The sequence below is a fragment of the Oncorhynchus clarkii genome, chromosome 3 (genome assembly GCF_045791955.1).
Source record: "Oncorhynchus clarkii lewisi isolate Uvic-CL-2024 chromosome 3, UVic_Ocla_1.0, whole genome shotgun sequence".
Classification (NCBI taxonomy): domain Eukaryota; kingdom Metazoa; phylum Chordata; class Actinopteri; order Salmoniformes; family Salmonidae; genus Oncorhynchus; species Oncorhynchus clarkii.
The window spans coordinates 11,585,064-11,729,242 of record NC_092149.1 but is presented as its reverse complement, the minus strand read 5'-3'; the positions used below and the strand labels follow the sequence as shown (position 1 = coordinate 11,729,242).

Genomic DNA, 144,179 nt, shown 5'->3' with positions numbered 1-144,179 from the left:
CCTAAGTGATTTCTTTGATATGTTTATTTTGTCTTTTTTTTTTAAAGGGGTGGATCAGTTTAATATTGTGGAAAGAGTATTGGTTCCATCAATGTAATTGTCTGCATCATTTCCAATCCCCCATATATTTTGTTGGTAAATATATATATCCATACACGCATGCATACATATACACATACTTATATAGACATACATACTTTTTTAAAAAATATACCTTTATTATTATTCCCCGCAACCCTACCACCGATCCCCCAATTGGAGTAAACTAATAAACACTTTGGCCTTTACCTTCAATTTATACATCTTATAAACATTTTACAGTCTATTTTACAATATATATATTTATTTATTTTCTGCCTTAGTAAAGTTGTTTTTGCGGACTAAAGCCTCCCTGTCTCTGTGTCAATCTCTGCACGCTCAACCAAACCCCCACGGTTTACCACAACACCAATAAGAAGAGACTTGCTTCAGCCAAGAACCACGAGCAATGGACATTAGACCGGTGGGAATCTGTCCTTTGGTCTGATGATTCCAAATTTGAGATGTTTGTTTCAAACCTTATTGTCTTTGTGAGATGCAGAATGGGTGAACAGATCTCTGCATGTGTGGTTCCCCCCGTGAAGCATGGAGGAGGTGGTGTGATGGTCTGGGGGTGCTTTGCTGGTGACACTCAGTGATTTATTTGGAATTCAAGGCACACGTAACCAGCATGGCTACCTCAGCATTCTGCAGCGATACGCCAACCACTTCCAATTGAGATTGTTTTTTGTTGAGTTGGACTGCAGCGTGAAGGAAAAGCAGCCAAAAAGTACTCAGTATGTGTGGGAACTCCTTCAAGACGGTTGGAAAAGCATTCCAGGTGAAGCTGGTTGAGAGAATGCCAAAAGTGTGCAAAGCTGTCATCAAGGCAAAGGGTGGCTATTTGAAGAATCTCAAATATGAAATACATTTGGATTCGTTTAACACTATTTTGGTTACTACATGATTCCATATGTGTTATTTAATAGTTTTGATGCCTTCACTAATATTCAACTATGTTGAAAATAGTACAAATAAAGAAAAACCCTTGAATGAGTAGGTGTTCTAAAACATTTGGCCGGTAGTGTATCTGCAGCATTAAAGCGTATCTGCCTTAAAAAAAACGAACACAAAAAAAACACAAGCAGAACCCAGGTGACTATGTGATTCCTTTCATCTATGTAGGCTAGCTTGCCTGCCCGGTCTGCTAACTGCTAGCCCCTGCTAACTGCTTGCTAACCCGGCCTGCTAGCTTGCCCCGGTCTATTAACTGCTAGCTGACGGCCCCGGCCTGCTAACTTACCTGCCCGGTCTGTAACTGCTAGCCCATGCTAACTGCTTGCTTGCTATCCCGGCCTGCTAACTGCTAGCTTGCCCTGGTCTACTAGCTGCTAGCTTGTTTAGTTCCGGCCTACTAACTGTTAGCTTGTTAGCCTGCTAACTGTCTGAATCGCCGTGTCCCCAGCCAGCCCAACCACTCACTGGACCAATATGTTCACTTGGCTACGCATGCCTCTCTCTAATATCAATATGCCTTGTCCATTACTGGTTAGTGATTGCTGTCTTATTTCACTGTAGAGCCTCTAGCCCTGCTCAATATGCCTTAACCAACCATGTTGTTCCACCTCCTACATATGCGATGACATCACCTGGTTTAAACATCTCTAGAGACTATATCTCTCTCTTCATTACTCAATGCTTAGGTTTACCTCCAATGTACTCAAATCATACCTTACCTTTGTCTGTACACTATGCCTTGAATCTATGCTATCATGCCCAGAAACCTGCTCCTTTTACTCTCTGTTCTGAACGTGCTAGACGGCCAGTTCGCATAGTCTTTAGCCGTACCCTTATCCTACTTCTCCTCTGTTCCTCTGATGATGTGGAGGTTAATCCAGGTCCTGCAGTGCCTAGCTCCACCCCCCCCCAGGTGCTCTCATTTGTTGACTTCTGTAAACGTAAAAGCCTTGGTTTCATGCATGTTAACACTAGAAGCCTACTCCCTAAGTTTGTTTTACTCACTGCTTTAGCACACTCTGCCAACCCAGATGTCTAAGCCGTGTCTGAATCCTGGTTTAGGAAAACCACCAAAAAACCTTGAAATTTCCATTCCTAACTATAACGTTTTCTGCCAAGGTTAAAACTGCCAAAGGGGGCGGTGTTGCAATCTACTGCAAAGATAGTAATACAGAACTCTGCAGGCTAAGTCTGTACCCAAACAATTTGAGCTTCTACTTCTAAAAATTCACCTTTCCAGAAACAAGTCTCTCACTGTTTCCACTTGCTATAGACCTCCTTCTGCCCCTAGCTGTGCCCTCGATACCATATGTGAATTGATTGCCCCCCATTTATCTTCTGAGCTCATGCTACTAGGTGACCTAAACTGGGACATGCTTAATACCCTGGCCATCCTACAAACTAAGCTTGATGCCCTCAATCTCACACAAATTATCAATGAACCTACCAGGTCCAACCCCAAATCAGTAAACACTTCAAATACTTCAATTCACCCTCCAAATACACCTCTGTTTTCAATCAAGATCTCAGCGATCACTGCCTCATTGCCTGCATCCGTAATGGGTCTGCGACCAAACAACCACCCCTCATCACTGTGAAACGCTCCCTGAAGCACTTCTGCGAGCAGGCCTTTCTAATCGACCTGGCCGGGGTATCCTGGAATGACATTGATCTCATCCCGTCAGTAGATGATGCCTGGCTATTCTTTAAAAGTGCCTTCCTCACCATCTTAAATAAGCATGCCTCTCTCAAAAAATATAGAACTAGGAATAGATACTGCCCTTGACCAGTACAAAAACATCCTGTGGAGTTCTGCATTAGCATCAAATTGCCCCCGTGATATGCAAGTTTTCAGGGAAGTTAGGAACAAATATACACAGGCAGTTAGAAAAGCTAAGTCAAGCTTTTTCAAACAGAAATTTGCATCCTGTAGTACTAACTCAAAAGTTCTGGGACACTGTAAAGTCCATGGAGAATAAGAGCACCTCCTCCCAGCTGCCCACTGCTCTGAAGCTAGGAAACACTGTCACCACCGATAAATCCACTATAACTGAGAATTTCAATAAGCATTTCTCTACGGCTGGCTATGCTTTCCACTTGGCTACCCCTACCCCGGGCAACTGCCCGGGACCCTCCACTTCAACCCGCCCACCATTTCTCCTTTACCCAAATCCAAATAGCTGATGTTCTGAAAGAGCTGCAAAATCTGGACCCCTACAAATCAGCTGGGCTAGACAATCTGGACCCTCTTTCTAAAATTATCTGCTGAAATTGTTGCAACCCCTATTACTAGCCTGTTCAACCTCTCGTATCGTTCTGAGATTCCCAAAAATTGGAAAACTGCCGCAGTCATCCCCCTTCTTCAAAGGGGGTGACACTCTAGACCCAAACTGCTACAGACCTATATCTATCCTACGCTGTCTTTCTAAGGTCTTCGAAAGTCAAGTTAACAGATTACTGACCATCTCGAATCCACCATACATTCTCCGCTATGCAATCTGGTTTCAGAGCTCGTCATGGGTGCACCTCAGCCACACTCAAGGTTCTAAACGACATCGATAAGAGACATTACTGTGCAGGCGTATTCATTGATCTGGCCAAGGCTTTCGACTCCGTCAGTCACAACATTCTTATTGGCAGACTCGACAGCCTTGGTTTCTCAAATGATTGCCTCGCCTGGTTTACCAACTACTTCTCTGATAGAGTTCAGTGTGTCAAATCGGAGGGACTGTTGTCCGGACCTCTGACAGTCTCTATGGGTGTGCCACAGGGTTCAATTCTCGGGCCGACTCTCTTTTCTGTATACATCAATGATGTTGCTCTTGCTGCTGGTGATTCTCTGATCCACCTCTACGCAGACGACACCATTCTGTATACTTCTGGCCCCGCCTTGGACACTGTTAACTAACCTCCAGACGAGCTTCAATGCCATACAACTCTCCTTCCGTGGCCTCCAACTGCTCTTAAACGCAAGTAAAACTAAATGCATGCTTTTCAATCGATCGCTGCCCACACCTGCTCGCCCGTCCAGCATCACTACTCTGGACGGCTCTGACTTAGAATAGGTGGACAACTACAAATACCTGGGTGTCTGGTTAGACTGTAAACTCTCCTTCCAGACTCACATTAAGCATCTCCAATCCAAAATTAAATTTAGAATCAGCTTCCTTTATCGCAACAACGCATCCTTCACTCATGCTGCCAAACACATTCTCGTAAAACTGACCATCCTACCGATCCTCGACTTCGGTGATTTCATCTATAAAATAGCCTCCAACACTCTACTCAACAAACTGGACGCAGTCTATCACAGTGCCATCTGTTTTGTCACCAAAGCAGACTAGATTATGCAGTCATGTCAAAATCAATTCAAGTTCTTTCCTTGTGTATTGTCAGTTGATGCATAATCTATTCCGTCCTGTCTTTGTCATTGTTATATTTGATTAGAAAAAGCCCAGTCTACTATTTACATACAAGGGATTCTACAGCCATCAATATCCTGGTGCAAGTGATGCTCATCTTATGTGCTCTTTCCTTGTCTATTTTCAGAATAAACACCAAAGACCTGGGATCGCTGGCTGGGTATGTGTATATTCAATAGCACATAAATAGCAGTACAATCACATCTGTTTATAAAACTGGTGAGGCCATACCCAGAGAAGAAGAAAGGGTGAAAGGGACAGGAAACAGGTTTTAGGAGTTCCATTCCTATTGACTAAAATCCATATCTGGATACACACTGAAAGCATTTCAACTTTTAATCCAGTTCTCTGTGTCATGGTTGTTCCCACAGCAGTCTCTCAGCCAAACACAGAGCAACTGTACAGGTCGATTTACAAATCAGGTCAATTACACCAAACCTAGATACAGAAATGTCTATTTGTTTCAAGTGGGTCACTGTGGATATGAACAGTTAATACCAAAACAGAACAAGAGCTTTCCTGTTTACCTCCCTGACTCCAGTATGACATAATGCCTTATTGTATTCACAATCTGGGATAAATATATGGGCTGCTTAGGTAAACAATCTATAACACAACTGATTCAACTGACTATTAAATGGTCTTCAATCTAGACCATGATTAGTTTGAAGCACTGTTTTTAAACTTGCCTGTTGTAAATGTGCAGAGTTAAAGCTATCAAACTAACAACCCGACGTGATGGGGAGACAGTGTTACAGCTACACAGCCACCTGGCTGATAGAGCTGAAGGTCATCTGAACCTAAGAGAACACCGGTTGCAGATTAAATACACACCATAGGTTTAAATAGGACATATCCAATACATTTCTAAACAGGGTAAATGTAAATGAGATTCAAATCTTGGCACACCCCTATTCCCTGCAGGTCCAACTATTCCTCGGCTGATGGTATCAAACTCTTTCTTCAGTTAATTTGAATAACACTGGGGTTCCCCTGATTTGACCGCTGGAAGGGCCACTGGAAGACACCTGAAAAGACAATCAGTCAAATAAATCTGCCAAAAGAGAGCACCGCTCTTTAAAAACACAGAAGGCAACAATATAGTTAAATGAAAGAGTCAGGTTAGGTGCCCAGGCTTAGTGACTGTATAAAAGCATGTATACCACATGAGTGTTAAACCTGTATTCACCGATAGAGGGGGATATGTATTTTAGCCCATAAACCGCCTGCTTACTTAATCTGGTCCTTGTAGCGCCAAGCAACAATGACGAGGATGGCAAGGAAGGAGAGGGTAGCAGCTAAAATGCCAATAGTGATCTCTTCTTCCTTAGATAACCTCCCAGTACCACCAGGGGTGGAAGTGGGGACATTTGGATCTGTTTGTGGGAGAGGAGGACAGGGGAGCATTTGAACACTAATCATCATCTAAGACTGTTATACACTACTACAGATTGTTGATCTTCAGAATAGATTTGTAGAAATTCCTCGATGAACAACAAAGTGAAATACAGTTTGAATATTGAATGGCACTCACCCGTCCAATCAGTTGAAACAATGCTTTTGCAATCTGTAATGACAGTACAGGTATTATTATGTTGAAACAATGCTTTTGCAATCTGTAATGACAGTACAGGTATTATTAGTTGAAACAATGCTGGGGCAATCTGTAATGACAGTACAGGAATGAGTCCCTACAACAAAGGGCTGGATCAGCTGGGAAATGCTCATAGCAGTGACTGGTTTGAGACACAATAAAGCAATATACCATACTGTATAATAAACTACAACTTCCAATAGCACCTTAGCAATAATAAATTGACACCTATGACCATTTCCTGTAAACTGCTTTGTTTGTTCCCTCTATTGACTATCCTCTTCCCAGGTTGTACTTTCATGGGCCCCCACAGAAACTCACTGGCTTTGATGATAGGCATGAAGTTGCCTTGGCCCTCAAAGACTGGCTTGATGATCTCTGAGTCACACACAGCGTAGATCTTCTGGTTGTCAACACACACCAAGCATCCTCCAGATGACAGAGGGGAGTGGGTGGGGCAGGGAGGGAGGTCCACCATTTTACCTCGCGACCACAGAGTCAAATTAGCAGTCAAATGGTCATAAACATACTCAACGGTTGGGCAGTTATCATGGTTACAGAGGTAACAGACAGGGGAGGTCTTCTGAGCTGCAAGAGAGATGAAGGCAACAGGAAGAGGGCTAGTTAAACAGAGTACTCAGACAACATTAAATATCAACGTTACTACACTGAGTTTTAGATCAGACTGGGTCAAAACATTACTCTACATCCTCACTGTACTTTAATATTCAAATTATGTTTAGGGAATTAAAAATGCACAAATGAAATGGTGAGATCAACTTGATGAACACATGCATGGCAGGCATGAGAACAGCTCACCTTCAACAGAAGCATCAGATACAGCCCAGCCAGCCAGACACAGAGCCAGGCAGACTACGAAACAAAGAAAAAAGGGCTCATGCATGTGCAAACACCCACTCGTGGTCTTGTTAACGATTTCTATATGACTAAAACTCAAAAACACATTGTTGACTTACTTGGATGTATCGCCCCACTCATGTTTGGATGTTACTGTGGCGTAAAGCAAATAAACATTGTGTAAACATTATGCAAACCTTTGCTGCCATTCATCAATGTCATCAAGAGTACTGAGCCATTTTCCCCCCAGTCATGAAGTATTGATCTGCCTTGTTCCGGGGCAGAATGACAGATTTTTACCTTGTCAGCTCGGGAATTCGATTCTGCAAAATGTTGGTTACTGGCCCAACACTAACCACTAGGCTACCTACCACCCCTTGGCCTTTATGTTGGTAATTTATGACCAACATAAAGGCACATTTCACACATTGAATTTTCATAGTGAGCGTATGAAAGATTATTTTTCACATCTAAAAAAATACAAACGGAAGGAGAAAGAGCAGGCCTACATGGAGGAAAAACTGAAGGGCAAATCCTATGCATGGACGTCGTTTGTCGTTGATAAGGAGGGAAGAAATGTCAGTGCAGTGAAGCACAACAGAGTATTATTAACATAAGCATGGCCTATTTAGTTTTAGTAGGCATTAACCAATGTATCACCATGTAGCTTAAAAAGTTATATATTTTAATGTCACATTTTATATTTCTGTAAATGTGTTATTTCATGGGCCATTTTTGTTATTTTAAATAGAAGTTGACTAATGTTGAATGAGTCGAGTAAAGTGTGATATGCGTCAGCATAAAGCTGATGGACTCAAACTAGTTATGTTCCGTTGCATTTGTTCAAAATAAATCCGGTTGCTGGCCCAACACTAACCACGATGGCTACAGCTACCTGCCGTAATCTACGGATATAAGAAATATCAGGTCAATCTCTTAAATTAGGAATCTTTAATAAGATGGTATTAATTTCCTGCAATTCTACATGACTGGAGACGTTACAATAATATTTTTTTTATACCACACACATTTTTTTAATGACAAGCTACTCCAACATACATACGGAGAGCAACACAACGAACGATCCATTTATTAAAACCTCTCTGGGGTAGGCGGGAAGCTTGCGTCCCACATGGCCAATAGCCAGGGAAAATTCATTAAATTACACATGCAAGATAGCAAATTAAAGCTACACTCGCTGTGAATCCAGCCAACATGTCAGATTTCAAAAAGGCTTTTCGGCGAAAGCATAAGAAGCTATTATCTGATGATAGAACAACAGTAAACAATGAGAGTAGCATATTTCAACTCTGCAGGCGCGACACAACGCAGAAATAAAAATATAAATCATGCCTTACCTTTGACGAGCTTCTTCTGTTGGCACTCCAATATGTCCCATAAACATCACAAATGGTCCTTTTGTTCGATTAATTCCGTTGATATATATCCAAAATGTCCATTTATTTGGCGTGTTTGATCCAGAAAAACACAGCTTCCAACTTACGCAACGTCGCTACAAAATATCTCAAAAGTTACCTGTAAACTTTGCCAAAACATTTAAAACTACTTTTGTAATACAACTTTAGGTATTTTTAAACGTATATAATCAATCAAATTGAAGACGGGATGATCTGTGTTCAATACAGGAGCAAAACAAACTGACGCTACTTTTCTGGTTGCGCGCCTCTATCAAAAGGTACACATGAAGTGACGCTCGTTCTGAGCTATGGTACTTCTTCATTACACAAAGGAAAAACCTCAACCAATTTCTACAAACTGGTGACATCCAGTAGAAGCGGTAGGAACTGCAGGAAAGTTGATTAGAATTCTGGATTACCCATGAAAACGTATTGAAAAGACAGACTTAAAAATAATAATCTGAATGGTTTGGTTTCCTCGGGGTTTCGCCTGCTAAATAAGTTCTGTTATACTCACAGACATGATTAAAACAGTTTTTAGAAACTTCAGAGTGTTTTCTATCCAATACTAATAATAGTATGCATATATTAGGATCTGGGACAGAGTAGGAGGCAGTTCAGTTTGGGCACGCTATTTATCCAAAAGTGAAAATGCTGCCCCCTACCCCAAACAGGTTAAATGCAACCAATAGCGTAGGCCAATGAAGAGTGGATACACAGATTTTAGGCCTACAATATGAGGGGGAAGTTATAGTCCACCTTTCCAGTTGTACTCACCTATTAAAAAAAAAAAAAAAAGATTCTTCCTGCCATTGTATTTTGACATATCTTCAAGCTGCTGCCTGCTGTTCATTGACGGCCACAAGTTAAACACCAGCTGTTTTATATTTGCTGTGCTGACTGCCCATTTGATGGATTTTTGACTGCAGACTATAAATGTGACAAAACACAAGCTACAGCAATATTTTAAAACCTGTAAATAGCCCATCCATCCAACTAACTACCTACCCCATATTTGTTGTTGATCTTTTACACACCAGTATTTATACTTGCACATCCTCATCTGCACATCTATCATTCCAGTGTTAATTGCTAAATTGTAATTACTTTGCCACTAAGGCCTATTTATTGCTACTCCTTACTTCTTTTGCACACACTGTATACAGATCTTCTATTGTGTTCTGGACTGTACGTTTGTTTCTTCCATGTGTAACTCGTTTGTGTCGCACTGCTTTGCTTTATCTTGGCCAGGTCACAGATATTCGCATCAGTAGGCCAAGAGACTGAAATGAATCAGAAAAGGATTGTAAAGTTCAGGAAATCAGGGAAGCTCATCAGGTAGGCCATAATGCGTGTGTGTAGAATATCTGCATTGTTTTCAAATTCTAGATTAATGAGGTGAATGCTCTTGATCAAATTAGCTGACATTTCCCAGCCTAATTGTAACCAAATATCGAAACGGAGATTCAGTGAAAACAGAAATCTGACTGATTGATCTGTCAAGAGGAGTTCCCATGCTTGTCTCAAAGCAACACAATAATACTGTCTCAATCAAAATGGTGCTGGAGTTATCAGTTGACCACACATGGCAATTGCTTTACATGTATTATAACTAGTGTTATAGTTTTTATTTGGCCATCACTGTCAATCGTGAACGACAATTCTTTACGTTTTAGAGGTCAAATGTCCATGCCGCACGCATGCCAACCATTTGATCTCAATTAGTTTCACGGGAATATGAATTTCAATCTTCTTGAATGATGTGAGGGAGGCTAACTGGCCTAACTAATCACATAATATAACTTTATTGGCTCAATGTTGTCACTCACCACATAATCTACAGGGAGAGCTAGGCAGATGAAGTCCCCTTGGGTGCTGCCATAGATTTACAATAGAAGTGCCCGTCTATTGGCCACAGATAAAAATTGACAAATCACATTTCTAGCTTTGATATGACAAATCATGTCACCATCATACTTTCAAAATGTTAGGTAGCAGGCTAGCAAGCTAGATAAGCCGTCATCATGAATCATTTTGACAATCTACTGGCAAATCCTTTTCATAAGAAGACAAACTAAAGATACAATGTATTGGTTTTCATCAGCCAAAGATATTCAGAAGTGGGAAAAATCAACCGTGAGGTTAGGAAGGAATCAGTGTTTAAATGAACGTGTTGCTTCCCTGCCTGTCATTTGGTGGAGAGGGTGTATGGTTAAAGTCTGGGTTTAAGGGTTTTAAACATCTGTCCGAAGGGTCTCTTTTCCTAAGCTTAAAAGGATAAACATTCACACGCAACTCCATGGGCCAGAAGTTGAATACATTGGCCATGCTATCAATCCAGCATGACTTCATCTAGAGAATGCCAGACTTTGATGACAGTTTTCCCACAAGGGCTGCAGCACCACCTTCCTGTTCAAGTGACCACAGCACAACGGTGAGTCCAAAAATATGTCTTGTATGCTGCTGCATAAATGTTGTAATATGCCAGGAAGATCCACTAATTTGAAGGCCATTTAGTGTATTTGACTACTTCAGCCACACAAGTTGCTGACAGATGTATAGAATCGCACACACCGCCATGCAATCTCCATAGACAAACATTGGCAGTAGAATGACCCGTACTGAAGAGCTTAGTGACTTTCAACGCGGCACTGTCATAGGATGGCAACTTTCCAACAAGTCAGTTAGTCAAATTTCAGCCCTGCTGCCCCGGTCAACTAAGTACTGTTATTGCGAAGTGGAAAGTCTAGGAGCAACAACAGCTCAACCGCGAAGTGGTAGGCTGCACAAGCGCACAGAAAGGTTCTGCCGAGTGCTGAAGAGCGTAAAAAATATAAAAATAATACATTTAAAATTGTCTGTCCTCAGTTGCAACACTCACCACCGAGTTCCAAACTGCCACTGGAAGCAACAACAGCACAAGTACTGTTTGTTGGGATCTTCATGAAATTAGTTTCCATGGCTGAGCAGACGCACACAAGCATAAGATCACCATGTGCAATGCCAAACTTCAGCTGGAGTGGAGTAAAGCTTGCCACCATTGGACTCTGGAAACGTGTTCTCTAGAGTGTTGAATCACACTTCACCATCTGACAATCCGGAGTAATCTGGGTTCGGCGGATGCCAGGAGAACGCTATCTGCCCAAATGCATAGTGCCAAATGTAAAGTTCGGTGGAAGAGGAATAATGGTCTGGGGCTCTTAGTTCTAGTGAAGAGAAATCTTATCCCTACAGCATACATTCTAGACAATTTTGTGCTTCCAACTTTGTGGCAACAGTTTGGGGAAGTCCCTTTCCTGTTTCAGCGTGACAAAGACCCTGTGCACAAAGCGAGGTCCATACATAAATACATTTGTCGAGTTCAGCGTGGAAGAACTTGACTGGCCTACACAGATCCTGGCATTTACCCCATCGAACACCTTTGGGATGAATTTGAACGCTGACTGAACCAGGCCTAACCGATGACTGTGAACCAGACCTAACCGCCAAACGGAAAGCCTTCCCAGAAGAGTGGATGCTGTTATAGCAGCAATGTTCCAACATCTAGTGGAAAGCCTTCCCAGAAGAGTGGAGGCTGTTATAGCAGCAATGTTCCAACATCTAGAGGAAAGCCTTCCCAGAAGAGTGGAGGCTGTTATAGCAGCAATGTTCCAACATCTAGTGGAAAGCCTTCCCAGAAGAGTGGAGGCTGTTATAGCAGCACTGTTCCAACATCTAGTGGAAAGCCTTCCCAGAAGAGTGGAGGCTGTTATAGCAGCAATGTTCCAACATCTAGTGGAAAGCCTTCCCAGAAGAGTGGAGGCTGTTATAGCAGCAAAGGGGGGACCAACTCCATATCAATGCCCATGCGTTTGGAATTAGATGTTCGAGGAGCAGGTGTCCACATACTTTTGTTCATGTAGTGTACTTGTTGCAGGAGAGGATGAAAATATTGTTATTGCTCATTTTAATTTCACTTTCATTCGTCCTATATTTGTTGCAGAATATTGTTATGTTCGTTTTTAAATAAGATAGTTAAGACAAATGTTGAATGACTCGAGCCAAGTGTGATATTTGTCACCATAAAGCAGAGTGACTCACTCGTCATACGCTAGTTCTGTCCCGTGGCTTTCGTTGAAAAATAAGTTAAGTTATTAATGCAGAGTTACCGACACATTATTGGAATTATGCACTGCTGTCTGTCACGCGATCATCGCATAACCTGGTTATGGCAGGTTGCCTATTCTGAATGCACTGGGCACTGGGTGAGGTAGAAGCTGATACGCGTGCAGCTGTCCGGGTTGGAGGACACGTATAGGGAGAATAGATCTAATTGAATATGCACACGCACTATACATGCATGAAAAAGGAAATCAACTGTAAACAATATTTCGGATTACTTACGTTCGAGTATTGGACGCACAGATAAAGGTAGAGAGGTTCTTTAAAACTGCCTGGATTGTATGGCACAGAACTAAAATACAAAATTGGTTGCAGGTGTGCCGCTCAGAGCGTAGAGATGTATAGAGAGCTCTAGTGCCCAAAATGCTGCATAACGTCAACGGCGCCATTTGAGGACTGATACGAATCGATCTCTACACATTTTTGTGGCTCAGAGGCGCCTGCAATTAAAGGGACAGTTAACAAAAAGGTGCAAGTAAAGGCACATTTAACTAAAGTTTAAGAAAAATTAGAGCCTTTTCTACAATCATCCTACTCAAAAAAAAGGAAAACATTTCCGAATACACATTCACCTATAGTGATAGAAAACTTCAAACATCAAGTCAAATCAATTTTGCTGGCATACACAGCAATAAAGCTGCACTTTTAATCTTTTAGATCATTTTGGGTTAGATATACACCTGACCCTACTTGGACCCGGCCCTCTCTCATCTTGTACATGTTTTGGGTCGAATCTGGACCACCTCGGATCAGATTCTGTTAGGTTGGGGTGGGAAGTTAGCGTGTCCATTTTGGTTCGGTCTAATTTCCGGCTCCCAGAAGACCTCTAGTTTAGGAACTAAACAAATGTCAAATTTCGGGTCTGGTTGGTATTTCACACAGACCAGAGGCCATGAGGCCACCAATCGGGACCTGACCCAGATCAGAGGAGCCGGGCATATAATGCAAATGTCTAGCAACCCAAAGGTTGCGTGTTCGAATCTTGTCATGAACAACTTTAGCTAATTAGCAACTTTGCAACTACTTGCTACTTTTTAACTACTTTGCATGTTAGCTAACCCTTCCCCTAACTCTTTAACCTAACTCCTAACCAGTGGTGTAAACTACTTAAGTAAAAATACTACTTAATTAGTTTTTAGTGTATCTGTACTTTATTATTTATATTTTTGCCGACTTTTACTTTTACTTCACGACATTCCTAAAGAAAATGATATACTTTTTACTCCGTACATTTTCCCTGACACCCAAAAGTACTCGTTACATTTTGAATGCTTTGCAGGACAAGAAAATGGTCTAATTCACACACTTATCAAGAGAACATCCCTGGTCATCCCCATGGCCTCGGATCTGGTGGACTCACTCAACACATGCTTCCTTTGTAATGATGTCTTTGTGTTAGAGCATGCCCCTGGCTATCCTTAAATAAACAAGAAAAATGATGCCGTCTGGTTTGCTTTATATAAGGAATTTAAAATTATTTATACTTTTACTTTTGATACTTACAGTTGGAGTCGGAGGTTTACATACACTTAGGTTGGAGTCATTAAAACCACCCCACAAATTTCTTGTTAACAAACTATAGTTTTGGCAAGTCAGTTAGGACATCAACTTTGTGCATGACACAAGTCATTTTTCCAACAATTGTTTATACAGACAGATTATTTCAGATATGGTATTGGAACTGATCCTGTATGCTTACTTACTTTTTCGTGTTCTTATTTTGTATTTCTTGTGTGTTTTTGTTGTACCTTGTTATTTCTAGTATTACATTGTTATTGATTACTGCATTGTTGGGGTCAGAGTTTCCAATAAAGACTGTTCTTGTGCATGTGACATTGAAACTTTTAACTTGAAACTTTTATTCAAGTCATATCAGAGATAAAAGGAAGATGACACTTCACATTGAAAGGAATTCAACCTTGTTTCCATGATCCAAACATCTGGCCAAGCAATTCTCTTTCTCCCCAACACCCTCCATACGTTTCTCATCTAATACCAAACACTCCCATAGTCTCTCAACAACAGCTTTCAGACTTAAACCATGTGGTTTAGTATCCTAATACCAGTCTATGTTCCCTTCAGACTCATCAGCCCCTAACAGTGGACATGATGAAGGTATGGATCAAACTGTAACATGGGAATGCTCTGAGATTATATAAATACATTTGGGTGATTTCCAAAGTAGCCTTCAACTTCACAGTTCAAATGCCAACTTCCTGCTGTCTATCTACATGGGTGTGACCAGAAGTCTTACTAATTATTTTTCTCAGAAGTACCCCATGTACTGTAGTGTCAGACAGTCTGACAGTTTTGTAAGAGACATTTCATAGGGGTGCAAGTGAGCTCTGTTTTTGTGTAATAGTTGTGTACACAAAATGAGTAATTGTACATCATTGAGAGACAGAGAGTCCTCAGTGTAACTCCCCCCCCCCTCTTTAGCCACTGTTCTCTTGTCTCTCTACTGCTAAGAATATCTGTCCCTCCTCTTTAGCCACTGTTCTCTTGTCTCTCTACTGCTAAGAGTATCTGTCCCTCCTCTTTAGCCACTGTTCTCTTGTCTCTCTACTGCTAAGAGTATCTGTCCCTCCTCTTTAGCCACTGTTCTCTTGTCTCTCTACTGCTAAGAGTATCTGTCCCTCCTCTTTAGCCACTGTTCTCTTGTCTCTCTACTGCTAAGAGTATCTGTCCCTCCTCTTTAGCCACTGTTCTCTTGTCTCTCTACTGCTAAGAATATCTGTCCCTCCTATTTAGCCACTGTTCTCTTGTCTCTCTACTGCTAAGAGTATCTGTCCCTTCTCTTTAGCCACTGTTCTCTTGTCTCTCTACTGCTAAGAATATCTGTCCCTCCTCTTTAGCCACTGTTCTCTTGTCTCTCTACTGCTAAGAGTATCTGTCCCTCCTCTTTAGCCACTGTTCTCTTGTCTCTCTACTGCTAAGAGTATCTGTCCCTCCTCTTTAGCCACTGTTCTCTTGTCTCTCTACTGCTAAGAGTATCTGTCCCTCCTCTTTAGCCACTGTTCTCTTGTCTCTCTACTGCTAAGAATATCTGTCCCTCCTATTTAGCCACTGTTCTCTTGTCTCTCTACTGCTAAGAGTATCTGTCCCTTCTCTTTAGCCACTGTTCTCTTGTCTCTCTACTGCTAAGAATACTGTCCCTCCTCTTAGCCACTGTTCTCTTGTCTCTCTACTGAGAGTATCTGTCCCTCCTCTTTAGCCACTGTTCTCTTGTCTCTCTACTGCTAAGAGTATCTGTCCCTCCTCTTTAGCCACTGTTCTCTTGTCTCTCTACTGCTAAGAGTATCTGTCCCTCATCTTCGGAAGGTCTTGACATATTTCTCTCTCTCTTTCTCTGTTGTCACTCCAACTCTGGGGACACATTTAAATAGAGGTTGGGTCAAGTGATCCCTTGTAGGTGTTGAAGACAGTTCACGTCTCTCTCTGGACGTACTATATTATCCAGTCTGCTTCACAAAACTGGTATGATATTCTGTCTGTTGGTTAAATAGAGCAGCCTGCGTATTGCACTGCAATAGATTGGTGTCAGATACGGACAAAACAGCATTGGGATCCAGAACCTTCTATTGAAATTTAAGTAAAAAGATTAGATGATGCTCATCTTGTGTGAGGTGTGTGTGAGATGGGGGAGGCTGAGAGTGTGGCGTGACTGCTGAGAAGAGGGGGGGGGGGGGGGGGGGGTGAGGATGTGGATGTGGTGTGACTGCTGAGAAGAGGAGGTGGTTGCTCTTCTCTTCCTGCACCTTGGTTGGAAGGAGAGGTAACAACAGTATTCTTCTTCTCCTGCACAGATCAGATTGTTAGCTGGAGGTGGAGTAGTAACGTAACCAGAGGAAAACTGTTTATTTTGTTTGGTTAATAGAGTGAGGCATATTTAGATTCATAATAGCATCACACCTTTGTGATAGTCTGCCACAGACGGTCTGTTATGCTCTTGACATATTTGTGTTGTCAGAGCTGACAGGGTGGGTGGGGTGTGTCTGTGAGATGCATAGGGGTGCCTGCCTTAGGCCATCGTGGGGAAGCTGATTTTTTTTCTGGGTGGGAGCCCTGGAGCTGCTGTTAATAATGTATCTGCTCTTTGTGTTCCATTCTATTTGGTGTTGAGGGTAATTGTGCCAGTAACTGAACCAGGGGTGCAACTTTTGGTTTAGAAGTGGGAGGGACATAACTTTTTATTTATTTAATCCAGTCGGATAAACACTCCAAACAGCCTACCCGACCACTCGGAGGCGTCCGCATGGTCCTAAAGCCCTCAGTTGCCTCTTTCTGTATCACATTCCAATTATAAAACTGGGGGGGACAAAAATGCAATTTCAGAATGTGTGTGGGGGGTGTCCCCCCCGTCCCCAGTGAAAGTTGCGCCCCTGAACTGAACGGTTGCTGGTTTGAATCTCCGAGCCGGCAAGGTGGAAAAATCTGCCGTTCTGCCCAAGGCAGTGAACCCCCAACAACTGTTCTGGGGTGTGGATGTCAATTAAGGGAGTCCCCTTATGAGTGTCCCAGACTGTGAATACAATATGGTGTCATGTTATACTGGAGTCAGGGATGTAAACAGGGAAAGACTACTGTTCTGTTTTAGTATTTACTGTTCATTGCCATAGTGACCACTCAAAACAAAGACATTTCTGTAACTAGGAGTGGTGGTGTAATTGACCTGAAATGTAAATTCCCCTGTAGAGCTGCTTTGTGCTTGGCTGAGAGACAGCTGTGGGAACAACCCTCAATCAGTTGAAACACTTTAAAATCAGTGATGTGTATCCAGATATGGATTTTAGTCAATAGGAATGGAACTCCTAAAACCTGTTCCCTGTCCCTTTCACCCTTTCTTCTTCTCTGGGTATGGCCTCACCAGTTTTATAAACAGATGTGATTGTACTGCTATTTATGAGCTGTGTAAATATACACATACCCAGCCAGCGATCCCAGGTCTTTGGTGTTTATTCTGAAAATAGACAAGGAAAGAGCACATAAGATGAGCATCACTTGCACCAGGATATTGATGGCTGTAGAATCCCTTGCATGTAAATAGTAGACTGGGCTTTTTCTAATCAAATAGAACAATGACAAAGACAGGACGGAATAGATTATGCATCAACTGACAATACACAAGGAAAGAACTTGAATTGATTTTGACATTATGACTGCGCCCTTGATGCTTTTATAGTTGGCTAGTGGACCGTTAAGATTTTTACAAGAAACCCATAAAATGGACCCTCTTGATCAGTCCAGATCGATGTCCGAGGAGAATTTATGAACTCAAACATGTGGCCCTTGTATACAGTATTTTAATCTGGAGGCCTCTTCCTGGTCCACCTCTGCAGAACACTAATCACTAACACCAATTAACCTCACCAGACAAGCAATTACAGTACAATGCAAATACTAGCGATGGTAAAAACACAACTTCATAATGAACTTCATATGTTTCAATGAACCATACAGATGAACTTCATATGTTTCAATCAACCATACAGATGAACTTCATATGTTTCAATCAACCATGCAAAACCAGGGCCTGGCTTTTCTGCCTCCTACTGTAGGCAAAACTAGAGTAGTCTCAGTGAGCAAAATTACATTGAAAATACGTCTAAAATATGTATTTTCCAAACATTGAAGCTAGGTTCTATTTAGGTTCTGAATGAAGGTTGAAAATATATATTTTACAGATGTTGAAATCAGGTTCATTTTCAGTACTGAATGAAAGTTGAAAATACATAATTTAAAGACATCTTATGTTTGGGTCAAATCAAGGCTAGTCCAGACCGAACCAAATCTGAACCAAACATAGACGGTCCGGACAGAACCAAAACAATAAGTCCAAAAGGTGTCAGTCCGTGCATGCTGAGGTATAGCCAACAGTGTCTCCGGAAATTCCATTTTAGGAGTGCACATCTATGTGGTAGGCCTACCGTTTGTAAAACAGGTCGTTGTATTGGCTTCATTTAGTCACGATTCCTGTGATTTGGTTATTTAAGCTCAGTTACCCAACTTTATCAGGAGGAGTTATCCTGAGCCTATTTGCATTGTGTTTACACAGCAAGAAATGCAGGAGTATTTTATTTTCCACTATGATCAGCAGACACAAACTTGAAACTGCGGATCATGACAATTTAGCCCAAGGAATGAATCTTCTGGACAGCGGTTGTGAGTAGCGTGATTGTCCATTCCATATTGTCCATTTTACTTTGACCTGTTCTGTTTTTAAGATATGTTGTTTGTTAAAATGTCAGCGCATTTTTTATTTGATTGGGTGCCATTTAGCTTAGGCAATTTGATCGGAGAAACCGATCATACATTTTGTCTCTAGCCTGTAGGCTACAGAGAAGGACACATAATCCTTCAACAATATGCTATACCTGCTACATGCCTTATCGTAGATGATTTTTGGGACAGAATGTTAGTGGAGCGCTGCAGCGATGCTTCTCTCCAACAGCACCCCTGCCTTTGAGTGGGAACTACTTATCACAAGGCGGCATCAGCGCTCAGCAAAAAGCCCATATGCCACTGGTTGAGAGAAAATTTTCTTGTTTTTGGGCAGAATTATGTGAGGTTTTATGTGCTGCTGGAGGGTCGTCTTGGCCAGTTTAGCTCAGAAAATGCCGTCGTGGTCAGTCTGCCGCCTCAGGCGGCCACCTAATCGTGCCTGATGAGCGGGCCGGCCCTGTGCAAAACACACAAACTCGGTGAAGCAAAACGTATATGGTTTAACCCCATAGAGACACACCGGTGTGTCAATCTAAGTTACATAACCAAAATATCCCCATCCAAATCCCTCAGTTTAAGATAGAGGATTTTTATTTTTTTTTTGCATTGGATGCGTTTCAATCCACCGCATCTGCCAGTGTTGCACTTCCGCATCTGTGGTGAAAGGTGGCAGAGCTAGAGCATGTTTATCAGACCATGAGACATCTGCGGTGAAAGGTGGCAGAGCTAGAGCATGTTTATCAGACCATGAGACATCTGCGGTGAAAGGTGGCAGAGCTAGAGCATGTTTATCAGACCATGAGACATCTGCGGTGAAAGGTGGCAGAGCTAGAGCATGTTTATCAGACCATGAGACATCTGCGGTGAAAGGTGGCAGAGCTAGAGCATGTTTATCAGACCATGAGACATCTGCGGTGAAAGGTGGCAGAGCTAGAGCATGTTTATCAGACCATGAGACATCTGCGGTGAAAGGTGGCAGAGCTAGAGCATGTTTATCAGACCATGAGACATCTGCGGTGAAAGGTGGCAGAGCTAGAGCATGTTTATCAGACCATGAGACATCTGCGGTGAAAGGTGGCAGAGCTGGAGCATGTTTATCAGACCATGAGACATCTGCGGTGAAAGGTGGCAGAGCTAGAGCATGTTTATCAGACCATGAGACATCTGTGGTGAAAGGTGGCAGAGCTGAAGCATGTTTATCAGACTATGAGACATCCCAAAAATCAGTCTTCTCACATAAACGTCTGTAGTGTCCGAATAGTTTGACCTACCACACTATGGAAAGGCAGGACCCTATGCGCAAACTTGTCACAGAGACCTCTCCCAAGACTTTACTTTCAGACCCTAGAAAACCCAATTTCCCCTGTTGCTAATGTGCTGAGTTAAAGCTATCAAACTGCAATAATCTGGCTTTCTAATAGGGCGTACTGTTCCCTCAAGTTAAACCATAGAAACTAGACAGGAAATAGACAACATTCACCCTGAACATTCAACATTCATCCTGAACCCTCCTTGAATAGGAACATCTCATCAGATATTAACACCCTCCTTGCAGGTGCATCTCTTCCTCTTTTCCTTGGCTCACACGATCTTGAGTTGAGCATTGCTGTTCTGTGGGTTTCTGCACTCACCAGGAAGCCCGGCTAAACCTCCAGCTCCACCTGTTGAAGACAAACACACTGTAGAATACCCAGACTGCTGATCTCTGTTATGGAATTTGCTCTTGTAATGTAAAATAACAATAAGATATGTTTTGTTTGAAATACAGTTTTAATGTTGAATGGAACTCACCCGTCTGATCAGTTGAAACAATGCTGGGACAATCTGTAATGGCACTACAGGTATGATTACATACAACAACAGAGGGCTGGATCAGCTGGGAAATGCTCATAGCAGTGACTGGTTTGAGACACAATAAAGCAATATACCATACTGTATAATAAACTACAACTTCCAATGGCACCTTAGCAATAATAAATTGACACCTATGACCATTTCCTGTAAACTGCTTTGTTTGTTCCCTCTATTGACTATCCTCTTCCCAGGTTGTACTTATATGGGCCCTCACAGAAACTCGCTGGCTTTGATGATAGGCATGAAGTTGCCTTGGCCCTCAAAAACTGGCTTGATGATCTCTGAGTCACACACAGCGTAGATCTTCTGGTTGTCAACACACACCAAGCATCCTCCAGATGACAGAGGGGAGTGGGTGGGACAGGGAGGGAGGTCCACCATTTTACCTCGCGACCACAGAGTCAAATTATCAGTCAAATGGTCATAAACATACTCAACGGTTGGGCAGTTATCATGGTTACAGAGGTAACAGACAGGGGAGGTCTTCTGAGCTGCAAGAGAGATGAAGGCAACAGGAAGAGGGCTAGTTAAACAGAGTACTCAGACAACATTAAATATCAACGTTACTACACTGAGTTTTACATCAGACTGGGTCAGAACATTACTCTACATCCTCACTGTACTTTAATATACAAATTATGTTTAGGGAATTCAAATACAAATGAATATGGTGAGATCAAGTTGTCACCACTTCCATGTTTCTCTTTGAAACATTCACTGACAGATCCCTGTTTCAGTACGCAGGCTTTTCTTGTTTCAGGCCAGGGGGGGACATTACTTATTTGGAGTGTATTAAACAAAGTACAGTATGCATTCATTTTGACGCCATAATGAACACATGCATGGCAGGCTTGAGAACAGCTCACCTTCAACAGAAGCACCAGATACAGAGCAGCCAGCCAGACACAGAGCCAGGCAGACTAAGAAACGAAAACAAAACAATCAAGGGCTCATGCATGTGGATGTCACTACAAACACCTCATAGGGTCTTGTTAATGGTTTCTCACTTTCAGTAATCCATATATGACTAAAACTCCAAATACATTGTTGACTTACTTATGTGTATTGCCCCACTCGTGTTTGGATGTTGATGTGGAGTAAAGCAAATAAACAACATGTAGTTAAACATTATGTAAACCTTTGCTGCCTTTCATCAATCTAATTTCCCCAAGAGTACTGAGCAGGTGGATCTAGGGGTGTGGGGTTACAAATATTTTGACAACACAACAATGACCTTTTCCCCCCCAGTCATGAAGTAGCTGTATTATATTCTAGTAGGCTAAAGTCTAGTCCCCACTGGACTGATCATCCCCAGGGGTCTGTTTTAACAGGGTTCTGAGTCTGTGTGTGGGATATCAACCAATCTCAGGGATATACGTTAGCCCCATGGTTTCACAATCCCTCGGCTGTACCTCAACTACCCTAAAGCTATCCGTTTTATAAAATGTTAATAGGACTATTTCCACCTTCATTCATCCTGGTTAGTCTTACTGAGGCAATACAAAAAATGCTCCATTCCACCTCATCTATTCTTCTCTTCCATATTGTAATTTGAACCATTAGACAAGCATGCATGACATTCCTGGGCTATAGTCTATGCTCTGGTACAACACAATCTCACACTCAATTTGTGCAAATATGCCTCAAAAGTCTTTCAGCAGATTTTGTGCATTATATGGCTTCATTTGTGTGAACGTTTGTGTGGGCGAACTTTTGAACAATCTTTTGAAAGGTATTGGAGAAAGGCATTTTGGGAATGGTGTTGTGCCATTTTTTGTGTCCCACATTTATTTTCTCTCTAAAAAAAAAAACATGTTAACAACCCAATATTGCTAATCAACCAGGTTGTCACTGAAATACTTGTAATATAATAGTAGCCTTACAGGTTTTATTTTCATTAATGCCAATGCATTAATAAGTACCACGTGCTTGTTTTCACTTAATACTCTGGGATACTGGTGCTATGTCGGATTTTATGAGGGTTGCCAGACTGGAATAAAAACCTGTCTGTTATTTTTGTGGTATCAGTTAAGGTATTTGATTGGGGAAATGGGGATACATTTTCATGATGGTAAATTCATTCATCAATAAATGTGGGGAAACAGAAGACCTGCAAAAAAAAAATCTGTTTGGTTTAAATTCCCCTGGTCAAACTGCCTGGTATTTTCAACCATAACGAGTCGGGACTACGATTAAGTAAAAGCCTTATCAATGCAGTTAAACAGGTTAATGTAAAATAATCAATTACTGCATGTTGGCTTACACTTCTGGCACTTCCAAGACCGTTTCATGATGAGTATTACGGACTGTCAATCATGTAATATACTTAGGCTGTTGTAACAAGGCATATGCCAGCATTGTAGACCTACTGTCTCTGCCCAGAGGACTACTAGGCTTTCATGGCAACGCCAGTTAGAGCTCACTTAGCCATGTATGAGCCCTGGTTAGAGTCCCTGTTACAGCTGTTTTCATTTTATCTGTTGGAGCTTGGAAATAGGAAGTATTCCTTATTATAGGAAGGACATTTAGGTCTATATCGAAGGTTGTTGGGAAGGTGTGGGAAATATGTACCTTTCTGGGTCAGAAAGATGAGACCAGACACCTGTCAAGGAATGGACCTGATATCATCCAGTGTAAGAAAAGCTGGAACATACAGCTATGTGGTGTTGACACACGGCATTTGTTCTCCCAAGAGCTGCGATGTGGTGTATTGTGTTGTGTTGAGCTGCTGTGGTTGCCCTCTCTGTGTTGAGAGTTGAGTATTGTTACATTAGCATGGGTGATGCTGCTGCTTTGTGCAGTGTTGTTAGTGTAGCCTGTTTGCTGTTGTGTTTTATCAACACCCGGTGATTACCCCACTGACAGCCTTATGTGGCTCTGATATGAACTATCATGTTAGTGACAATGAAACGAGGAAGAGGGCAGATTCATTTACTCAAGATCGTACGATTAAGACGGTCAGACATAATGGACCAATCCAATGTTGACCAACCACTCTGGTTGTTGGATCAGCTCTGTCATGTGGATGGTGTCAATTAAGTTGATTTGTGTGTTCTATAAGTAACCTTACCTACTGTATATCAAGAAGGCTAAAGTACAGAATAGCTTTTAGGCCAACGGTAGGTGTGCTGTTTAAAAAGTGTTTACCATTATGTCATGTGTAGTGCACCGTCCCAATCGTCCTATGTAGCCTTTTTTACTCATGTTCCACCGTCTTGCAATGTTGAGGTTTGTGGAGGATTATGGGAAAACAGAGTCGCCTTAATCCATCATGCAATCATGTTTTATCATGTAATGCATCATGTTTTATCATGTAATGCATCATGTTTTATCATGTAATGCATCATGTTTTATCATGTAATGCATTATGTTTTATCATGTAATGCATCATGTTTTATCATGTAATGCATCATGTTTTATCATGTAATGCATCATGTTTTATGCCTAGTTTAATGTTTTTATGGGTTTTAGAGAGAGAGGTGTGTGTGTGAATGTGTGAGTGTTTATGCAGCAGGTGTATACACATGTGTGCAGTGTTTCTTATCAGTATTATTAGCTTGATGTATCAGTATCTGGGGTGTTTGTGGACAGATATCTGTTATACACTCCTGAAATATAACATACATGCTTTAAATGTCTACGTCTCTTTATCTCTCTGATTCTACAATCCATGCTATGTGTCCAAAGTTACAATTGATTTCCCTTGCTTTCACCGTGGTGTCTCAGCTGGGTAGCTGTGTCAGAGCCCAGACCGTTGGCTGGAACGCTGTTCATGCCAACTGTACAATGACCTATCAATTCTCAGAGCCCCTGCCAGGATCGCCCTCAACCTGTGTAACACAGTGGTTGGATGCAAATGTGAGTGACCATATGATTGCTTATTTGGAGGCTACATCTGTATAGCTGAGATCAACATTGTCTGAAGGACACTCCAGTACATGCTGTGCAGTACTACTTTCATGTTGGACCTGGTGATGAGGCAACTGGGAGATGTGTCACTATTCTTTCACAACAGTGGTCACCAGCCCCGGTCCTGGAGAACTACAGGATATGCAGGCTTTAGTTCCAGCCCTGCACTAACACACCTGATTCAATTAATCAAGGTCTTGATGATCAGCTGAGTATTTGAATCAGGTATTTATCTGTAGCTATCCTGGACCAGGGTCAGTGACCAGTGAGTTATGCAAAGCTGTGTCAACACAGAGGAACACCATTTTGTGGTTTGTATTTTTTTTAGGGCACTGTTCTCACTAACAGTAAAGAGATCATGTCAAAGATCGTGTTGTGTTTCAGACCAGTCAATCTATTACCATCATATGCTGCATGGACAGACTGAAGTACTTAGAGGAATGCACACATAATACAACGCTGTGTAGAATATGTTTACCCTCCACTACAACCCTGTTGTTACTGTATGGTTACTGTTTGTGTTGGGACAACATGGAAATGAAGATCATGATTATGGATTACATTTGCATACACAGGCTGTAGCTGTCACTAGGTCAGAAAGTGTTTTATAAAGGCAAGCTCACATCATGCAACACATGTGTGTAGCACTCACTATTTGGGTAATGCACAGTAGCCATGTTGTGCCAATACTCACCACATATTAACACTGGCTATCAATGTCATGAGCACATAGAAAATACAGTAGCAGCTGGATTCATGACCATTTTAGGCCAGAGAGTGCAGACATGCCCAGACATGTTCAGGATGCCTAGTGACTATTTCCTCTCTCTGCCTTCTGTTAACCAGTTTTTTCTCCATCTCTTATAGCTGTCATTTCGTAAAGCAGAGTGTCTTAGTGAGTGTGAGTCCATATTACAGTGTTATTGTCAAATCACCAGTAGCAAACTAGAGACTTAGTCTTTCTAAGAACAATGCAGTGAAACCATGCTGAGATGTTCTCACCAGTAATGAGAATCCAGATTAGACACCTACATTATCTCACCCCCTTCATATTCACACTGCTCTATAGTTGTGGAAGTACCTAAATACTCATCCCACACACACAATGCTCAGAGACACAATGAGCCAGTCTGCAACCTTGAATGCCCGTTTAGTGAGCTACCTTATGAGACTTCATTATACTGAATGTCTAGCTCTTTCAGAACAGTTAGGCTGATTTCCTCTGTGTATCTGTTTACAGTAGTAATAGTGGCAGTAGTAGAAGTGGCAGTAGTAGTGGTGGTAGTAGTAGTAATAGTAGTATAATCTATTAGTTACTCAACTGTAAACAAAGTGAATGTACATTTGAATGTAATTCGACTAATATGCTTTCAAGTTAGTTACTAATGTTCTTACTGTATTGTTCTATGTAATTACACCAATAACCTGAAATCCCATGTAATTACATGACATATGTGCACCTGTGTGTGTTTGTGTGTGTGTGTGTGTGTGTGTGTGTGTGAGGTAGTCTCAAGGCCTGCTGGGTCTTTCTACCAACTTGAACAGTGTGTCTTTTGAACTTCTCTAGGTAACTGTATTGTGAAGCCATTTGACCAGGAACACATTGAACTAGATGATTCTGACTCACAGTAGCTTGAGACATGCAGAGAGATCTTGGTATTGTTGCTTTGGCTCCAGTAACTTTCTTCTGCATTATATAATTATAGTGAAGGCATCAAAACTATGAAATAACACATATGTAGAAACTAAAAAAGTGTTAACCAAATCAAATTATATTTTATACTTGAGATTGTTCAAAGTATCCACCCTTTGCCTTGATGACAGCTTTGCACAGTCTTGGCATTCTCTCAACCAGCTTCATGAGGTAGTCACCTGGAATGCATTTCAATTAACAGGTGTGCCTTGTTAAAATAAACCATTACTAAAGGACACCAATAATAAACCATTACTAAAGGACACCAATAAGAATAAGAAACTTGCTTAGGCCAAGAAACACGGGACATTAGACCGGTAGAAATCTGTCCTTTGGTCTGGAGTCCAAATTTGAGATTCCTGGTTCCAACCTCCTTGTCTTTGTGAGACACAGAGTAGGTGAATGGATGATCTCTGCATGTGTGGTTCCCACCATGAAGCATGGCGGTGGAGGTGTGATGGTGTGGGGGTGCTTTGCTGGTGACACTGTTCATGATTTATTTAGAATTCAAGGCACACTTAACCAGCATGGCTACCAATGCATTCTGCAGCGGTACACCAGCCCATCTGGTTTGTACTTAGTGGGACTATCATTTGATTTTCTAGCATTTTTCAGCATCAAGAGCGATGATATATACAGAGAGGAGAGTCGGCCCGAGAATTGAACCCTGTGGCACCCCCATAGAGACTGCCAGTGGTCCGGACAACAGGACCTCCGATTTGACACACTGAACTCTATCAGAGAAGTAGTTGGTAAACCAGGCGAGGCAATAATTTGAGAAACCAAGGCTGTCAAGTCTGCCAATAAGAATGTGGTGATTGACAGAGTCAAAAGCCTTGGCCAGGTCGATGAATACGGCTGCACAGTAATGTCTCTTATCGATGGCGGTTATGATGTCGTTTAGGACCTTGAGCGTGGCTGAGGTGCACCCATGACCAGTTCTGAAACCAGATTGCATAGCGGCGAAGGTACGGTGAGATTTGAAACAACTGGCCCAGCATCGTCTGGGTTTGGCCGGGATAGACTTGCCTAGTTAAAAAAACAAAAAAAACATAAATTTTAGAACAAGGCTGTAACAATGTGGAAAAGGGAAGGGGTCTGAATACTTTCCGATTACACCGTATATGAACACTGATAGTCAAATCTCTCATTCTGTTATGGATTTGGGTGTTATCTGAATGCTCATGTGGGAGACTGGGTTTGTACCATGGTCAACTCTGAGCCAGCCACAAGACGGTGTTAGACTACTGAGCTAAAGCCTATCATTAGCTTCCTCCTTTACACTCAGCCTCTCTCTCTTTCCCACACAGATGAAAGGATCCAGACAGTGGCCTGGGTTCTTCTGGGATGTTTTGCTGGAGTCATCATACTGTTATTTGCTGGAGAGAGGTGTGTATGGGGGGGTGGTCCACACAGTGGCCTGGGTTCCTGTGGGATGTTTTGCTGGAATCATCATACTGTTATTTGCTGGAGAGAGGTGTGTATGGAGGGGTGGTCCACACAGTGGCCTGGGTTCCTGTGGGATGTTTTGCTGGAGAGAGGTGTGTATGGGGGGGGGTGGTCCACACACTGGCCTGGGTTCCTGTGGGATGTTTTGCTGGAGTCACCATACTGTTATTTGCTGGAGAGAGGTGTGTATGGGGGGGGGTGGTCCACACAGTGGCCTGGGTTCCTGTGGGATGTTTTGCTGGAGAGAGGTTTGTATGGAGGGGTGGTCCACACAGTGGCTTGGGTTCCTGTGGGATGTTTGGCTGGAGAGAGGTGTGTATGGAGGGGTGGTCCACACAGTGGCCTGGGTTCCTGTGGGATGTTTTGCTGGAGAGAGGTGTGTATGGGGGGTGGTCCACACCGTTTTTTAGTTTAGTCAAGGTTACTGAAACACTGTGTAGGTCACTGAATGTATATAAATGATTATTTTGTGAATTTGTACGTATTGCTAAAGATATCTGTTTGGTATTTCAGTTACAGATGTGTTGACAGGAGGATGAATTGGACCCAACGAATCTCAATTTTAAAAGTTTCATTTTTAAAGCATTGAAATGGGCAAGTGGCTTGAGCTTGTCTTGTATTACATTCTGAGACAGTTTTAGTGCAGCAGTAGATCTCTTGCTGTGGAAGCTAGATTCCCATAGCTGCACTTTTAGTCTATGATAAGTGACTAGGCATATCAACACACATACATACACATGTACAGTATACAAACTCATATTACTATGTTGGGGGGAAATGACTCAGGTAGTATTATCTGTGGTCTGTTGAGTAATAGTGTCACCTGGTAGTGGAGACGGTGTGATACTATTTGTGTTTCTAGTTTTCTAGTTACTGTAAAGATGGGTGAAAGATTTCTGTATCAGACAGCACACAGACACATGACATTCCTTTTCCCCTCACTTTCACTAGTTCCTAACAGTTCATACCAGTTCACTTCCTGTCGTATGCCGCAACAGATTTAGTTCCTCTCCCTCCCCCCCAGCTATACCAGGGAAGTCCCTGTGTGATTTATGAATGACTTAGAATTGGAGTTCCAGGCTTGATATTGAACCAGAGAGGATGTGACATCAGTTCTCAGCCACACCTACTCACACCACTCTGCCTAGACATTGTCTGTTAAACAAGTATTATTATAATACATCATTATATATCTAGTAATATAAACATAATATACATTTTGTACATAGTAGAACATGAAATATGATTACGATATGTATTACCGTTTTCCAGTCAGTCACTGAGGAAGTGACTTGTGGATCCAATGTCATGCTTTTAGTAGATTAAATTGACCCATAGACACGGATTTAAAGTTTCCCCCTAATGAAGTAGTGTTCGGGAAGCTGATCCTAGATCTGTGCCTATGGGCTCGTCTGACCCAGATTTTAGTGTTGTCTTTAAGTCAGCTAATGCTTATAGTGAGTGATGTAGGACTGGCATCTTTCCACATCTTATATTGGTTTATATTCTATGTGAGCGCAAATCAAATAGCCAGATTCCAAACTGCTACCTTGCTGCTATCCTTAGGATCTTGTTGACTTCCCTTTGTGGATCTGAAAGGACAACTACAAGTGGAAGGTTAAGGGTGTGTTAGACCTGCAGGAGAAGTTCAAATGGGGCTAGAGAATCATAACTGCTGTTGTAGAAATACTGACAGGATATATAACACATTATTAGGCTTCTGACATGACAAGAAAATTACTTATTTTTGTTCAATTTCATAATGAATGATACTGACTGTATTTGTTAATGTGATTTTTTTTTAAATTGAATCATTACTCATGTGTTTAACACTCATTTATGTTTGCTTTGCTAACCTGCTCAACAACTTGTATTAAAACATCCTGCGATTCATCTTTGTGTGTCTTGTTGGTTTAATCTGTTTTCCCTTGATTGATTGAATTAATTTGTAACAGTACTGTACTCCACTCAGACTGTGTTATTTAGATATAATTTAAGAGCCATTCTTAAATGTATCCCCTGGTGTATTAACTTGGTTTATGTGTATTATCTGACCCCTGTATGTACTGGCTTACTGCCAAAGCTGGGTGTAAGACAAAGATAGAGATGTAGGGAAATTCTGGGGACAGCCATGGCTTTCTCTCACTCTCTCTCTCTCTCTCTCTCTCTCTCTCTCTCTCTCTCTCTCTCTCTCTCTCTCTCTCTCTCTCTCTCACTCTCACTCTCTCTCTCTCTCTCTCTCTCTCTCTCTCTCTCTCTCTCTCTCTCTCTCTCTCTCTCTCTCTCTCTCTCTCTCTCTCTCTCTCTCTCTGCTTTCTTCCTCTCTTTCTCTATCTATCTCTGTTTCTGTCTCTCTGTCTGTCTGTCTGTCTGTCTGTCTGTCTGTCTGTCTGTCTGTCTGTCTGTCTGTCTGTCTGTCTCTCTCTGTGTGTGTTTGATTGATGTTGACAGTATTACATTTGTCTAACAAGTCAATCTCTCCTTAACACTCCAACTACTTCACAGTGATATAATGTAGTCTGGTGATTGACTTCAGGAAACACATTTACTGCTGTATAACCTCTCTTCCTCCTGGCTCTTAGCTGTTGATAAGCAAATGCTTGTGTAGGTTGTGGTTAGGTTTAGAATAAGGGTTAGGGTTATGGCTGGGATTAGGTTAGGATGAGGGTTAAGGCTAGGGTTAGTGGATAGTTGGTTTAAATGTTGTTGACAGTTATTGAACATCTACAAGCCATCTACTTGAGACCATCCCAATAAAGTGTTAACAAATAATTGGGGTAATTGTTGAATAACCTGTGGTTAACCTAAAGTGGGTCACAGGGCTGAAGTGGTGCCACCTTTCAATCCAGTCAGCCTAGATGAGTTGTCTTCATCTGTATTTCAATACAGTTACATGATTTCTCAGAATTCCTGATGATTCTAAAGACAGATCTGATCATATCACCTCTACCTTACCTGACACCCTAGACCCACTTCAATTTGCTTTCCACCCCAATAGAGGCACAGATGATGCAATCGCCACTGCGCTGCACACTGCCTCATCCTGGACAAGAGGAATACCTACGCAAGAATGCTGTTCATTCACTATAGCTTAGCATTCAACATCATAGTACCCTCCAAGCTCATCATTAAGCTTGGGACACTGGGTCTGAACCCTGCCCTGTGCAACTGGGTCCTGGACGTCCTAAAGGGTCACCCCCAGGTAGTGAAGGTAGGATACAACACCACCACTTCGCTGATCCTCAACACAGGGGCCCCACAAGGGTGCATGCTCAGCCCCTTCCTGTACTCCCTGTTCACCCATGACTGCGTGGCCATGCACGCCTCAAACTCAATCATCAAGTGTGCTGATGACACAACAGTAGTTGGCCTGATAACCAACAATGACGTGACAGCCTACAGGGAGGTGAGGGCCCTGGGAGAGTGGTGCCAGGAAAATAATCTCTCACTCAACGTCAACAAAACAAAGGAGCTGATCGTGGACTTCAGGAAACAACAGAGGGCCACGCCCCTATCCACATTGACGGGACCACAGTGGAGCAGGTGGAAAGCTGCAAGTTCCTCAGTGTACACATCACTGACAGTCTGAAATGGTCCACCCACACAAACAGTGGTGAAGAAGCCGCAACAGCGCCTCTTCAACCTTAGGAGGCTGAAGAAATTTGGCTTGGCCCCAAAAACCTTCACAAACTTTTACAGATGGGCAATTGAGAGCATTCTGTCGGGCTGTATCACCGCCCGCAATCACAGGGCTATCCAGAGGTTGGTGCGGTCTGCACAACGCATCACCGGGGGCAAACTACTTGTCCTCCAGGACACCTACAGCACCTGATGTCACAGGAAGGCCAAAAAGATAATCAAGAACATCAACCACAGATTGAGTACATATGCATCAAAACTGGAACAGAGAGACTGAAAAAACGCTTCTATCTCAAGGCCATCAGACTGTTAAATAGCCAACACTAGCCGGCCACTCCAACAATGCTCGTCCTAATATTTATATATTTCTTAATTCCATTCTTTTACATTTAGATGTGTATTGTTGTGTATTGTTAGATACTACTGCACTACTGCACTGTTGGAGCTAGAAACACAGGCATTTTCGCAACATCCGCAAAAACATCTGCTAAATATGTGTATGTGACCAATAACATCTGTTAAATATGTGTATGTGACCAATAATATTTGATTTGATTTGATCGTATGAGGCCATAAGGGAAAGGGGAGAGAGAGTTGACTCTTAATGTCTAACTGTCTGATAACTGCCAGTATTAATGCCACTTCCTTATTGAGGAAGTTAACTGTACCATACAGGATGCAAATACTTCAGATGGCTTTGTTACAAACTGAGGCTTAAGACTCTATATAGGCCTGTTAACAGAAATCAAACCTGTTTGGCACAACATTTTGTTATCTTTCAAGTCTACCATTGCCTTATTCTATTTGTCTGTGTTATTTATTAGCAGTGGTGTAAAGTACTTGTCATGTTCGTCATACGAATGAGACCAAGGCGCAGCGTGGTATGCGTACATTCTAATTTATTAAAAGAATGAACACTGAACAAACTAACAAAACAACAAAACGAACCGTGAAGCTAATATGAATAGTGCAGACAGGCAACTAAACATAGAACAAGATCCCACAAACACCCAAAGGAAATGGCTACCTAAATATGATCCCCAGTCTGAGACAACGATAAACATACAAATCACCTAGACCTACAAAACCCTAGACATACAAAACCCTAGACATAAAAAAAAACCTAGACATAAAAAACCCTAGACAATACAAAACCCCTAGACAATACAAAAACTAGCGTACCCGCCCGAGTCACACCCTGACCTAACCAAAATATGAAGAAAACAGGCCGCAAACCTGAACCTATAGGGGAGGGTCTGGGTGGGCATCTACCCTCGGTGGCGGCTCTGGTTCTGGAAGCCACCCCCCCTCTTTGCGCTGGCCTTTGTAGAACCGGACCATGGATCATTGCCGGAGGCTCTGGACTGCGGAACATCGCCGGAGGCCCCGGACTGGGAACCGTCTCTGTAGACCCCGGACTGTGGCCCGTCGTTGGAGGTTCCGGACTGTGGCCCGTCGTTGGAGGTTCCGGACTGTGGACCGTCGCCGGAAGCTCTGGACTGGGACTGTCGCCGGAACCTCTGGACTGTGGAGGTGCACTGGAGGCCTGATGCGTGGGACCAGTACTGGTGGTACCGGGCTAATGACACGCACCTCAGGGCGAGTGTGAGGAGCAGGAACAGGACGTACTGGACTGGGGAGGCGCACTGAAGCTCTGATGCGTGGGACCGGTACAGGTGGTACCGTGCTGATGACACGCACCTTAGGGCGAGTGCGGAGAGGAGGCACAGGACATACTGGACTGTGGAGGTGCACTGGAGACCTGATGCGTGGGACCGGTACAAGTGAAACCGGTCTGATGACACCCACCTCAGCATGCCCGCTCTGCAGCGCTCTCAATGCTAGCACCTCTCTCCGGAATCTTGCGTCGAACTCCTCATCCGACTCCCTGACTGGCTCTGGTTCGCTCCTCGGCTACGCCGACTGCTCCATGTGCCTCCCCCCAAAAAAATATTTTGTAGTTTCTGTGGCCTACGTTGTTTGTATAACTCCTCGTAACGTCGCCGTTCCACTTTCGCTGCCTCTATTGCCTCCTTCGGAAGGTGATACTCCCCAGCCTGCGTCCAGTGTCCTGCTCCATCCAGGATCTCCTCCCAGGTCCATTCCTCCTGAACACGCTGCTTGGTCCATTTTTGGTGGAATCTTCTGTCACGTTCGTCATACGAATGAGAGCAAGGAGCAGCGTGGTATGCGTACATTCTAATTTATTAAAAGAATGAACACTGAACAAACTAACAAAACAAACCTTGAAGCTAATATGAATAGTGCAGACAGGCAACTAAAAATAGAACAACCCTAGACATACAAAACCCCTAGACAATACAAAAACTAGCGTACCCACCCTAGTCACACCCTGACCTAACCAAAATATGAAGAAAACAGAGATATCTCAGGTCAGGGCTTGACAGTACTTAAGTAAAAATACTTTGAAGTTCTGCTGCTTAATAGTTTTTTTTTAATATCTGTACTTTACTTTACTATTTATATTTTTGACAACTTTTACTTCACTACATTCCTAAAGAAAATTTACTTTTTACTCTATATATTTTCTCTGACACCCAAAAGCACACATTACATTTTCAATGCTTAGCAGCACAGAAAAATGGCCCAAAGGTCCACTTCACACACTTATCAAGAGAACATCCCTGGTCATCCCTACTGCCTCTGATCTGGCGGACTCACTAAACACACATGCTTTATTAGTAAATTATGTCTGACTGTTGGAGTGTGCCCCTGGCATACATAAATAAATAAAAACCAGAGAATTGTGCCGTCTGGTTTGCTTAATATAAGGAATAAGACATTATTTATACTTTTACTTGTACTTTTGATATATTTTAGCAATTTCATGTTCTTTTGATATTTAAGTATATTTACAACCAAATGTTTTTAGGCTTTAACTCAAGTAGTATTTTACTGGGTGACTTTCACTTTTATTTGAGTCATTTTCTATTAAGGTATCTTTACTTTTACTCAGGTATGACAATTGAGTACTTTTTCCACCACTGTTCATTAGTGATTCATTAGTGCCGACACATTGGGTTTAAGTTGTGGATACAGTCAAGTTGGAAATCAGGTGGAAACATTCCAAAGCAATTGTAACATACGCTTGCCGATTTCAAGATGTCATCCTTGCATTCTAAATGGGTGTGACAGACAGTATGTTATTTAGTCAACTGAGAGACAAAAGGAAGAATTACACATCTCATTGAATGGAACTGTGTCCCATGATTATTACAGAGGCTTGCAATGAGACAGACACACAGCTCTGTTGCAAAGACTGTCAGCTCTTTGAGAATGATTGCATGTTGCAAAGATATAGCACCTGTATGACTGATTTGACTGGTGAGATGTTGCTGTTAGTGTCCCACGATGACTTGACAAGTTGTTGACGGATAATTATCTGCATTTCCCATCTTTACGATTTCATTAACTGACCCCTCATCTCACTAACCCTCAAGCCCCGCTAGCTGTAACAGTTGTGGTTACAGATGTAGCTGTTTCTGGGCCACTGTTTTCTGTGCAGGAAACTTATGCAGTGACTTTGTACTTTTTATTCACACATAGAGTGGGGAAGACTGACTGTAACCTACTCCTTTAATGTACCCTCACCTAACTCAATACAAACAATGAATGAAATAATTGTTTTGTTTGTGGTGGAAGATTTCCCTTAAAACAGTAGTATAGTATCCCATGTTTTTACATTTACAGTATGTCCCCATGGTAACCAGATAAGAGAGACATGCCTGTGTTCTGGGTTAACACAGACAACAGCCCACACAATGATTTTTATTTATTTATTTTACCAGGTAGGCAAGTTGAGAACAAGTTCTCATTTACAATTGCGACCTGGCCAAGATAAAGCAAAGCAGTTCGACAGATACAACGACACAGAGTTACACATGGAGTAAAACAAACATACAGTCAATAATACAGTATAAACAAGTCTATATACAATGTGAGCAAATGAGGTGAGAAGGGAGGTAAAGGCAAAAAAGGCCATGGTGGCAAGGTAGATACAATATAGCAAGTAAAACACTGGAATGGTAGTTTTGCAATGGAAGAATGTGCAGAGTAGAAATAAAAATAATGGGGTGCAAAGGAGCAAAATAAATAAATACATGAAATACAGTTGGGAAAGAGGTAGTTGTTTGGGCTAAATTATAGGTGGGCTATGTACAGGTGCAGTAATCTGTGAGCTGCTCTGACAGTTGGTGCTTAAAGCTAGTGAGGGAGATAAGTGTTTCCAGTTTCAGAGATTTTTGTAGTTCGTTCCAGTCATTGGCAGCAGAGAACTGGAAAGAGAGGCGGCCGAAGAAAGAATTGGTTTTGGGGGTGACTAGAGAGATATACCTGCTGGAGCGTGTGCTACAGGTGGGAGATGCTATGGTGACCAGCGAGCTGAGATAAGGGGGGACTTTACCTAGCAGGGTCTTGTAGATGACATGGAGCCAGTGGGTTTGGCGACGAGTATGAAGCAAGGGCCAGCCAACGAGAGCGTACAGGTCGCAATGGTGGGTAGTATATGGGGCTTTGGTGACAAAACGGATTGCACTGTGATAGACTGCATCCAATTTGTTGAGTAGGGTATTGGAGGCTATTTTGTAAATGACATCGCCAAAGTCGAGGATTGGTAGGATGGTCAGTTTTACAAGGGTATGTTTGGCAGCATGAGTGAAGGATGCTTTGTTGCGAAATAGGAAGCCAATTCTAGATTTAACTTTGGATTGGAGATGTTTGATATGGGTCTGGAAGGAGAGTTTACAGTCTAACCAGACACCTAAGTATTTGTAGTTGTCCACGTATTCTAAGTCAGAGCCGTCCAGAGTAGTGATGTTGGACAGGCGGGTAGGTGCAGGTAGCGATCGGTTGAAGAGCATGCATTTAGTTTTACTTGTATTTAAGAGCAATTGGAGGCCACGGAAGGAGAGTTGTATGGCATTGAAGCTTGCCTGGAGGGTTGTTAACACAGTGTCCAAAGAAGGGCCGGAAGTATACAGAATGGTGTCGTCTGCGTAGAGGTGGATCAGAGACTCACCAGCAGCAAGAGCGACCTCATTGACGTATACAGAGAAGAGAGTCGGTCCAAGAATTGAACCCTGTGGCACCCCCATAGAGACTGCCAGAGGTCCGGACAACAGACCCTCCGATTTGACACACTGAACTCTATCAGAGAAGTAGTTGGTGAACCAGGCGAGGCAATAATTTGAGAAACCAAGGCTGTCGAGTCTGCCGATGAGGATGTGGTGATTGACAGAGTCGAAAGCCTTGGCCAGATCAATGAATACGGCTGCACAGTAATGTTTCTTATCGATGGCGGTTAAGATATCGTTTAGGACCTTGAGCGTGGCTGAGGTGCACCCATGACCAGCTCTGAAACCAGATTGCATAGCAGAGAAGGTATGGTGAGATTCGAAATGGTCGGTAATCTGTTTGTTGACTTGACTTTCGAAGACCTTAGAAAGGCATGGTAGGATAGATATAGGTCTGTAGCAGTTTGGGTCAAGAGTGTCCCCCCCTTTGAAGAGGGGGATGACCGCAGCTGCTTTCCAATCTTTGGGAATCTCAGACGACACGAAAGAGAGGTTGAACAGGCTAGTAATAGGGGTGGCAACAATTTCGGCAGATAATTTTAGAAAGAAAGGGTCCAGATTGTCTAGCCCGGCTGATTTGTAGGGGTCCAGATTTTGCAGCTCTTTCAGAACATCAGCTGAATGGATTTGGGAGAAGGAGAAATGGGGAAGGCTTGGGCAAGTTGCTGTTGGGGGTGCAGTGCTGTTGACAGGGGTAGGAGTAGCCAGGTGGAAAGCATGGCCAGCTGTAGGAAAATGCTTATTGAAATTCTCAATTATGGTGGATTTATCAGTGGTGACAGTGTTTCCTATCTTCAGTGCAGTGGGCAGCTGGGAGGAGGTGTTCTTATTCTCCATGGACTTTACAGTGTCCCAGAACTTTTTTGAGTTAGTGTTGCAGGAAGCAAATTTCTGCTTGAAAAAGCTGGCCTTGGCTTTTCTAACTGCCTGTGTATAATGGTTTCTTGCTTCCCTGAACAGCTGCATATCACGGGGGCTGTTCGATGCTAATGCAGAACGCCATAGGATGTTTTTGTGTTGGTTAAGGGCAGACAGGTCTGGGGAGAACCAAGGGCTATATCTGTTCCTGGTTCTAAATTTCTTGAATGGGGCATGTTTATTTAAGATGGTTAGGAAGGCATTTAAAAAAATATCCAGGCATCCTCTACTGACGGGATGAGATCAATATCCTTCCAGGATACCCCGGCCAGGTCGATTAGAAAGGCCTGCTCGCTGAAGTGTTTCAGGGAGCGTTTTACAGTGATGAGTGGAGGTCGTTTGACCGCTGACCCATTACGGATGCAGGCAATGAGGCAGTGATCGCTGAGATCTTGGTTGAAGACAGCAGAGGTGTATTTAGAGGGGAAGTTGGTTAGGATGATATCTATGAGGGTGCCCGTGTTTAAGGCTTTGGGGAGGTACCTGGTAGGTTCATTGATAATTTGTGTGAGATTGAGGGCATCAAGTTTAGATTGTAGGATGGCTGGGGTGTTAAGCATGTTCCAGTTTAGGTCGCCTAGCAGCACAAGCTCTGAAGATAGATGGGGGGCAATCAGTTCACATATGGTGTCCAGAGCACAGCTGGGGGCAGAGGGTGGTCTATAGCAGGCGGCCACGGTGAGAGACTTGTTTTTAGAGAGGTGGATTTTTAAAAGTAGAAGTTCAAATTGTTTGGGTACAGACCTGGATAGTAGGACAGAACTCTGCAGGCTATCTTTGCAGTAGATTGCAACACCGCCCCCTTTGGCAGTTCTATCTTGTCTGAAAATGTTGTAGTTTGGAATTAAAATGTCTGAATTTTTGGTGGTCTTCCTAAGCCAGGATTCAGACACAGCTAGAACATCCGGGTTGGCAGAGTGTGCTAAAGCAGTGAATAGAACAAACTTAGGGAGGAGGCTTCTAATGTTAACATGCATGAAACCAAGGCTATTACGGTTACAGAAGTCGTCAAAAGAGAGCGCCTGGGGAATAGGAGTGGAGCTAGGCACTGCAGGTCCTGGATTCACCTCTACATCGCCAGAGGAACATAGGAGGAGTAGAATAAGGGTGGAACAGAGAGTAAAAGGAGGTTTCTGGGGGCGATAAAATAGCATCAAGGTATAATGTACAGACAAAGATATGGTAGGATGTGAATACAGTGGAGGTAAACCTAGGTATTGAGTGATGAAGAGAGAGATATTGTCTCTAGAATCATCATTGAAACCAGGAGATGTCATTGCATGTGTGGGTGGTGGAACTAATAGGTTGGATAAGGTATAGTGAGCAGGACTAGAGGCTCTACAGTGAAATAAGCCAATAAACACTAACCAGAACAGCAATGGACAAGACATATTGACATTAAGGAGAGGCATGCTTAGTCGAGTGATCAAAAGGGTCCAGTGAGTGGAGAGGTTGGTTGGGGGTCACGGCGATTTAGACAGCTAGCCAGGCCATCGGTAGCAAGCTAGCATAGGATGGAGGTCTGTTGTTAGCCACCTCTTGCGTTCGGTCAGTAGATTAGTGGGGCTCCGTGTGGTAGAGGGGATTAATCCAAATCACACAACAACAACAAAAATAAGAACAATAGATATAGTTATAGAGGCCCAAGAAGAAACATAATAATAATAAAAATAAATAAATGGTCCGATTATCTATTCAGATAGCAGCCGGTAAGACAGCTAACGGTTAGCGGGCCGCAGATGGGCGTTCAGGTAACGTCGCGACGGAGGAGCCAGCCGGATCTCCTTCGGGTAGATAACGTTGGCAGTCCAGTTGTGAAGGCCCGGTGGGGCACCGCGTAGGCAGTAAATAGGTGACTGCCTACGCAGATAGGTGACTGCAGCCCAGGAGTGAATGATGGAACTCAGGAGTGATTGACGGAGCTGGCTAGCACCGGAATAATTGATGTTTGCTCCGGAATCGATGAAAGCCGATTGTCACACGCATAGCAGCTAGCTAGCTGTGAGATCCGGGTATGAATGTCCAGAGAGCAGTTGAAATCCAGGGACATGGAGAGAAAAATTGGTCCGGTATGTTCCGTTCCGAGCCGCGCTGCGCCGTACAAAACTGGCGATAGATTTTCGAGCTAAAGGATAGCTGATGACCACAAACCGTGGTTAGCTGAATACTAACGATTTGCCAGTAAAGAAGTTAACTAGCTTCTGGATTAGCTTCTGGGCTAGCTCCTGGCTAGCTTCTGGCTAGCTTCTTGGAGTTTCTGGCTAGCTTCTTGGAGGATTACAAATCTGAGGTAAATAATACTTTTTTATAAATATAAATTGGTGAGGCGGGTTGCAGGAGAGTGTTTTGAAGATGAGTTGATGGAAAATAAAAATAAAATGTATGTGAAAAAAAAAAAGTTGTAAATATATATACATACAGGACACGACAAGACGAGGACAAAAGACGTCTGAACTGCTATGCGATCTTGGAATGAAACAAGGCACACCTTGAACAAGGCACTTTACCCAAATTTTCTCCAGGACTGATGTAGTCATATCATTAAATAATTTATGAATACTGTTATGTGAGACAGAAAGAGACAGTATTCTCTCATGGTCTAGCAAGTCAAGTTTGTTGGGAAGGAGCCAACTTTCTCACAGAATATCAGTCATGTCACCACTGAGTCATAGAAATGTCATAGAAATGTCATGCTAAGTGTTTTATACAGGCCCCAGCTGAGGAAGGACAATTTTCCCTGAAAATGTGGTATATACTGAGCCTACACTCCTTCAATTAAGACCAGGCAGACGCCATAGACTGAAGGGTTTTTACTATTGAGACCAAGGCAAGGCATTCCATTACAACATATTCCTGCATGCAGCCCTCATTTGATGATGATCCTCACACAGTTGTGATTGGTTGAGCTGGTATTGGGTGATGTGGTGCTAAGGTCTCTAAAGTTACTATTCTTTAGAAAGTTAAACTGAACAGTGCTGGAGAAGTGATACACACAACCTACCTTCTATAAACTGCAATAATACAAAATGGTGGAGGAGCTAATGGGGAATCACCTGAAGCACAAACGTAATTGGTCAAGTTGGTGTGAGGTGATTTGATCCTTTAAGTTTGTCAGGAGCTGGTTGTGAAACTGACACACAGACTAGAATAGCATACTCCAAACAAAACAGACATACAAGCAAAATATTAATATAAAACTGGATGGAATTGGGGTAGTTGCTGAATAACCTAGATTTTGCATGATTTATAAAAGAAACACGCTTATTTGTGATTGGGTGTAGATGCATAATACATACCACCTTTCTCATATTTTAAGAAACTTGCCTGAAACTTGCTTGTTGATGTGGTTTTTGCGTTTCCAACTTCCTGTTCAGCTTAGCTGGCGGGCCAGGGAACTTAGCAGTGCATGAGGCCTTTCTAATCGCCCTGGCCCGGGTATCCTGGAAGGATATTGACCTCATCCCGTCAGTAGAGGAGGCCTGGTTATTCTTTAAAAGTGCCTTCCTCACCATCTTAAATAAGCATAAATAAGCATGCCCCATAAGCATGCCCCATTCAAAAAAATTTTAACCAGGAACAGATATAGCCCTTGGTTCTCTCCAGACCTGACTGCCCTTGATCAGCACAAAAACATCCTGTGGCGTTTTGCATCAGCATCGAATAGCCCACGTGATATGCAACTTTTCAGGGAAGTTAGGAATCAATAAACACAGGCAGTTAGGAAAGCCAAGGCTAGCTTTTTCAAGCAGAAATTTGCATACTGTAGCACAAACTCAAAAAAGTTATGGGACACTGTAAAGTTCATGGAGAATAAGAGCACCTCCTCCCAGCTGCCCACTGCACTGAGGCTAGGAAACACTGTCACCACCGATAAATCAACTATAATTGAGAATTTCAATAAGTATTTTTCTACGACTGGCCATGCTTTCCACCTGGCTACCCCTACCCCGGTCAACAGCCCTCCACTTCCCACAGCAACTTCAAAGGGGATGACACTCTAGACCCGAACTGCTACAGACCTATATCTATCCTACCACCATTTCGAATCCCACCGAACCTTCTCCCCTATGCAATCTGGTTTCAGAGCTGGTCATGGGTGCACCTCAGCCACTCTCAAGGTCCTAAATGATATCATTACTGCCATCGATAAGAGACATTACTGTGCAGCCATATTCATCGACCTGGCCAAGGCTTTTGACTCTGTCAATCACCACATTCTTATTGGCAGACTCAACAGCATTGGTTTCTCAAATGATTGCCTCACCTTGTTTACCAGGTTACCAGGTTGACCTGGTTTACTTTTCCGATAGAGTTCAGTGTGTCATATCGGAGGGCCTGTTGTCCGGACCTCTGGCAGACTCTATGGGGGTGCCACAGGGATCAATTCTCGGGCCGACTCTCTTCTCTGTATACAGCAATGATGTCGCTCTTGCTGATGGTGATTCTCTGATCCACCTCTACACAGACGACATCATTCTGTATACCTCTGGCCCTTCTTTGGACACTGTGTTAACTAACCTCTAGATGAGCTTCAATGCCATACAACTCTCCTTCCTTGGCCTCCAACTGCTCTTAAATGCAAGTAAAACTAAATGCCTGCTCTTCAACCGATCGCTGCCCGCACCTGCCCGTCTGTCCAGCATCACTACTCTGGACGGTTCTGACTTAGAATATGTGGACAACAACAAATACCTAGGTGTCTGGTTAGACTGTAAACTCTCCTTCCAGACTCACATTAAGCATCTCCAACCCAAAATTAAATCTAGAATCAGCTTCCTATTTTGCAACAAAGCATCCTTCACTCATGCTGCCAAACATACCCTCATAAAACTGACCATCCTACCGATCCTCGATTTCGGCTATTTCATTTACAAAATAGCCTCCAACACTCTACTCAACAAATTGGATGCAGTCTATCACCGTGCCATCCCCATATAGTATTCCCATATACTACCCACCACTGCGACCTTTACGCTCTCTTTGGCTGGCCCTCACTTCATACTCGTCGCCAAACCCACTGGCTCCAGGTCATCTACAAGTCTCTGCTAGGTAAAGCCCCGCCTTATCTCAGCTCACTGGTAGCAGCACCCACCCGTAGCACGCAATCCAGCAGGTATATTTCACTGGTCACCCCCAAAGCCAATTCTTCCTTTGGCCGCCTTTCCTTCCAGCTCTCTGCTGCCAATAACTGGAACGAACTGAAAAAAACACTGAGGCTGGAGACTCATACCTCCCTCACTAGCTTTAAGCACCAGCTGTCAGAGCAGCTCACAGATCACTGCACCTGTACATAGGCCATCTGTAAATAGCCCATCCAACTACCTCATCCCCATACTGTTATTTATTTATATATCTTGCTCCTTTGCACCCCAGTATCTCTACTTGCACATTCATCTTCTGCACATCTACCATTCCAGTGCGTAATTGCTATATTGTAATTATTTCGCTGCCATGGCCTATTTATTGCCTTACCTCCCCTATTCTACCTCATTTGCCCACACTGTATATAGACATTTTCGATTGTATTATTGACTGCATGTTTGTTTATTCCATGTGTAACTCTGTGTTGTTGTATGTGTCTTACTGCTTTGCTTTATCTTGGCCAGGTTGCAGTTGCAACCTGCAACTTGTTCTCAACTAGCCTGCCTGGTTAAATAAAGGTGAAATAAAAAATTAATAAAATAAAACACATGTAGTGACTTGGCTCTTTTTATTCATGTAAAAATATTCATTTATTCAGAGCCACGTGCTCTGCCACAGATACAGTTACACACACACACACGTCACACACACAAACAAACACAAACACACATACCACACACAGACAAATTCACACACACAGTTGTAGGCGCAGTGACCGTACGTACATACCCCAACCAGAAGCCATAAATTACTGGCAACATTCACACTGAGCTAAAGGGTAGAGCTGCCGCTTTCAAGGTGCGACCCCAGCCACCCCAGTCATAGACTGTTCTCTCTACTAACGCATGGCAAGCGGTACCGGAATGCCAAGTCCAGGACAAAAAGGCTTCTCAACAGTTTTTACCCCCAAGCCATAAGACTCCTGAACAGGTAATCAAATGGCTACCTGGACTATTTGCATTGTGTGCCTCCCCCCAAACCCTCCAACCCCTCTTTTTACACTGCTGCTACTCTCTGTTTATCATATATGCATAGTCACTTTAACTATACAGTCATGTACATACTTGCTCAATTGGGCCAACCAACCAGTGCTCCCCCACATTGGCTAACCGGGCTATCTGCATTGTGTCCCGCCACCCACCACCCCCTCTTTTACGCTAGTGCTACTCTCTGTTCATCATATATGCATACTCACTTTAACCATATCTACATGTACATACTACCTCAATCAGCCTGACTAACCAGTGTCTGTATGTAGCCTAGCTACTTTTATAGCCTCGCTACTGTATATAGCCTGTGTATAGTCTTTTTACTGTTGTTTTATTTCTTTACTTACCTATTGTTCACCTAACACCTTTTTTGCACTATTGGTTAGAGCCTGTAAGTAAGCATTTCACTGTAAGGTCTGTTGTATTCGGCACACGTGACAAATAAACTTTGATTTGAGCGGGAGCACAGCATACCAGGGCAGCGTGTCACTACACTCTGCATTAAAGAAACACAGAGCCCCTCTGATTCACAGTTATGATCTGTTAAGCTGGTATATGCTGATCACTGATATAGTCCTGAGGTCACTATAGTTTACCTTCCCCAGTGAGCCAAACAACCTGGAAAGGAGTGCAGATAAACAAATTCACTGTCAAACTCATTTTTGGTTTAACAAGACTCCCTGTGCCCAAATGTTCCGAGTGTGAACAGTAGGTTCATATTTCATTTTTCTTGGTGTACCTCACGCACTATAGTGTCCCTGTTTTTGCATTCCTCCTCTTCTCTCCCCTCCATGTCCATGGTAACCTGCTGAATAACAGACACATTTCTGTAACCCCAACCCTCCTTAAAGGCTGCACATTCAGGCTATAACCCTGGTTATTTGCCCTGATAGCTCACACAAGTCTGTTATCCACGGCTATCTGCTCACTGTTTCCAAAGTCTCTGGCAATGTGAAAGTTGTGAGTATAATGTTTTAGATCGGGGCTTTCCAACACTATTCATAGAGAGCTACCCTCTGGTAGATTTTCACTTCAACCCTAATCTAGCACAGCTCATTTTAATAATTATCTGCTTGATAAACTGAATCAGGTTAGTTACAACTGGGGTTGGAGTGAAAATCTACAGGAGGGTAGCTCTCCAGGAAAAGGGTTGGAGAGCCCTGTTTTAGATTATAGTCTTGAAGAGTGTTAATTCTTCTTTAGTAGTTCGTATGCATTTAGCTCAGACGGAAGGTACTGTGAGGTGTCATGTTTCAGACTGGTGTCAGAGAGGGACAGCATTGTGATCCAGAACCTTCTATTTAACTAAACAGTCTGGTACATCATCTTGTGTGGGGTGTGTGTGGGAGGGGGAGGCTGAGAGTGTGGCGTGACTGCTGAGAAGAGGGGGGGGGGGGGGGGGGTGAGGATGTGGATGTGGTGTGACTGCTGAGAAGAGGAGGTGGTTGCTCTTCTCTTCCTGCACCTTGGTTGGAAGGAGAGGTAACAACAGTATTCTTCTTCTCCAGATCAGATTGTTAGCTGGAGGTGGAGTAGTAACGTAACCAGAGGAAAACTGTTTATTTTGTTTGGTTAATAGAGTGTCAGGAATGTTTACGTGCCACAGAGGGTGGTTTTGCTTTGGACATATTTGTGTTGTCAGAGCTTATTTGCTTGACATGCTTGAAGATGCTTCTCTTAATATGCAGTAGTAGAAAACTGTTATCCCAAAGGGGAACTGGTTTAGTTGCATTGCTGTTTATTTAATCATTCCCTGGAGGTTTATTTAATATTTGTATTCCAACTTGTCAGACACTCCTAACCCTCCTCATAGGCTACCCTGTCAGGCTATTTCTTGTTTATTAGCCCTGATATCTAACAGTAGTCTGTTGTCCACAGCTATCTGCTCATTGTTTTCCAAAGTCTCTGGCAAAGTGAAAGTTATGAATCTAATGTTTTAGATTATAGTAGTGAAGTGTGTTTATTCTTCATTAGTAGTTCTTATGCATTTAGCCCAGACTGTAGGTGAGGTGTCATGTTTCAGACTGGTGTCAGAGAAGGACAGCATTGTGATCAGAACATTATACTTAACTAAACACTCTGGTGTGGTTGACTTGTTATGCATAATGATCTGGTCACTGTGGCTTTTATGTGAGCTGTAAATGTACAGGATAGAATGAGAGTGTGGCTTCACTGCTGAGAAGTTCACAAGGAGGGGGGGCAGGGGGTTGTGTTGGGGTGTTGTCTTGAAGACACTTCATCTCTCTCTCTGGAAGTGCTATAATATTCAGTTTGCTTTACATAACTGGTCTGATATTCTGTCTGTTTCTGAGAAATGTTTGAACTGAATGGGGAAGTAAGAACCCACTTGTTCACTGTGTCACTCCAATTCAAACTGTGATTGTTGAACCTAGACTTAAGTTACTGCTTCTTCTGTCTTGTTGATGTGTTATGTTCGTTTCTGACAACACATTTCAGCCTACTGTCTCAACAACCTCACACCCAGTCCTGTCCAGACCCGCTGACCCCAACAAATCCTTACCACATCCAATGAGCATAACTGGGTAGTTTTCCAAATGCACCTCTCTCTCTCTCTCTCTCTCTCTCTCTCTCATGCTCTAACACATTCTTTCTGTAGGGGTTTTCCTGTGAGGAGGGCTGGATATGCTTTATTTTCTCTACATGCTTTAAGATGCTCCTCTTTAATACATAGTAGTAGAAAACTATTATCCAAAAGGGGGAACTGGTTTAGTTATAATGCTGCTTATTTAATAATTAATAATATTTAATAATAATTTCATTACAACTTGTCTGATTTCTAACTGAATCCTACCCTTCCTTATAGGCTACACATTCAGGCTATAACTCTGTTAATCGGACCTCTAAAAGGTATAGGGGGCAGCATTTTCACTTTTGGATAAATAGCGTGCCCAATTTCAACTTCCTGCTACTCATGCCAGGAATATAAGATATGCATATTATTAGTATGTGGATAGAAAACACTGAAGTTTCTAGAACTGTTTGAATCATGTCTGTGAGTATAACAGAACTTATGTAGCAGGCAAAACCCTGAGGACTAACTGTTCAGAATATTATTTTTTTTGCCTCTGACTTTTCCCTGAGTTGTCTTTGGCAAGGGATATTTTCAGTTCCTACCACTTCTACTGGATGTCACCAGTCTTTGGAATTTGGTTGAGGTTATTCATTTGTGCAACGAAGAAGAAGCACATCCTGGAACAACGTTACACTATTGAGAGTTGTGCAAAACGTAAAAAGGAGCATGGTTTGTTTACTTGCTGTATTGAACACAGATAGCCCCGTCTACAATTTGATCGATTATTAACGTTTAAAAATACCTAAAGTTGTATTACAAAAGTAGTTTGAAATATTTTGGCAAAGTTTATACGTTGTGACGTTGCGTTTTTTGGCAGCTGTTTTTTTCTGGATCAAAGGCGTCAAATAAATGGACATTTGGATATATATGGACGGAATTAATCGAACAAAAGAACCAATTGTGATGTTTATGGGACATATTGGCGTTCCAACAAAAGAAGCTCATCAAAGGTAATGCATGTGTTATATATATTATTTCAGTGTTTTGTGTAGCGCCTGCAGGGTTGAAATATGCAACTCTCTTTGTTGACATTGTGCTATCATCAGATAATAGCTTCTTAATGCTTTTGCCGAAAAGCATTTTAAAATCTGACATGTTGGCTGGATTCACAACGAGTGTAGCTTTAATTACATGTGTGATTTAATGAATGTTTGATTTTTATATCATTATTTGAATTTGCCGCGCTGCATTTTCCCAGTTTTTTTTCCCAAGTGGGGCGCAAGCGTCCCCTATACCATAAGAAGTTAATCGGACCTGATTTCTATTTTTCGTTTTTTTATTCATTTTTATTTTATTTTTAAAATATTTTTTATTTTTGTTCATGTTCAACATTTTTTATATTTTTTGTACCCCTTTTTATCCCCAATTTTCATGGTATCCAATTTCTAGTTACAGTCTTGTCCCTGCAACTCCTGTACAGAATTGGGAGAGGCGAAGGTCGAGAGTCCTTCGAAACACAACCCAACCAAGCCGCACTGCTTCTTGACACAATGCCCACTTAACCCGGAAACCAGCCGCACCAATGTGTCGGAGGAAACACCGTACAGCTGGCTACGTGCCCGCCACAGGAGTCGCTAGTGTGCGATGGGACAAGGACATCCCTGACGGCCAATCCTTCCCCTAACCCTGAAGACGCTGGGCCAATTGTGCACCGCCCCATGGGTCTCCAGGTCGCGGCCAGCTGCAACAGAGCCTGGACTTGAACCCAGAAACTCTAGTGGCATCTCTAGTGGCACAGCTAGTACTGCGCCAGTCGGGAGGCATTTGCCCTGATTAGAGTTGTGAAGTGTGTTTATGCTTCATTAGTAATTATTATGCATATATCTCAGACTGTAGGTGTCATGAGGTGTCATGTTTCAGACTGTTGTCAGAGAGGGACAGCATGGGGGGGGTCTTAATCTTAATGTACATGCTCATTGTATTCTATTCTTTATGGTGTTGAGGGTATGTTTCTGGTTGCTGTTGTGGAGTATCTTCATCACTTATCTATAGCAGGACAGCACACTTTTGTTACAGTCCAGCTTTATGGTAAAACCCTGCTTCAAACTGCTTCAAACTAATCATGGCCTAGATTGAAGACCAATAACAGTCAGTTGATTAGTTGAAATAGTTGTGTTATAGATAGTTTACCTAAGCAGCCCGTATATGCTACAGCTCAGCGTTCAACACCATGGTGCCCACAAAGCTCATCACTAAGCTAAGGACCCTGTGACTAAACATCTCCCTCTGCAACTGGATCCTGGACTTCCTGACGGGCCGCCCACAGGTGGTAAGGGTACGCAACAACACATCTGCCACCCTGATCCTCAACACGGGGGGCCCTCAGGGTTGCAAGCTTAGTCCCCTCCTGTACTCCATGTTAATCCATGACTGCATGGCCATGCATGACTCCAACACCATCATTAAGTTTTCTGACGACACAACGGTGGTAGGCCTGATCACCGACATAGATGAGACAGCCTATAGGAAGGAGGTCAGAGACCTTGCAGAGTGGTGCCAGGACAACAACCTCTACATCAACGTGAGCAAGACAAAGGAGATGATCGTGGACTACAGGAAAATGAGGGCTGAACATGCCCCCATTTACATCAACGGGGCTGTAGTGGAGCGGCTCGAGAGTTTCATGTTCCTTGGTGTCCACATCACCAACAAATTATCATGGTCCAAACAGACCAAGAAAGTTGTGAAGAGGGCACACCCTTCCCCCTCAGGAGACTGAAAAGATTTGGCAAGGGATCCTCAAAAAGTTATTATTTGGCAAGAGATCCTCAAAAAGTTATACAGATGCACCACCGAGAGCATCCTGACCAGTTGCATCACCACCTGGTATGGCAATTGCTCAGCATCCGACCCTAAGGCCCTACAGAGGGTAGTGCATACGGCCCAGTACATCACTGGGGCCAAGTTTCCTGCCATCCAGGACCTACAGTTGAAGTCATAAGAATCGGACCTCTATCCACCGGATGTGTACCAAACTCACTAAAAGTGGCAGTAATAAAGCCTCTCTTGAAAAAGCCAAACCTTGACCCAGAAAATATAAAAAAACTAATCAGCCTATATCGAATCTTCCATTCCTCTCAAAATTTTTAGAAAAGGCTGTTGCGCAGCAACTCACTGCCTTCCTGAAGACAAACAATGTATACGAAATGCTTCAGTCTGGTTTTAGCACTGAGACTGCACTTGTGAAGGTGGTCAATTACCTTTTAATGGCATCTGTCCTCGTGCTCCTAGACCTTAGTGCTGCTTTTGATACCATCAATCACCACATCACCACAGAGATTGGAAACCCAAATTGGTCTACACGGACAAGTTCTGGCCTGGTTAAGATCTTATCTGTCGGAAAGATATCAGTTTGTCTCTGTGAATGGTTTGTCCTCTGACAAATCAACTGTAAATTGCGGTGTTCCTCAAGGTTCCGTTTTAGGACCACTATTGTTTTCACTATATATTTTACCTCTTGTCATTTGAAAACATAATGTTAACTTTCACTGCTATGCGGATGACACACAGCTGTACATTTCAATGAAACATGGTGAAGCCCCAAAATTGCCCTCGCTAGAAGCCTGTGTTTCAGACATAAGGAAGTGGATGGCTGCCAAATTTCTACTTTTAAACTCGGACAAAACAGAGATGCTTGTTCTAGGTCCCAAGAAACAAAGAGATCTTCTGTTGAATCTGACAATTGATCTTAATGGTTGTACAGCCGTCTCAAATAAAACTGTGAAGGACCTCGGCGTTACTCTGGACCCTGATCTCTCTTTTGACGAACATATCAAGACTGTTTCAAGGACAGCTTTTTTCCATCTACGTAACATTGCAAAAATCAGAAACTTTCTGGCCAAAAATGATGCAGAAAAACTAATCCATGCTTTTGCTACTTCTAGGTTAGACAACTGCAATGCTCTACTTTCCGGCTACCCGGATAAAGCACTAAATAAACTTCAGTTAGTCAGGATTCTAGCAGCCGTATTTTAGCACTATCATATCACTCCAGTGCTAGCCTCCCTACACTGGCTTCCTGTCATGGCAAGGGCTGATTTCAAGGTTTTACTGCTAACATACAAAGCATTACATGGGCTTGCTCCTACCTATCTCTCTGATTTGGTCCTGCTGTACATACCTACACGTACGCTACGGTCACAAGACGCAGGCCTCCTAATTGTCCCTAGAATTTCTAAGCAAACAGCTGGAGGGAGGGCTTTCTCCTATAGAGCTCCGTTTTTATGGAATGGTCTGCCTACCCATGTGAGAGACGCAGACTCTGTCTCAACCTTTAAGTCTTCACTGAAGGCTCATCTCTTTAGTGGGTCATATGATTGAGTGAAGTCTGGCCCAGGAGTGTGAAGGTGAATGGAAAGGCTCTGGAGCAACAAACCGCCCTTGCTATCTCTGCCTGGCCGGTTCCCCTCTTTCCACTGGGATTCCTCTGACCCTATTACAGGGGCTGAGTCACTGGCTTACTGGTGCTCTTTCATGCCGTCCCTAGGAGGGGTGCGTCACTTGAGTGGGTTGAGTCACAGATGTGATCTTCCTGTCTGGGTTGGCCGTGGTGGAGATCTTTGTGGGCTATACTCGGCCTTGTCTCAGGATGGTAAGTTGGTTTGAAGATATCCCTCTAGTGGTGTGGGGGCTGTGATTTGGCAAAGTGGGTGGGGTTATATCCTTCCGGTTTGGCCCTGTCCGGGGGTATCATCGGATGGGGACACAGTGTCTCCTGACCCCTCCTGTCTCAGCCTCCAGTATTTATGCTGCAGTAGTTTATGTGTCGGGGGGCTAGGGTCAGTTTCTTATATCTGGAGTACTTATCTTGTCTTATCCGGTGTCCTGTGTGAATTTAAGTATGCTCTTTCTAATTCTCTCTTTCTTTCTCTCTCTCGGAGGACCTGAGCCCTAGGACCATGCCTCAGGACTACCTGGCATGATGACTCCTTGCTGTCCAGAGTCCACCTGACCGTGCTGCTGCTCCAGTTTCAGCTGTTCTGCCTGCGGCTATGGAATCCTGACCTGTTCACTGGACGTGCTACCTGTCCCAAGCCTGCTGTTTTCAACTCTCTAGAGACAGCAGGAGTGCTGGAGATACTCTTAATGATCGGCTATGAAAAGCCAACTGACATTTCCTCCTGAGGTGCTGACTTGCTGCACCCTCGAAAACTTCTGTGATTATTATTTGACCATGCTGGTCATTTATGAACATTTGAACATCTTGGCCATGTTCTGTTATAATCTCCACCCGGTACAGCCAGAAGAGGACTGGCCACCCCTCATAGCCTGGTTCCTCTCTAGGTTTCTTCCTAGGTTTTGGCCTTTCTAGGGAGTTTTTCCGAGCCTGCATTGCTTGCTGTTTTATGGTTTCAGGCTGGGTTTCTGTACAGCACTTTGAGATATCAGCTGATGTACGAAAGGCTATATAAATTGATTTGAAGTAGGAAGTTTACATACACTTAGATTGGAGCCATTAAAACTTGTTTTTCAACCACTCCACAAATTTCTCATAAACAAACTATAGATTTGGCAAGTCAGTAAGGACATCTACTTCGTGCAAGACACAAGTAGTTTTTCCAACAATTGTTTAGAGACAGATCATTTCACTTATAATTCACTGTATCACAATTCCAGTGGGTCAGAAGTTTCCATACACTAAATTGACTGTGCCTTTAAACAGTTCTTGCTTGTTTGTAGGTGACCAAATACTTATTTTGCACCATCATTTGCAAATAAATTCATTAAAAATCCTACAATGTGATTTTCTGGATTTTTTTTTCTCATTTTGTCTGTCATAGTTGAAGTGTACCTATGATGAAAATTACAGGCCTCTCATCTTTTTAAGTGGGAGAACTTGCACAATTGGTGGCTGACTAAATACTTTTTTGCCCCACTGTATTTCAAGGCCTACCTTGAAAATCAGTGCCTCTTTGCTTGACATCATAGGAAAATGAAAAGAAATCAGCCAAGACCTCAGACAAAAAATTGTAGACCTCCACAAGTCTGGTTCATCCTTGGGAGCAATTTCCAAACGCCTGAAGGTACCATGTTCATCTGTACAAACAATCGTACGCAAATATAAACACCATGGGACCACACAGCCGTCATACCGCTCAGGAAGGAGACGCGTTCTGTCTCCTAGAGATGAACGTACTTTGGTGTGAAAAGTACAAATCAATCCCAGAACAACAGCAAAGGACCTTGTGAAGATGCTGGAGGAAACAGGTACAAAAGTATCTATATCCACAGTAAAACGAGTCCTATATCAACATAACCTGAAAGGCCGCTCAGCAAGGAAGAAGCCACTGCTCCAAAACCACCATAAAAAAAGCCAGACTATGGTTTGCAACTGCACATGGGGACAAAGATCGTACTTTTTGGAGAAATGTCCTCTGGTCTGATGAAACAAAAAAATGGAACTGTTTGGCCTTAATGACCATCGTTATGTTTGGAGGGAAAAGGGGGAGGCTTGCAAGCCGAAGAACACCATCCCAACCGTGAAGCACCGGGGTGGCAGCATCATGGTGTGGGGATGCATTGCTGCAGGAGGGACTTGTGCACTTCGGAAAATAGATGGCATCATGAGGTAGGAAAATGATGTGGATATATTGATGCAACATCTCAAGACATCAGACAGGAAGTTAAAGCTTGGGCGCAAATCAGTCTTCCAAATGGACAATGACCCCAAGAATACTTCCAAAGTTGTGGCAAAATGGCTTAAGGACAACAAAGTCAAGGTATTGGAGTGACCATCACCAAGCCCTGACCTCAATCCTATAGAACATTTGTGGGCAGAACTGAAAAAGTGTATGCGAGCAAGGAGGCCTACAAACCTGACTCAGTTACACCAGCTCTGTCAGGAGGAATGGGCCAGAATTCACCCAACTTATTGTTGAAACGTTTGACCCAAGTTAAGCAATTTAAAGGCAATGCTACCAAATACTAATTGAGTGTATGTAAACTTCTGACCCACAGGGAATGTGATGAAAGAAATAGAAGCTGAAATAAATAATTCTCTACTATTATTCTGATATTTCACATTCTTAAAATAAAGTGGTCCTCCTAAATGACAGGGAATTTTACTAGGAATAATGTCAGGAATTGTGAAATGAGTTTAAATGTATTTGGCTAAGGTGTATGTAAACTTCCGACTTCAACTGTATATACTAGGCAGTGTCAGAGGAAGGTCCCAAAAATTGTCCAAGTCTCCAGTCACCCAAGTCATAGACTGTTCCCTCTGCTACCGCACGGCAAGTGGTACCGGAGCGCCAAGTCTAGGTCCAAAAGGCTCCTTTACAGCTTCTACCCACAAGCCAGAAGACTGCTGAACAATTAATCAAATGGCCAACCGGACTAATTGCATTGATACCCCCCCCATTGTTTTTGCACTGCTGCCACTCGCTGTTTATTATATGTGCATAGTCATGTTTACCCCTTGCCTGCATCTAGCTGATCTAGGGTGTAATCATTAGTCTTTCCAAGCCAAACTTCTTGATCATCTTGATGGTAATAACTTGTATTATAAATCACTACATTCCTCCCTCAGCCATGTGCAGACCAGAAGTGTAATGGTTGTTATAGAACATGTGTAAATTATAATTAATTGGTGGGATAAAGGGCATCAACTTTAGAATAAGCTCATCTCTGCTTGATTAATAACTGGCCATATTTTCCTTTTTTGCCCCACTCAAAATACCCTGGTAGATGCGTCATGGGTAAAACATTTGTTTTTCCATACTTATTCCTAAGAATAAGAGTAGGCTTTAATAGACTGGTGTCAGTATTAGAGGACCAACAATTATCCAAGGCACTGGTTTAATGGTACTGATTGACAAGAATCTGAATGTGAAAATGTATTAAAAGATTACAACTTTAAGAAGAGTTAAAGTGATGGAATTAAGGCAGAGATAATGCAGCAGCATCCTGATCTGGGGGTTTGGGTAGTCCTGAGTGCTGTCCCCGTCTCTGGTGGTTGGGTCCAAATAGCTTGGTTAAGGGATGGGTAGTCCTGAGTGCTGTCCCCGTCTCTGGTGGTTGGGTCCAAATAGCTTGGTTAAGGGATGGGTAGTCCTGAGTGCTGTCCCAAAAAAGGAAAGAGATAGGGAAGAGAGAATGAAAAGGATGTAGCAAGCATAATCTACAAATGTCTGGTGGTCAGGTCCTCAGTGACAATCACAGTATCTATGAATGTCTGGTGGTCAGGTCCTCAGTGACAATCACGGTATCTACGAATGTCTGGTGGTCAGGTCCTCAGTGACAATCACAGTATCTACGAATGTCTGGTGGTCAGGTCCTCAGTGACAATCACAGTATCTACGAATGTCTGATGGTCAGGTCCTCAGTGACTTTATAATATATAGGCAAGTCTGTTGTTACAGCCTGATAGAGAACACACTCACCCTTATATGACAAGGTTTTCTATTTTGCGCTTTTTGATACACCTGTAAGCAATGATGCCAATGCAAACAACGACCAGGACGAGGATCAGTAAACACCACCACAGTTCACCCCCTTAAGAACAACAGATAAAAACACACAATTATTGAATAAGTATGTATCATATTACAATTGGAGGACAAATTATTTACAATGAGGAATCATAAAGCAATAATCAATCAAAGGATTAATACAATTACAAAAGGGAGACGGTAACAGTTGCAAAGCCACTGAGGAGTAGATTAGTCTGTCAGAGGGAAATTGTCAGTGTTGAGCAGCATTGCTGCGCTGTGCATTTCTGCACTCACCAGGATGTCCATATTGAGCAGCAGCTCCAGTGAAGTCTGAACCTGCCACCAAGACAAACAACTCAACAGCCAGACTGCAGATGTCTTTGTTAGGGATTCACTCAACTGTACACAGGACAATTAAGTCTCACTAACAAAGCTAGGATGGGAATCAATCTGAGTGTCAATTTGGATAATGCTCCATTTTAAGGTAATTTTCAATTGAGCCACCGTGAATGTGATCTCCACTAAGGCAGAAACATTGCCTTTAAAAACGTGCATTGTGGGCAAAGCTCAATCAGACTGAATCCCAGCCTTAGTGTTCAACTCAGCAAGGGATTCTGCATAAATAGTGCTGTGTAAAATTACCATAACATTCTCTACAGCCAGTTTGTGAAAATAATACAGAATGTTTGAATCAATGACTCACCATTCACAGTAGTTGGTGCGATGCCGATGACAGGGCAATCTGAAATAGCAGAACAGGGCTGATTAGCCTACATGCAACAATTGACAGACGGATCACATATGGAAATGTTTTTTTGGTGATAAGATTTTTTTTCTCATACTCTATAATATAGGCTACTGGTAACTTCCTATAGCCCCCAGGGTTTATAGACACCCAGGACCATCGATTTGTTCACTCTACCCACTAGCATTTAGTTCACGTTGTACTATTGTGGGCCATCACAGAGACACTCACTGGCTTGTTCATAGTTGGTAATGGCTGTGCTGTTGGCCTCCAGGGCAGGCTGGATGCTCTCTGAGACGTTTCTGCACACAGTGTAATAATAATCCAGACTACAAATGGTGCACCTCCCAGAAGGAGGATAGCGGGTGGATGTGCATTGCTGGAAAGGACCTGGCATCGTCAGCAGATTCTGGTTCAGGTCACCATTATGATCAAAACATTTCGTCACCTCTGGGCACTTTGTGTCGTTACACAGGAAACACATGTCCTTCATTGCAACTGAGAGAAACAGTGAGATGTATTCACACAAACAGGCAGAGGAGGATTACACTGTTGGCCAGAACAGAAAACTCATCACATCGGCCATCCAGTGGAATAGAGACAAAAGGATACCAGTATCATGGGTCAACTTTGGTTTTAAAATCACACATACACATTAGATTATTCAATGTAAAGATCATTCTATAGCTGGTAGGGGGGGGAGGGGCATTAATACTGATGAATGATAGAGAGTGTGTTAACATAGCTAGCTACCTTTTTCCGAATCCAACCTGTGAAATAATGGACCAGGAATATTAGTCGAACTCAAAACAATACAAATTCCTGCAATAATTTGTCATGACATCTCTTCGAGTATGAGTTTCAGGGTGCCATACAAGCTAGAACAGCTACATACATTTGAAACAAATAGTCAAACCGAAAACTGCAGACAAAAATGCTATCTTCCACTAAGATCAGTGGGTTAAACTGACAACGGAGTGAAGAGTAGAAAGGGGGGCAGGGGGGAGAGTCTCGGTACAACACCGGGACATGTGGTTCGAAGTATTCTAGTATTATTCTGCAGGTTGGCATTTATTGTCATGAATCTTACCTTGGAGGCAGTTCTGCAGAGACGTCAGCCACAAAGTCATAAAATCGGATTTTAATCCTAACCTTATCCACACTGCTAACCCTAATGCCTACCTCGAACGTTAAATGAAGACCAAAAACCGCTGGCCCGGAGAAGAAATCGCTCAGTTCTGCATATATAACGGATGTGAAACGGCTAGCTAGTCAGCCGTGGTGCGCGCTAAATAGCGTTTCAATCGGTGACGTCACCGAGACCTTGAAGTAGTGGTTCTGAGACCTTGAAGTAGTGGTTCCCCTTGCTCTGCAAGGGCCGCGGCTTTTGTGGAGCGATGGGTAACGATGCTTCGTGGGTGACTGTTGTTGATGTGTGCACTGGTTCGCAGTGGCGTGCCGTGGGCCTGGGCCTTCAGTGAGGTCCTACACAGTCCCACCCGAATGAATCCACCTCTTATTACCATCATTATGATGCCATGGCTCTTGACACTATACATTTAGATAGAAACGCAGTATAACCAGGCGTTGCATCACCTTGAAATTTACATTTTTATTCGTAGAATTGCAGGGGAAGAGTACAATACAGTACAGTTCAACTAATAGGCAAGAACATAGTCGAGTGCAACAGAGTTATATTAATATTATTCTTCTATCCATTTCTGGTCCACAAACTTTGAGCTTTAAGTCCCCAAAAAATAAAATACAGTGTGTTCACTAAACAGCGCATTGTCGCACCCAAAGCAGTTTCACCGTGATGATAAAGACACAAACTATTCACTGAAAATAAAAGAAAGAAAACAAATAAATTTGCCATTTTATTTTGTTAATATATAGGCTATTTAATATTAACGAAATAAAATGCGAAACATACATACACATTTAATTAAAAATTAAAATGCATTGCATGCCTACTCACCAAAGACTGATTATTTGAACACAAAATCCATCCTCCTTTCTTTCCTCAAGAAGACTTCAATGACTCTGTTGTACAGTCTATCTGTGAGTTTTAGTTCCACCAATAAGTCCTTTTCTATCGACATGGAGGCTAATGCTGAAAGCCGAGCCTGTCCAGTAGCATTTCTGGAATACGTTTTGATTCGCTTTTAAGGCCGAGAATGACCGCTCGACAGAAGCCGTGGACACAGGGATAGTCACTGTTACACATGCCAATGTGTAAAGTAGCCCCATGTCCTCATTCAGATTTTTCTGCTTAAGGAAATCAAGGAGATCAGAGGGACTTTCCCTTCAAAATCAGTCATAGCATACATTACAGTCAGTTCTGTTTTTAGCTTGGATAGGTCGTGACTCTCTGTTAAGCTGGAGAAGGCTGTTTGCGGGAATTTTTTCCGGTAGGTCTGAAAGTGCTGGGGGTCCAGGAGGGAGAGAAACACATTTTTCGTGGTCTTGAAACCTGTTTCGTTTCTGGCAAAAATGTTGTCCAGAATATTGCTGTGGAGTTGTTGGTAGTATGTGCGAGGGTCTCCTTGTGCTGAGCCTCTGCGTGCGCTGGGTGAACTTGAGATGCGCTTTGTGTCATCGTAGATTTGACTGAACCTGCGCCTCTCTCTCGCTCAATTGAATCCTACAGACGAAGAACCATATATGTGACATTTACAAAAAAAATGAGATATACATGAACAATCATTATTGGACACCCTTTTTCTATAGTGAACCGGTTTCACAAGCTTTCCACGCGCTAATTAACAATAATTTTAAATTTAAAGATAGGCTCTCGTGGAATAACCGTTTATGTGCACCACTCAGAATGGACGGACAAGCGCACAACCTTTCTGTTGCTGATGAAAATCGCAGAAATGTGGGAAAGAAACGTAAAACAAAACTAAAAGAATGGAAAGACAGGCAAAGGAAGATCTTACGGGATGCGGGAAAACCCTATACAAATCGTAAGGGTCAAGAAAAAAACTGGGAAAAGCTGTCCAAAAAAGGTATGTGGAAGAACCGTATATCAAACAATCAAGCTAGCTAGCTATAGAGTACAGTAACTAACATGTATGTTGTGGGTTGTCTAATTTGTAACTATAGAGAAAACATATTAGCTAAAGTTCGTTGGCTACTAACTCATTCATTATCGTTACAAATGTTATTGCTAGATTATAGAAGAAACATAGCTAGCTACTTTTTCTCCGTCCACCGGATGATTCGACATGGCTACAGTAGCTAGTTACACTGTATCCTGCAGGGAAGAGCGTGTTCCACGACGTGCAGAAAGGAGTGTGGAAAGTGACTGATGAGCGCAAGCGGCATCTGTTCAACAGTTTCTACACTGCCCCATACGAGAAACAACAAGCGTTGATTCTCTCCGGCTTAGAACAGGTTAGAAATAAGACAAAACGCCTATTATTACAATAGCTATATTGAACACTTGCATAGTTTAACTTTGACAGTAATGATACGTACATTAACGTTAACTCTAAAAGTGCTGTGTTACACAATGGTGCAATACAAACTCATTCTCTGTATAGATTGGGAGTGTTTTGTAGTTCTATGGTATGTTCACATTGAGGGCTTCATTTTAAATGAGACTAAGATTTCATGACTCAACTTTTAAGAAAAGTCATCATTGCTAAAGTTGATAGACCACCTTTAAATGAACCTCCATACAAATGAATGAACTGCATATTGCATTTAAGTTATTTACATGAAGGGCGTCTGTACTTGAAAGTACTTAAAACATCATATCAGGTGTTAAAACAGGACATCTTACAAGAGTCATGCAAAATGTCACACTGTTCTTCCACAAACTGAAATCATCACTGGAGATATACTGTTCTTCCACATTCTAAAAATTAAAACGGCAATAAAAAAAATATTTTTTGAAATAACAAATAAATATAAATTGTTGTTGGAAGATATGGGTATGGTGAATTATTTGTCAACCATAAAACACCTAATGTGGTACACACAATTAATAATATAAAAATAACTGATTATCTTAAAATGGAAAAATTGTCACATATATGGTTCTTCGTCTGTAGGATTCAATTGTAATAATAGGCATTCCCAGCAGTACAGTTTGCAGTGCTTCTTGGAGCCTGTGAGCCATTGATAGCGCTCGTAGTTGGAACTTTGAAAAAGGCGAACGAACCCCTTTCCCGCTTGTGACAGGCTTTGTGGCGTCGGCGTTGGGCGACCTCTCCATACAATGTCTAACTTTTCTTGAAAAGTTCGTCTTGAGAATGGCGTTATAATTATATCCTCGACCAAATCGATATATTATCCTCCTTCCGCCATTGTGGGTTGAAAAAACAGCTTAGTAGTACGCAAATTAGTTTGTTTATCAAATTCATTTTTTTTTAGTTCAATATTGGTAATCCAATCAAAAGACGTGCACGCACTACGCCTGCTAGCTGGCTCCTGTGTAACACTGGAGCCAGCCAGCCAGCAGGCGTACAATAGCCAACTCTAAAGCTGATTGGTTGACATTAAATGTTAATTTCCATTCCCTTTAAACTACAAGCGCCCGCACTATTGATTCTGAAGGCCTGAGGGCAGATTTTAGACCCCTGGCAACACATGATGGCTGAATATGATTGGATAAAAGATCTAACATAAATACCAGCCCTCCAAATCTCAACCTGGGGCTGGAAGCAGTGCAACCAAGAGGAACGCTATGAAATGAAGAGTATAACTCTTACTCTGGGGAATAATTTAATACATATGAGGGAAAATATATTTAATTTTTTAAAATATTCTGATGATGTTTAGGCCAGCAGACAAGGCCTTGCTGGCCCTGACGGCCCACCCCTGCTGGTTCGCGCCCGGGTATGGGCGAGGGGACGGTCTGAAGTTATACTGTTACACATACAGGGCAAGATTCATGACAAACGGCAACCTGCTCCCTATCCTGGCGCGTAGACTCTGAAACCGCATCAAGGTTATCGAGTTGGGTCAGACGATCGTCTGGTCAAAAACAATCTAGAGGCTATCAGAACAGTACGATATATCCAAATAAATATGGTTCTGATATTTCCGGTTATATTCCATGCAAAATAATATAAAATACTCTACGTCTACAAGCGTGGCCGATACAATTCCATAACAAGGTATAGAAATACCATGAAAGGCAGCGGTAACAACATTCAACGACCCAACCGATACAATGAAAATAAAAACTCACCTGGCGGTTGTATCCTTTGGTACCGGCGCAGTATTTTCTGGCTACTGTTATCTACCGGTGCGTGCAGCCCTACTTTCTACCCTCTCCGCCTCTAGCATACTTCAAATTACATGCTGAACAGACAGCAAGCGTGCTTTTTTGTCCACCCTGGTGTCTGGTACCGGTCCAGTATTTTCTGGCTACTGTTATCTACCGGTGCGTGCAGCCCTACTTCCTACCCTCTCCGCCTCTAGCCTACTTCAAATTACATGCTGAACAGACAGCAAGCGTGCTTTTTTTGTCCACCCTGGTGTCTGGAAGGTCTGAAGTTACACTGTTACACATACAGGGCAAGATTCATGACAAACGGCAACCTGCTCCCTATCCTGGCTCGTAGACTCTGAAACCGCAGAGTCTGGTGTCAGACAAGCTCAGGACATGCAGGTTGACATATAAAAACAAACTCTGAACCACCTATATTAATTTGGGGACAGATCGAAAATAATTAAACATTTATGGCAATAGCTAGCTTTCTGTTGCTAGCCAATTTGTCCTGGGATATAAACATTGGGTTGTTATTTTACCTGAAATGCACAAGGTCCTCTACTCCAACAATTAATCCACAGACAAAAGGGTAACGTTAAACCGAGTTCATTACTAGCAATCCCTCCTCATTCAGGCTTCTTCTTTGGACTGTATCTACTACTACTCATGCAGGTCCAGGATTTGTTTCAACCTGTGTTCGTTTGCGTTTCACACGTGTTTTATAGCACCAAACGCTCCAGGATGAGATCTAACAAGATATGCGAGAGCACAGTAGCTGCATTGCTCAGGACTCCTGGCAGTTAGTTTTAGCTTCTTTGGTTCTGCTGCCACCTTCTGGTCAGTCGAGCGTTGGAAATGTAAACTGATGTCTTGGCTCTTTCTGCCACTGGCCCTGGCTTTGGCTGCAAGTGGTGAGTTGTCCTGTAATGCCATTGCTGCAGACTCTGTAGAATGCACCACTTATTTAGCTACATTGTATGGATACTCAACTATTGTTGTCCATGTTCTAAAGCAGGCTACTGCACCTTGCATGTAGCTTGGTAGCCGTAGCGTTTCTGCTTTAGCCAGCAACTCATCATGCATGACAATGCCAAATAAGTCTTTAAAGCAGGAACAAGCTGGTAAATGTGCTGCAGGTACTGTTCCTTTTCCCAATGAGTGTCATTATTACTGCTAATTAGAGATGGGTCCTGGGGGATTGCAGTTAGCTGGCTTGTTGTTTATCAGGCAGCCTGCTCCATGTGGAGGGTATCTGCTGCTAGGTTTAGGAACAGAACCTTACAACTGGCCTCTCCGTGTGGTAACCTACAGTACCATAGTCTGCTGTGTGTGTAGCCATATGTTACAGTGAGGCAGGGCAGTACTATTGTGTCAAAGTTGTTGGTACACCTAATGTCCAGTCATGATGATTATATTTATGGGATCCTGAGTGGCTCAGAAGTCTAAGGCAGTGCATCGCAGTGCTAGAGGCGTTTCTACAGACCCGGGTTTGATCCCAGGCTGTATTACAACCGGCCGTGATCAGGAGTCCCATAGGGCAGCGCACAATTGGCCGGGTTAGGGGAGGGTGTGTCTGGGGTACGCCGTCATTGTAAATGAAAATTTGTTCTTAACTGACTTGCCTAGTTAAATAAAGGTATATATATAAAAAAAAAAAGTCAATTTCAGGACCAGTTTATAAAGTCAACATTTTCAGCCTGTGTCATATTTCTAACAAAGAAATTGTTAGTTAATGCAGTGTGGAACAACATTTGATCTCTTTGTTATTAATATGCCATTGTGTTCATATTGTTATGTAATGTTTAGTCAAATATGGCCACGGCTGTTTCCCAAACTCCAGTCATCCTGTGTCTTTTGGCCTGCCACACTGTTACAGGGAAAGATGGTAGCATTACTTATATTACTGTGAGGCTACTTGATTGAATACAGGGCCTAGTCATTCTGACGTTCCCATCCATTGTCCAATCTCTTTATCTTCAGAAATACAAATATTTGTTTACCTGCATCTCACTCTTATCGTCATTTGTGCAAACATTCCACTACCTCACTGAATGGAGTCTTTGATAATCACAAAGATATGAAACAGGACTAAACCTCACTACAAGGTTTTTTTTTTTTTACCATGTTACAAAGTTGATATGATGCCATAGGGTAATCCCAAGGATTTAAACGTCCATGAAGGTCAGTTAAAGGTCAATGTGTGGAATGGACGTACAATAACAAGATCCACAGGGCCTTGATTGGTGTGCCCACTCACAGATATGCTCCCGAGTGGCGCAGTGGTCTAAGGCATTGCATCCCAGTGCAAGAGGCGTCACTGTAGTCCCTGGTTGTGATTGGAAGTCCCATAGGGCAGTGCACAATTGGCCCAGCATCGTCCAGGTTTGGCCGTGGTATGCCGTCATTGTAAATAAGAATTTGTTCTAGACTGACTTACCTAGTTAAGTCATGTAACCTATTGGTTACATTTAAACATTTAAAAAAAATATATACAAATATCATGTCTCTCATGTTTGAGTAGGTACAAGTTGCAACTAATCACTGGTTCAGGGTTTGATGTTTTCATGTTAACGTGTATTTGAAAGTTCACCTGTGTTTGAGTCAGTTGAAAAGATTACGTAAAAGAGATTTTAAGCCTTTTTCCAAGACACAAAACATTTCTTCTCCGAGAGTGTATTTCTCTCTGATATACAGTTGTGGCCAAAAGTTTTGAGAATGACACAAATATTCATTTTCACAGTCTCCTGCCTCAGTTTGTATGATGGCAATTTGCATATCCTCCAGAATGTTATGAAGAGTGATCAGATGAATTGCAAATAATTGCAAAGTCCCTCTTTGCCATGCAAATGAACTGAATTCCCAAAAAACATTTCCACTGCATTTCAGCACTGCCACAAAAGGACCAGCTGACATCATGTCAGGGATTCTCTCATTAACACAGGTGTGAGTGTTGACGAGGACAAGGCTGGAGATCACTCTGTCATGCTGATTGAGTTCGAATAACATACTGGAAGCTTCAAAAGGAGGGTGGTGCTTGGAATCATGTTCTTCCTCTGTCAACCATGGTTACCTGCAAGGAAACATGTGCCGTCATCATTGCTTTGCACAAAAATGGCTTCACAGGCAAGGATATTGCTGCCAGTAAGATTGCACCTAAATCCACCATTTACCGGATCATCAAGAACTTCAAGGAGAGCGGTTCAATTGTTGTGAAGAAGGCTTCAGGACGCACAAGAAAGTCCAGCAAGCGCCAGGACCATCTCCTAAAGTTGATTCACCACCAGTACAGAGCTTGCTCAGGAATGGCAGCAGGCAGGTGTGAGTGCATCTGCACGCACAGTGAGGTGAAGACTTTTGGAGGATGACCTGGTGTCAAGAAGGGCAGCAAAGAAGCCACTTCTCTCCAGGAAAAACATCAGATATTCTGAAAAAGGTACAGGGATTGGACTGCTGAGGACTGGGGTAAAGTAATTTTCTCTGATGAATCCCCTTTCCGATTGTTTGGGGCATCCGGAAAAAAGCTTGTCCGGAGAAGACAAGGTGAGCGCTACCATCAGTCCTGTGTCATGCCAACAGTAAAGCATCCTGAGACCATTCATGTGTGGGGTTGCTTCTCAGCCAAGGGAGTGGGCTCACTCACAATTTTACCTAAGAACACAGCCATGAATAAAGAATGGTACCAACACATCCTCCGAGAGCAACTTCTCCCAACCATCCAGGAACAGTTTGGTGACGAACAATGCCTTTTCCAGCATGATGGAGCACCTTGCCATAAGGCAAAAGTGATAACTAAGTGGCTCTGGGAACAAAACATCAATATTTTGGGTCCATGGCCAGGATACTTCCCAGACCTTAATCCCATTGAGAACTTGTGGTCAATCCTTAAGAGGCGGGTGTACAAACAAAAACCCACAAATTCTGACAAACTCCAAGCATTGATTATGCAAGAATGGGCTGCCATCAGTCAGGATGTGGCCCAGAAGTTAATTGACAGCATGCCCGGGCAGATTGCAGAGGTCTTGAAAAAGAAGGGTCAACACTGCAAGTATTGACTCTTTGCATCAACTTCTGGTAATTGTCAATAAAAGCCTTTGACACTTATGAAATGCTTGTAATTATACTTCAGTATTCCATAGTAACATCTGACAAAAATATCTAAAGACACTGAAGCAGAAAACTTTGTGGAAATTAATATTTGTGTCATTCTCAAAACTTTTGGCCACGACTGTAGTATGATAATGATTATCTTTGACATAAAATGACTGTGAACTAAGGCCTGATTACTGTAACATGGCCAACATATCATTCCCACACACAATACTCAGGCTTGTATGAGACACACACACACAGAGCGTATGCACCTGGTCTGACACCTGTACAGGTAACCTCCCAGGAGGGAGGGAGGGAGAGAGGGAGGGAGGGAGAGAGGACACATACACTCTTCTCCCGCTGAACATACTGCTGTTACATACTCTACTCCACATCCAAAAAGAAAACACAATTCAGTAAGTACATTTATCTTTGGTTTGGTTGTGGTTAGAACTGTGTTGGTTGTGACCTCCATAATGGTTAGAACTGTGTTGGTTGTGACCTCCATAATGGTTAGAACTGTGTTGGTTGTGGCCTCCAAAATGGTTAGAACTGTGTTGGTTGTGGCCTCCAAAATGGTTAGAACTGTGTTGGTTGTGGCCTCCATAATGGTTAGAACTATGTTATTTGTGGCCTCCATAATGGTTGTGTGTTGTTGCTCTGTTAATTGCATCATTATCTAATGATTGACAGTGTGTTGATTTTTACATTTTGAAGTAAACAATGATCTGTCTCACAGAATAATACTTATAATACTTTTAAAAAACATTTTCAATCTATGAATAGTTAATCTGTGAAAAATGCATCACTAATGTGCAAGGACAGAGTATTAACAATTGACTAATGAACTAATTCAAATGAATAAGATATTCAGAATAGACAGGACTGTATTTAGAGGAGACCCAGGAATTTGTAACCAATGTATATTCATATAGTCAAATAATTATGTGATTGGTAATTATGACCATAAACCCCAGAATCACCACGCTCAAACAGGCAGATTGCATGACACACCTCAAGGCCTAAATGAGAAGTCAAATCTCCAGAAGCCATATGCAAATGGCTTAGAGAGGAAAGTATTTTACAGAAGCTATGATAGGACAGCTGTGGTTTTGAAAGAGAGACATGGAAAGAGAGGAGGAGGAGAGAGAGAGACAGAGAGAGAGAGAGAGAGGGTGGAGAGAGAGGAGGAAAATAGTACGGTAGAAAGGAAAATATAACCGAGAGAAAGATCGAGAGATGGAGAAAGAGCGTGACATAACATATCAATTAAAGTACATGTTTTTCTCAGCATGTTCTCCTTTACCCCCAGTGGGCTTACTCCATGGTGCAGGTAACTAGGTGGATAACTAGGGCGGTAGCTAGGCAGCTGTGAGCTCACAGCCTCAGAGGAGGAAGCCTTAAAGAATATACCCCAGTATCCCTGAGACCTGGCTCACATGGAGACACGTTGTCCAACTGACATTTTTCGGACAATAAAAGTTGTCTTTTACTGAGAACAAAGGGATGCACGATAGATAGAAACAATATTAGAATGATTCCACTCTCTCCTCACCTCCCTCCCTGCTGAGGAAACAGACACAAACATGGACTCTGCTTCCCGCTTCTATTTCCAGCCCAATAGCACCATGAAATACCCTGACTCTGACCATGAATGGGTACCTCAACATTCATCTTCATTTACATAGCTAGATATATTCAAAATATGCAAATACACTGACAGTACTCTAGTTATACACCTGGAGTGTTGCAAACAATTATTTACATAATGGGGATTGTATCCATTTTAGACACAAAGGCCATATTTGGTCTTGTTTTATGTAAAGTTATACAGTGTTTTTTTATTTATTTTAAATCATTTTAAATTTTTACCCCTTTTTCTCCCCAATTTCGTGGTATCCAATTGTTTAGTAGCTACTATCTTGTCTCATTGCTACAACTCCCGTACGGGCTCGGGAGAGACGAAGGTTGAAAGTCATGCGTCCTCCGATACACAACCCAACCAAGCCGCACTGCTTCTTAACACAGCGCGCATCCAACCCGGAAGCCAGCTGCACCAATGTGTCGGAGGAAACACATTGGTACCTTGAGCATGAGCGAGTGCTTAGTCACAGAAATATGACAAACAAACAAGGGAGGAGAGTTCAGAACAGATGTTGGATGACTTACTAAACACGGTACTGAATAGCCAGTAGGGTATTTTACTTAACTCTGACCTATGACCTCTGACCCTTTCCTATCCAGACTAGGCTCACTGGCATGTTTCTATGACGACGCCCCAACCCTAAACTCCTCCTTGAGCCGGCTCCTCCTCTCTCAACTTGATGACTGTAGCAACTCTGGAGTCAACAAGGTATCCCCCAGTCTCTCTCTCTCTCTCTTTCTCTCTCTCACTATTTCCAAAGTTGTTGTTGTTGTTTATATTCTTTATAACTCAGGAATCACTAAAGTTGGGATTTTACAGAGAACAATTATGGGAATAATCTGTGATGTTTATTTTTTAACCCTCCTCTTCCTCTCCCCTCCTCCTCCTTCAGCTGAAGAAGCTCTTCAACACTGTGATGTCATTATCTGTGGATGTTTCCCGTCCTGAGCTGCTGCGTGCGCTGGGTCCTGGTGTTACGCTGCTTTCCCCTTTCCATCTCTCCCAGTTCTCCCCCGACGCCCTCAAGGACACCCTGATGTCACTGGGGTCAGAGGTGAAGTGGGGTCTGACCCAGGCCAAAACACTGGCCAATAAACTACTGCAGGGGAAGCAGGTGAGACAGGTGTTACTCTTATCAATATGCCTTAGTCTCAGTCAGTACTATTAACAGGCTTCTCAACTGGAATGTTTAGGCGATCCTCTTCTATTGTATGAGGGGCCGAGGTAGGTACTAATGGTCAAATAGAGAGCAGCTCTAAAAACTCAATTTCTGTATCTCTTCTCTTCCTTCTTCTCTTCCTCCTTCCTTCCTTCCTTGCTTCCTTCCTTCCTTCCCTCTAGTCGTGGCTGAAAGAGACTCTGTCTGACCTGATGGACAGCCTACCCAGCCCTCCGGTCCCTAACCCTCCTCAGGAGTTTAGTAGGGGTCCGGACCTCTCAGCCCTGCGATGGAAACTCTTCTCTCTCTTCACCTCCACATCTGAAGTAATGCCCATGCGCAGGAGAGCAGGTGAGAGAGGGAGAAACACACACACCTAAGGTGCAGATAAGAATGTGTGTGGGATTATTTTGAAAATGAACATAATAAAGATGCACATTACAATACATTTACCACAACCTCCCTGGACCCTCTCTCTCTAGTTCTCCCTCAGGGGGAGGCGGGCCTTACTGTGTCACTGTTGGGGGAAATGGGCAGAGCCAATGTCTACTGGAGCCCAGCCCAGCTCTCCAAGATGGACGCCGGCACAATCACCGCTGTCATGGAAATGCTGGGGGAGGTCCTTGATTACAGCGCCGAGCAACTAGTTGTGCTCAGAGAGGAGGCCATCCAGGTAGATGGCCAAGCTCAGGCACAGATCAGTTTACCCTCTTCAAGTCTACGGGGGTTCCGAAACATACCTTAGATCAGTGTCTAAATCTTGGAGCCATTTCATCCAACTCCACAGAAGTTAGAAGAATCTCAAGTGCAGGGGTGAGGATCTTTTTTTTGTTCTGCTATTGAGTGAGCTGTGCATTCTGAGCTGTGCTGTACTATATTGTACTACAGGCCTGGGGTCCAGTGTCAGGTTTGAATGAGAGCCAGGTGCTCCAGCTGGGCTGTGTCTCTCAGGGGTTCAACCTCACTGAGCTGGCCAGCCTCCCCTTCTCCTCCCTGGACACTCTGGAGACACTTTCCCGCTGCTCCTGGACACAACCACAGGTACTGTATATATGAACCTTCACACACACTAACTAAATACTAGACTCTAATGGTGATCATGTCTGGTCCCTGGCAGAGGGAGGCTGTGTGGAGGGGTTTTGTGGAGCGTATTAATGAGACAGTGGGAGAACTGGGAGCTGTGGAGTTGGTGGGACTGGACCAGTTCATCTGTGGTCTGAACACTGAGGAGACTGGTCAACTCAACACTGATGCCTTCAGGTCAGACATGGACAGTGCGTGTGTGTTTGTGTAGCGGGTTTCTTATGTACCACAGGAGAACCAAGAAATGAAGAGCAACACCACGGCTGTCTTTTAGGCTTTTATGTTGATCTGCAATAGTATTGTGAAAAGACAGGACAGGAACACATCAGTCTCCAATGCACCATCTGACTTGTTTTTTCTCTCTGTGTTTTCTCAGACTCACACAATCACACTCATACATAAAGCCATAATGTATACTATAAAATAATAACCAGTCCTTAATACAAAGAATGTATAATCTTAATTCTTAGACAATAGAACCATACCTGCAATAGTATTGTGAAAAGACAGGACAGGAACACATCAGTCTCCAATGCACCATCTGACAAGTTGTTCTACACAGGAGCATGAAGAAAGGTAAAATACATATCCTGTCTCACATCCCCAATACATTGCTAGATGCTTTCAGTGTTGACAGTACCAAAATACAAGAACTCATGTACAAAAACACTGCAACATAAACAAGTTACAACGTGAAATCGCCTCTATTCCATTCAGACCGTAGAGGACCAAACTACATCTCCCATATTGCAACGCCAGCACCAGCTCAGCTAACCTTCTTGCATCACAGAAAGGCATACTAGCTAGCAACAGCAGCACTTTTAGCACTCTGTAAACTATATTAATAACAACAATACAACTCTGAAAGTTACATGTTTCAATAGTCTCACACTCCCTTATAACAATATCTACAGCATTAACATTGGGATGTTTTATTTATTTAACGTTATGAACTTTACAAAGGAGTAATCTGCAACAGATACCTTTCTCTCTCAGTGTTTTCTCGGACTGAGGAGAACGGGAGCTACGGGTAGTACCAGGCTGTTAGTAGGTGACACAAGCACCCAGATGAAATAAAATACATTTAATGAAACAAAACCCGAAGATGTTAACATCATTCAGCTACTGTAGCTGCCTACCTAACATCAACAGGCAGCACCAGTAGCGCAACAATTAAAAATAGACACCAAAAGTAAAGTTCCTGGCGATCATAGCGATCTGACTCCCCCCTTCTCTCTGAACTTGGAATATTCCTGTTCGCGGGCTTTGGCCACTGACCTTCAACCTGGTTGTTCTGTTCTGCGTTGTGTACTATTCCAATAATTTGAAATTTGATGGAATAACCATTTTAACTCTACTACATTTGCGTGAGATTATTTTATAATGTGTTATATATCTCTATAGGGAGGCAGTACAGTCGGTGGGCGAGGTGCAGTGCCCCCTGGCAGTAACTGAGCTTCTGAAGCAGCGTGCGGTGGCTGTGTTTGGGCAACAATATGGGTCAGATACACTCCTCTGTTCCCCTCTTTTTCTCTCTCTCACACACTATTGCTCTCACTTATTTGTGAAATACATTTTAAAATGTAAGCCATTTCTCCTCCCTCCTCTCTCTTTCTCTCTCTGATTTATCTCACTTTTCTCCAGCTGGTTTGAGTTTGTCAGAGTTTCTTTCTCTCAGTCCCTCTGCCTTCTCATTCCTCAGTCCGACCAGCGTTCCCCTCATCCCCCCAGACCGCCTCGCTGTGAGTACACTCTCTCCCAGCCTCCCTCTATCAATTTCAAATTAAGGGTTTTATTGGCATGGGAAACATGTTTACATTGACAAAGCAAGTGAAATAGATAAACAATAGTGAAATAAACAGTGAACATTACACTTACAAAAATTCCAAAAGAATAAAGACATTTCAAATGTCATATGTCTATATACAGTGTTGTAATGATGTGCCAATAGTTAAAGTACAAAAGGGAAAATAAATAAATATGGGTTGTACTGACAATGGTGTTTGTTCTTCACTGGTTGCCCTTTTCTTGTGACAACAGGTCACACATCTTGCTGCTGTGATGGCACACTGTGGAATTTCACCCAGTAGATATGGGAGTTTATCAAAATTGGGTTTGTTTTCAAATTCTTCGTGGATCTGTGTAATCTGAGGGAAATGTGTGTCTCTAGTATGGTCATACATTTGGCAGGTTAGGAAGTGCAACTCAGTTTCCACCTCATTTTATGGGCAGTGAGCACATAGCCTGTCTTCTCTTGAGAGCCATGTCTGCCTACGGTGGCCTTTCTCAATAGCAAGGCTATGCTCACTGAGTCTGTACCTGTACATAGTCAAAGATTTCCTTAATTTTGGTTAAGTCACGGTGGTCAGGTATTCCGCCACTGTGTACTCTCTGTTTAGGGCCAAATAGCATTCTAGTTTGCTCTGTTTTTTTGTTTTCTCATGATTTGGTTGGGTCTAATTGTGTTGCTGTCCTGGGGCTCTATGGGGTTTGTTTGTGAACAGACCCCCAGAACCAGTTTGCTTAGGGGGCTCGTCTCTATCTCTGCTGTGTTCCACTGAGGTTTTCTAATTACTAGGTTTACGGAAGAAAAATATGTGACTTTGGAACCCAGCACTCCATACTCTTCTGTATTCTGATCAGGCACTCTCAACCAGCCAGCTGAAGGCCCTGGGTCCTGACAATGCTGCCATGGTAACTAATGCACAGTGGGCAGTGCTGGGGGTGGCACAACGGGCCGCTCTTGGCAATGCTCTGGGTGTGGCCTATGACCGAGTGGCCTATGACCGCACAGAACCGACTACAAACCCACTCAGAAACCTGCCCCAACTCTCAGGTGAGTAGGAGAGAGGGGACTGGGAGGGGAAGAGATTAATTCTGCACTCATAACAAGTGGGAAACTCAGAAAATACTATATAAGCGTTCTAGTGCTTTGAACTAGTTGAGAATGCCGATTGGCTAATGGCAAACAACTGAGCTCACAGTTAAGAACAAATTCTCATTTACAATGACGGCCTACCGGAGAACAGTGGGTTCAGGGGCAGAACGACCTTGTTAGCTCGGGGATTCGATCCAGCAACCTTTCGGTTACTGGCCCAACGCTCTAACCAATAGGCTACCTGCCACCCTATTATTGACAAGTGGATATTTCCCAGTCATATGCTGGTAATTACAAATTTACGAGATGTTATGAACACAACATGAGTGAGAGATGGAGATGGGTAGAGATAAAGGAATGCTCCTGTGGTCAGGTAGGAGAAAGAGTTGAGTAGACTATGAGGAAGAAACTGAAATGAAGATGTATAGGCAGGAGAGAGAGAAGGTCAGTGGTATAATGTATTTTTTCCCTCCACCAGGAGCATCTATGCTGGGAACTCTGGGAGTTGGAGTCTTTATGCGGCCCTTGTTCCTACTGCTGGGGTTTGTCCTGTAGTGAAACTACACATCCAATAGACACGCATGACATATGGAACTACTCATGCATGTGTTGAACAAGAGAGATTGTTGATAATATGGCATATTTTAACACATTTAACAGTAACAAATATAACTTTATCCTGCTTCTTTAAAAAAAAAACTATTCTAGATTAAGCCAGAGCAGGCCTTGAGCACATCAAAGCAGATACCTGTGACAATGTAAAAGCACTTAAGATATTTTTTATATCTTTGTTGCAATGGTGGGTCTCTTCTAGTAGGACAATGCTGGAGCATGTAATGATGTGTGAGTCGGTGTTGGTTGTTTTCTGAGTTGGGATCATAAAACGAGGATTATGGGTGCTAATCCAGTGCTGATAAAATTGGAAGTGGAAGACTAACTTAATAATAAAGATTATGAACCTACTATCACTTACTCTATGGATTGTTACGACTGACAGAAGCTCAAATAAGACTCAGAATATAATAATCACTTTCTCTGGGTATTTTATTAGAAATGCTCTACGCAAGAAAGAAAACATAGAATTGGGTTACAGGGGGAAAGAGGGCTGTGTGTTAACATTGTAATCTCTGAAGACTGAAGAAACTCTAGCTGGAGACACGCACACAATACCTTTATCAAAAGAGTAGAAGAGAGAACAGTTAACACCGCTGATTGGGTGACTAACTTTTTTAACTTAATATCTTTTTTTTTGTTTTACTGTAGTTCAACACGCCTTACATGCTTTTCTTTAGCATACAATCACTGTCCTCAACCCTTCACACCTCTCCTCCTACACCAGGAGTTTCACTATCACTCCATCCAGATCTCCCTCCTTCTCAGAGAGAGAAAGAGGATAGATGTCTAGTACTCATATTTACATGGTTATGGTTCAGTTGTGGTCAAGTACAACCACACTTTAGTAATGGAAGGGTCCAACCCAACCCCTCCAGGTTATAGAGGGTCATCTTGAGATGGGATGTTTCCTGATGTTACGAGGCCGGATCAACAGGAATACTCTGCCTGACGTCTCTGTGGAGCCAATCTCATCCCTGATCATACTATATGGCTAGACGGACGGGGATGAGAATGGAGAACATTCAACAGACAAAGCCAATCCAGAGCTTACAATGAAAAACAAATACCTGCACATACACAAACCCTTAAATCAAATACTATGAACAAAACTATAAGAAAATCAATGCAATAGTGAGAATGAGAACTGGGACGGGCTCTACACAGAGAAAGACCAGTGGTGGCTGTCACCAATCCACTGTGAGATTCTGTGCTTGGATGAACCATAGAAAACAAACATTCAAATCAATAAGCAAATCACACCCCCATGTTGACTAGTCTCTTCCAACACCAGTCACATTCCCTGTTGATGACAGACAACAGAAACCTAATAGAACTCAGCTGTAGACTGACTAGTAGTTAACCATTTTAAAAAGTACACTTCTGAATGGAAGTGTTATTTGGTAATATAACCTGTAATAATGCGTTGCATAAGTCATTTACAACCAAAGGAGGTTGGTGGCACCTTAATTGGGGAGGATGGGCTCGTGGTAATGGCTGGAGTGGAATCAGTGGAATGGTATTAACTACATCAAACACATGAAAACCATGTGTTTGATGCCTTTCCATTTGTTCCGTTCCAGCCATTATTATGAGCCGTCCTCCCCTCAGCAGCCTCCAGATGTTAATACTACCTCAGTTTAGACGGGTACAGCACCTGAGGTACTGCGTCCAGAATCAGTCAGACAAACACACACACACACACACACACACACAGGTTATGGCTGCCATATGACAAATGTGACAGAAAATTAAATAAGCATTGAATGAAAACAAATGTTATCACAATGTGCTTGTGTGTTGGATAAGTGATGACAGGAACACACTGCTGAAGAACAGCTTACAGTGAAGAGCTTTCCTTCCCATACCTCCTCTCTCTTACTAAAATATCTGCAGTTTATAGTACTCTCTCACCCTCCTTCCCTCAAATATTATCTTTCTCTCCTCCTCCTTCCACTCCCTCTCTCTTAGACAGGTTTGTCTGTCTTGCGTGCGGTGATGAAGGCCATGCCGTGAGTCCTGAAGTGTGTGTTCAGATCCGAAACCTTCTCAAAGCGTTTCCCACACACCTTACACCCCACCCTGCCCTCCCCGTCCTCCCCCAGCGGTGTGGGGGGGTGAGACGAGGAAGAGGGAGACCCCGGCAGGGAGCCCCCTCTGGGACTCCCGTCACCGTGGTTACCGCCATTGCCGGGCGAGGATGTCAGGGAGCGGTCGTTATGGCCGTGACGGCTGTGGTTGTCAGGGGGCGTGTCTCGAAACCTGTGGCTGATGAAGCGGTGGCGGGAGAGGGAGGGGGCGGAGGCAAAGCAGGCTCCACACTGTAGACACTGCAGGCTGACTCCTCCCCCCAGGGCCTCGGAGCGGTGCTGGGGGATGTGGTCCAGGAAGACGGCGCGGTCCTCGGTGGTGAAGCCACACGGAGTACAGTGGAACCCAGACTCTGGCTGGTGAGGGGGGGCCGAGGAGGTGACGCGAGGTCTCTTAGCAGGGATGATGCCTTCGGTCAAATCGTCCTCTTCCTCCTCAGTCTTCAACCCTCCTCCTCCGTCTTCCTCAGCTGAAACAGTGAACGGAGGGTTGGAGCCTCCGTCCTGCTCCGAGGAACTGTCGGCCCCTTCTGCACCCCTCCCTCGCTGACAGACAGAGATAATTAAAGTTAATGACATTTAGCATTAATAACTGGTCTTCCTACATAAAGGCTGCAGTCGGTAGTTGTGAGAGAAAGTGGAACTGTACCTTTGTGTCCAGAGCTGACATGCCGTGTCTCAGCTGGACATGTCTCTCCAACACCAGTCTACTGCTGAACGTCCTCTTACCCTCACCACACAACCTACACACACAAACACACGTTAGGGTTTAGTGTAGGGGTTAAGGTGAGATACAGCTGTTGTAGGGTAGTATAGGGGTTAGCGTGTAGTGTGCATACTTAGTGGATGACTCATTTAGACTGACGTGGGGGTAGGGTATGTAGGGGTTAGGGTGTAGTGTGCATACTCACCGGCAGTGGAAGGCTCGTTTGATGCCCTTGTGTTTGACTCTGATGTGGCGTCTGAGGCTGGACGTGGAGGAGAAGGAGTTCTCACACAGACTACACGGGAACTTCTTCAGGATCTACACAAAACACAGGCACCTTACAGTGAACAGTCCCCTCAGCTCCCCTAGTTTAAAAACAGAAAGGCTACTAAAGACAATGATGCTTACTGAGAAAAACGGCTGAAAATCTGTTCTTCAAAGAAAAAAAAGAGGGCAAACTTTCCTGGATCCCTCCACTTCATGTGAGAGGTGACTGTGCTCCAGAACGTTAGATATACATGATATGACTTTATAACCTATATGATCAGGACCAATCCCAACTTGAGAAACACCTGGGGAGCTCAAAGTTGAGCATAAATAAACTGATCGTATTTTGATGGAAGAACGTAAGTGACGTATTAAGCATAACTTTTCTCAAGTGAGGATTGGGCCTGTGGTGATTAGGTGATTCATTTAAGGGCCAGTTAGGGGTTAATTTTGGGCAGGACTGGGCCCGTGGGCCGGCAGTAGAGTAGGCCTGACCTAGAGGGTCAGAAGATACAATGGATCACTGATCAGTTAGAACCGATTCAGAATCAATCTACTGTACTGCACATCAAACAGTATATCACTACTGCATGAAACATTTAACTGTCTATGTGCAGGCTATGTTCCTGACCTTGCCATGCTGCTCGGCCATATGGGTAATGTAGTCCTCTCTGTCAGCGTAGCGGGCGTGGCAGGGAGCACAGCTCCACCCTGGGCTTGTCTTATTGGTCTCTCCATCCCTCTCTTCCTCCTCCTCTTCCTCCCTTCCCCACTCCTCTCCGTCAGAGCTCTCCGTCTTCACCGAGCTCCGCACCCGGGGGGGAGGGGCAGGAGAGGGCGCCATGGCAACGGGAACTTCCTGTTTGACCGCAGGGCCTCTGTGAGTAGTCTGAGCGAGGGAAGGAGAATAGAGAAAGGAACACGGGAGATGGAGGAAAGTTAAGCTACATTTCATATCAACAGAACTGACTGACCCAAACCCAGTCTGGAGAAGGACTGTGTGAGAGGGGAACCCATAGATGTACCTTGATGTGCTCCAGCATGGAACTTCTCTGCGCGTAGAGCTTGGGGCACTCAGGACACTTGAACACGTGCACCTTCTGCTTGACTAGGTGGGTGTCAAAGTGGACGTACAGCAGTGGCTTCTGTGTAAATACCGTGTCACACATCACACACTTGTAGATCATCCTGTAAGGAAAGAGTGAAGGGTATAAGTTTCAATGCCATACAACACTCCTTCCGTGGCCTCCAACTGCTCTTAAACGCTAGTAAAACTAAATGCATGCTCTTCAACCGATTGCTGCCCGCACCCGCCCACCTAGCATCACTACTCTGGACGGTTCTGACTTAGAATACAGTGGGGGAGAACAAGTGTTTGATAACCTGCAAAATCGGCAGTGTTTCCTACTTACAACGCATGTAGAGGTCTGTCATTTTTTTATCATAGGTACACTTCAACTGTGAGAGACGGAATCTAAAACAAAAATCCAGAAAATCACATTGTATGATTTTAAAGTAATTAATTAGCATTTTATTGCATGACATAAGTCTTTGATACATCAGAAAAGCAGAACTTAATATTTGGTACAGAAACCTTTGTTTGCAATTACAGAGATCATACGTAATTGTAGTTCTTGACCAGGTTTGCACACACTGCAGATTTTGGCCCACTCCTCCATACAGACCTTCTCCAGATCCTTCAGGTTTCGGGGCTGTCATTGGGCAATACGGACTTCCAGCTCCCTCCAAAGAATTTCTATTGGGTTCAGGTCTGGAGACTGGCTGGGCCACTCCAGGACCTTGAGATGTTTCTTACGGAGCCACTCCTTAGTTGCCCTGGCTGTGCGTTTCGGGTCGTTGTCATGCTGGAAGACCCAGCCACAACCCATTTTCAATGCTCTTACTGAGAGAAGAAGGTTGTTGGCCAAGATCTCGCGATACATGGCCCCATCCATCCTCCCCTCAATACGGTGCAGTCGTCCTGTCCCCTTTGCAGAAAAGCATCCCCCAAAGAATGATTCCACCTCCATGCTTCACGGTTGGGATGGTGTTCTTTGGGTTGTACTCATCCTTCTTCTTCCTCCAAACACGAGTGGAGTTTAGACCAAAAAGCTCTATTTTTGTCTCATCAGACCACATGACCTTCTCCCATTGTTCCTCTGGATCATCCAGATGGTCATTGGTAAACTTCAGACGGGCCTGGAAATGCGCTGGTTTGAGCAGGGGGATCTTGCGTGCGCTGCAGGATTTTAATCCATGACGGCGTTGTGTGTTACTAATGGTTTTCTTTGAGACTGTGGTCCCAGCTCTCTTCAGGTCATTGACCAGGTCCTGCCGTGTAGTTCTGGGCTGATCCCTCACCTTCCTCATGATCATTGATGCCCCGTGAGGTGAGAACTTGCATGGAGCCCCAGACCGAGGGTGATTGACCATCATCTTGAACTTCTTCCATTTTCTAATAATTGCGCCAACAGTTGTTGCCTTCTCACCAAGCTGTTTGCCTATTGTCCTGTAGCCCATCCCAGCCTTGTGCAGGTCTACAATTTTATCCCTGATGTCCTTACATAGCTCTCTGGTCTTGGCCATTGTGGAGAGGTTGAAGTCTGTTTGATTGAGTGTGTGGACAGGTGTCTTTTATACAGGTAACGAGTTCAAACAGGTAATGAGTGGAGAACAGGAGGGATCCTAAAAGAAAAACTAACAGGCCTGTGAGAACCGGAAGTCTTACTGGTTGGTAGGTGATCAAATACTTATGTCATGCAATAAAATGCAAATTCATTACTTAATCATACAAAGTGATTTTCTGAATTTTTGTTTTAGATTCCGTCTCGCACAGTTGAAGTGTACATATGATAAAAATTACAGACCTCTACATGCTTTGTAAGTAGGAAAACCTGGAAAATCGGCAGTGTGTCAAATACTTGTTCTCAACTACAAATACCTAGGTGTCTGGCTAGACTGTCAACTCTCCTTCCCAAACATACTCTCTTAAAACTGACGATCCTTGACTTCGGCGATGTCGTTTACAAAATAGCCTCCAACACACTACTCAGCAAACTGGATGCAGTCTATCACAGTGCCATCCGTTTTGTCACCAAAGCCTGATATACCACCCACCACTGCGACCTGTATGCTCTCGTCAGCTGGCCCTCGCTACATATTAGTCGCCAGACCCACTGGCTGCAGGTCATCTATAAGTCTTTGCTAGGTAAAGCTCCGCCTTATCTCAGCTCACTGATCACCATAACACCCACCCGTAGCATGCGCTCCAGCAGGTATATTTCACTGGTCACCCCCAAAGCCAACACCTCCGTTGGCTGCCTTTCCTTCCAGTTCTCTGCTGCCAATGGCTGGAACGAATTGCAAAATTTGCTGAAGTTGGAGACATATCTCCCTCACTAACTTGAAGCATCAGCTATCTGAGCAGCATACCGATCGCTGCAGCTGTACACAGCCCACCTGTAAATAGCCCATCCAACAACATACCTCATCCCCATATTGTTTTTATTTACTTTTTTTGCACACCAGTAATCCTACTTGCACATCATCATCTGCTCATTTATCACTCCAGTGTTAATTTGCTAAATTGTAATTACTTCGCTACAATGGCCTATTTATTGCCTTACCTACTTACGCCATTTGCACACACTGTATATAGACTTTTTTTCTATTGTGTTATTGACTCTGTTTATTCCATGTGTAACTCTTTGCTTTATCTTGGCCAGGTCGCAGTTGTAAATGAGAACTTGTTCTCAACTGGCCTACCTGGTTAAATAAAGGTGAAATTAAAAAAATGAATAAATCTGAGAACACAACCAGTGTGTGTGTGTGTGTACATACTTGGCCTGTCCTCCAGTGAGTGTGGGGTGCTGGGTGTTGATGTGGCTCTGGGCGCTGGGGGAGGACTTGAAGGCCATCGGGCAGCTGGGACACTTATGGAACACCTCACAGTGGGCCGTCTGGATATGGGACTTGACCGAGTTTAACCCTCCGAACACCACCTGACAACTAGAACACCTGCAGACAGACAGAGAGAGAAACATTGTTGTAGATGTTGTCCCTAAACACTGATTCAGTGTCAGATATTTCTTCATCCTCCTAATGGTTAAAGCATGGGTTGGTGGCTGTTGCGGTGACTATATTACCAACACACTGGCAGTCACGAGTCATGACCACAGTAAAATTCCACGTAATTGTTGAGTCATGGTAATCTCCTCTTATGCACTCTGGACATGTGCATAAGAGTACTCAAGTCACTAACTACCACCAGGTCCTAATGGCCTGGTACTCAGGGATCTACTGTCCCTCCATCAGGTCCTAATGGCCTGGTACTCAGGGATCTACTGTCCCTCCATCAGGTCCTAATGGCCTGGTACCCAGGGATCTACTGTCCCTCCATCAGGTCCTAATGGCCTGGTACCCAGGGCTCTACTGTCCCTCAATCAGGTCCTAATGGCCTGGTACCCAGGGCTCTACTGTCCCTCCATCAGGTCCTAATGGCCTGGTACCCAGGGCTCTACTGTCCCTCCATCAGGTCCTAATGGCCTGGTACCCAGGGCTCTACTGTCCCTCCATCAGGTCCTAATGGCCTGGTACCCAGGGCTCTACTGTCCCTCCATCAGGTCCTAATGGCCTGGTACCCAGGGCTCTACTGTCCCTCCATCAGGTCCTAATGGCCTGGTACCCAGGGCTCTACTGTCCCTCCATCAGGTCCTAATGGCCTGGTACCCAGGGCTCTACTGTCCCTCCATCAGGTCCTAATGGCCTGGTACCCAGGGCTCTACTGTCCCTCCATCAGGTCCTAATGGCCTGGTACCCAGGGCTCTACTGTCCCTCCATCAGGTCCTAATGGCCTGGTACCCAGGGCTCTAATGTCCCTCCATCAGGTCCTAATGGCCTGGTACCCAGGGCTCTACTGTCCCTCCATCAGGTCCTAATGGCCTGGTACCCAGGGCTCTACTGTCCCTCCATCAGGTCCTAATGGCCTGGTACCCAGGGCTCTACTGTCCCTCCATCAGGTCCTAATGGCCTGGTACCCAGGGCTCTACTGTCCCTCCATCAGGTCCTAATGGCCTGGTACCCAGGGCTCTACTGTCCCTCCATCAGGTCCTAATGGCCTTGTACTCAGGGCTCTATTGTCCCTCCCATCAGGTCCTAATGGCCTAGTACTCAGGGCTCTACTGTCCCTCCATCAGGTCCTAATGGCCTGGTACCCAGGGCTCTACTGTCCCTCCATCAGGTCCCAATGGCCTGGTACCCAGGGCTCTATCTATCTATCATATAAAATAAAAGGCATATATTGTCAGCTAAATGCCAAATTAACAAGCCTACAGCATGGAGCATAGCCAGATAGCATAGGCCTACAGTAGCCCAACTCAAATTGTATTCTTCTGAAATACATTTTCTTCATATCAAAATGTTTTAGACCTGACTAAAATAAATAATCCATTTATTGTGGTGTACATTACATATATTTATTATACTTTTTTATATATTGATGTTCCAATGGTGCACATGTTTACGTTAATTAACAGTCAATTACCTTGAGACCGGCAGACTTTTGCAAAATTTCACGACCGCTACAGCCCTATTTGGTGGTAAGGTAATCTGATCCTAGATCAGCGTCTACGGGAGTAACTAGGTTTGTTTCAACCACAGAGGGAGTGAAGGGTTGAAAGGTCACCTGTATCCGATGCGTCGTGTGAAATGGAGACAGGCCTCCTCCAAATGGGATTGAAAGGCTGGCTGCTTGGCCACACCCCCACACTCTGGGCAGACATAGGGGGGGCGGGGGTTGTGGATGCGAGCGTGAGCAGAGGCACTGCAGCCGTTAGGAAGGAGCATGGGAGGAGAACACTCCGTACAGGACTGGAGGGAGAGACAGATGGGGAAAGGAGGGTGCACAGGTCAGTAAGGCAGGTACTCCTAAAGCCATGAAACAAGCTATTACATACAGTGTCTAGACTGAAAAAGTTCTGTGGATTTTTGAAAACACACACTGCTCTACTCACAGTGTTAAGGGCTGGTTTGACCTCTTGGAAGTGGGCAGCCACCTCAGCCTTGCTGCAGAACTGCACCTTACACTCAGGACACTTGTTATTGGTGTACAGCACCGGCTCTGTCGCCTTCTTACTGATGATTGGCTGCTGCAGCTGGGGGGCGGGGCTCAGGGTTGCCGGGGTCATGGCTGAAGTCACAGCCGGAGCAGAGGACGCTGGGACAGAGGAGGTGGAGAGGGAGGGAGAGAGCATGCCTGAAGGAGGCATAGAGAGAGACGGGGAGATAGATAGGGGAATATAGGGGAAGGGGAGTGAAAGGTAAAGAGGAAAAAAGGAGTGAGAGGTAAAGAGAGAGGTGGGGTAGATAGGTACTGATAAACAGCGCTGCACTAGTATTCATAAAGCGTCTCAGAGTAGGAGTACTGATCTACGATCATCTCCCCCCGTTTATATAATATTCATTATGATCTCAAAGTCAAATCTGATCCTAGATCAGCACTGCTACTCAGATGCTTTACAGTGCATTCGGAAAGTATTCAGACCCCTTGTCTTTTCCCACATTTTGTTACGTTACAGCCTTATTCTAAAATTGATTACATTATTTTTTTCTCCTCATCAATCTACACACAATACCCCATAATGATGAGGCGAAAAAAGGGTTTTTAGAAATAATTGCAAATGTATAAAAAAAAATTAAAACAGAAATACCTTATTTACATAAGTATTCAGACCCTTTGCTATCAGACTCCAAATTGAACTCAGGTGCATCCTGTTTCCAATGATCATCCTTGAGATCTTTCTACAACTTGATTGGAGTCCACCTGTGGTATATTACATTGATTGGACATGATTTGGAAAGGCACACACCTGTCTATATAAGGTCCCACATTTGACAGTGCATGTCAGAGCAAAAGCCATGAGATCAAAGGAATTGTCCGTAAAGCTCAGAGAGAGGATTGTGTTGAGGCACAGATCTGGGGAAGGGTACCAAAAAATGAACAGTGGCCATCATTCTTAAATGGAAGAAGTTTGGAACCACCAAGCCACCCAGCCAAACTGAGCAATCGGGGGAGTAGGGTCTTGGTTAGGGAAGTGATGGAGAACCAGATGGTCACTCTGACAGAGCTCCAGAGTTCCTTTGTGGAGATGGGAGAACCTTCCAGAAGGACAACCATCTCTGAGGCAATCCACCAATCAGGCCTTTATTGTAGAGTGGCCAGACGGAAGTAAGAGGCACTCCTCAGTAAAAGGCACATGACAGCCCACTTGGAGTTTGCCAAAAGGCACCTAAAGGACTTTCAGACCATGAATGCCAAGCGTCATGTCTGATGGAAACCTGGCACCATCCCTATGGTGAAGCACGGTGGTGGCAGCCTCATGCTGTGGGGATGTTTTCCAGCAGCAGGGACTGGGAGCTTAGTCAGGATCGAGGGAAAGATGAACAGAGAAAAGTACATTGATCTCCTTGTCGAAAACCTGCTCCAGGGCGCTCAGGACCTCAGACCTTCCAACAGGACAACAACACTAAGCACCCAGCCATGACAATGCAGGAGTGGCTTCGGGACAAGTCTCTGAATGTCCTTAAGTGGCCCTGCCAGAACCTGGACTTGAAGCCAATTGAACAGCTCTGGAAAGACCTGAAAATAGCTGTGCAGCAACACTCCCCACCCAACCTGACAGAGCTTGAGAGGATCTGCAGAAAAGAATGGGAGAAGCTCCCCAAATACAGGCGTGCCAAGCTTGTAGTGTCATACCCAAGACTCAAGGCTGTAATCGCTGCCAAAGGTGCTTCGGCAAAGTAAAGGGTCTGAATAGTTATGTAAATGTGATATTTCATTATTTTCTTTTTTATACATTTGCAAACATTTTTAAAAACCTGATTTTACTTAGTCATTATGGGATAGTGTGTGTAGTTTGAGGGGGAAAAACAATTGAATTCATTTTAGAATAAGGCTGTAAACAAAAGTAGAATATGTCAAGGGGTCTGAATACTTTCCGAATGCACTGTATGTATACAGTCCTAGGTGAGAAATGAAGGTAATAGCACACAGTCTCTCTCACCGATGGGAGTGGTGTCCTGTTGGCCTATCATCTGCTCTACACTGACAGGTCTCATGACCAGGTGGGAACACTGCATGACCAGTCCCCTCTCCTTGTGTTCCCTGGCGTGGAGCAGCAGGCTGCACTTGTTGAAGAATGCCAGCCGCTTGGCACAGTGGTTACAAGTCACCTCAATCCTCAGGGACCGCCGGTCATAGTGGCGGGCCAGGCTGCGCTCCAGGGCAAACGCATCGCCACACTCCAGACAGCGGTAGCCCTGCGACGCAAAGGAAGAACAACATGAATACAATACCTATGTCGATGACATGTCTCTAGATACAAGACCAATGAATATGCATTGTATGTATTGGCTGGCGCAGTCAAATTTCCCCTTTGGGGATTAATATGTGCCCTTGAGCGAGGTACTTAACCCTAATTTGCTCCAGGGGTGCCGTAGTACTATGGCGGACCCTGTAAAACAACACATTTCACTGCACCTATCTGGTGTGTGACCATAAAAAATACACAACATCAACAAGAGCGATTTATTGGTCTACTGAACACAAGGTCTAACAGAAATTGGACGTCTGCTTTTACCCCAACCACTACTAGTGCAATATTGAATCCATGCTGATATAGACCAATCAAACTCAACTCTGGACCTCAAAGCCAGTTCCACTGTGTTTTTTCATTGTTCCCATCTAATCAGGGACCGATTTAGACCTGGGACACCAGGTGGGTGCAATTCATTATCAGGTAGAACAGAAAAGCAGCAGGCTTCGGACCTCGTGGTGTAAGAGTTGAATACCCCTGATATTCAACCTAGGTCTGTTACCTGTGCAGGCAGAGGCAGGTCCCACTCCGGTGGTAGTGGTGTACAGAGGTCTGGTCTGTAGCTGGGCAGCAGGTTCTTGCTGTTGAGGATCTTGTTGAAGGCCTCCACCAGACTGGACTGGCTCCTGGAGATAATGGCTCCTGTACTGTTCACTATGGAGGCTGGTCTACTGCCCCCCTGAGGGGTGAGGAGGGGGGAGGGGGACACAGACACACCCCCATTCAGGGTCTTCTGGCCCAGGCTGCGCACGCCAGCCCCCCCTGGACTGAATCTGGGGGAGGTGGAAGAGGCGGAAGAGACAGAGGGGAGGGCTGCTGACTTGGTGATGCTGACAGCCGTAGCCGACACTTTGGGCTTGTTGCTGTCGGCGGCCATCTTGTTTTGGGCCTTGCTGGCAGCCATCAACATGGCAGTACTTGCATCCTGGAGTGTAGACACAGGCAGGAGGCTGCCACCCTTTGACTTCTGCTGCGGAGGCTGCTGAGATGCCACCCTCTTGGGCCGGCTGAGGACCTTACGACCCCCGGGGGAGGGTTTGGAGCCATCTGCGCCTTTTGAGGGGGTCCCCCCTGCTCCTTTGGATGCTACTCGCGTCACTGTCCTGGTGATGCTGCCTGTCGGGGTCTTGACTGTTTTGATTCGGACTTTGAGTGGGCGAACGGGGGCTGTTGGTGTTGTCGTAGAATTGGCCGGAGCCGTCTCTGTGTCTCCTGTTTGTCCTCCATCCACAACCTCCATCTTCTCTGATCTGCACTCCAGGCTAGGCTCACTCGCCATGGGCTCCTCTCCCTCTCTAGCCCCCTGTTGAGTTGATGCTGAGGTTGGTGCCGGGCTGGAGCTCCTCTTTGACAAAGTGGACATAGCAGAACCTGTCTGGTCAGGCGGGGGGCTCTCTGGTGAATCCCTCTCCTCGATCACATGTTCCGGGTTTCTTTCCTCCATCACTGGGCTAGAGATGGGTCTGGGGTTACTGAGGGCGGCAGCCAGCCAGGACTGACGGGCCTGGGCAGGAGGTGGGGAGGGAGACCTGGGGGTGGAGGGTACTTCATCTGGAGGGGGCGGTTTAGAGCTGGAAGATGTCTGAGAGATGGAGGGAGGGGGTTTGGAGGAGAGAGGAGGAGGGCAAGAGAGGAGAGGAGGGGAGGGGGGAGTTGGGGAGCTGAACAGCTCTGAAGAGGACACTTGGCGGTGTCTGCGTGGAAATTTGGGAGGGGAGCACATGGGAGAATCTGGGCTCTCTTGAATCACTAGCGGGCTTCCCAAATCCGGTTCAGAGTCGTCCGAGTCCGAGTCCATGATGCGCCTCAACCCCACTCTCAGGCTTCCGTTTGAGGGAGGGGGGGAGGAAAGAGGCCCGGGAGGGCACAGAGTGTCCTCACTCAGGATGGAGGGAGAAGAGAGGTGTGGGTTGATAGAGAGTGAGGACGACGATGATGATGAGGAGGATGTGGAGGTTATAGGACCAGCAGAGGTATGAGAGGAGAGAGGTTTCCGTCTGTTGAGAATATTAACTGTATGTTTGGTTGTGCAGGCCGACCCCCCTGCGCCTCCAATGCTGCCCCCTCCTTCACTCGCAGCGGGAGGGGAGCAGGTTGACCAGAGTTCCCCATTGGCCTGACCCAATGCCTGGCCTCTCACACTGGGCTCCAGCGTGACTGTGGACCCCTCAAACCCATTATGGAGAAGAGGTTCTGAGGAGACCAGACCAGGCATCCTAGGAGCCAGTTGTGAATTCAGCAGGCCCCCCTTGACTCCCGTCCCAGTCTCCACCTCAGGGTCTGTCCCACTGCCCCCAGGGCTGTCCCCATCCTCTTCATCTGACCTCTCAGTCTCTTCATAGGAGTCAGGCCTCACCCTGTTCTTAACAATCACACTGACCACTGGAGGCTCACTTTGGGAGTTGGGAGGGGAGTCAGTGGGGCTGGAAGGTCTTGGTGAGGGACCCCTGGCCCCCGACACGCTTCCCCCGACCTTCCCTGACCCCTCCCCACCCTCTTCCGGCGCAGACTGGATGGCCTCTTTGGCATCGATGTCTGGAATGTCGAAGGCTGCCAACAAGTCGTCGAAATCTGGGGTTTTCATGTCCCCCATTCCCGGATTACAAAACCTGCAGAACGGACAAACAGGAGTGAGAAATAAACATGGTTGTCAACCCAACCAAAGCCTGAGGCAGGACCGAATACTATGAATCTTGATCATTCATGACAAACGTAGATGTGACTGTTTTGAACGTGCATCATCATAATGTTGAACTGCAATGTTGAATAGCCTATATTTCAGGTAGCTATGTAAGTTAATTACTAGAACCCAATAAACCTCAAACCTGGCAAACTTGTTGAATGAGTTAGCAGTTAGAAGCAACCACTTTATTTGGAAGTTAGAAACTTATTTGAACGTTTAAGTTCCCCTACTTCCCTCGTGTGAACTGGCTACTGAGCTAAAATTAGCAAGTTAGTACAGCAAAGGCAGCTAGCAATACCGATAGCTAGGCCTAGTTTTCAGACAGCGTTTTCCCCCCTTGTTGCACATGCTTCATGTAGTGCAGCTGTACTAGCTAGCTAGCTATTCTCGCTGAGTTTGCGAGAACACAAAATGTGAATATTTTATCGTTATCAGACAGAATGTGCATTTAGCTATGTAGCTAGTTACGACACTGAGCTGTCAACCACCTCGGCACACATACACTAACTAGTTACGTTCCCTTCTAGCATTGCTCCGACCAGCTAGTTACGTTCCCTTCTAGCATTGCTCCGACCAGCTAGCGTAGCTAACATTACTTAGCTAGCTAGAATTTTCTACGTCGTCAACGCAAGGAAGCCTTTTAACGCCTGCTTTTCAGGTATTTAAACCTTACAATTGGAAATTATTTAAGGGCATTCATTTGAATAAGTGGTTTATACGGGTATATGTGACAAGCAGAAATGTATATCTAGTTTTAAATGTGAAGGAAATGTGGTTTGTTTACCTGGCTCTTCGGTTCCCGACTTTCCTTTTTGACGCATGAGTTGTTCGTCACCAGAAACGACGGGGGAGATAGGTCCTGCCAGGTTCATAACGTGTCAGCTTTGGAAGCTGATGTGTATGCAATTTGCCAGCTGTTTCCCCACACTCCTGACGTACATACGTGTTATATTGTAATGCCTTGTTCTTGCGAGTGTTGGCTATCATTTCCTGAACATGGCAGTGGTACAATCAAATAACCTTTATGGCACAATGTCCTCCAAAGCCAAGGGCATGCTTTTGTGGGGTTGCAGGGACAACATTTAGACAATGTATCTTATGTGTTTCACAAAGCATGGCTTTTCAGAAAGACCTAGTTACACAGGAATAGTTTGCAATAAAATCAATGTTTATCTGACATTTTTATACTAAAAGTCAAGTCCATATTCCACCACATCTGTTGTGTAGTCATCAATCCCCTCTTTGGAAGGAGTATGTGTGCATCATGTCAACATTGGCACAAAACTCCACAACAACCAGCTGAGGAGTTCCCTTGAATTATGTAAATTTATTTATTATTATCAGCACATAAATGTACACTTACTGAATGTGCTTGGGTTGATATAAGGTCCCACTTTAGTACAAACGTTTTAATATCTTTTTTTAAAGGCAACATGCATCATTAACCTTGACACAACAAAGATAAAGAAAGCCCTGTTCAACTGTTTGAGTATGGCGATACAAAAAAAACCTAGAGGTCATTTGAGGTTACAGTTTGCACAACTATTATATTAAAGGAGCCATTGTCAACAGGTCAACGCCAGGGTATCTATTATGTTTACTGTGTAAATGTTCATTTCTTCTTCTCATCGTCTTTGTCTTTCTTGCTGTCAGGTTTGGATCCTGTCTGTGAGGCCAGCGAGCCCATGGCATTCCGGATGGCCTCGTTGTTGGGGTCGACACCCGGTAGGTTCTCCAGGACGCTCTGGAGGAACTCTGGGTCCTGCATCACATCATAGTCCTCCTCATCCTGCAGAGAGAGATTAACATACGCTAGAAAAACAAGAGCATTTGAGCATGCGTAACAAGCGGGATATGTCCGCTACACATGTACACTTTCATCTCAGTGGTGTGAGAGAGTTGGCCGTACCTTAGCACCCTCTGAGTCTACAGGGGCTCCTGTGTCCATGACCATTGACTCTGCACCAAACTCTGCTGGGTAGGATAGGACAGATGTTACAGACTGACTGTGCCATGTTATAACTGGTTATAACAGGTGTATGTCACTGACCTCCACCCTGCATGGACATCTGTAGAGCGTAGGCAATCTGCTCGTCCTCCGTCATGCGGCTGAAGTCGGGCATAGCGGGCGTGGCCGTGTCAGCCTGGGGGACTGACATCTTCAGCAGAGCTTCGTCTGACTCTAGAACATGAGGTGGTTAACAGTTTATCCCCCCATTTGCACTGCCTCCCTTCAGGGAAGATCCAAGTACAGAGAGGGGAGAGAGATAATGGTGTATGGGCATTGGTTGGTTGCCAGTTATAGATGAGTGATTAGTTTGTAGGTGGAGGGTTATTGTTATGTGTACATGGTGTAGATGGAGAGTTGTGTATTTGTCTCACCGTCAGCGGTAGGCGAGGGAACCCCGGCCTCAGCAGCAGACACCACTGCTGCCCTGCGAGTCTCATCCTCTTGTCTTTGTCTCTGCTCCTCCATAGATACCCTCAGAGCCTGGAGAAGGCACAGAGTGCAGAAAAAGTTCAAAGGGGGAAGATTGTAGCATACGATAATAATCATCTAAAAAAGAGGCAGAGAGAGAGAGAGAGAACTAGAAAGTGTAAAAACTAGAGTGAGAGGGGATGATCAACCCATCTAGTCCTCCCCTCTCACCAGTGCCAGCTCTGGGTCTGCACTGGGGTCCACTCCAAACTCAAAGTCACTGGACCCCAGGCCCAGCATGGCTCCTCCCTCCCCAGCAAGGATAGGAGAGGACAGTAGGGCATCAGCCAGACTGGGGCCTGGAGGCACTGTCACAAGGTGGGACCCTGCTCCTTCCTTCCCATTCAGAGTGTTGATGAAGGCCGTCAGCTTTTCTGTGTTCACCTCCTGGAGACCAAAATGAGGTTATATAAGGGAGACAGTGATGGCTATAAAGAAATAATGAGACCAGATAAATATTAGGTAAGAAATTTGGTACCTCCTCTCCAAAGTTAATGATGTCCACACTGACTTTCTCTTTCTTTAGACGCTTTGCCATTTTCACCAGCTAGAGAGAATGTGACAGGAAATGATGTCAGAGGGGACATGCATGCAGCTATCAACACACTGCATTGATAGAACACTCACATCCTTCTCGTTGTCCTCCACTGGGCTGCCCACAAAGGCAATTATACGCATCTTGTGGTTCTTCCCCTGTCTGTGCTTCAGAGCCAACTGGGAGAGGAGAGGACACAGGGTTCAGTATCGTTACGAACAATAAGATGAAGTTGTATTGTATTATTGTGTAGTATACATACATGAGCCACTCTGATGCCTGTGCAGAAGCTGATGTTTCCACGGGGCTGGACAGCATGCAGTTTAGACAGTATCCTCCCCGCGTCTGCAGTCAATGTGGTCAGCACCTCACAGTTACTGCGCAGAGAACAACAGTTACTACACATTTCTTACACTCAATCACTAAAAATAAATCACAAGTATCCAGGCATCCTGTAATATCTAAATGATGAATGTTTAAACATTTTTGTTGCGACCATAGGACAAGCATAAAGACATCTCACACACACAGCTCCTTACTTGGCCATGGTGATGAGGCCCACATTGTTCTCAGGGTTGCTGCGCGTCTTGGAGTGGCACACAATGTTGACAGCATCTTGCTGGGCCTGAAGTCTGGTGGGGAGGAAGTCTCCATTCCTCATATACTCACTGTTGTCCACACTGAGGCACACAGACAACACAGTACATACATCCATTACACAGTGTAGCATGTAGGCCAGGGAGGGGCAACTCTAGTCCTCAGGGGCCAGAGTTGTGTCACACTCCTCTTCCCCCCCCCATCCCTATCAAACACAGCTGATTTAAACTAATTGAATTCTAAACTGAAGATTATAATTACTTGATTATTGGAGTCAAGTGTGTTAGCTGGAGCAAAAGTGTGACACCAACTAGGCTTCCGGGGACTGGAGTTGCCCATCCCCGATAAAGGCCCACTAGAGCTGGGTTTCCCAAACTCGGTCCTGGGGCCCCTCCTTGGGTGCACATTTAGTTTTTTGCCCTAACACTACACAGCTGATTCAAACCACCAAAGCTTGATGAGTTCATCATTTGAATCAGCTGTGTAGTGCTAGGGCAAAAAACAAAACGTGCACCAGTGCTGAGTTTGGGAAACCCTGTATTAGAGCACAGTGACAAGGTGGCTGGTATTGTATCTATATTTAGAACAGTGTTGCATAAATGAGTTAATGCTGCCATTTGTACGTTTTTGGGCACACAGACCAAATTCACATAGAAATGTGAGTTATGTAATTCTCATTGAAAGCAAGTATTTTACGTTTGGTTTTGTACACCAGCTTCAAAACAACTGAAAATACAATATTTGTGGTTATTGAAAATATATTTCGCAGTGGTTTAGATGGTACAATGATGCTCTACACTATACTTGCTTTTTTTGTCACAAATAAATGATAACTATTAGAATTTTAGCAACCAGGAAATGGCGGAGACATTTCTGCAACGTGCATCTAAGTGTCACCTTTAACTGGCAACAGTAACATTCTGCCAACCGTTTTCCCCAACCAGGACTCTCCATTTTACCCCCTTCTCCCATACTACTGCTAATCCCTAGACAGACTGATGGTAAGGGACATATTGAAGTGCATAGCTAGCGAATGTTGTCGATGTTGACATAGGAAGCTTTTATCCAGAACAGCTTACAGTAGGCAGAAACAAAGACTGGGGTAATCGTTTACCGAACCTTATGTTTAAACCACTGCCTTGTTCACCAAATAACAAAGAATACTAGCTAGCTAACGATACATTTCAGGATGTAATGCTTGCTACATTGGCGTAATCCATCACGACCTTACTTGAAACAACTTCTCGGAGAACATCTTGCTAACTAAGCTGCTCTAAATTCTCTGAAATATTTTATTGCAATCACAACCGTTTGCATGTCATAGCGAAGCTAGCATTAGCAAGCCAAAAATGACTCAGGAAAATGGCTAGGATTGCTGGCCGGACGTGTTTACATAACTCATGTTAGCGGCAATTTCATAATAAATTTTTAAAAAGACGCACATTCACATTAAACTAAACAAACTCTTCCTCTTACTTAGTTTAAAGAATAATACATATGACAATGTATTTGTTCTTTCCCTTACCAGACCATAGTACTTTCGAGCCCCATCTTGGAATATTCTTGTTGCTAACTACGTCACCAGAACTGATGGGAAATGCAGTTCAGCCCCAATTTACCTGCGCATTATTTGTTGACAATGACTTACACGTACACCAAAGGAGGTTGGTGGCACCTTAATTGGGGAGGACGGGCTGATGGTAATAGCTGGAGCATAATTAGTGGAATGGTATCAAATACATCAAACCATGTAGTAATTCAGTAATTAGTGTAAATAACTCATTGTGGAACCAATATCAATACAAAAAATACCCAAAAATACAATCAATTGTGTGTGTATGAAAGTGTGTAGATATGTGAATGCACTCCTTGGCGCCCCCACCCCTCTCCCCCTGCACAGTTGTGAGCTATAATTTTAATGAAGTTATCTATTTTTATTTTATTATTTTTTAAAGCAAACACCACAAACTCATGTCGGGAAAAAAGGCGAAACTAATCTACGCCCGTTCTGATGAAAACCTTAGGGCATCTATCCTCGGGGGATGCCTTGCTTGACCACACCCTTCTTCCTTGCTCCTGGCCTGCCCTGCCTCTTCCACCAATCCATTTGTTTCTTATGGACAGAAAAGAGCACAAGCTCTGAGCTGTCCGATCAGGTCCATTGTTTACTGAGCGACCACCATCTCCTGTGCCTTTCCTTCCATTATGAGCAGCCTCCACTGACATACGTTATGGACCAAGAGAGGCTGCAATCCACATTTTGTTTTGGTTTAATGAGCAGGTAAGCTGAGCAGGTCTATCAGGGTCAAAGGTAAACACATTAAAAAGAGCACAACTTGAGGGCCATGGTTGTTAATAATATTAACCAGGAATATATTGAGCTTTTTACAAAGAGGATGGATTAGGGAGGAAAAGTAGTGAACGCAAGAACACCTAATATTACATTTTTGGGGGCCCTGCTTAAGGCCTTCTTTGCCTCTCCTGCAAACAAAAACCTAAGTCAATATACTGTAAAAAAAAATACCATGTCAAGGACAGACTCCCCCACTCACAAATAAAGTGATGTGAGTTTGTGGATCTACTGTAGTGTAGACCTACCCTTCCATTCCCTAAACAGTTGTATCATGTTCAGGAATAAGGACAAGAACCAACATTTAGAAAATAAGTTTATTCTAAAATCAGAGCCAATATGAAAAACATTACATCACTGAAAGATGGTAGAAGGAACAGGCAGCATGAGAAGGCATTTCCGTGACTACTATATACATATTTTATACAGGCAGAGTAAAAATAAAGTAATTGAAGCATAGACGGTAACCAGCAACATTGGCTCGGAGGCTGTGTGAAACATTCAACGTAGAAAAGCATGGGACATCCTTGCCCCAGAACAATGGAGAATATATCACTATCAAAATCAAACATGAAATATAAAAAGTGAAATTGTCAAACAATCCCCTCCCATATGCAATACACTACTTAAGTCTGACATTTCCTGTCAGAAGAATACATTATTATACGTACAATCATCTACATGTACAACTTATGAATCATTTCAGGCTACAAGGTCATAATACAAATACAATAAATACGATTCTTGAAACTTTAAGATGGCAGACTTGTTCATATTGCATTAGTCCATATGTTCTGTAGTGTCTGTGTTGCAAGTGTACCGCCCTTTGAGCACCAAAGGGTGAGGTGTCTGTTGTGCTGTGGTCCAGTCAAGTCACCAGACACTGCAACGGGTTTAATCCAGCATCTACACAGAAGCACACAGGCTTTAAAACAACATTGTTCTGACTGTCAGATGTTAGTTTGTAAAGTTAAGCATACGCTAAAAGTCATGATCAGCGTTCATGGAGTCAAATCCAGACCCTGTTGTCACACTAAGGCCCTTGTTATAAGACACAATACCATCTATTGAAAATGTGATTCAAAACATGGGAACATGGGGCTTGGAGTGTTTTCTTTGGTGGCCAACTGTTCTCAAAAAGCACAAGACTGAACTGAGCTCTTTGAAATGATGGGGAAGCTGAGCAGGGTTATCAGGGTCAAAGGTCAAAACATTCAAAAGAGCACAACTTTTAATTGAAGGCCATGTTTGGAAATTATTTAACCAGGAATACCATATCAGCTTTTTGCAAAGAGGGTGGGTTCGCGAGGAAAAGTAGACAAGAACTTGAAATGAATCAAACCATGTAGTAAGTTGTGTAAATAACTCATTTGGAACCAATACCACCCCCTCTTGTGTCCTTCCTTCCTATGTGCTTTAAAATACGTATATTTATCATGCAGGACAGCTCCTCTCAAATGGTGAGCGCTGCAACTCTGAAGGGTCATTAAACTCAGATCCGTTAGGAAATCATCAAGTTCATCAAAACTCAAGTTCTGAAGCATAGGTTTCCATGTAGTTTCCATATGCAGCAAGTTTGTTCAAGTCCATACCATTTTGATTGCTTTTTCAATTTGTCATGACAGTTGATCAGAAAGAGCACCACTTCAGGGCATGGCTGTGTTCTTGTACTCCCCCATTCCCTTTAAACATCCCTATTGTCTCAGTGCATCGATGAACATGAATCATTTCCACCACAGGCTGATATCCCCCAGTTTGTCAGTCTGTCCATCTCTCCCTCTCTGCTTTGAACCACATGTGCACTCCCATCTACTTAGAAATGTGTCCTCACAATCAGGCCATTGTGGCCCTTTAAAATCACACTGTGTTGGTGTGAAATACAAGATCTAGCATAACCAGTAGGTAGTGATATGTGTCTAAAATATCCTACTACAGGATAAATAGTATGAGCTACCACACAGCGCTTGTGTTAGTATTCTACACAATGACTGAGCAAATGGGGGAAAAAAATAAACCCATGTTTATATAAACGCTAATGTACAAGAGGTGTACTACAGAGACGCAAACAAAGTCATTCACACAATGTGGTGAGTCTCAAACTCAGTGGGGTGAAGCAGCTATTTCTGTAGCCAGCAGAAGTCCCTTGTTGCTTATTAATGAAAGTCAGGTCAGTTAAAAGTATCAAAGTGCTTAAATGACGGTGGTAGAATTACCATTGCTTGAAGAACACTTATAATCTTTGTGCACAAAACAGTCTAAATGGCTGGGTGTGAATGAATGTGATGAAATTGAACTGCCATACAAAGACAGAAAAAGGCAGGTGTAGAGTGTGCGTTAAAAGCTCGCTCTGAATTTTGATTGGCTCATTCCTTTCAACCCTGCTGGTTGATTGGTCAATTTTCTTTCAAAGATACTTTTGATTGGTAGTGAGAATATAAAAACATGCTCAAACAAGAGTTTGAATGTATGTGTAACAGGACATTAAAGAAACAAAAATATGAGAGAGAGAGAGAGAGAGACACAGCTCAGCAAGACTAGCACCAGACAGACACAAAGGCACAGATATAAAAAGCTAGCGTTAGGTGTGGTCAGGTCACTGTACTGTCCTTCTGTTACTGCTCCTCTTTGTCTCTTCTCTGGTGTGGTGAACCTCCATTCAAAGGATCATCAACTAGATTCAGCCGTGGGGCAATTTTTTTTTCTTGAGCGGATGGTCAGGGGGCCGGAACATAATTACAAATAATTAGCAAATTGACCGCAAGAAAGCCCAAACATTAATAATATTTGACAAACAATTTCAAACCTTGCTTTCAAATCACATATCTCTATTTTGCATAGGAATTTTTTAGAACAGATTTCTTAAATTGAAATCATTTAGAGTGGATTTGCTGGTGTTTACCTTATGTCCACCAATAAAAAAAATGCATCCGCAGGTCTCCAGTTGGGGAACCCCGCTCTATTCTAAGGGTATGGAGGTGGCGGCCATTACTATGTTCTTGCTCTGGTCTCTCACTCCTAGATCAATATAGCACATGTGGTCTCATCAGAGAGGAAGATTCCAGGATAACCATGGAGACAGTGACAGACAGAGCCTTCCCATCAGCCGGTAACACTGTGTATGGCAGTGGAGGCTGTTGAGGGGAGGACGGCTCATAATAATGACTGGAACAGTGCAAATGGAATGGCATTAAACCATGTGTTTGATGTATTTTATACCATTCCACTCAAGACATGACCACGAGCCCGTCCTCCCCAATTAAGGTGCCACCAACCTCCTGTGGTGTATAGCCTACCCATACTGCCCTACCAAGAAAAAAGGCAGTAATTGCTCATTTGGTCAAAAATGAGTTAGCATGTATTTAATGTAGCAAAAATGACTTAATCATGTGGGCAAGTGTAACAGTATAACTTTAGACCGTCCCCTCGCCCATACCCGGGTGCGAACCAGGGACCCTCTGCACACAACAGTCACCCACGAAGCATCGTTACCCATCGCTCCACAAAAGCCGCGGCCCTTGCAGAGCAATGGGAACCACTACTTCAAGGTCTCAGAGCAAGTGACGTCACCGATTGAAACGCTATTTAGCGCGCTCCACCGCTAACTAGCTAGCTATTTCACATCCGTTACACAAGTATCCTGCCTCGCATTGTTTTTGAGAAAATGGGGTTGATATTAGCAGTAACTCCACTAGGTAACTGTGAAGCTAAGGTAAATAAAAGCTATTTTTCCCAACAGTTACTGTCTTTTTGCTTGGTAGGGCAGAATAGCTCTGGCCTGTACATTCCTGCCCCCAACTCCAATCAGTCAGCTACTGTATACATCCACAATTTAAAAGAATAGAAGGTCTGTGTGATGAAGTCATATGTTCTGTCCACAGCAGTAATAGTGTGGTCATAATAAAAATAATAAAAAAAACACTACATAGAGGTGTGGACAGATGTAGAATGATAACATATGAGATATTATGTTCGAAGTCACTGAAAACAGAACCCTAATACTGTCCACAAGAAGGAATGCACAAAGTAACAGAACAGAGAGTGATATAGAGCATGGTGTTCCTCCTCCACACTGTTGATACAGGGGTGTCTAAGCCCACGTCCCTCTCCCCTTCAGGCTTTGTGATAGGTGGGACAGTGTATGTGGGTTTCGTGACACAGAGACTCCTGTAACTTAGTTGGAGAAGTGTTGCTAGCAGCATACCCATGTGTCTGTCTGGCTGACCAAGCCTTCAGACAGCCACCACCTCCCCACACATATATACACCACTCTCCCTCTTTGTTCCTCTCTCTGGCACCCAGTCACACTCTCCCTCACTTCACCCCCCCCCCATCCCGTTCAGTCAGCCTGAAGTATGTTCCAAACCTCCCCCGCAGAAAAGGAGGGATGGATCGACAGAGTGAGAATGGAGGATGCAAGACTACTCTCCCCTTCTCACTCTTCCACCCACCTCCTTGGTTCCAGAATCACCTTTTCCTCAGATGACTCCAGATCAGTTGTTACTGTGGGGAACACACAGGGAGGGAGGCCAGTGAGCCATTGGAAACACCATAGTGAAGATCTTAAGAAGAGGAGGAAAAGGATTGGACCAGACTTACAAAGCAGATGTTAGTCTCTGGGACAATGTCTGATAGTGAGATGGCATCTTCATTACCCGACTGATCACCTGACGCTTCCACTTCCGCACCCATACTGAGAGACAGAGAGAGAAGACTGATAAGGGTGTGTGTGTGTTCACGTAAGTGGGAATACATGTATCAGTGGTGTAATTAATTTGTGTACCTGTGGGAGACACCGTGGTCTTGGTCTGTGCTTGTTACTGCTCTATGTACCTCAACCCCTACTGACCTAGAGAGAGAGTGAGAGAGAGAGGGCGAGAAACACATGAGAAATGGATGACTTGAAGAGGAGGACTGACTTTGTGGAGGAGAGGGGATGGAGGGATGTGTTACTGTAGCAGAGGAGAGGAGGAGGTGAGTCCTGTGCTTCCTAATGAGGACGTGGAAAAGTTGGCCTCTGCATCCCCTGACCCTCCCGCCAGGGGAGGGGTCCTTGGCACCAGGTCTGGCCTGCCGGACTGCATGCCTGAACAGAAAGAGGGAGTAAAGAGGGGAACTAATGGCACAATTCCAAGTCGACCCCTAATCCCTTGTCCATACGCACTTCATGTAGCTCTGGTCCACCCTGACCTCTAATCCCACATACAATAAATGTTTGTGTTAACTGTTCACTCACCACTGTCTCCCTCTGCGTCAGCCTTGTTGAAGTGTGATTGGTAGACGAGTCGGGAGTCCACCACAGACTGTCCAGCAGCGTGGGAGAGGGGGGTGGGGCCTCCCAGGGTAGGAGCTCTCCTCAGACCCCCCGGACCCCCACCACGAGACTTCTTGGATGGGGAGAGCTTCACTGAGGGGTGGGGAAAACAAAATATCGACAGCACGTTATATCATAAAAAGTAAATATTGAAACAGAAGATACACACACACAGCAGTCTTACATGGGATCTTCTTGAACACTGTGTTACACATAAATTGTTGGAAGCGCTCAGCGTAGAAGCCTGGTCTGTGCACCGACACTGTATCCTACAGAGGAAAAGGAATAAACCAGTTACAACCTGATATAGGCCTGACATAAGCAGTGGCAGATCTGACACATGCATCTGTGGCATCTTTCATAATGTACTACAGGTAATGTGTGTGTGTGTAGGATCTTACCCCATCATGGACGAGGGCCTTCCACGAGTGTTCCAACTTCTTGATGAACCTGAAAAACAGTCTTCGTGAACGTAGCTCAGTTGGTAAAGCATGGCGCCAGGATAGTGGGTTCGACTCCCGGGACCATCCATACGTAAAATATAAGCACGCATGACTAAGTCGCTTTGGATAAAAGCATCTGCTAAATGGTATATACAGTGAGCTCCAAAAGTATTGGGACAGTGACACATTTGTTGTTGTTTTGTCTCTGTACCCCAGCACTTTTTGGATTTAAAATGATACAATGACTATGAGGTTAAAGTGCAGACTGTCAAGCTTTGATTTGAGTGTATTTTCATCCATACCAGGTCAGTGTATCATTTCTAATCCAAAATGCTGGGGTAAAACCAAAAATGTGTCACTTTCGCAATACTTTGAGTACTGTGTCATTATATTACCATGTGAAATTGTATGAAGTCTGTACACAAGAACGCACACACACAAAGAAACACAAGCACCTACCTGTAGGACTGCAGAATGTCGATGATGCCGATAAAGACCAGCAACCTCTCTCCTTTAGAGTTCCTGGCTGGGATCCCGCCCATACTGAAATGACATATGCCACACCAACCAATCACCATAAACAAATCCTGATTTACGTGACAGTTTGCACTTTTCCCAAGGTAATATTGTGTGATGTATTGATTGACTCACTGGTCCTCAGACTCCAGGGCTCCCTTCCCGCGGGCCTCTCCCTGTATAGACTCCATGGCTGTGCAGTATAGACTTTTCTGGGCCTGGGGTCGGCGCTGGTCTGGGGTCACCGCCCCCTCTGACCCCCCACTGTCCCCCATCTGCCCCCCACCTCGCTCCCTCTCTCTACTAGCCTGCTCCAGGTTATGGATCCCCACCAGTAGACTGTAGTCCATGATTTTAAAACTCTGCAGGAGCTGGAACACACACACAAACACATAAGTGTTACTATACAGTAGACCCAAACAGCACACACAGAACACACACACCCACCCTCCCTCCCTCCCTCACCAGGCAGTCTCTCTGGATGGTCTTGCTAAGGGCGTTGTAGTTGTCCGTCTCCAGCAGTAGTCCATCAGGCAGGTCCTGGATGAAGTCCAGGTCTTTAAAGGTGGGAAAAGTCTTGTCCCTCTCCTTGGCTGAGGCCCGTCTCTTATAGGTGGAACCCTTCATGTCGTACTTATGGTGCATGTGGACCACGCGGGGCAGCAGGTTGTTCATCACCACCAGGCGGATGTTCTTCCCTCCCGCCTGGATGCAGTACAGACCGTAGAACTTAGGGAGCAGGGTCCGTTTGTTCTGATTCAGGTTCTATAGAGAGGGAAGAGGGGTAGAAAGGAGAGGAGGAGAGTGAAAAAGACGAGGCCACCACAGACAGCTTGGTATTATATAAACACTAAAACACAGGCCACCACAGACAGCTAGGTATTATATAAACACTAAAACACAGGCCACCACAGACAGCTAGGTATGTGCAACTGCACATGGGAACAACGATTGTACTTTTTGGAGAAATGTCCTCTGGTCTGATGAAACAAAAATAGAACTGTTTGGCCGTAATGACCATCGTTATGTTTGGAGGAAAAAGGGGAAGGCTTGCAAACCGAAGAACATGATTCCAACCGTGAAGCACGTGGGCAGCCTCATGTTGTGGAGGTGCTTTGCTGCAGGGGGTACTGGTGTACTTCACAAAATAGATGGCATCATGAGCAAGGGAAATTATGTGGATATATTGAAGCAACATCTCAAGACATCAGTCAGGAAATTAAAGCTTGGTTGCAAATGGGTCTTCCAAATAGACAATGACCCCAAGCATACTTCCAATTTTGTGGCAAAATGGTTTAAGGACATCAAAATCAAGGTATTGGAGTGGCCATCACAAAGTCCTGACCTCCATCCTATAGAAAATCTGTGGGCAGAACTGAAAAAGCGTGTGCGAGCAAGGAGGCCTTACAAACCTGACTTAGTTACACCAGCTCTGTCAGGAGGAATGGGCCAAAATTCACCCAACTTATTGTGGGAAGCTTGTGAAAGGCTACCTGAAACGTTTGACCCAAGTTAAGCAATTTAAAGGCAACGATACCAAATACTAATTGAGTGTATGTAAACTTCTGACCCACCGGGAATGTGATGAAAGAAATAAAACCTGAAATAAATCATTCTCTCTACTATTATTCTGACATTTCACATTCTTAAAATAAAAGTGGTGATCCTAACTGACCTAAGACAGGGAATTTTTACTAAGATCAAATGTCGGGAATTGTGAAAAACTTAGTTTAAATGTATTTGGCTAAGGTGTATGTAAACTTCCGACTTCAACTGTATCTGTCCATGAAGTCTCCCCCCTCCTCCTTCAATGTATCTCCATGAAGTCCCCACCCCTTCAATATCTCACCATAAAGTATCCTGGTAGTAGCTTCTGGAGAAACTCAGCCTCTTTGTGCTGCACTGTCTTGATAATGAACTCATCATCACTGGACACGTAGAAGAGAGAGCCGCTGGCGCCGGAGTTAGACAGCTCTATCAGGCCATCGTTACACAGAGAGTACTGTAGGAGAGGAGTTAGGTAGCATCCTGACCACAGAACTACAACCAGACACAACCAATCAACCATAGAGAACTACAACCAGACACAACCAATCAACCATAGAGAACTACAACCAATCAAACAGATTCAATTAAGTTCATTTTTGTGGTCTACTGACCAGGTAGTCGTCTGGCCGGATGCCAAAGAGTTCTCTGAAGTAGCGGAAGGCGATGGGGGCGTAGGTCTTAAACCTGAAATCACTGTAGTGGTGGGCAGGGGTCAGGTTACTGCCCTCACTGAGACAGAGAGAAGGGTGTTAATGAGTGCTGAATACAGGAAGACTTCTCTCCAGCATAAATGCAAGATGGGCACAGACAAGTGGTGTAGCGCAGTTCAGGGGGAAAAAAAGATTCTAGCTAATCTCATGCTGTTTTACACATCTGTAATTATTTGCATATGCTACATGTTTCAGTTTTCTTAGCTAATCTCATGCTGTTTTACAGATTTTGCCATGAGGCTGAGAGAACGTGTTTCAGTTTTAAAGCCAATTTCCTGTAATTATAAACATTTCCTTCATGGTTTATGACATGTTCATATAGTATCTGGGGGCCCAACTTATATTTTAGGGGGTGTCGGGTGGCCCCCATACCTCATGCGGGTGCTCAGGGGTTGTGTGCTACACCAGTGACACAGACACACAAAGAGAGACACAGACACACAAAGAGACACACACACACACACGTCTAACCTAGGGAAGAAGATGCTCTCGACCACCACAAAGTCCTGCATGAGAACATCTCTCTCAGCCTTCTGACTCAGGCTGCCCACAGTGTGAGTGATGCCCAGCTGAATTGCTCCTTTCAGGGCTGACGACGTAGTCTGGAGGGGGAAGTGGAAGCTTGGTTTGTCAAGAGAGATTGATAAATTCATTGTGTCTGACGAAATCTCATGTTATAATTAATCTATGACTCTCAAATGCTTGTGTACATTACATTCTGCGAGTCATCATTGGCTGTGGACGAGGAAGGGTTTCAGGCTACGGGTAATTTTAGCACACATGTGGTGTGTGTGTGTGTGTGTTGACCTTCTTATAGGTGGTCTCTCCAGTGTTCGTCTCAACTCCTCTGTGTCCAATGGTCTTCTTCATACTCTGACTTGATCCAGGCATCTGAGACAGAGACAGGATGAAAGAGAAAGAGGGAGAGAAAGATGGAAGAGAGGATGGGAAGAAATAAAAGGTATTAAGAAACTAAAGAAATGCACTGTAGAGTTGTGTGTTTGACTCCATTAAAACAAGTTTCAGCGTCACCCTGTTCTCTCCATTGTTTGGTTTTATGACACACGGCTTAAAGGTAAACATCAGCCATTGACACACAGAAACCATCAAAACCAGTTCCCCCTCCCTTTCCGCATATCCTGTGTCCTCTCCCTAGACAGAGAGGTGATATACAACACATCTTCACCAGGGTCTATAAATGTTGCGTAAATACACACACTGTTCCCTAAACCTAAACGTAGTGGAAAACAGTTTCATCAACAGTGCTCCAGCATCATCAGCAGAGTGCTGTAATTAGTGGTTGTGTGAGTCAGGGATGGTGTCCGTCTTACCTCGGGGGATGCCATTTTCCGAGACCCACTGGACCCTTGAGAGGAGAGAGGAAAAAAGGAAAACATATTGGAGAGTATAGTGATGTCGGCCTATTTTCGTTAGGCTCCTCCATGTTCCATGCGCAACTCAGTCCTCTTAGAATCGAATAGTTACCGACAGAACTTAGCTAATATCACAGAGCTAGAGTCATGCTAGACAGCTGTAGTGATGAACTTGTCATATAGTATAGTAGTTTATGGAGGAAGGAACCTGCATTAAAGCGTCTGATCGGGTTGTGTGATGTCTGGAATGACACATCGTCCCATCCAAACATCGTTGATATACATTGCGCACGGAGGGGTCAATTGGCGGGAAGAACGCAATATAAAAAGACACATTGGTTATACCAGAACTGTGATTTGGGGCATGTCGTCATTGTTCTTATTCAAATTGTTACAAAAGCCACAAACAAGTTCATTAAATCATTGTTCAAAACAAGACTTATTATTTCTACCTTGTTCTTGGCTACAGAAGGATTTTCAAACTGGAAGGTGTATTATTCTCTTGTCCATAAAAATACTCAGATATCAGTTATATTAGTAGACCTTTTAAAACAAATATTAAGGCCGTATCCAGTGTATTGTTATTTCATCTTGATCATCTGGAAAAGCACATGTGACATTCTTTCTTCCATTAGGCTACTTTCAGTCAGTTTAAAAAAAGTGGATTTCACTTAGTAACTGTAGTGTAGCCTGCCAATGCAAAATCTGAAGAAAAACTATGGCTGACTTTAAGTGGAGGGAAAAGCACGTCTTCGCCTGTTTGGCAGTTTTTCGCTCAATTTCAGGCCATATGATAAAGGTGAGCCAGCAGACCTTACCCAAGGCATTTGCAGAATATGCTAAAAGATTATCAGGGCAAAGGATGGAGAGACTACAAACCTCAGTCCTCCTGCTGAGTTCGATACTCTGGGGGTGAACATGCTGGTGTTCCTTGGTATAAATAATCATTTGTTTTATCGGATTGTATATTTAGGATTTAGCCTAAGGATAATAGGCCTATTCGTTTTAAGCCTAAACCAATGTTCATTCAAGTGTTATAAAGAAAGTTAAAGGCTAAATAATAATTTATGTAATCTGATTGATGTTGACTATTATATAAATGCACAATTTGTAAGCTATTCAAAAGAAAGTTGTTTGCGAGACAACTCCGACAGACTCATCATTCATTTATTTTTTGTTCCCGCTTATTGAAAGTGCTGCTGCAGGAGCTTATACCCGATTGTCCGTTGCACAATTCAAGGACATTAATAAACACTTCGACAATATTAGTTTAACTTGTCAAAGTAACGTTTACTGCAATTTATTGACAGTAGCCTATGTGTAGGCCTATATTATTGGTTGTTTGGTTTGCAAAGGGGGATTTAATGGCACAATTTATTTTTCATGCTCTCCGCTCTTTCTACATTGTTCTCTTTCATTGTTAATAATCTAACTACCACATGTATTGAAATTGTAGGCTACGGCAATTAGGGTGTAGGCCATTTGGCATGCCGCCCTGCTGTGTGCTCACTGCACTGTTGTGAGCTAAGACTCCAGCGGTGTAGTCAAATTCAAATATGTTCAACTGTCGATGACATTGAGATGTCATCATCAACGATGCAATCGTACAATCGCCCAACCCTAGTGTCCGAATTGCTTCATTGCATTCTTTCCACTCCATGCACAAAACCTAATAAACTTCAGCGTAATTTTGACTTGAGAAGAAATTTGCCACAGTAAATGCTTGACAACCACTCTAGTTAATTACAAAAACAGCCATCAACCATGTAATTTTCCACAGATGCCGAGCCATGGTTAGACCTACACAGCCACAGGAATGGATAGGCCTAGGCTAACTGCTGCTTCCATTCACATTGTGCTCTAGATTTACACCACTTTTCCCTCTAATGCTGCTTCCATGTCAGCCTGCCCTGGATGCTATTGTGGTTGGGCCTTTGCCTCAAGCCTAAAACAATCCAGGAACCCTTGTACTTCAGTCACTGCTCAGGATGCATTGCATTTGTATGACGTTTTTCACTAATTTCTAAAACACCAAATGTTGTAGCTTGTAGTTACTACATTTAGTTACAACTACCCTTACTGACTGCCTATCTGTTACTTAGTGCCTCTCCATTTCCAGACAGTATAGTATTACAGCAGACATCCCCTCTCAGACAGTCTACCACAGAGCAGATACTGTGAGAGAGCATAGAGCAGCGGAAGGGCAACAAGTTAAGTGTCCACTCACGGCATCTCTCACACACACACACACACACACACAGAGAGAGAGAGAGAGAGAGAGAGAAATACAGAGCAATGAGTGGACATAGCCTGGTATTAGGTTTAATGGGGAACACCGGATACAGGGAAAGATCAGGATGGTCGGAGGAAATTACGAGAACTGTTGGCATCGACACAGGGACATACGCCAGTCTCTGCAAAACATAACCCCAGTCTGATACTGTGTCTAGGCCACTGGGTCCTCTACCACAGGTCTCTGGCAGACATAACTCCAGTCTGATACTGTGTCTAGGCCACTGGGTCCTCTACCACAGGTCTCTGGCAGACATAACCCCATTCTGATACTGCGTCTAGACCACTGGGTCCTCTATCACAGGCAATGACTAAACTTTTTCCATAACCCAAACTAAGCTTGGGACTTTCCCTGTGACTCACCGAGTTGCCATCTTCCTTTTTGGTAGGGATGTGCTCATTACCAATCCTCTCTAAGAATAAATTCAACCCTGCAGACCCCAGGCCCAGCCCCAACTTTATCCAGCCCAAGAGATAACAACCAATAGCCTATTATAAAACATTGTCAATTTGTGCGATAAACATGCCAACATAGAAAAACACAGCAAACACGTGTGTGAAAAATCTAGAAGCAAAATATGTCTTGTATTTTCTCAATGTTATCACATCGTCATGACAATGCTTGAAATATGTGCTCCTCACAAAAGGATTCACCATTTAAAATTGTGTGCGTGTGTGAGATTCGCCTTTTCACCCACTCCATGAGAACTTCAGGCCTGTAACCAATAGCAACTGCTATTTCTGAGTTTCAACATGTGTTGAAATATTACAATATTACAACCAGTTGGCAAAAAACTTGTCTGCTGTTATTGTAATAGTGTGGGCAGGTCAGAGTTATGTTGAGGACAGTGAGAGACAAGAGGAGGGAGACCTACTGAAAATATATCATGGAAAGGTGGCGTACTGATAGCGAAACAGGAAACAGCCTAACGACTACTTGTCTGTGACATTCAAATTGTGAGATGGATGAAATCAATCAATTAAACCAATCCACATTACTTGAGCAAACGCCACAAGGATTCGTTCGTTCAGGCAGTGGAGAGGCACTGTGTCTTGCTAAACCATGTTGTAGCCATTTCACTGCAAAATGCATTGCACACACAATAGAAAGCAAACACGAACAATAGAAAACGACCGTTAACAGCCTGTATTTGGTCCACTCGTCCTTTGCTTGCTCTCAGCTTGCTCAAATGCCACAAGGCCCTGTAATGCCTGTAAGAGGCACTCACAGGAACGAAGCGAAGCACACGCTCAACCGCTCCCTCACACACAAACACACACTGCAACACCATGCAGGTACCTCTCTGCAAGGCTCTCTTCCAGAACTGAGTCCTAATGTCTATGGAAGAAGATACAAAACAACTACAACCAGTTACACATGAACAAGGCATGCATGCAACCAAATTAGGCCTCAATCTCATTGCTCGCCTCTAAATTAGCCTAAATGGACCACATGCTACAGAGTAGAGGTCGATCGATTATGATTTTTCAACGCCGATACCGATTATTGGAGGACCAAAAAAGGCGATACCGATTAATCGGCTGATTTTTTTATTTTTAATTTGTAATAATGACAATTACAACAATACTGAATGAACACTCATTTTAACTTAATATAATACATCAATAAAATCAATTTAGCCTCAAATAAATAATGAAACATGTTAAATTTGGTTTAAATAATGCAAAAACAAAGTGTTGGAGAAGAAAGTAAAAGTGCAATATGTGCCATGTAAGAAAGCTAACGTTTAAGTTCCTTGCTCAGAACATGAGAACATAGGAAAGCTGGTGGTTCCGTTTAACATGAGTCTTCAATATTCCCAGGTAAGACGTTTTAGGTTGTAGTTATTATAGGAATTATAGGACTATTTCCCTCTATACCATTCGTATTTCATTAACCTTTGACTAATGGATGTTCTTATAGACACTTTAGTATTGCCAGTGTAACAGTATAGCTTCCGTCCCTCTCGTTGCTCCTACCTGGGCTCGAACCAGGAACACAATGACAACAGCCACCCTCGAAGCAGCGTTACCCATGCAGAGCAAGGGAAATAACCACTCCAAGGCTCAGAGCGAGTGACGTTTGAAACGCTATTAGCGCACGCTAACTAGCTAGCCATTTCACTTCGGTTACACCAGCCTCATCTCGGGAGTTGATAGGCTTGAAGTCATAAACAACGCAATGCTTGACGCACAACAAAGAGCTGCTGGCAAAACGCAAAGAAAGTGCTGTTTGAATGAATGTTTACACGCCTGCTTCTCCCTACCACCGCTCAGTTAGATACTTGTATGCCTGTATGCTCAGTCAGATTATACTATTATATTATTATCCTGCAACGCAGGACACGCTAGATAATATCTAGTAATATCATCGCCCATGTGTAGTTATAACTAGTGGTTATGATTGATTGATTGTTTTTATAAGTTTAATGCTAGCTGGCAACTTACCTTGGCTTACAGCATTTCCGTAACAGGCAGTCAGTCTCCTTGTGGAGTGCAACTAGAGAGGCAGGTCGTTATAGCGTTGGGCTAGTAACTGTAAGGGTGCTAGATCGAATCCCTCGAGCTGACAAGGTAAAACTCTGTCGTTCTGCCCCTGAACAAGGCAGTTAACCCACTGTTCCTAGGCCGTCATTGTAAATAAAAATGTGATCTTAACTGACTTGCCTAGTTAATATATATTTTTTTTTTAATCTCCCATGGAAGCGAAATCTGTATCCATTCCACCCTAAACTAACGTTACTTAGCCTAATTGATTAGTGACTGCCTGTTTTTGTCAGGAGTCCAAAAGCTGTAGAACAACATTACTGTGTCAACAACATAGACATGACCACCACATTCTATCCACGAAAACAATTGTGCTGGCATTACAAGTAAATATTCAACACACACCTAGTTAGCTAGCCAACATTGCTGGCTGGCCTCAGTTTGTTGGGTTGGCTAGTTAGCCGGCTAACATCAATTAACAGGTGTTTCGTCCTACTACGAGATGCGGCAAATATGACAAAATATCAACAAAGACCCACTGGTTTCGAGCATGGCAAATAGTTAACAGAGGCAAAAAATTAGCCAACTAACGTTACTGTAGTTAGTTAACATTGCTGGAGTTCGAGAATTTGCCCCATTCAGGGTGAGCTAACATGAACTACATCTGATTGAAAATAACCACATTTTCGGGTGTGCGGCTATCCCATCCCAAGCCCTTAATACAAACACCATAAAGTACATAACCCAATTTCAAGCGTGTAACGTTAGATGCCTAGCTAGCTATAACGCAAACCATCCGATCCGTTTGTTGATGTTAGCAAACTAGCTAACAGCAACTGTGATAACGTTAGCTAGCTCAGACAGGAGAAATTAAGTCAGTTGAATTCAGACAAAATTACCATATTCAGCTACAGGCTGTGCTGAATCTGTAGCTACGTTAATTAGATTACATTTTCGTGCAAACTACTTCACGGAGACCTAAATTAGTTATTATAGATACCTGTCGGAGCAGTCAATCCCGAATCAACTGGAACGGCGGTCGCCATTTTGGATTGGCCGGTATCGGAACAGATAGAACAAATTTTTGGCATGGGTATCCACCTAGCTAGTAGATGGCCAGCGGCAAAGTCAAAATGGGCTATATCGTAAAAATATATGAAAACCAAAATGTGCTATTTGGTCTTAATTTGGGGTTAAGGTTAGACATACAGTCAGCAGTGTGGTTCTGGTTAGATTTAAAATAAAAATGTAAGAAGATGCATTGTAGAAATAGGCTGGTTTATGACTTTGTGTATCTCCCTTAGACCGGTTCGTACATAAAACATTCTAAATAAGGCTGCAAAGACATCGATTTAATGGCGGGGGGGAACAGAGATAATATGCATACTTTCTTTATGAAACACCATTTTCCACCACCATAATAGAGTTGCTAATGCTAGTTCCTGATGTTGCGCTCTTCTTCGATGACGTTTAACGGCGGTTGGCATCCAATAAACTTGCATTACCGCCACCTACTAGACTGGAGTACAACTCCCTTATACTTTGCTTGAAAAAATAAATAAACAAATATCCTACCATCTAAAACTACAAAAAAATGAATAAAAATTATCACCACCCTACTCCACTATTTAAATCTATTTAGTCCTACCTCAGGCCAACAACCTCAACACATCCTGTAATTATTCTAATGTCAAGCCCGCACACCCAAATACCTCTCTGCAGCTGCCACCACAACCTCAATTTTCTGTGACTTAGGTTCCATCCCTGCAGTACAGTTGATAACCATTGCTATAAATGCACAAAATCCAATCTTCCAGAAACGTATATTACTTGTTGGCATATCCCTCTGTACTGGTACAGATCTACAACTCACACCACTCCTATCAGGATCCCTCCCCTTGACCTATCTGACTCTACTTTCTTCAATGCCTCAATATATGGCAACTTCTGCACTACTCTAACCCTGGAAACCTCAACCTGCCTCTCTTGCACTGGACATTTTTGATCCTCAGCCCCATCGGCACCCCTACAACTAACACATACCACTACCTTCCCCAATGCTACACATTCCTTTGTCTCATGCCCTTCTGCACACTTCTCACAACTAGGAATCTCCCTCCAACACACTGCTGCCACATGCCCAAAAGCTTGACACCTGTAACAACGTAATGTATTTGGCACAAAATATTGTACAGGATAACTTAAATATCCTCACATCACTTTATTGGGCAAAGACTCAACATCAAAACTTAAAAGAACAGACAATGACTCTTCTGTTTCACCACTTGCTATGTTGTCTGTGTCGCACCAAATGACAAGCATCACAAACACCGGGAATCTTCCCCTTCAGTTGGTCAACTTTTACATTTACTGTTAACCCAGTAATCAATCCTTTCAATGGTGCCATTATCTTGAGAGCAAAACAATTCACATTTCTTGCCCCCGTTCGTTTAATGTGGAATGCCTTCTCCCTCTGAACAGCAGAAACACAAACAATTATCACAAGACCCCTTCTGGTTCAACCTCATTCATTTCCATTTCTCCTCCTGTCTTCAGCTCAATCTGTTTACACTTTCTACAATTATTCTTTAACAAATTATCTCCCTTTTTCCCGCCATTTTAAGCCACTCAAGCTCAGCCTCTTCCTTCCTCTCTCTCTTAGACCTCCTCTGCCTCTCTTTTCCCTCCATTCCTCCTCCGTATTCCAAATATACACCTCCTTATGATAATACTGCACTTCTCCTGACATACATCTTGTTCTTGCATTCTCAAGGGATGCCATTTAGCCGGCTGTCACAATCTCTAGAATCTTCGTCTTGATGTTCTTCTAGCCCCTCTAGCATGGTGGTGGAAAATAGTGTTTCATAAAGAAAGCACATAGTTTCCCCATATTTTTCTACCTTCTCGCCACTAAATCAAATTGAGGAAATCGATGCCTTTGCAGCCTGAATGGAGAATGTTTCATGTAAGAACCGGTCCACCGGGGATACAAGTGTATATAACCGGCTTCATACAATGCCTTTGGACAGTGAGATGAAACCACTCAATATCGCCATCTGCCAGGATTTGGGCTAAACTCTGTGGCTGTGACAGCTAGTGAGGACCCTGTCTGTCTCTATTAATGCAAGTTCTACTACACTAACTTAGTGGATACATGTCAGTCACACAGTCACTATAACATAAAGTCCACTTCCATCAACGTTTCAGTTTGTTCAAATAATAATTTCAATGTTGTTCATGTGTCAGATAATGACAAATTACAATAACTGGCAATGCTTCACTCCAAAATGATTAAGACATATTCTATAAAGATTTATTTCAAATGTTAGAAATAGAACAGGACAACTGGACTAGCAGTTCTGGAGCTATATGAAAAATACAACTAACAATTCTGAAACATATCTGCTTTAGGAAACAAATCACCATTTGAATTACCACTTCTTTTTTATATTCATATCAGCTCTCCAGGTGTTCTAACATTATAACACCCTCTTAATGACAGACACTGACAGTAATACTGAAATATTATGTGCACTCGGATACCATACATTAATTGGTTGTCATCTGGCCATGCTAGACAATATGGAATAAATGGAACTTTCTAACTATAAATTCTGCTTACTCTTACCCACATCCTAACTCCTGTTTGACTAAATCATGCACTTGCTCAACAGTTCTTCTGTATTAGCCAATTGTATCCTTTCTGGCATGGTTATCTAGTGACTACTGCAGAAATGCCCTGACCGCTAATTCGGATTGGCCCACTGCCATCAGAGTAAAACCAAAATCAGGTGAGGAGGAATTTCCTCTTTCTGAGGTGTGGGGACTTGGTTGCCTTGGTGATGGCATTCATGAGCAGTCTGGAGAGGCACATAGGGGAGTCCTGGGAGAAGGAGGAGGAAGGGCAGGACTTCTGCAAGACAGAGGAAGAGGAGGGCTTCCCCTCAAGACAGCGTGTCTGCGACAGCATCACTAGCTGGGTTCACAGTCAAAGAGAGAAGTTATGAAAACAACAATATCAAAAAGCCTGCAACATGCAAAGAGCTACAATATAAAAAAATAATTGTTTATAACTAACTTAACTTTCAGTCTAAGATCCTGTAGACACTTGATGGCCAATCATGTTCATTTTATCCCAATGGGACAACCTGGTTAATATGAGATATGGGGTTGTCTGAGTGAACCTGCATTATTAAGTGTCGAACTCACCTGTATCTGAACACATGCAGTTCTCTGGTCTGCTGGCAGGGAGCAGCATTGGTCCACTAAGTTCTGGACAGGGAGAGCCACAGGGAAGCTGAGAGAGCAGATTGCAAGATCATCTCAGTAAACTACATCTTTGTTTTACTCGATAATCAAACCAAATCAGTCAAAGGGCTTTGTTAGACAGATATGTACAAATGTCCCTGGATTAAACTAGCTGCTGTAATAAGATACTTGTGAAAGTTATTGTATACTATTGTTTTTAAACTTTTGGTAATGTTTTTTGATGCAATGCAAATCTGGAATTTTAATGTCATTAACCACATTTCCATCCACAGTTTTATTGCGAGTAAGGTCATACCGTATCAAATAAAACCACAACAACTGGAATGGAAACAGGAATTTTTTGTAAAATTGTATAAATACTGACAGATAATTTGTTCGTTTGACATGCTGGGATCTTTTCGTCTGTAAAATGAGTTATGTGAGAAATGGCGGTGGAAATTCCTTTATGCGCAACTATTGATATAATAACCATCATATCCACGTAAACTTGCAGTCACTCGATAATATGGTGTGTGGTCCTTCCACTATGACTCAGGAAACTATGCAGTTTATTAGGCTACAGATGAAACAAGTTATGATGAACTTCACAGGGTGGTGAAGATGCACAGTGATGCTCCTTTCCAGTAAATATCGAAGGTTTTTTTCTGGTGACATTATGATTAATGCTTGACTGCCATTTAAAAAATGTAAATATTGGTCGCTGTTATCCATAATAAATCTCATCATGTAGACTAGCTTACCCACACTGTATCTGCTAGCTGTTGGCTAGAGCGAATATGCCAAGACCAGAGTTGGCACATTTACTATTTATAACAACCGTTTCTGAACTTTAGATTTTTATTCAATAAAATGAAGAAAAAAATAAATTTTGTGTGCACTACAAAAATCAGCAACAAGTCATTTTGGTGGAAACACACCACTTGTGGGAAAATGCGCAAATTTAAAATCTGTCGCCAGTCGGATGGAAACATAGCTACAGTCACCATCTACTACAGTGAAATGTACCCTTTCTGAAAGGTCTGGTTCTGTCACCCAGAAAGATAAACAATCGGGCTGGGCAGCATAAAAATGTGACTGAGGAGGAAAAAGGTACAATTAAACACACACACACACACACACACACAATCAATAAACCTAAACAAACCCTTACATCTTGATGATCTTGTATGTTTCACAGATGTGTCCGAGGTTGTGGGTCTGTGGTGCGTCAGAAGCAGAGTCAAGCTTTTGTTCATAGTCTGGATGAGGGGCGAGTGAGGAGAAACAGGTATACCTGTCCTCACCTTCTCCCACATCACAACAGGAGGAGTTGTGAGGCTGCTCTTCCTCACAGAACCTGTCAAGCTCCTCACGCCACTAAGAGAGAGGTGGAGAGATGTTCCGTAAACACTTGAATTGATCAACACTCGAACTGTACACACACACACACACACACACTCCTTACCTTTCCCTCAGCACAGGGTAGCACGTTCTCCAGTCCCTTACAGCAGTGGTTGAACCCTCTCTCCAGGCGGTTCATGGCCTTTGATTGGCGGGCCAGCCAGCCAAAGCCTGTACGTGGCAGGCACTTGGTGGTGGAGAGGGGTCGGCTGTTGTGTAGGCAGCAGACCAATCCGATGTTGTCGAAAGTGGGGCGTCCAGGGGGGAAGCTTATGTCAGAGTCTCTGGGAGTAGCTTGGGGGCTGCTCTTGTGCTTCTCCCCTCTGACAGCACATGGACCAGGCTGGGACCTGGGAGGAAAGGACACAATACATGTAGTCATTAGTTGCCAGGGCTGTGGCTGTCATGACATTTTGTCAGCCTGTGATTGTCATGCAAATGACTGCCAGTCTCATGGTAATTGACAGTTAATTAACATAAACACATTTAACATCTCCTGGCTTCCACACAGCCTACAAGCTACTGATGCAGACCTTTGGAACATCGACATTTTAAAAAGTCTAATAAATCCATTTAATATAACCTACACCATCACAATAAATCCATTTAATATAACCTACACCATCACAATAAATCCATTTAATATAACCTACACCTTCACAATAAATCCATGTAATATAACCTACACCATCACAATAAATCCATTATTTATTTTAGAAGGGTCTAAAGAAATATGATATGAAGAAAATGTAGTCTATTTCAGAAGAACAGAATAGCATACTCTGAGTTGTCCTTATGTTAGGTCCTGATCAGGCTATGCCATATGGCTGCGGCTACACTAGTTAATTTAGCAGAAAATATTTTCTTAGAATTCCGTGGCATTGTTTTAAAATATGAAGAATACAATTGAACATAGCTGAATAAAATAGAAAGGATATTTTCTCCAAATGATTTGAGGGAGTGAACACATGCTGCTATTCTGTGTTGAGCGGTTAACAAAGAAACAGGTCCTCCTGTATGCTTAATGTTTTGTTGTTAATGCAACTTTAGTTGTGATATACAGAACCAGTCAAAAGTTTGGACACACCTACTCATTCAGGGGTTTTCTTTATTTTTTTACTATTTTCTACATTATAGAATAATAGTGAAGACAGCAAAACTATGAAATACCACATATGGAATCATGCAGTAACCAAAAAAGTGTTAGCAAATCAAAATATATTTGATATTCTTCAAAGTAGCCACCCTTTGCCTTGATTACAGCTTTGCACATTCTTGGCATTCTCTCAGCCTGCTTCATGAGGTTGTCATCTGGAATGCATTTAAATTAACAGGTGTGCCTTGTAGCTTGTGAGGTGTGGAAACACTTTGTTGCTTTTATGAATTTTGTCTTGCTGCTTTTTATTTTATGTTGCTCTGTCTGTATGCTGCGTCTTGCTTGTCCTATGTTGCTCTGTCTGTATGCTATGTCTTGCTTGTCCTATGTTGCTATGTCTTGCTTGTTCTATGCTGCTATTGTCTATATTGTAATTGTTTTTAATAACCTGCCCAGGGACTGCGGTTGAAAATTAGCCGGCTGGCTAAAACCGGCACTTTTACTGAAACGTTGATTAATGTGCACTGTCCCTGTAAAAATAAAAAATAAACTTAAACTTAATTTATGGAATTTCTTTCCTTCTTAATGCGTTTGAGCCAATCAGTTGTGTTGTGACAAGGTAGGGGTGGTATGCAGAAGATAGCCATATTTGGTAAAAGACCAAGTCCATATTATGACAAGAACAGCTCATATAAGCAAAGAGAAACGACAGTCCATCATTACTTTAAGACATGAAGGCAAGTCAATCTGGAACATTTCAAGAATTTTAAAAGTTTCTTCAAGTGCAGTCGCAAAAGCTCTCAAGCGCTATGATGAAACTGGCTCTCATGAGGACCGCCACAGGAAAGGAAGACCCAGAGTTACCTCTGCTGCAGATGATAAGTTCATTAGAGTTACCAGCCTCAGAAATTGCACCCCAAATAAATGCTTCACAGAGTTCTAGTAACAGACACATCTGAACATCAACTGTTCAGTGGAGACTGCGTGAATCAGGTCTTCATGGTCGAATTGCTGCAAATAAACCACTACTAAAGGACACCAATAATAAGAAGAGACTTGATGGGCCAAGAAACACAAGAAATGGACATTAGACCGGTGAAAATCTGTCCTTTGGTCTGATGAGTCCAAATTTGAGATTTTTGGTTCCAACCGCCATGTCGTTGTGAGACACAGAGTAGGTGAACGGATAATCTCTGCATTTGTGGTTCTTACCGTGACGCATGGAGAATGTGGTGTGACGGTGTGGGGGTGCTTTGCTGGTGACACTGTCAGTGATTTTTTTAGAATTCAAGGCACACCTAACCAGCATGGCTACCACAGCATTCTGTGGCGATACACCATCCCACCTGGATGGCGTACAGGACAATGACTTAAAACACACCTCCAGGCTGTGTAAGGGCTTTTTGACCAAGAAGGAAATTGATGGAGTGCTGTATTAGATGACCTGGCCTCCACAATCAGCCGACCTCAACCCAACTGAGATGGTTTGAGATGATTTGGACCGCAGAGTGAAGGAAAAGCAGCCAAATAAGTGCTCAGCATATGTGGGAACTCCTTCAAGACTGTTTTAAAAGCGTTCCTCATGAAGCTAGTTGAGAGAATGCCAAGAGTGTGCAAAGCTGTCATCAATGCAAAGGGTGGCTACTTTGAAGAATCTCAAATATAAAATATATTTTGATTTGTTTAAAACCTCTTGACACTACCAATCACAGTAGCGGGATAATTTTCGTCTGCAACCGTTGAATAGCATAGTGCAACAGTCAAATAATATTACTAGAAAATATTCATATTCATGAAATCACAAGTGCAATATTTTGAAACACAGCTTAGCCTTTTGTTAATCACCCTGTCGTCTCAGATTTAGAAATTATGCTTTACAGAGAAAGCAATCCAAGCGTTTGTGTAAGTTTATCGATAGCCTAACATAGCATTATGTACACTTAGCATCAGGAAGCTTGGTCACAAAAATCAGAAAAGCAATCAAATTAACAGTTTACCTTTGATGATCTTCGCATGTTTTCACTCACGAGACTCCCAGTTACACAGTAAATGTTCCTTTTGATTATTTTTATACCCAAAATACCGACGTTTGTTTGTCGCGTTATGGTCAGAAATCCACAGGAAAGAGCGGTCACGACAACGCAGACGGAAATTCCAAATAGTCTTCATAATGTCCACAGAAACATGTCAAACGTTTTTTATAATCATTCCTCAGGTAATTTTTAAAATATATATGCGATGATATATCAACCAAGTGTGTAGCTTTTTCCATAACAGCGGGTGGAACAATGGCCGCTTCACTCAATTGCGCACCATCTCACTCAGAGCCCCCACCTCTCCACTTTCGCAATGTGATCCTTCACGCTCATTTTTCAAAATAAATTTCTAAAGACTGTTGACACCTTAGGGAAGCCACAGAAAAATTAATCTGGTTGATATCCCTTTAAATGGAGGACAGGCACGCATAGGACCACAGAGGTTTCAAATAAGAGGCTCTTCCTGATTGGATTATCCTCAGGCTCTAGCCTGCAATATCAGTTCTGTTATATCCACAGACAATATTTTTACAGTTTTGGAAACTTTAGAGTGTTTCTATCCTAATCTGTCAATTATATGCATATTCAAGCATCTGGTCATGAGAAATAGGCCGTTTACTTTGGGAACGTTATTTTTCCAAACATAAAAATAGTGCCCCTAGCTTCAAGAGGTTAACACTTTGTTGGTTACTACATGATTCCATATGTGTTATTTCATAGTTCTGATTTTTTTTCACTATTATTCTACAATGTAGAAAATAGTAAAATAAAAAATGAAGACCCTGGAATGAGTAGGTGTCCAAACCTTTGACTGGCTATATGTTTTGATGTTTAATACATTCTAAGGCTGCATGATGTGACTAATGATGATTTGAATAAGAAAACACATGAAAGTTATGTGTTCTGCTCTGTTTCTTCCACAGGCTGCACACACTTCATCAGTCTCTCATTCACAATTTGACAAGCACTTGTTCATGTTCTCACCCATCAGACTATTCTCAATTTAATCTGGTGTGTACATGTAGCCTACCAATATGTGTGAAATGACTTTTGATTAGAATGCTCCACAAAAAAATGCATGTAATCCGTAGCCTGCACTTCAATAGTGAATAGCGAATGGAGGTTATGTGCAGTTACTGTATGTTTTTAAAATGCAAGCATAGGCAGCGCATCCATAAGGCTAGGAGAAGCTTTTCCTAAAGTAAATTGAATTAAATTGCCAAAATTATATAGCCTAATTAGCCTACTCCTGTCTATACAGAAATAAATTAAATCACTCAAAATAGGCTACTAAAGCATGATTTGGCCACAGAGGATATTTATTTTGTTGTGGATTGTTTTAAATAGACTTGCCTACAGTTGGAAGAAAAGGCAACGTGCAATTTGGGCAGATTATTGTTGAGTTGCGACTATCTGTGAAAGTAGAGGCCAAGCCAGGCATATCGCAATATTTCAAAATACAATTGCGGGAAAACATAGTTTGGACAGAAAATGGTTATCGCTGTAAAGAGAAGACAATGAAAGGACTAAAATTCTCAATTAAACAAACAACAGAATAGCCTATTTTATTGGCACCAGCCGAGAGCAACAGCAATATCCTTGGTGAGTGCACATAGCGCATATTCACAATTTTTCAGTAATACTTTAAAGTTTGTTTTTGGACAATAATTTCCTCCTCCGGCTTACGCCGAAGTTGGTCCCTCTCCTTGTTCGGGCGGCGTTCGGCTAGCCATCGCTGATCCTCTTTTCATTTTCCTTTGGTTTTGTCTTCCATCACATTTGGTTCCAATCCCATCAATTACATGTTGTGTATTTAACCATCTGTTCCCCCTCATGTCCTTGTCAGATTGTTTATTGTAAGTGCTTGTGCACGACTGTCCTGGTGTGAGTCGGGTTATGTACCCATTATTTGATTGTTCTGTTTTCCGGTGGGTTTTTTGATAACAGTTTTTGCTCTCCTGCGTCTGACTTCTCTGCTGCCAGTACGCACCCCTTACAGAATCACCTACCTGACTATGGAGTCAGCAGGAGCAGGTACCCCGGGTATAGGGGTGGAGGAGCGCGCTGCAATGCTCCGCCTTCTTGGCACCGCCATGGACCGCGTTGTCCAAACTATGGACCACTGGGAGAGACAGGGAGTTCTTCCAGCACCTCCACCAGCACAACCGGGGTCTCCTCTGAGCGCCCCTCTCCCTCCTGGTCCCAGTGGGATTCGTCTCTCCCTGCCCCAGGAATAGGATAGAAAGGCTGCGAACTGCCAGGGGTTCCTTCTTCAACTTCGGGCCGTGAGAGGGTGTCCGCCCTCGTCTCGTGCCTCACCGGGAAAGCCCTGGAGTGGGCCAATGCCGTGTGGAGAGAGGGAGATGCAGCGTTGGACCAGTTTGAGGAGTTCACCCGCCTGAGGGTAGAGCGGCTGGTGAGCGCCTCTTCCATCTGAGGCAGGAGACGAGGAGCGCCCAGGAGTTCGCCCAGGAGTTTAAGACCCTGGCTGCCGGAGCGGGATGGAGCGACAGGGCCCTGATCGACCATTACCGCTGCAGTCTGCGCGAGGACGTCTGTCGGGAGCTGGCCTGCAGAGACACCACCCTCACGTTCGACCAGCAGGTGGACTAGTCCATCCGGCTGGACAACCTGCTAGCTACCCGCGGACGTTCTGATTGGGGTTTGGTGGTTCCATCCTCCCGCACCCCCTCTCCGATACCCATGGAGCTGGGAGGGGTGGTGCCAAGGAGACCGGAGGGGGTTCCAGCTCGTGCACTATCTGTGGCCGCAGAGGTCACACTGAAGGTCAGTGCCGGGTTGGTTCCTCTGGGGATCGAGGCAGCAGGCAGTGCGCTCTGGTGTCACCCCAGGTGAGCCGGCACCATTTTCACCCAGAGCCCTCTGATGCACATGGTTGTGTATGTCACTTTCCCTGAGTATTCCCTGCATTCCCAGCATAAGGCACTCGTTGATTCAGGCGCGGCTGGGAATTTTATTGATAGAGCGTTAGTCTATAGTTTAGGGATCCCCATTGTTTCCGTGGCTGTGCCTTTCCCCGTTCACGCCTTAGATAATCGACCATTAGGGTCAGGGTTGATTAAGGAGGTCACCGCTCCTTTGGGCATGGTGACGCAGGGGGGTCACAAGGAGAGAATTAGTATCTTCCTTATTGACTCTCCTGCATTTCTCATGGTGCTGGGCCTACTCTGATTAGCTTGTCATAACCCCACAGTTTCCTGGCCACAGAGGGCTCTCACGGGGTGGTCGCGAGAGTGCTCAGGTAGGTGTTTATGGGTTTCTGTTGGTGCTAGTATGGTGGAGAGTCCAGACCAGGTCTCCACCGTGCGCATAGCCACAGCGATTGAGTCAATGCATGGGGTGTGCTTCTACACCAAACTAGATCTCAGGAGCGCTTACAACCTGGTGCGTATCCGGGAGGGAGACGAGTGGAAGACAGCTTTCAGTACCACCTCAGGGCACTATGAGTACCTCGACATGCTGTACGGGTTGATGAATGCGCCATCAGTCTTCCAAGCCTTTGTAGACAAGATTTTCAGGGACCTGCACTGGCAGGGTGTGGTGGTGTATATTGATGACATTATGATATACTCCCTTCTCGTAGGCCTATTACATGGACAATGTCGTTTTTAATTGATATTTTTGTCACTGTCAGCAGAATAGACTACCCTTTAATTTGTCCTATTAAAACAAGTTTTTGATAATGTCTCCAGTCATATATAAAGTGTAGTAGAATGGCATGAAATGTGCTAATAGATGGCACCAGCCTTACGCATGGTGTCCCCGGTTCGCCAGCCCAGTGTGGGCTATTCCACCTCGCCGCACTGGCCTGGCTATGGGGAGCATTCAACCAGGTAAGGTTGGGCAGGCTCGGTGCTCAAGAGCTCCAGTGCGCCTGCACGGTCCGGTCTACCCAGTGCCACCTCCACTCACCAGCCCTCTGGTGGCAGCCCCCCCGCACCATGCTGTCTCTCTAACTTCTCCCTACAGGTGCTCCTGCCTGTCCAGCTCTGCCAGAGCCTTCCTCCTGCCCAGCGCTGTCAAAGTCTCCCGTCTGTCCTGAGCCGCCAGAGTCTCCCGTCTGTCCTGAGCCACCAGAGTCTCCCATCTGTCCTGAACCGCCAGATTCTCCCGTCTGTCCTGAGCCGCAAGAGTCTCCCGTCTGTCCTGAGCCGCCAGAGCCGTCAGCCAGCCAGGAGCCGCCAGAACCGTCAGCCAGCCAGGAGACGCAAGAGCCGTCAGTCATCCAGGAGCCGCCAGAGCCGCCAGCCAGCCAGGAGCCGCCAGAGCCGTCAGTCAGCCAGGCGATGCCAGAATCGCCCTTCACTCCGGAGCTGCCGGAGTCTCCCGTCCATTCGGGACCCATTGTTAGGGTCCCCAGTCGGAGGCGAGGGTCGCCGCTCATAAGAAGCCACTGGGGCGGTTGAGGAGACGGACAAAAACTGTGGTGAAGTGGGGTCCACGTCCCGCGCCAGAGCCACCACTACGGACTGATGTTCACTCAGACCCTCCTGGGGGGGGGTGGGGGGGGGGGGGGGGTACTGTCACTTTCTGACCTTTATGTCCTTTGTTTTGTCTTTATTTAGTATGGCCAGGGCGTGAGTTGGGGTGGGCAGTCTATGTGTGTTTTTCTATGTTAGGGTTTTGAGTTCAGCCTAGTATGGTTCTCAACCAGAGGCAGGTGTCGTTAGTTGTCTCTGATTGAGAATCATACTTAGGTATCCTGGGTTTCACTTTTGGTTTGTGGGTGTTTGTTTCCGTGTGAGGGTTTGTTGCCTCATGGTACTGTTTCGGTTTTCGTTCATGTTCACATTTAATGTTTTATATTTCATAGTGTTCAGTTTATATCTTAAAATAACCGTTACTGGGCCTCCCGGGTGGCGCAGTGGTTAAGGGCGCTGTACGCAGCGCCAGCTGTGCCATCAGAGTCCTGGGTTCGCGCCCAGGCTCTGTCGTAACCGGCCGCGACTGGGAGGTCCGTGGGGCGACGCACAATTGGCCTAGCGTCGCCCGGGTTAGGGAGGGCTTGGTCGGTAGGGGTGTCCTTGTCTCATCGCGCACCAGCGACTCCTGTGGCGGGCTGGGCGCAGTGTACGCTAGCCAAGGTGGCCAGGTGCACGGTGCTTCCTCCGGCGCATTGGTGCGGCTGGCTTCCGGGTTGGATGTGCCGCTGTGTTAAAGAAGCAGTGGCTTGGTTGGTTGTGTATCGGAGGACGCATGACTTTCAACCTTCGTCTCTCCCGAGCCCGTACGGGAGTTGTAGCGATGAGACAAGATAGTAGCTACTACAACAATTGGATACTACGAAATTGGGGAGAAAAAGGGGTAAAATTCAAAAAAAAAAATAATAAAATAAAATAAACAAAATAACCGTTACGGACACTTACCACGCTGCGCATTGGTCCTCCGATCCTTCTCGCTTCTCCTCCTCAGAAGAGAAGGAGGAATGCCGTTACAGTTTCATTGAGTTGTAAGATAGTACTTTTGCACACTGTGGCTGAGGTAAGGCACTACTCCCAGTATAAAAGTTTGGGGTCACTTAAATGTCCTTGTTTTTGAAAGAAAGCACATTTCTGTCCATTAAAATAACATAAAATGTATCAGAAATACAGTGTAGACATTATTATTAGCCTTAATTTCTCAGAACAAGAATAGACTGAGTTTCAGAAGAAAGTTTTGTTTCTGGTAATTTTGAGCCTGTAATTGAACCCACAAATGCTGATGCTCCAGATACTCAACTAGTCTAAAGAATGCCAGTTTTATTGCTTCTTTAATCAGGACAACAGTTTTCAGCTGTGCTAACATAATTTCAAAAGGGTTTTCTAATGATCAATTAGCCTTTTTTAATTATACATTTGGATTAGCTAACACAACGTGCCATTGGAACATAGGAGTGATGGTTGCTGATAATGGGCCTCTGTATGCTCATGTAGACATTCCATGAAAGACCAGCCATTTCCAGCGACAATAGTTATTTACAACATTAACAATGTCTGCACTGTATTTCTGAAAATGTTTATGTTATTTAAATTGACAAAACAATTTGCTTTTCTTTCAAAACCCAGGATAATTCTAAGTGACCCAAACTTTTTAATGGTAGTGTACGTGAACCCCAAATCAATGTAGTCGTATTTGCACCTCTACGATGGTTCAATGTCCCTGTCTGTTGTTCGGTGCTTTCCTGGGTAAGGGGCAGTAGCTCTTCGGCTGCATCAGATTCACAACTGTCAGTGTCCATGCTAGCTGGGCTAACAACAAATGTAGAATTACTGATGCTAGCATTGGATGTGCTCGTGGAAGCTGAACAACTAGTGTCGTCTGTCACGTCCTGACCTTAGTTCCTTTTTTATGTCTCTATTTTAGTTTGGTCAGGGCGTGAGTTGGGGTGGGCATTCTATGTTTTGTTCTGTGTGTTAGATTACTATGTGTTTGGCCTGGTATGGCTCCCAATCAGAGGCAGCTGTCAATCGTTGTCTCTGATTGAGAACCATACTTAGGCAGCCTGTTTTCCCACTATGGATTGTGGGTAGTTGTTTTCTGTTTTGTGTTTCTGCACCTGACAGGACTGTTTCGTTTTCGTTCATTCTCTTTGTTATTTTGTGTTCAGTTTAAATAAAAATAACATGAACACTTACCACGCTGTGCTTTGGTCCACACCTTCATACGACGACCGTTACATCGTCGACATGTGCAGTACTGTTGGTATGTGTCTCTATGGTCGCGGGCCTTACTACTTTTTAACCATTAATCCATTTTTGAGCAAACGGAATGAGCAGCAGCTACGTTTGGCTATATACGGACCATTGGTAGAATTCCCGCAAGAGAGTAACGGTTAATGTGATTGGATGTTAATTATTTGACTAGGCTGCCTGTATTTGACATTGTTATTTCGCTGAACATTAGATGGTTTAATTTTATTTTTGGCAGTGAAACGAGGCTACTCAGTAGAGGAAAAAAACAAATGTATAGCCCTGTTGAAAAATATAAATCGACTGTTTGAAAATGTGGGAAGCTTTTTGGGAAGCTCCATGCTATACACACTCAGCCATGTGTTATTAGCCTAAATTATGACCATCCAATCTACTCATCACATTTCCAATAGTAGGCTATTTTACATAAGAAACAGCATTATGCTTTATTATAAAATGTGCATTTTTATAGTGAAAAATATCTTCCCCAAATATGAAACTCATGCACTGTCTATGTTTGCCAGTTAGGCTACACCGGTTGTAAAGCAGATTAATGTGCTTAATTTTAAGAATTGAGACATAAATATATCAGCACAAGAAAGCTGGGATCATCTTTTATATAATGACCAGTCAAAACTCTGTTTTCACACGCAACTGAGCACTGACTGAGTTTATAAGAACACATGTTTCACTAGGCTCTGTAGGCTATGTGCTCTCTTGTGTCCCAGGGGTTCTAGGTCTGTAGGCTATGTGGTCTCTTACCGTGTCCCAGGGGTTCTAGGCCTGCAGGCTGCATTTAGAGTTATTTGGCCACGTTAGTTATGATACAAACCTTGTCAGAACATATAGGCCTATGGGCTAGGCTACATGACATGCGTGACTATGATTTGAAAAAGTTGCACAAAAAAAAAGCATGCGCTGTTTCTTGCCTTATGCACATACTGGGCCCCATTAACATATGATATTGTCACCCATTAGACTAGTTTAATCTTGCCTTTACATATACTAAATAGGGATGCTCGATATATTGTGAACATATCGGAATCGGACGATATTAGCTAAAAATGCCAACATCGGTATCAGCCGATGTCTAGTTTAACGGCAAATGTGCAAAACCGATGTCAAAACAGGCGTGCATACCTATATAACGAAGGTAAATTACATAATGACGCCACGTAAAAGTTTGCGCTATTTGTGCAACACAGCATTCCTAAACTAGCCCACAATGTATGCTGTGTGGATCGAGCAGTCAACAAGGTGAAATCCATTAAAGCCAAGATAATGGGATTCATTGCCCTTGACAATCAACCGTTCTCTGTCGTTGGTAATGTTAGCTTTTGCCAACTGGTCGAGCACCAGTTAACACTACCAAGTGCGCTATTTTTCTGACGTTGCCCTACCGGAGTTACACAGTAATCTCATCACTGCTATTATCTTGACGACATACATACTATGGAACGCCGCTTGAGTCTTTGCGTGTCAAAAAATATATAGTAGCATTGTCAAAGCTGTACAAAAAAGTCGGCAAACAAGCAAACACTGGCCACGAACGATGTGTTTACAATACCGCATTGGTAATTAAGCATAATTTGTTCGACCGCAACTTCTGGGGTAGCTAGCTTTAGCTTGGTACATAGCTAGCACCAATTCAACCAGCCTGAACACAATGACCAGTAAAAACTGCTGTCATTTTCATTATTCTTAGCAATGATTTAGGAATCCTTGTAAGTATTAGCTAGGTTGACACATGTTGTTCGCCTATTGCAATTGAACATTAACATTAATCAAATAAGAACTGTCTTTAACCCCCTTAAATTAGGGTTATTTTAGATGCCACCTAGCTATATAGTTAGCTAGGTATCTATATAGTTAGCTAGGTAGCTATATAGTTAGCTAGGTATCTATAGCTACTGAAACAGATTATGTTGTGTTATTTGAAATAGAGTCATTAGACATGTATCTTTTTTGACACGCAAAGACCCAAACGGTGTTCCATAGAAATCCTGGTTGAGAATGAAACGACTGAACATATTAACAACGAAACAGCACAGCAAATAAGTGAAAGAAATAGGTTTTGATTATGTTTTACTGGTAGTGGGGACATACATAAATGCCAACAAAATAACATTTTGGTCAGTGTGTGTAACCTTTATTTAAATAGGCAAGTCAGTTAAGAAAAAAATAGTATTTACAATGACGGCCTGGACAACGCTGGGCCAATTGTGTGCTGCCCTATGGGCCAATCACGGCCGGATGTGATACAGCCTGGATTCGAACCATGGACTGTAGAGACAGTCTTGCACTGAGATGCAGAGCCATAGACCGCTGCGTCCATGTGTGTGTTAACTATTTAACTATACTAGAATGCTTAAGGCCGCGAAAAAATGTAATATTGGTATCGTTTTTTTTTTGGCAAGGAAAATATTGAATATCGGTATCTGCCCAAAAATGTCATATCGGTGCATCACTAATACTAAATATTATATCTATGAAATTAGTTTGGATTATTATCATGCAGCTATCAGAATAGGGGCAGGGGGAAGAATAAATGTAATACATACTCTATGAAGATGGTGCCGAAGAACATGGCTGACGTTTTACTTTCTCCCGACCAATTGTGCTTTTTTGTTATTATTTTTTGCATTTTGTGTAACTTATTTTTTTACTTATTGTGTACATAATGTTGCTGCTACCATCTCTTATGACCAAAAATAACTTCTGGACAGAACAGCGATTACTCACCACTGACTGGAATAAACTTTTCCTTTAATGAGTCCGACGAGAAGGATATCTTGCTTTCATTGGAACAGGACCAGATCCTCCCCTTTTGTGTGAAGAAAAGACGCAGGAAAAGGTGCTGCAGATCGGGCATCTTTCTGAGAATCAGTAGGCGAGCGAATATACTCACACTGCCATCTGTTCTTCTTGCTAACATGCAATCATTGGAAAATAAAATGGATAACCTACAATTAAGATTATCCTACCAAGGGGACATTAAAAGCTGTAACATCTTATGTTTCACGAGACGTGGCTGAACGACAATATAGAGCTAGCGGGATTTTCCATGCACGGGCAGAACAGAGACGCTACCTCTGGTAAGACGAGGGGTGAGGGTGTGTGTCTAATAACAGCTGGTGCGCGATGTCTAATATTAAAGAAGTCTCGAGGTATTGCTCACCTGAGGTAGAGTACCTTATGATAAGCTGTAGACCACACTATCTACCAAGAGAGTTCTCATCTATATTATACGTAACTGTCTACTTAACACCACAGAATGAAGCTGGCACTAAGACGGCTCTCAACCAATTCTATAAGGCCATAAGCAAAGAAGAAAATGCTCACCCAGAAGCGGTGCTCCTAGTGGCCGGGGACTTTAATGCAGGCAAACTTAAATCAGTTTTACCAAATTTTTACCAGCATGTCACGTGCAACCAGTAAAAGCCTCTCTTGAAAAAGCCAAACCTTGACCCAGAAAATATAAAAAACGAATCGGCCTATATCGAATCTTCCATTCCTCTCAATTTTTAGAAAACGCTGTTGCGCAGCAACTCACTGCCTTCCTGAAGACAAACAATGTATACAAAATGCTTCAGTCTGGTTTTAGCACTGAGACTGCACTTGTGAAGGTGGTAAATTACCTTTTTAATGGCATCAGACCGAGAATGGTTTGTCCTCTGACAAATCAACTGTAAACTTCGGTGTTCCTCAAGGTTCTGTTTTAGGACCACTATTGTTTTCACTATATATTTTACCTCTTGGGGATGTCATTCGAAAACATAATGTTAACTTTCACTGCTATGTGGATGACACACAGCTGCACATTTCAATGAAACATGGTGAAGCCCCAAAATTGCCCTCACTAGAAGCCTGTGTTTCAGACATAAGGAAGTGGATGGCTGACAAATTTCAACTTTTAAACTCGGACAAAACAGAGGTGCTTGTTCTAGGTCCCAAGAAACAAAGAGATCTTCTGTTGAATCTGACAATTAATCTTAATGGTTGTACAGTCGTCTCAAATAAAACTGTGAAGGACCTCGGCGTTACTCTGGACCCTGATCTCTCTTTTGACGAACATATCAAGACTGTTTCAAGGACCGCTTTTTTCCATCTACGTAACATTGCAAAAATCTGAAACTTTCTGTCCAAAAATGATGCAGAAAAATGTATCCATGCTTTTGTTACTTCTAGGTTAGACTACTGCAATGCTCTACTTTCCGGCTACCCGGATAAAGCCCTAAATAAACTTCAGTTAGTGCTAAATACGGCTGCTAGAATCCTGACTAGAACCAAAAAATGTGATCATATTACTCCAGTGCTAGCTTCCCTACACTGGCTTCCTGTCAAGGCAAGGGCTGATTTTAAGGTTTTACAGCTAACCTACAAAGCATTACATGGGCATGCTCCTACCTATCTCTCTGATTTGGTCCTGCCGTACATACCTACACGTACGCTACGGTCACAAGACGCAGGCCTCCTAATTGTCCCTAGAATTTCTAAGCAACCAGCTGGAGGCAGGGCTTTCTCCTATAGAGCTCAATTTTTATGGAATGGTCTGCCTACCCATGTGAGAGACGCAAACTCGGTCTCAACCTTTAAGTCTTTACTGAAGACTCATCTCTTCAGTGGGTCATATGATTGAGTGTAGTCTGGCCCAGGAGTGTGAAGATGAACGGAAAAGCTTTGGAGCAACGGACCACCCTTGCTGTCTCTGCCTGGCCGGTCCTAGGACCATGCCTCAGGACTACCTGGCATGATGACTCCTTGCTGTCCCCAGTCCACCTGGCTGTGCTGCTGCTCCAGTTTCAACTGTTCTGCCTGCCGCTATAGAATCCTGACCTGTTCACCGGATGTGCTACCTGTCCCAGACCTATTATTTGACCATGCTGGTTATTTATGAACATTTTAACATCTTGGCCATGTTCTGTTATAATCTCCACCCGGCACAGCCAGAAGAGGACTGGCCACCCCTCATAGCCTGGTTCCTCTCTAGGTTTCTTCCTAGGTTTTGGCCTTACTAGGGAGTTTTTCCTAGCCACTGTACTTCAACACCTGCATTGCTTGCTGTTTGGGGTTTTTGGCTGGATTTCTGTAGAGCACTTTGAGATATCAGCTGATGTGCGAAGGGTTATATAAATAATTTTGATTTGATTTGCACTTTTTGCACCAAAATACGTGCACCAAAATCTCTAGGAGACAGATCGCGTCTCCTTCCTAAGCAGTATGATGGCTGCGTGGTCCCATGGTGTTTATACTTGCATACTATTGTTTGTACAGATGAACTTGGTACCTTCAAGAGTTTGGAATTTGCTCTCAAGGATGAACCAGACTTGTGGAGGTCTACATTTTTTTTTTCTGAGGTCTTGGCTGATTTCTTTGGATTTTCCCATGATGTCAAGCAAAGAGGCACTGAGTTTGAAGGTAGGCTTTGAAATACATCCACAGGTACATCTCCAATTGACTCAAATTATGTCAATTAGCTTAACAGAAGCTTCTAAAGCCATGACATACTTTTCTGGAATTTTCCAAGCTGTTTAAAGGCACAGTCAACTTAGTGTATGTAAACTTCTGACCAACTGGAATTGTGATACAGTGAAATAATCTGGCTGTAAACAATTGTTGGAAAAATTACTTGTGTCATGCACAAAGTAGATGTCCTAACCGACTTGCCCAAACTATAGTTTGTTAACAATACATTTGTGGAGTGGTTGAAAATGAGTTTTAATGACTCCAACCTAAGTGTATGTAAACTTCCGACTTCAACTGTACATGCACAAATTACCTCAACTAACCTGTACCACCGCACACTGACTCAGTACCGGTGCCCCTGGTATATAACCTCATTATTGTTATTCTTATTGTGTTACCTTTTATTATTACTTTTTATTTTAGTCTACTTGGTAAATATTTTCTTGACTCTTCTTGAACTGCACTGTTGGTTAATGGCTTGTAAGTCAGCATTTCATAGTAAAGTCTACACTTGTTGTATTCTGCGCATGTGACAAATATAGTTTGATTTGATGTAAATACACTTAAATAGCAAATAGAGGGCGCATTTCCTATGGTTAATATTCATGCAGCCAAGTAGGCTATACTCCTTTGGAAAGCGAAGCAATGTGCATAATATTAGGAACGTTGAGAAATAAATATAGTCGGCTTAGCCTATAGAAAGCTGATTGATTAGCCTATAGAAAGCTCTTTTTAAAAGAGGCCCAAAAAATTCCCACAATTGATTAGCCTATAGAACTGTTGCGCAACATGAGCTCATGGGCACTCATGAAGTGTTTGATTCGATTTTCGATTGACATTTCTATTGATGTCAGAGTGATTAGAGAGACAGTACGGTGCTGAGTACCAGCACATTAGCAACTGACTGTTAGCAAGTTTGGTACTCTACTAATGATCATCAGCACCATCAGAGCGCAGTTTTGGAGAAGCCTAGTTACCGTTAAACAGTCACGTGGAATTTGACTGCGGTCATGACTCGTAACCACCAGTGTGGCGGTAATACCGTCACCATAACAGCCCTGCCCTAAAACTAAAGTAAACCTCTCTCCCTCCCTTACTTGTGACAAGTGTTGGGGTTAAAGGTGAAGCCAGGTTCAGGTATGGGGGTGATCGGTATGTAGGTGGGGTTTGGGTTTTCCCTATGGAAACAGCTCAGTCTGGCCCCGCCCTCCTTCTGGCAGCAGTGGTGTTGGCGTGTCTTCACTCGGGACTCCTCAGTACAGAATGTGGACAGGGTCTGTTCCCACTGTAAGTGACATATACAAACATCAATTCACACATGAAAAATAGAGATAAAAGAAGTCCTAAAATGGTGAAGATACAACTTTAGTGGGCCTGACTCATGAATGCCTTCCCCTCTACACAGCTACACAGCTATACAGATAGACTCCAATGCTAATCTGTTGTGTCTGTATGGGCTTTCCTTCTACTGAGTCTCATCTTCCCTGGACATCCTCTGTCCTCATCACTACTGCATCTGTGCACCTAGAAGGTGGTTCTGTTGGTACACTAGGAGTGAATGTACCTAAACAGAACTGAACACAACACGAAAGGACAGAATCCAATGTTGCCACAGAAACACTCACCGCCTGTGTAACGCAGCACAGCGTCACTTCCTGGACCTGCTGTGTCCCGTTCCCATGGCAACATGCGCTGTACCAGGACTCTACCCGGTTGACTGCTTCAGCTCGACGACGAAAGTCACTTCCACCGTTTAGGGGGGGGGAGTAGAAAGGGTACCGCGGACGATGGATGCTATGGAGACAGATGGCCTGGAGGTTCTTATGGGAGGGCCGGCCAGGGGGGAAGAGGGTACTGGGGTAGGAATTCCAAAACGAGCGAGGCCCAGCCATTGGCCGAACTCTAGGTGTAAAGTCTGTGTCCGGGAACAGGGTGATCTCCCCTGGAAGACAAATATACACACAGCACTGTGAGGGCATTGAAACACACACACACAGTCACACACACACACAGTCACACACACACACACACACACATACACACATAACAGGTCAGGAAAGGATCTGTTATCTGTGGAAGGGATGAGAGAATGTAAACACACACGCCCACACGTACTAGTTAATAAATAAGCCATAGCACTCTGACCATGTGATGTCAGTACTGCTGTCTACCACCTAGATTTGTGGAAATCATGAAATCAGAATACTTAAAGCTAATATGTAACTTTTTGGGTGACCCAATTCACATAGAAATGTGACTTATAGATCTGTTATTCTCATTGACAGCAAGTCTAAGAAGCGGGAGATCTGTTCTAAGTGTACTATTTCTATGATTCCCATTTCTTAAGTTACATTTTTGCTTCTGGTTTTGTATACCAGCTTCAAACAGCTGAAAATACAAATATTTTTGCCTATTGAAAATGTATTTCATAGCGGTTTAGATGGTACAATGATTCTCAACACTATACATTGCTTGTTTTGTCACAAACTGAAATTAGGTTAACTATTTGAATTGTATCAAGCAGGAAATTGCGGAGCGACTTCTGCCTATTGCACCTTTAATTAACATGGTGTGAATTCTTTATTCTAGATTTTTGTTATATCTAGAATAATAGTTATACTGTTAGTAGACTTGGACAAAGTTGTTCCACACTAAACTGGTGGAATGGAATGTATCACGTCCAACAAATAATGTTTTTCTTCATGATCTTGATAGGGCATAAAAATGCCCTCTTCTGTGCACTTCTAACAGACCATGCACAAACAGAAGGGGAGCCATAAACGCATACCAGGACATAAAACAAGGACAGAAAGAACTGATGACTACATGCAAAAACCTTGTAAGCTACAAACCTTCAGACGAGCACACCAGCACTAATGCACACCAGCACGCTAGAGCCCAAGACCAACCCATTTTGAGTACTGATACTGGAGTTATCCTTGTCCTCTTTCACTGGACTGTTTCAACTCCCTCTGTTTTGCCCTCTTTCACCCCCCACTCTCTTTCCCTGTGTTTAGCAAAGTTGTTCCAAAGCCACGCCAAGTTCAGGAAACGACTTGACAAACGACAGCTGGAATCCCTTCTTTTCAAACCGCTATGACCTTTTGGAGTGGTATGAAACAGAGAATGAGTGTGTGAGAGCTGTGAGAGAGCATAAATACATGTATGGTTGTTCTGTGATTGGAGGGAAAAGAGGGAGGTATTTCCCCACCATTAGTCAGCAGTGCTATGTATTCATGGATGGAAGCCAGTCTTGCCCCCCAAAATTGGCCAATAAAAAAATAAATAATTGTCCTTCATTTCGCAAGAGGTTGAATGTATCACACTATGGAAAGCAACTGATTGTGCAAAACAGCGCCTTTCTGTATGTGTAATATCGAATGCAAGGGAAGCTAGCAAGCATTTGGTCTCCCTTGATAAAACACTTATAAAATAATAGCCAATCAGTGTTGAACTAAACCTAGTGAGCTCAACTGTGAATGGTCTTGGCACACCCAAAAAAAGTTTCAAGGAAGCCAGTTTGGATTTGGCTGCAGTCCAATCACATCACATCATGTCACATCCAGAAACAATTTGAATCTTGTTGTGTTGTCCTCCAGTGACTAGCTAGCTAAAATTGTCCTAAATTAGCCATGGATGAAGATAGTGATTTGGGCTTGTGGTTTTACTTAATTCTCCATACTGGCCAATGATTATGACAGCGATTCTGATCCAACCATAAAATGTATTGTCTCTTGCCTGAGAGGATGGAAGTTCAATACGTAGCCAGATGTAGAAGGCTAATGTTAACCAGCTGGCTCATCGTTTCCCATGAGAGCAAGTTAGGCTAGCGAGCAAGCATTTTTGCCAGGTAGCCTAGGACAACAACAACTAAAAGCGTGTACTGTATGACAGAGTCATAGAACGTTTCGTCCACATGAAAGGGAGGAGGCGTCGCTAGAAATGTGACTTATAGATCTGTTATTCTCATTGGACAGTGCAGTTAGATTAACAAGAATTTAAGCCTTCTGCCAATATCAGATATGTCTCGCATTAGCCTACGTTAGCTAAACCGGTTCATACACATATACAGTACATATGTACACTTCAACTATGACAGACAAAATGAGGAAAAAAAATCCAGAAAATCACATTGTAGGATTTTTTTATGAATTTATTTGCTAATTATGGTGGAAAATAAGTATTTGGTCAATAACAAAAGTTAATCTCAATACTTTGTTATATACCCTTTATTGGCAATGACAGTCTTCACAAGGTTTTCACACACTGTTGCTGGTATTTTGGCCCATTCCTCCATGCAGATCTCCTCTACAGCAGTGATGTTTTAGCTGGGCAACACGGACTTTCAACTCCCTCCAAAGATTTTCTATGGGGTTGAGATCTGGAGACTGGCTAGGCCACTCCAGGACCTTGAAATGCTTCTTACGAAGCCACTCCTTCGTTGCCCGGGCGGTGTGTTTGGGATCATTGTCATGCTGAAAGACCCAGCCACGTTTCATCTTCAATGCCCTTGCTGATGGAAGGAGGTTTTCACTCAAAATCTCACGATACATGGCCCCATTCATTCTTTCCTTTACACGGATCAGTCGTCCTGGTCCCTTTGCAGAAAAACAGCCCCAAAGCATGATTTTTCCACCCCCATGCTTCACAGTAGGTATGGTGTTCTTTGGATGCAACTCAGTATTCTTTGTCCTCCAAACACGACGAGTTGAGTTTTTACCAAAAATGTCTATTTTGGTTTCATCTGACCATATGACATTCTCCCAATCTTCTTCTGGATCATCCAAATGCTCTCTAGCAAACTTCAGACAGGCCTGGACATGTACTGGCTTAAGCAGGGGGACACGTCTGGCACTGCAGGATTTGAGTCCCTGGCGGCGTAGTGTGTTACTGATGGTAGGCTTTGTTACTTTGGTCCCAGCTCTCTTCAGGTCATTCACTAGGTCCCCCGTGTGGTTCTGGGATTTTTGCTCACCGTTCTTGTGATCATTTTGACCCCACGGGGTGAGATCTTGCGTGGAGCCCCAGATCGAGGGAGATTATCAGTGGTCTTGTATGTCTTCCATTTCCTAATAATTGCTCCCACAGTTGATTTCTTCAAACCGAGCTGCTTACATATTGCAGATTCAGTCTTCCCAGCCTGGTGCAGGTCTACAATTTTGTTTCTGGTGTCCTTTGACAGCTCTTTGGTCTTGGCCATAGTGGAGTTTGAAGTGTGACTTTTTGAGGTTGTGGACAGGTGTCTTTTATACAGGTAACGAGTGGAGGACAGAGGAGCCTCTTAAATAAGAAGTTGCAGGTCTGTGAGAGCCAGAAATCCTGCTTGTTTGTTGGTGACCAAATACTTATTTTCCACCATAATTTTCAAATAAATTAATTAAAAATCCTACAATGTGATTTTCTGGATTTCTTTTTCTAATTTTGTCTGTCATAGTTGAAGTGTACCTATGATGAAAATTACAGGCCTCTCTCATCTTTTTAAGTGGGAGAACTTGCACAATTGGTGGCTGACTAAATACTTTTTCGCCCCACTGTACATATGAGATGAGTCATGTAGGGTATGTAAACATTATATTATATTATACTAGACCACGATACTGCCAGTCTGCAGCTGCACGTGTAAAGTGCTTCAAACTGACTAAAGACACAAGGTGGGAAGGAGAAAATCGCATCTCAGACAGTCATTGCTGCATCTGAAAATCTGCTCTGAAAACAGCCCATACAAGCCAGGACAATGTTGGATCCTGTGTTTTACATTATAGCCATTACCATATATATGATTGAATATTATCTGCTGTTGGCTTGTGTGGATGTATGTATGTGTTATGCAACATAGCTGACTTGAAACATTGTTAAAAGTATCAGGGCCATGGGACTTTCTCATGATGGAAAAATACAGAGAAGCATGAAGACAGGAACTGTTCAAATTAGTTGGGAGGGGGGCACATTCATTCAGTCTTTTGTTAGATAACAGGAGCCAGGTGCAAGATAACGGTATGGAGCATGAGAGCCTGGATGTTCTTCACAAGCAACAGTTACATCTATCAACAGAAGCGCCAAGAGGCGGGGACCGGCATGAGCGCCTGCAATAGGCTGAGCAAGTTTAAACCACGCCCAGTCTCTACTGTGATAGGCCAACAGACGGGTTGGAACTGTCTATCACAGTATAAAGAATACTGTTTTACATACGTCTTGTCAGTTCTCTGTTCTGCCCTGCGTGGTATTACAGTGAGCCCGTAAATACGAAAGTTGCATTTGCCATTTATTACTTAGTTAATAAAAAATACATAGTATAAAATCGGTGACTCATTGTTATATTTATCCTGATACCAGATTTGAATTTACGCAACTCTAACAACAACTAAGAAGGACATTTTGACCTCTGGTGGACAACCAGAGTCTTACACCAATCAACATCTTCCTTGTAGAAGGATTGATTGGTTTCAACAGAGATAGACGACGAACAAAGGCATCCACATAAATACATTCATTACTTATTTTCCCAAAACGGGCAGTTTTAGACCAAAAGTCTTCCCATACACACAACGAAGCTCAGCTGAGTGTCAGCCACTGCCACTCTCACACACAGTTAAGAAGTGGTGTCCTGTACCCACATCCAGTTAGGCTACTTTCAGCTACAAGGTACCGAAGGTGAAGTCATACAAGAAAAACAGACATCCGCACACTGCTGATACACACAGATGTCGATAGAACACACTCAGCTCATTGGGTAGTCTATGAATCAAACACACACACCGTTGAGGACGTCTCAAAGCAGGAATGTCTGTGTGTGTTTTATCATAGATGTGTCGTTAAAACATGTCAATTCTACCAGTGTGCAGCTGCATGCACTGAGCTCTCTCCCGCTATGTTTCTTCAAGCTCTTTCCCTTCCTGGCATGCAATTAAACATCCTATTTTGTACATTGGGAAAACAGACAATACAGGAACACCAGTCATTTTTTAAATCATATCAGCAGTTTATTGGAAGCCTTTTCAATGGGAATCACCATGGTAACACTTAGGAGACAAACTAACAGAGAGCATGTTAAAGCAACAAATATGAGACAAATACCTAAGACAACAACATAGCAAGGCAGCAACACATGACAACACAGTATGGTAGCAACACAACATAACAACAACATGGTAGCAACACAACATGGTAGCAACACAACATGGTAGCAACACAAAACATGGTACAAACATTATTGGGCACAGACAACAGCACAAAGGGCAAGAAGGTAGAGACAACAATACATCACGCAAAGCAGCCACAACTATCAGTAAGATTGTTCATGATTGAGTCTTTGAATGAAGAGATTGAGATAAAACTGTCCAGTTTGAGTGTTTGTTGCAGCTCATTGCAGTGGCTAGCTACAGCAAACTGAAAATAGGAGCAACCCAGGGATGTGTGTGCTTTGGGGACCTTTAACAGAATGTGACTGGCAGAACTGGTGTTGTATGTGGAGTATGAGGGCTGCAGTAGATATCTCAGGTAGGGGGGGAGTGAGGCGTAAGAGTGTTTTATAAATAAGCATCAACCAGTGGGTCTTGCGACAGATATACCGAGATGACCAGTTTACAGAGGAGTATAGAGAGCAGTGAAATGTAATATAAGGAGCACTGGTGACAAATCCGATGGCCGAATGGTACAGAACATCTATCCGCTCGAGAACACCCTTACCTGCCGATCTATAAATAATGTCTCTGTAATCTAGCATGGGTAGGATCATCATCTGAATCAGGGTTAGTTTGGCAGCTGGGGTGAAAGAGGAGTGATTATGATACAGAAAACCAAGTCTAGATTTAACTTTAGCCTGTAGCTTTGATACAGTGCCTTGCGAAAGTATTCGCCCCCTTTGAACTTTGCGACCTTTTGCCACATTTCAGGCTTCAAACATAAAGATATAAAACTGTATTTTTTTGTGAAGAATCAACAACAAGTGGGACACAATCATAAAGTGGAACGACATTTATTGGATATTTCAAACTTTTTTAACAAATCAAAAACTGAAAAATTGGGAGTGCAAAATTATTCAGCCCCCTTAAGTTAATACTTTGTAGCGCCACCTTTTGCTGCGATTACAGCTGTAAGTCGCTTGGGGTATGTCTCTATCAGTTTTGCACATCGAGAGACTGACATTTTTTCCCATTCCTCCTTGCAAAACAGCTCGAGCTCAGTGAGGTTGGATGGAGAGCATTTGTGAACAGCAGTTTTCAGTTCTTTCCACAGATTCTCGATTGGATTCAGGTCTGGACTTTGACTTGGCCATTCTAACACCTGGATATGTTTATTTTTGAACCATTCCATTGTAGATTTTGCTTTATGTTTTGGATCATTGTCTTGTTGGAAGACAAATCTCCGTCCCAGTCTCAGGTCTTTTGCAGACTACATCAGGTTTTCTTCCAGAATGGTCCTGAATATAAGATCAGCGTCAACTCACCATCAGTACGACCAAGAATACGCTTTTCGCGACGCGGATCCTGTGCTCTGCCTTACAAACAGGACAACGGAGTGGATCCCATGCAGCGACCCAAAAAAACGACTCCGAAAAAGAGGGAAACGAGGCGGTCTTCTGGTCAGACTCCGGAGACGGGCACATCGTGCACCATTCCCTAGCATTCTTCTTGCCAATGTCCAGTCTCTTGACAACAAGGTTGATGAAATCCGAGCAAGGGTAGCATTCCAGAGGGACATCAGAGACTGTAACGTTCTTTGCTTCACGGAAACGTGGCTTACTGGAGAGACGCTATCCGAAGCGGTGCAGCCAACAGGTTTCTCCACGCATCGCGCAGACAGGAAAAAACATCTTTCTGGTAAAAAGAGGGGCGGGGGCGTATGCCTTATGACTAACGTGACATGGTGTGATGAAAGAAACATACAGGAACTAAAATCCTTCTGTTCACCTGATTTAGAATTCCTCACAATCAAATGTAGACCGCATTATCTACCAAGAGAATTCTCTTCGATTATAATCACAGCCGTATATATCCCCCCCCAAGCAGACACATCGTTGGCTCTGAATGAACTTTATTTGACTCTTTGCAAACTGGAAACCATTTATCCGGAGGCTGCATTCATTGTAGCTGGGGATTTTAACAAGGCTAATCTGAAAACAAGACTCCCCAAATTTTATCAGCATATCGATTGCGCAACCAGGGGTGGAAAGACCTTGGATCATTGTTACTCTAACTTCCGCGACGCATATAAGGCCCTGCCCCGCCCCCCTTTCGGAAAAGCTGACCACGACTCCATTTTGTTGATCCCTGCCTACAGACAGAAACTTAAACAAGAGGCTCCCACGCTGAGGTCTGTCCAACGCTGGTCCGACCAAGCTGACTCCACACTCCAAGACTGCTTCCATCACGTGGACTGGGACATGTTTCGTATTGCGTCAGACAACAACATTGACGAATACGCTGATTCGGTGTGCGAGTTCATTAGAACGTGCGTTGAAGATGTCGTTCCCATAGCAACGATTAAAACATTCCCTAACCAGAAACCGTGGATTGATGGCAGCATTCGTGTGAAACTGAAAGCGCGAACCACTGCTTTTAATCAGGGCAAGGTGTCTGGTAACATGACCGAATACAAACAGTGCAGCTATTCCCTCCGCAAGGCTATCAAACAAGCTAAGCGTCAGTACAGAGACAAAGTAGAATCTCAATTCAACGGCTCAGACACAAGAGGCATGTGGCAGGGTCTACAGTCAATCACGGACTACAGGAAGAAATCCAGCCCAGTCACGGACCAGGATGTCCTGCTCCCAGGCAGACTAAATAACTTTTTTGCCCGCTTTGAGGACAATACAGTGCCACTGACACGGCCTGCAATGAAAACTTGCGGTCTCTCCTTCACTGCAGCCGAGGTGAGTAAGACATTTAAACGTGTTAACCCTCGCAAGGCTGCAGGCCCAGACGGCATCCCCAGCCGCGCCCTCAGAGCATGCGCAGACCAGCTGGCCGGTGTGTTTACGGACATATTCAATCAATCCCTATACCAGTCTGCTGTTCCCACATGCTTCAAGAGGGCCACCATTGTTCCTGTTCCCAAGAAAGCTAAGGTAACTGAGCTAAACGACTACCGCCCCGTAGCACTCACTTCCGTCATCATGAAGTGCTTTGAGAGACTAGTCAAGGACCATATCACCTCCACCCTACCTGACACCCTAGACCCACTCCAATTTGCTTACCGCCCAAATAGGTCCACAGACGATGCAATCTCAACCACACTGCACACTGCCCTAACCCATCTGGACAAGAGGAATACCTATGTGAGAATGCTGTTCATTGACTACAGCTCGGCATTCAACACCATAGTACCCTCCAAGCTCGTCATCAAGCTCGAGACCCTGGGTCTCGACCCCGCCCTGTGCAACTGGGTACTGGACTTCCTGACGGGCCGCCCCCAGGTGGTGAGGGTAGGCAACAACATCTCCTCCCCGCTGATCCTCAACACTGGGGCCCCACAAGGGTGCGTTCTGAGCCCTCTCCTGTACTCCCTGTTCACCCACGACTGCGTGGCCACGCACGCCTCCAACTCAATCATCAAGTTTGCGGACGACACAACAGTGGTAGGCTTGATTACCAACAACGACGAGACGGCCTACAGGGAGGAGGTGAGGGCCCTCGGAGTGTGGTGTCAGGAAAATAACCTCACACTCAACGTCAACAAAACTAAGGAGATGATTGTGGACTTCAGGAAACAGCAGAGGGAACACCCCCCTATCCACATCGATGGAACAGTAGTGGAGAGGGTAGCAAGTTTTAAGTTCCTCGGCATACACATCACAGACAAACTGAATTGGTCCACTCACACAGACAGCATTGTGAAGAAGGCGCAGCAGCGCCTCTTCAACCTCAGGAGGCTGAAGAAATTCGGCTTGTCACCAAAAGCACTCACAAACTTCTACAGATGCACAATCGAGAGCATCCTGGCGGGCTGTATCACCGCCTGGTACGGCAACTGCTCCGCCCTCAACCGTAAGGCTCTCCAGAGGGTAGTGAGGTCTGCACAACGCATCACCGGGGGCAAACTACCTGCCCTCCAGGACACCTACACCACCCGATGTCACAGGAAGGCCATAAAGATCATCAAGGACATCAACCACCCGAGCCACTGCCTGTTCACCCCGCTATCATCCAGAAGGCGAGGTCAGTACAGGTGCATCAAAGCTGGGACCGAGAGACTGAAAAACAGCTTCTATCTCAAGGCTATCAGACTGTTAAACAGCCACCACTAACATTGAGTGGCTGCTGCCAACACACTGACACTGACTCAACTCCAGCCACTTTAATAATGGGAATTGATGGGAAATGATGTAAATATATCACTAGCCACTTTAAACAATGCTACCTTATATAATGTTACTTACCCTACATTATTCATCCCATAGGCATACGTATATACTGTACTCTATATCATCGACTGTATCCTTATGTAATACATGTATCACTAGCCACTTTAACTATGCCACTTTGTTTACATACTCATCTCATATGTATATACTGTACTCGATACAATCTACTGTATCTGCCTATGCTGCTCTGTACCATCACTCATTCATATATCCTTATGTACATATTCTTTATCCCCTCACACTGTGTACAAGACAGTAGTTTTGGAATTGTTAGTTAGATTACTTGTTGGTTATTACTGCATTGTCGGAACTAGAAGCACAAGCATTTCGCTACACTCGCATTAACATCTGCTAACCATGTGTATGTGACAAATAAAATTTGATTTGATTTGATTTGATTTGATTTGATTTGGCTCCATCCATCTTCCCATCAATTTGAACCATCTTCCCTGTCCCTGCTGAAGAAAGCAGGCCCAAACAATGATGCTGCCACCACCATGTTTGACAGTGGGGATGGTGTGTTCAGGGGAAGATGGTTAAACGTTTTGCATTGTTGCCAAAAAGTTCAATTTTGGTTTCATCTGACCAGAGCACCTTCTTCCACATGTTTGGTGTGTCTCCCAGGTGGCTTGTGGCAAACTTTAAACGACACTTTTTATGGATATCTTTAAGAAATGGCTTTCTTCTTGCCACTTCCATAAAGGCCAGATTTGTGCAATATACGACTGATTGTTGTCCTATGGACAGAGTCTCCCACCTCAGCTGTAGATCTCTGCAGTTCATCCAGAGTGATCATGGGACTCTTGGCTGCATCTCTGATCAGTCTTCTCCTTGTATGAGCTGAAAGTTTAGAGGGACGGCCAGGTCTTGGTAGATTTGCAGTGGTCTGATACTCCTTCCATTTCAATATTATCGCTTGCACAGTGCTCCTTGGGATGTTTAAAGCTTGGGAAATCTTTTTGTATCCAAATCCGGCTTTAAACTTCTTCACAACAGTATCTCGGACCTGCCTGGTGTGTTCCTTGTTCTTCATGATGCTCTCTGCGCTTTTAACGGACCTCTGAGACTATCACAGTGCAGGTGCATTTATACGGAGACTTGATTACACACAGGTGGATTGTATTTATCATCATTAGTCATTTAGGTCAACATTGGATCATTCAGAGATTCTCACTGAACTCCTGGAGAGAGTTTGCTGCACTGAAAGTAAAGGGGCTGAATAATTTTGCACGCCCATTTTTTCAGTTTTTGATTTGTTAAAAAAGTTTGAAATATCCAATAAATGTCGTTCCACTTCATGATTGTGTCCCACTTGTTGTTGATTCTTCACAAAAAAATACAGTTTTATATCTTTATGTTTGAAGCCTGAAATGTGGCAAAAGGTCGCAAAGTTCAAGGGGGCCGAATACTTTCGCAAGGCACTGTATGTGCTGAGAGAAGGACAGTGCACCATCTAGCCATTCTCCCAAGTACTTGTATGAGGTGACTAGCTCAAGCTCTAAACCCTCAGAGGTAGTAATAACACCTGTGGGAGGAGGGCATTCTTCTTACCAAACCACATTACCTTTGTTTTGGAGGTGTTCAGAACCAGGTTAATGTTGGAGAAAGCTTGTTTGACACAAAGAAAGCTTTGTTGTAGAAAATGTAATACAAAATCCTGGGAGGAGCCAGCTGAGTATAAGACTATCATCTGCATATATTTATGGATGAGAGAGCTTCCTACTGCCTTAGCTATGTTGTTGATGTAAATTGAGAAGAGTGCGGGGCCTAGGATTGAGCCTTGGGGTACTCCCTTGGTGACAAGCAGTGGCTGAGACAGCAGATTTTCTGACTTTATACACTGCACTCTTTGAGAGAGGTAGTTAGCAAACCAGCCCAAAGACCCCTTCGAGACACCAATACTCCTTAGCCGGCCCACAAGAATGGAATGATCTACCGTATTAAAAGCTTTGGCCAAGTGAATAAAAATAGCAGCATAATATTGCTTAGAATCAAGGGCAATGGTGACATCATTGATGACCTTTAAGGTTGTAGTGACACATCCATAACCTGAGCAGAAACCAGATTGCATACCCGAGAGAATACTATAGACATCAAGAAAGCCAGTCTGTTGATTATTGACAAGTTTTTCCAACACTTTTGATAAACAGGGCAAAAAAGAAATAGGCCTATTTTTTTATTTAACCTTTATTTAACCAGGTAGGCTAGTTAAGAACAAGTTCTCATTTACAACTGCGACTTGGCCAAGATAAAGCAAAGCAGTGCGCCACAAACAACAACACAGTTACACATGGAATTAACAAACATACTGTCAAGAATACAATAGAAAAAGTCAATATACAATGTGTGCAAATGAGGTAGGATAAGGGAGGTAAAGGCAATAAATAAGCCATAGTGGCGAAATAATTACAATAAATCAAATGTCTTTATATAGCCCTTCTTACATCAGCTGATATATCAAAGTGCTGTACAGAAACTCAGCCTATAACCCAAAACATCAAGCAATGCAGGTGTAGAAGCACAGTGGCTAGGAAAAACTCCCTAGAAAGGCCAAAACCTAGGAAGAAACCTAGAGAGGAACCAGGCTATGAGGGGTGGCCAGTCCTCTTCTGGCTGTGCCAGGTGGAGATTATAACACGACATGGCCAAGATGTTCAAATGTTCATAAATGACCAGCATGGTCAAATAATAGTAATCACAGTGAACAGGTCAGGGTTCCATAGCTCTAGACAGAACAGTTGAAACTGGAGCAGTAGCACAGCCAGATGGACTGGGGACAACAAGGAGTCATCATGCCAGGTAGTCCTGAGGCATGGTCCTAGGGCTCAGGTCCTCCGAGAGAGAGAAAGAAAGAGAGAAAGAGACAAGATGAGAGAGCATACTTAAATTCACACAGGACACGGGATAAGACAGGAGAAAAACTCCAGATATAACAGACTGACCCGAGCCCCCCGACACATAAACTACTGCAGCATAAATACTGGAGGCTGAGACAGGAGGGGTCAGGAAACAATGTGACCCCATCTGATGATACCCCCGGACAGGGCCAAACAGGCAGGATATTTAAAACACTGGAGTGATAGATGTGCAGAAGATGAGTGTGCAAGTACAGATATTCGAGTGCAAAGGAGCAAAATAAATAAAATAAATAACAGTATGTGGATGAGGTAGTTGGATGGGCTATTTACAGATGAGCTATGTACAGATGAGCTATGTACAGGTGCAGTGATTTGTGAGCTGCTCTGACAGCTGGTGCTTAAAGCTAGTGAGGGAGATATGAGTCTCCAGCTTCAGTGATTTTTGCAGTTCGTTCCAGTCATTGACAACAGAGAACTGGAAGGAAAGGCGGCCGAAGGAGGAATTGGCTTTGGTGGTGACCAGTGAAATATACCTGCTGGTGCGTGCTACGGGTGGGTGCTGCTATGGTGACCAGTGAGCTGTGATAAGGAAGGGCTTTATCTAGCAAAGACTTGTAGATGACCTGGAGCCAGTGGGTTTGGCGATGATTAGGAAGCGAGGGCCAGCCAACGAGAGCATACAGGTCTCAGTGGTGGGTAGTATATGGGGCTTTGGTGACAAAACGGATGGAGCTGTGATAGACTGCATCCAATTTGCTGAGTAGAGTGTTGGAGGCTATTTTGTAAATTACATCGCCGAAGTCAAGGATCGGTAGGATATCAAACCAAATTAGATTTTATTTGTCACATACACATGGTGAGCAGATGTTAACGTGAGTGTAGCGAAATGATTGTGCTTCAATGCACTAATAACCAACGAGTAATCTAACCTAACAATTTCACAACAACTACCTTATACACACAAGTGTAAAGGGATGAAGAATATGTACACAAAGATATATGAATGAATGATGGTACAGAACGGCATAGGCAAGAGGCAGTAGATGGTATTGAGTACAGTATATACATATGAGATGAGTAATGTAGGGTATATAAACATTATATTAAGTGGCATTGTTTAAAGTGGCTAGTGATACATAGTCGGTTTTACGAGGGTATGTTTGGCAGCATGAGTGAAGGATGCTTTGTTGCGAAATAGGAAGCCGATTCTAGATTTAATTTTGGATTGGAGATGCTTAATGTGAGTCTGGAAGGAGAGTTTACAATCTAACCAGATACCTAGGTATTTGTAGTTGTCCACATATTCTATGTCAGAACCGTCCGGAGTAGTGATGCTTGACGGGCGGGCAGGTGTGGGCAGCGATCGGTTGAAGAACATGCATTTAGTTTTACTTGCATTTAAAAGCAGTTGGAGGCCATGGAAGGAGAGTTGTATGGCATTGAAGCTCATCTGGAGGTTAGTTAACAATGTCCAAAGAAGGGACAGAAGTATACAGAATGGTGTCGTCTGCGTAGAGGTGGATCAGAGAATCACCAGCAGCAAGAACGAGATCATTGATGTATACAGTGAAAAGAGTCGGCCCGAGGGTTGAACCCTGTGGCACCCCCATAGAGACTGCCAGAGGTCTGGACAACAGGCCCTCCAATTTGACACACTGAACTCTGTCTGAGAAGTAGTTGGTGAACCTGGCGAAGCAGTCATTTGAGAAACCAAGGCTGTTGAGTCTGCCGATAAGAATGTGGTGATTGACAGAGTCAAAAGCCTTGGCCAGGTTGATGAATACAGCTGCACAGTATTGTCTCTTAGCGGTGGCGGTTATGATATCGTTTAGGACCTTGAGCGTGGCTGAGGTGCACCCATGACCAGCTCGGACACCAGATTGCATAGCGGAGAAGGTACGGTGGGATTCGAAATGGTTGGTGATCTGTTTGTTAACTTGGCTTTCGAAGACCTTAGAAAGGCAGGGTAGGATAGATATAGGTCTGTAGCAGTTTGGGTCTAGAGTGTCTGCCCCTTTGAAGAGGGGGATGACCGCGGCAGCGTTCCAATCTTTAGGGATCTCAGACGATACGAAAGAGAGGTTGAACAGGCTAGTAATAGGGGTTACAACTATTTCGGATGATAATTTTAGAAAGAGAGGGTTCTCATTGCCTAGCCCGATTGATTTGTAAGGGTCCAGATTTTGCAGTTCTTTCAGAACATCAGCTATCTGGATTTGGGTGAAGGAGAAATGGGGAAGCTTGGGCAAGTTGCTGTGGGGGTGCAGGGCTGTTGACAGGGGTAGAGGTAACCAGGTGGAAAGCATGGCCAGTCGTAGACAAATGCTTATTGAAATTCTCAATTATCACAGATTTATCGGTGGTGACAGTGTTTCCTAGCCTCAGTGCAGTGGGCAGCTGGCAGGAGG

At 43.6% G+C, this 144,179-nt stretch overlaps 5 protein-coding genes and 1 long non-coding RNA gene across 10 annotated transcripts; 1 reads left to right on the top strand and 5 right to left on the bottom strand.

Annotated features, from left to right (window-relative positions):
- Positions 1-55,063: 55,063 nt before the first annotated feature.
- On the bottom strand, positions 55,064-57,800 carry LOC139405715 (uncharacterized). The gene is made up of 4 exons (XR_011633900.1): positions 57,145-57,800; positions 55,920-55,936; positions 55,398-55,664; positions 55,064-55,163 (listed from the first exon to the last, which is right to left on the bottom strand). It is a non-coding gene; the product is annotated as an uncharacterized lncRNA (long non-coding RNA).
- Positions 57,801-66,065: 8,265 nt separating this feature from the next.
- Positions 66,066-72,164, top strand: LOC139405601 (otoancorin-like). The gene is made up of 10 exons (XM_071148010.1): positions 66,066-66,137; positions 67,017-67,238; positions 67,466-67,634; positions 67,766-67,956; positions 68,172-68,324; positions 68,401-68,543; positions 69,771-69,866; positions 69,955-70,108; positions 71,010-71,202; positions 71,723-72,164. The coding sequence occupies exons 1-10, from the start codon at positions 66,066-66,068 to the stop codon at positions 71,797-71,799; spliced, it is 1,470 nt and encodes a 489-aa protein (XP_071004111.1). The 3' UTR covers positions 71,800-72,164.
- A 106-nt stretch (positions 72,165-72,270) lies between these two features.
- On the bottom strand, positions 72,271-86,818 carry LOC139388185 (zinc finger protein 687a-like). Of its 2 annotated transcripts, XR_011629257.1 has the most exons (12): positions 86,759-86,818; positions 83,794-85,900; positions 82,980-83,235; positions 80,931-81,172; positions 80,603-80,787; positions 78,760-78,936; positions 75,945-76,107; positions 75,551-75,808; positions 75,061-75,414; positions 74,858-74,970; positions 74,596-74,689; positions 72,271-74,492 (listed from the first exon to the last, which is right to left on the bottom strand). XR_011629257.1 is itself a non-coding variant. In XM_071134751.1 (11 exons), exons 2-11 carry the CDS (start codon positions 85,882-85,884, stop codon positions 73,824-73,826), a joined length of 4,248 nt encoding a protein of 1,415 aa, XP_070990852.1. In that variant the 5' UTR covers positions 85,885-85,900; positions 86,759-86,818; the 3' UTR covers positions 72,271-73,823. The 2 variants fall into 2 exon arrangements, 1 of the variants encoding a protein (XP_070990852.1); XM_071134751.1 differs by lacking the exon at positions 75,061-75,414.
- Positions 86,819-87,286: 468 nt separating this feature from the next.
- Positions 87,287-91,184, bottom strand: LOC139388169 (26S proteasome non-ATPase regulatory subunit 4-like). 2 transcript variants are annotated; one of them, XM_071134745.1, is made up of 10 exons: positions 91,111-91,184; positions 89,528-89,668; positions 89,251-89,365; positions 89,081-89,167; positions 88,932-89,000; positions 88,625-88,840; positions 88,357-88,465; positions 88,025-88,156; positions 87,884-87,945; positions 87,287-87,763 (listed from the first exon to the last, which is right to left on the bottom strand). In XM_071134745.1, the coding sequence occupies exons 1-10, from the start codon at positions 91,134-91,136 to the stop codon at positions 87,587-87,589; spliced, it is 1,134 nt and encodes a 377-aa protein (XP_070990846.1). In that variant the 5' UTR covers positions 91,137-91,184; the 3' UTR covers positions 87,287-87,586. The 2 variants fall into 2 exon arrangements, with proteins under 2 accessions (XP_070990846.1, XP_070990842.1); XM_071134741.1 differs by having other exon boundaries at positions 87,884-87,948; positions 91,111-91,178.
- A 1,054-nt stretch (positions 91,185-92,238) lies between these two features.
- Positions 92,239-107,790, bottom strand: LOC139387986 (phosphatidylinositol 4-phosphate 5-kinase type-1 alpha-like). 3 transcript variants are annotated; one of them, XM_071134447.1, is made up of 18 exons: positions 107,616-107,790; positions 105,429-105,467; positions 101,795-101,829; positions 101,271-101,354; positions 100,935-101,065; positions 100,365-100,482; positions 100,055-100,207; positions 98,671-98,970; positions 98,341-98,576; positions 98,149-98,232; positions 97,648-97,696; positions 97,431-97,515; positions 97,169-97,339; positions 96,886-97,018; positions 96,716-96,781; positions 96,532-96,625; positions 96,384-96,435; positions 92,239-92,841 (listed from the first exon to the last, which is right to left on the bottom strand). In XM_071134447.1, exons 1-17 carry the CDS (start codon positions 107,704-107,706, stop codon positions 96,433-96,435), a joined length of 1,872 nt encoding a protein of 623 aa, XP_070990548.1. In that variant the 5' UTR covers positions 107,707-107,790; the 3' UTR covers positions 92,239-92,841; positions 96,384-96,432. The 3 variants fall into 3 exon arrangements, with proteins under 3 accessions (XP_070990548.1, XP_070990542.1, XP_070990555.1); XM_071134441.1 differs by having other exon boundaries at positions 92,239-96,435; XM_071134454.1 differs by lacking the exon at positions 105,429-105,467 and having other exon boundaries at positions 92,239-96,435.
- A 2,113-nt stretch (positions 107,791-109,903) lies between these two features.
- LOC139388158 (extracellular matrix protein 1-like) lies at positions 109,904-130,706 on the bottom strand. Its single transcript, XM_071134736.1, has 7 exons — positions 130,404-130,706; positions 129,177-129,493; positions 128,649-128,836; positions 112,329-112,614; positions 112,035-112,240; positions 110,825-110,912; positions 109,904-110,591 (listed from the first exon to the last, which is right to left on the bottom strand). The coding sequence occupies exons 1-7, from the start codon at positions 130,462-130,464 to the stop codon at positions 110,403-110,405; spliced, it is 1,335 nt and encodes a 444-aa protein (XP_070990837.1). The 5' UTR covers positions 130,465-130,706; the 3' UTR covers positions 109,904-110,402.
- Positions 130,707-144,179: the final 13,473 nt, after the last annotated feature.

Coding starts and splice junctions, on each gene's coding strand:
- LOC139387986 (XM_071134441.1), bottom strand. CDS start 107,706: ATGCCAAAAATTTGTTCTATCTGTTCCGATACCGGCCAATCCAAAATG. Junction 101,355..101,794: donor GGAAAATGGCATCCCCCGAG/GTAAGACGGACA, acceptor TCTCTGTCTCAG/ATGCCTGGATCAAGTCAGAG. Junction 96,626..96,715: donor GACCACGGTGTCTCCCACAG/GTACACAAATTA, acceptor TCTGTCTCTCAG/TATGGGTGCGGAAGTGGAAG.
- LOC139388158 (XM_071134736.1), bottom strand. CDS start 130,464: ATGGGTTGGTCTTGGGCTCTAGCGTGCTGGTGTGCATTAGTGCTGGTG. Junction 112,241..112,328: donor TACCCTGTGCTGAGGGAAAG/GTAAGGAGTGTG, acceptor CCTCTCTCTTAG/TGGCGTGAGGAGCTTGACAG. Junction 110,592..110,824: donor CTGCATGTGTTCAGATACAG/GTGAGTTCGACA, acceptor CTGTGAACCCAG/CTAGTGATGCTGTCGCAGAC.
- LOC139388169 (XM_071134741.1), bottom strand. CDS start 91,136: ATGGGGCTCGAAAGTACTATGGTCTG. Junction 89,669..91,110: donor CTCGAAAGTACTATGGTCTG/GTAAGGGAAAGA, acceptor TGTGTGCCTCAG/TGTGGACAACAGTGAGTATA. Junction 88,157..88,356: donor TCCCTCGCCTACCGCTGACG/GTGAGACAAATA, acceptor CTCATGTTCTAG/AGTCAGACGAAGCTCTGCTG.
- LOC139405601 (XM_071148010.1), top strand. CDS start 66,066: ATGGACTCTGCTTCCCGCTTCTATTTCCAGCCCAATAGCACCATGAAA. Junction 67,239..67,465: donor AACTACTGCAGGGGAAGCAG/GTGAGACAGGTG, acceptor CCTTCCCTCTAG/TCGTGGCTGAAAGAGACTCT. Junction 70,109..71,009: donor TCCCCCCAGACCGCCTCGCT/GTGAGTACACTC, acceptor TATTCTGATCAG/GCACTCTCAACCAGCCAGCT.
- LOC139388185 (XM_071134751.1), bottom strand. CDS start 85,884: ATGGGGGACATGAAAACCCCAGATTTCGACGACTTGTTGGCAGCCTTC. Junction 76,108..78,759: donor CTCACTGGAGGACAGGCCAA/GTATGTACACAC, acceptor CTTTCCTTACAG/GATGATCTACAAGTGTGTGA. Junction 75,809..75,944: donor CCATGCTGGAGCACATCAAG/GTACATCTATGG, acceptor TCCCTCGCTCAG/ACTACTCACAGAGGCCCTGC.